This window comes from Pseudophryne corroboree, chromosome 7 (genome assembly GCF_028390025.1).
Source record: "Pseudophryne corroboree isolate aPseCor3 chromosome 7, aPseCor3.hap2, whole genome shotgun sequence".
Taxonomy (NCBI): Eukaryota; Metazoa; Chordata; class Amphibia; order Anura; family Myobatrachidae; genus Pseudophryne; species Pseudophryne corroboree.
The window spans coordinates 169,517,027-169,661,205 of record NC_086450.1 but is presented as its reverse complement, the minus strand read 5'-3'; positions in this window follow the sequence as shown (position 1 = coordinate 169,661,205).

Here is a 144,179-nt window from a genome sequence, read left to right as displayed (position 1 = left end):
GAGTAAGTCCTGGGCTACGCACAGACTGCACAGAATAGAAAAATCATTCAATGGTGAGTGAGTGGTGAGTGAGTGCGATTGGATTTGCAGATATCCGTTGTCTGGCGAAGTTTTCGCGCGGCGTACGCATGAATTCGCACACTTGCACAGGGCGGGTTTTCACTCTCTGTGGGCGGTGGCTATCTGATCGCAGCCCTCTGTAAAATTGCAGAGGAGCGATCAGGTCTAAATTAGGTCCATTGAGAGCTATATAGAACCATTATAGCAGACAGTCATTAACTGATTTCTAAGTGCAAGAAATACAAAGGTGTGATGAGGCTGTTATGGGTTACAATACATTTGTATTTTATGAGTAGAACAAAGAAAAACAGTTTATTCCTTTTATTAAATAATATTTATGTTATCATGCAGATAAACCCTTCAGTTTAAAATAATAATAATAATAATAATAATAATAATAATAATAATATACTACCTGGGTATGTGTGCTGCCAGAGAAGTTCACCTGGAACACCTATTACAGTCACCTCATTTGGAGCAACCCTTACCAGAACCAGGGAGTTTCTCCAGGACTGCAAATATCTCCACGTAGTGACTTCATGGGCTGAGATTCATCTGTACGATATTTATGGATGTGCATTTTCTTGACCTATGCTGAAAAGTTTATCCAATATGAAAACATCCGAGATGTATATTACCTTATCTACTTGTGTGAAGGCTATTGCCCTTAGAAAATCTTGTGTACTCAAGAAACATTCTTCCACTGTTATCTTATCTCCGAAGGCTTCCAGTTCCTGAAACCTTTATAAGGATATTTAATACATTTTCAAATGCCTTATTAGATACCTTTGTGTGAATGGTATTGACGTTAGATAAGGCTCCAGATTACCACTATTCTATTCAACATTTCAAGGACAGTCTTAGGAATCAAGCTTCTTTAGCTGTACCTGTGACTGTTGGTTGACGTAGTTTGTATCAGAACATTCTCATCACTATAAGGGGACTATTTATCACTATCCACATCTCAGATGGGATGTGACAAATTCGCCCAAATTCACATCGCGATATTTGAATACATCGCAAGAATGTATCATATATCACTTGCAGGGACAGAGCTTGCAAAAAAGCTCTGTCCCTGCGAATCCCTGAGACTTTTGGTATGAAAGGTGTACAACACTCCGAAGATAATTCAATAACACTTTCTGTTGTTATTGAATGTTTTCTTCAATAAGATGCCGATTTAGACTTTGTCATCATTCAAGTGAGTCATTGATGATATGACCAATACAGAACTTCAAAGATGTTCTTACAGATGACTTTAAAAAAAAAAACTTTTTTAAAACAATTTTATATTTTTTATTTGACCAAATCCCTTGGTTTTCTGCCACCCTGATACTTATTTCAGTGTCATCTGCTGTGCATCTATGTTTATATGTGAAGCTGTCTGGCATTGAAATACGCTGGAAATCCCGACACTACATGGAAAGGCGGCGCCGGGATCCCAACACTGCTCACTATTCCGGCACTGGGATCAAGAATTTGCCAGGCCGGCGGAGAGATAATACGCGCATAGGGGGATCCCCCGGGGAGGGTTAGGGTTAGGCTGCAGGGGAAGCAGGTTTAGGGTTAGGCTGCAAAAAGGGGGGTTTAGGGTTAGATACCACTGGGGACATTAAAGCCCCATACACACTAGGCAATATTGTTCAGCTCAGAAAGGGCTTTCTGAGCGATATTGGTCACAATATCGCCTAGTGTATACACTCATAATCGTTAATGATGCTCGCTCCTACGTGTCATTAATGACCTCCTCTCTCGTCTGAACATGTACAGATGAGGGAGGTCCTCGATAACAACAGCCATGCTGCAGATGGGTGTCGTCGTCCCCGCCGCCTCGCTGCCGTCGCTCCCTTCCCCACCAGCATCAGCAAGTGTGTATGCACTTGCCGATGCTGGCACCCCACAGAGTTCCCGCCACCGCCAATATTGGCTTCGGTGGCGGCTCGGCTAGTGTGTATGGGGCTTTAGGGTTAGGCTGAAGAGTGTGTAAGGGGGGGGGTGTGTGTGGAGGGATAGGGTTAGACTGCGGAGAAAGAGGGTTAGTGGAATAGGGGCAGGGGGTATACATACTTATCCGACCCCTGTCGCGGGATTCTATACTTCAGGGTGCCACTGGCAGTCATATGACCGCCGGCATCCTGTCAGCCGGGATATCATATGTATCCCATTTATACCCTGTGCTGGTCCTATGTTTTCTTGAATTGTAAGTCACCGTTTTCTTGTCTTGCTTATTTGTTTATGTACTTTGTAACTGGGCACTGAGGATCCCTTGTGGCGCCATATAAATAAAGGATAATAATAATAATAATAATAATAGAAGTTGGTACGCTGAGAAAGTAGGGTTGGAAGTAAATCACTGTCTTACATCAGACACATCATTGCATTACACCAGTAGGGCCTGATGATGAGTTGAACGCAACCCAAAATGAATAGGTACAATTTGGTTTGTAGAGTTGTACACAGTGGCGCCAAGGGAGGCAACAAATTAACTGGGCCCAGGCTGCTGAAGGGGCCAGGTGTGTATGTGTGTGTGGGGGGGGGGGGGGAAGGGGGGGGGTTGAGTGTAGTAATCTCCCTGATTGCACCTTACCCCAATTATGCATAGTTGCCTACCCTCCCGCATCCTGCGGGAGCCTCCCGTTTCAGCCATAAATCTCCTGATCTCCTGCTTTATAGGTCAATTCTCACGGATTCTTCAGATTCCGTCAGGGGTGACACTAAGGAGTTTCTTTGCAAGAACAGTGAGTTGCTGTAGTTGCTCAGGAATCACTGCTGACGGCTCTCATTATCCCCCTTGTGTATCCACTGAGAGAGAGAGAGAGAGAGTGAGAGAGATAGCAGTACCTGATCACACACTCCTCTTATCTGTGCTGGTGTGCACTGACCCATAGGGTGCCTCTGCTGCTGCTGCTGCTGCTGCTGCTGCTGGTGTAAGAATTGTTGTTAGTAATCTTTCTGTAGTTAAACACATTTGTTTAATTAGAGCAGCTGGTATCTGTAATGATTTGGTTAATGCTGCAATGGAATGGAAAATAGCACATCCAATAAATATAGGTAATGCCTACAAGATGCAGACAATCCAGTGTTCCCAATAAAAATAACCTCTACAACACCAAAATAATCATTTACTTATATGTTTAGGGATGAATTCACACACGGTCAACTTACATTTGGAATTTATTGCATACAGTAGGCATCACATTTACCATGCATATTGTGCTGAGTGAGAAGAAAATAAATATCACAGCAAAAACATATTGCAAATAAGAAACCCTGTATTTCAGGCAGTAATGTTAGTATCAATACTCGCAAAACTTCCCAAAATATATTGTTACTAATGTTATATAGAAATATCTTGCAACAACAAGCATTTAAGCATAGGCACGCCTATTTGTGGAACTAGACACGCCCTTTGGGTAGAGTTTGACACGCCCCCATGGCGGCACGCCGCGCTTTGCACGGCACATGCTACTGTAATCTCCCTGATTTTAGTTTTCAAAAGTAGGCAAGTATGCAATTATGTGCAAGAAGAGAAGTGGTGTCTATACATACAACCAAGCGCATGTTAAAGGAACCAATGTTGTCTGTAGTCCTATTTCCTGCAGATCTCCAGGGTAATGTTGTTAACCCCAGTAGGAAAAAACAGATATAAAGTGCATATAGTGAAGCACTGTTTGGAAAATAAAGTGCAAGTGCTGGCACAATATCAAACAACAATTTAATAATTCATCAAAGTAACATCTTGTAGCAGCATGTAAGAATATATCTCAAATAGCAGCACATAAAATCCTATAGCAGCATCACAACGTCCTTATGGAAGGTCCTATAAAGTGCAATTACCAGAAGCCAGTAGGTATGAGTGTATCAAGCCTTGACTTATCCAGCACTGAGACCGGACTGGGAGATCCATTGCGGAGGTCCAGCAGTTGCAGAGCAGGAGGTGCCTATGGGAGACTGATTGAGATACACTCATGTTACTTTGATGAATTATTAAATTGTTGTTTGATATTGTGCCAGCACTTGCACTTTATTTTCCAAACAGTGCTTCACTATATGCACTTTATATCTGTTTTTTCCTACTGGGGTTAACAACATTACCCTGGAGATCTGCAGGAAATAGGACTACAGACAACATTGGTTCCTTTAACATGCGCTTGGTTGTATGTATAGACACCACTTCTCTTCTTGCACTTACTCCTAATTTTTAGGTGAGAGGTATTTTAGAGAGATACCTCTAGGTGTCTATTCTTATCAAGCTGCTTCTGTTTGCGCACTCTAGACGGATTCTACATCTTTCTTGTTTGGTTCTAAGTATGCAATTATGTAGCTGTTGTATACTTGGAAAAAAATAAATCATAGATATGAACATTCATGTATTCATTTTCCTGCATTGGTTATAATAAAGCACAATGATCCCTATGGCTACATGCATTTTCAAATACGTTTTTGGATGTAAGTACATATGACACGCCTCTCAGGCATACACTTTAATGCCACATTTATACTGTAGGTGTTGTTTTCACAATCTTGCTGAAATGTCTGCTGCACTTTAGTTTCACTCTTGCTTCAACAGAAGCCCTGCATTGCAGGAATTGTACTTAAGTGGGGATGAAATCTAGAGTCAGTAAGAAATGTGCAGGCTAGTGATGAGATCTTGGGGTAGATGTATGAAGGGGTGATAGCTGTCAAACTGTGCATGTTATATGATGCAGTTACCAGTTCTTACCATCAGTTATTCTAGTGATATGTTCAATTCTACTGATGCATACCCTCCAACATTTTACACATAAAAATTGGTACAAATTATAAAATGGGGCGTGGTCACGGGGTAAATGGGGCGTGGCCACATCCCTTTTCCTTTACTTTCAATGGAAGTTTAGAGAGCCAAAAATCGGTACAGACCATAAAAAAAGGTACTGTACCTATTAAAAAGGTACAGTTGGCGGGTATGCTGATATGTTCACAGATAGGGTGGCGATGTGCAAGTAAATGTATTTACTTATACCATTCCAAATTTTACTTGTAACGATTTTGCCACCTCAGACTGGCACTGCAGCCGTCTCTTCATTGCTCCGTCCAAATGTGGCTGTTGTTTTTATTTTTGCTTAATAAAGTTTGCTTTGCTTTGCTTTGTTGTGAACAACAAGTACCTGGCAATTGTGCAGAACTGCTGAGGCGGACCAGGCTGGCTTCACAGTAACTTGGCGCAGGTGATGAACTGAACCAGAACAAGAGGGTCAGGACAGCAGCGGGAGGTCCTGAAAGCAGCTGGGGGTCAGAAGATTGGCGCGGTACCAAAGACAAAGAATCAGTGAAGATAGCTGAAAGAGGGAGAGCGTGATTCGCCGGACAGGTGAATTAATACTCTCCCTTCTTGGTAAATAAAATAAATCTACATCTATGCAGTGTCTGCTAGAGATGAGCGGGTTCAGTTCCTCGGAATCCGAACCCGCCCGAACTTCAGCTTTTTTTACACGGATCCGAGCGACTCGGATCTTCCCGCCTTGCTCGGTTAACCCGAGCGCGCCCGAACGTCATCATGACGCTGTCGGATTCTCGCGAGGCTCGGATTCTATCGCGAGACTCGGATTCTATATAAGGAGCCGCGCGTCGCCGCCATTTTCACACGTGCATTGAGATTGATAGGGAGAGGACGTGGCTGGCGTCCTCTCCATTTAGATTAGAAGAGAGAGAGTGAGATTGAGACAGAGACACTTGATTTACTGGAGCTTAGGAGTACTAGAGAGTGCAGAGTTTACTAGTGACTGACCACTGACCAGTGACCACCAGTGCAGTTTTATTTAATATAATCCGTTCTCTGCCTGAAAAAAACGATACACAGTGACTCAGTCACATACCATATCTGTGCTCAGCCCAGTGTGCTGCATCATCTATGTATAATATCTGACTGTGCTCACACAGCTTAATTGTGGGGGAGACTGGGGAGCAGTTATAGGTTATAGCAGGAGCCAGGAGTACATATTATTAAAATTAAACAGTGCACACTTTTGCTGCAGGAGTGCCACTGCCAGTGTGACTGACCAGTGACCTGACCACACTGACCACCAGTATAGTATACTATATTGTGATTGCCTGAAAAAGTTAAACACTCGTCGTGTGACTTGTGTGGTGTTTTTTTATTCTATAAAAAACTCATTCTGCTGACAGACAGTGTCCAGCAGGTCCGTCATTATATAATATATACCTGTCCGGCTGCAGTAGTGATATATATATATTTTTTATATCATTATTTATCATCCAGTCGCAGCAGACACAGTACGGTAGTTCACGGCTGTAGCTACCTCTGTGTCGGCACTCGGCAGTCCATCCATAATTGTATACCACCTACCCGTGTTTTTTTTTTCTTTCTTCTTTATACATACTACATCTCATTATCATCCAGTCTATATTAGCAGCAGACACAGTACAGTACGGTAGTCCACGGCTGTAGCTACCTCTGTGTCGGCACTCGGCAGTCCATCCATAATTGTATACCACCTACCCGTGGTTTTTTTTTTCTTCTTTATACATACTACATCTCATTATCATCCAGTCTATATTAGCAGCAGACACAGTACAGTACGGTAGTCCACGGCTGTAGCTATCTCTGTGTCGGCACTCGGCAGTCCATCCATAATTGTATACCACCTACCCGTGGTTTTTTTTCTTTCTTCTTTATACATACTACATCTCATTATCAACCAGTCTATATTAGCAGCAGACACAGTACAGTACGGTAGTCCACGGCTGTAGCTACCTCTGTGTCGGCACTCGGCAGTCCGTCCATAATTGTATACCACCTACCTGTGTTTTTTTTTTCTTTCTTCTTTATACATACTACATCTCATTATCATCCAGTCTATATTAGCAGCAGACACAGTACAGTACGGTAGTCCATGGCTGTAGCTACCTCTGTGTCGGCACTCGGCAGTCCATCCATAATTGTATACCACCTACCCGTGGTTTTTTTTTTCTTCTTTATACATACTACATCTCATTATCATCCAGTCTATATTAGCAGCAGACACAGTACAGTACGGTAGTCCACGGCTGTAGCTACCTCTGTGTCGGCACTCGGCAGTCCATCCATAATTGTATACCACCTACCCGTGTTTTTTTTTTTTCTTTCTTCTTTGTACATACTACTATAGAGTATAGTAGCTTACTGTAGCAGTCTGCGGTGCTGCTGAGCTGACAGTGTCCAGCAGGTCCGTCATCAGTCATCATTACCTAATAAATATATTATCTACCTGTCCGGCTGCAGTACTAGTGATATTATATATACATACATATATATATTGATTTCATCTCATTATCAATCATCCAGTCTATATTAGCAGCAGACACAGTACGTTAGTCCACAGCTGTAGCTACCTCTGTGTCGGCACTCAGCAGTCCATCCATAATTGTATACCACCTACCCGTGGTTTTTTTTTTTCGTTCTTCTTTGTACATACTACTATAGTATAGTAGCTTACTGTAGCAGTCTGCGGTGCTGCTGAGCTGACAGTGTCCAGCAGGTCCGTCATCAGTCATCATTACCTAATAAATATATTATCTACCTGTCCGGCTGCAGTACTAGTGATATTATATATACATACATATATATATTTATTTCATCTCATTATCAATCATCCAGTCTATATTAGCAGCAGACACAGTACGTTAGTCCACGGCTGTAGCTACCTCTGTGTCGGCACTCGGCAGTCCATCCATAATTGTATACCACCTACCCGTGGTTTTTTTTTTTCTTTCTTCTTTGTACATACTACTATAGAGTATAGTAGCTTACTGTAGCAGTCTGCGGTGCTGCTGAGCTGACAGTGACCAGCAGGTCCGTCATCAGTCATCATTACCTAATAAATATATTATCTACCTGTCCGGCTGCAGTACTAGTGATATTATATATACATACATATATATATTGATTTCATCTCATTATCAATCATCCAGTCTATATTAGCAGCAGACACAGTATGTTAGTCCACGGCTGTAGCTACCTCTGTGTCGGCACTCAGCAGTCCATCCATAACTGTATACCACCTACCCGTGGTTTTTTTTTTTTCGTTCTTCTTTGTACATACTACTATAGTATAGTAGCTTACTGTAGCAGTCTGCGGTTCTGCTGAGCTGACAGTGTCCAGCAGGTCCGTCATCAGTCATCATTACCTAATAAATATATTATCTACCTGTCCGGCTGCAGTACTAGTGATATTATATATACAGTACATACATATATATATTGATTTCATCTCATTATCAATCATCCAGTCTATATTAGCAGCAGACACAGTACGTTAGTCCACGGCTGTAGCTACCTCTGTGTCGGCACTCGGCAGTCCATCCATAATTGTATACCACCTACCCGTGGTTTTTTTTTTTCTTTCTTCTTTGTACATACTACTATAGAGTATAGTAGCTTACTGTAGCAGTCTGCGGTGCTGCTGAGCTGACAGTGTCCAGCAGGTCCGTCATCAGTCATCATTACCTAATAAATATATTATCTACCTGTCCGGCTGCAGTACTAGTGATATTATATATACATACATATCTATATTGATTTCATCTCATTATCAATCATCCAGTCTATATTAGCAGCAGACACAGTACGTTAGTCCACGGCTGTAGCTACCTCTGTGTCGGCACTCGGCAGTCCATCCATAAGTATACTAGTATCCATCCATCTCCATTGTTTACCTGAGGTGCCTTTTAGTTGTGCCTATTAAAATATGGAGAACAAAAATGTTGAGGTTCCAAAATTAGGGAAAGATCAAGATCCACTTCCACCTCGTGCTGAAGCTGCTGCCACTAGTCATGGCCGAGACGATGAAATGCCAGCAACGTCGTCTGCCAAGGCCGATGCCCAATGTCATAGTACAGAGCATGTCAAATCCAAAACACCAAATATCAGTAAAAAAAGGACTCCAAAACCTAAAATAAAATTGTCGGAGGAGAAGCGTAAACTTGCCAATATGCCATTTACCACACGGAGTGGCAAGGAACGGCTGAGGCCCTGGCCTATGTTCATGGCTAGTGGTTCAGCTTCACATGAGGATGGAAGCACTCAGCCTCTCGCTAGAAAACTGAAAAGACTCAAGCTGGCAAAAGCACCGCAAAGAACTGTGCGTTCTTCGAAATCCCAAATCCACAAGGAGAGTCCAATTGTGTCGGTTGCGATGCCTGACCTTCCCAACACTGGACGTGAAGAGCATGCGCCTTCCACCATTTGCACGCCCCCTGCAAGTGCTGGAAGGAGCACCCGCAGTCCAGTTCCTGATAGTCAGATTGAAGATGTCAGTGTTGAAGTACACCAGGATGAGGAGGATATGGGTGTTGCTGGCGCTGGGGAGGAAATTGACCAGGAGGATTCTGATGGTGAGGTGGTTTGTTTAAGTCAGGCACCCGGGGAGACACCTGTTGTCCGTGGGAGGAATATGGCCACTGACATGCCTGGTGAAAATACCAAAAAAATCAGCTCTTCGGTGTGGAAGTATTTCAACAGAAATGCGGACAACAGGTGTCAAGCCGTGTGTTGCCTTTGTCAAGCTGTAATAAGTAGGGGTAAGGTCGTTAACCACCTCGGAACATCCTCCCTTATACGTCACCTGCAGCGCATTCATAATAAGTCAGTGACAAGTTCAAAAACTTTGGGTGACAGCGGAAGCAGTCCACTGACCAGTAAATCCCTTCCTCTTGTAACCAAGCTCACGCAAACCACCCCACCAACTCCCTCAGTGTCAATTTCCTCCTTCCCCAGGAATGCCAATAGTCCTGCAGGCCATGTCACTGGCAATTCTGACGATTCCTCTCCTGCCTGGGATTCCTCCGATGCATCCTTGCGTGTAACGCCTACTGCTGCTGGCGCTGCTGTTGTTGCTGCTGGGAGTCGATGGTCATCCCAGAGGGGAAGTCGTAAGACCACTTTTACTACTTCCACCAAGCAATTGACTGTCCAACAGTCCTTTGCGAGGAAGATGAAATATCACAGCAGTCATCCTACTGCAAAGCGGATAACTGAGGCCTTGGCATCCTGGGTGGTGAGAAACGTGGTTCCGGTATCCATCATTACTGCAGAGCCAACTAGAGACTTGTTGGAGGTACTGTGTCCCCGGTACCAAATACCATCTAGGTTCCATTTCTCTAGGCAGGCGATACCGAAAATGTACACAGACCTCAGAAAAAGAGTCACCAGTGTCCTAAAAAATGCAGCTGTACCCAATGTCCACTTAACCACGGACATGTGGACAAGTGGAGCAGGGCAGGGTCAGGACTATATGACTGTGACAGCCCACTGGGTAGATGTATGGACTCCCGCCGCAAGAACAGCAGCGGCGGCACCAGTAGCAGCATCTCGCAAACGCCAACTCTTTCCTAGGCAGGCTACGCTTTGTATCACCGGTTTCCAGAATACGCACACAGCTGAAAACCTCTTACGGCAACTGAGGAAGATCATCGCGGAATGGCTTACCCCAATTGGACTCTCCTGTGGATTTGTGGCATCGGACAACGCCAGCAATATTGTGTGTGCATTAAATATGGGCAAATTCCAGCACGTCCCATGTTTTGCACATACCTTGAATTTGGTGGTGCAGAATTATTTAGAAAACGACAGGGGCGTGCAAGAGATGCTGTCGGTGGCCAGAAGAATTGCGGGACACTTTCGGCGTACAGGCACCACGTACAGAAGACTGGAGCACCACCAAAAACTACTGAACCTGCCCTGCCATCATCTGAAGCAAGAAGTGGTAACGAGGTGGAATTCAACCCTCTATATGCTTCAGAGGTTGGAGGAGCAGCAAAAGGCCATTCAAGCCTATACAATTGAGCACGATATAGGAGGTGGAATGCACCTGTCTCAAGCGCAGTGGAGAATGATTTCAACGTTGTGCAAGGTTCTGATGCCCTTTGAACTTGCCACACGTGAAGTCAGTTCAGACACTGCCAGCCTGAGTCAGGTCATTCCCCTCATCAGGCTTTTGCAGAAAAAGCTGGAGACATTGAAGGAGGAGCTAACACGGAGCGATTCCGCTAGGCATGTGGGACTTGTGGATGGAGCCCTTAATTCGCTTAACAAGGATTCACGGGTGGTCAATCTGTTGAAATCAGAGCACTACATTTTGGCCACCGTGCTCGATCCTAGATTTAAAGCCTACCTTGGATCTCTCTTTCCGGCAGACACAAGTCTGCTGGGGTTGAAAGACCTGCTGGTGAGAAAATTGTCAAGTCAAGCGGAACGCGACCTGTCAACATCTCCTCCTTCACATTCTCCCGCAACTGGGGGTGCGAGGAAAAGGCTCAGAATTCCGAGCCCACCCGCTGGCTGTGATGCAGGGCAGTCTGGAGCGACTGCTGATGCTGACATCTGGTCCGGACTGAAGGACCTGACAACGATTACGGACATGTCGTCTACTGTCACTGCATATGATTCTCTCCACATCGAAAGAATTGTGGAGGATTATATGAGTGACCGCATCCAAGTAGGCACGTCACACAGTCCGTACTTATACTGGCAGGAAAAAGAGGCAATTTGGAGGCCCTTGCACAAACTGGCTTTATTCTACCTAAGTTGCCCTCCCACAAGTGTGTACTCCGAAAGAGTGTTTAGTGCCGCCGCTCACCTTGTCAGCAATCGGCGTACGAGGTTACATCCAGAAAATGTGGAGAAGATGATGTTCATTAAAATGAATTATAATCAATTCCTCCGTGGAGACATTGACCAGCAGCAATTGCCTCCACAAAGTACACAGGGAGCTGAGATGGTGGATTCCAGTGGGGACGAATTGATAATCTGTGAGGAGGGGGATGTACACGGTGATATATCGGAGGATGATGATGAGGTGGACATCTTGCCTCTGTAGAGCCAGTTTGTGCAAGGAGAGATTAATTGCTTCTTTTTTGGTGGGGGTCCAAACCAACCCGTCATTTCAGTCACAGTCGTGTGGCAGACCCTGTCACTGAAATTATGGGTTGGTTAAAGTGTGCATGTCCTGTTTATACAACATAAGGGTGGGTGGGAGGGCCCAAGGACAATTCCATCTTGCACCTCTTTTTTCTTTAATTTTTCTTTGCGTCATGTGCTGTTTGGGGAGGGTTTTTTGGAAGGGACATCCTGCGTGACACTGCAGTGCCACTCCTAGATGGGCCCGGTGTTTGTGTCGGCCACTAGGGTCGCTTATCTTACTCACACAGCTACCTCATTGCGCCTCTTTTTTTCTTTGCGTCATGTGCTGTTTGGGGAGGGTTTTTTGGAAGGGACATCCTGCGTGACACTGCTGTGCCACTCCTAGATGGGCCCGGTGTTTGTGTCGGCCACTAGGGTCGCTTATCTTACTCACACAGCGACCTCGGTGCAAATTTTAGGACTAAGAATAATATTGTGAGGTGTGAGGTATTCAGAATAGACTGAAAATGAGTGGAAATTATGGTTTTTGAGGTTAATAATACTTTGGGATCAAAATGACCCCCAAATTCTATGATTTAAGCTGTTTTTTAGGGATTTTTGAAAAAAACACCCGAATCCAAAACACACCCGAATCCGACAAAAAAAATTCGGTGAGGTTTTGCCAAAACGCGGTCGAACCCAAAACACGGCCGCGGAACCGAACCCAAAACCAAAACACAAAACCCGAAAAATTTCCGGCGCTCATCTCTAGTGTCTGCACCTGCTTCACAACGATAATGGGCGAAGCAGGTCCATGCAAATACTGACTGTTTTGCACCCATTTATACATCTCCCCCTTTGTGTCCAGTCCACTTGCAGGAAGTTTCACTGCTCCAAGCCAGGTGTCGCTTGAGTTTGATGCTTGCCATTTGTAAACACTTTGGTTATATGAGAACGCACCATTTGCTCCCACTGAAATGCTTACGACTCTGCTTTGTCCGTGTTTTGTTTCCAGAGCATGCTCAGTGCATAAACACTGAAACGCAAAATGGAAGTTGATCATAGTCTAGTTATTGGTCCATCACAGGTGCACGCAAGTGAGGAGTTCATCTAAGCAAGAGAAAACATAACACAAATTCTCCCAGCACTCTGCAACAGAGACACGCATCCTAAATGGTAATAAATTACAGAGGACTTGGGGCCTGATTCAGAGACGTATTTAATGCAAATGCATTCGCAGCTGCAAATGTGTAAGCAACAGCAATATGAAGATTTGCAAATGTCGCAGCCACCTGGATTTGCATTGAGATGCCGAGCATCTGTGTACAAATATTCAGCATCCGTCACAGAACAATTGATTACCAAAATTCTGAGTAGCCATATAGTGTGCAGCCATTGCAGCTGCATATGGGATCGCAGTCACAGGCTGAGACACGCCCAGAAAATGGTAACAACATTTTTGCATTCTTGCTGCCACTCCCTGTTACTTCATCCAAGTGTATCCAACTGCCAATTACTTTTAGAATATTTCTTCTATGCAATGGCCACCGCAAGACCATCGCAGCATATGTTCAATAGTACTCAGATGCATGAGTGGGCCACCGATAATCGGTCAACTCTGTACATCTCTGGCCCTCAGTCACACACATTAGCAAATATAAAATAAGCCACCCGCCGCGTCGATACACCCGGTACCTCTGCTCCTGGGCTTCAACACTGTATAATAATAGCCCCAATTTGGGTCATATATTCATTGATTCTAAACTGAGCCAACTCACCTGGTAGAAAACCAGAATCCTCCTAAATGGTACTATAAGGATCAGCATTCCCTCCAGCGACTGATCTCATTTATGCCTCTCAGAACAGTGATAAACAAAATGGAAATTGCTCATAATCAATGTATTGGCCCATCTCAGGTATATGCAAGGGAGGGGTTAATCTAGACAAGACGCAAGATACCCAAATGTGGGAACACCACATGGCCACACTTCATGACCACACACAAGGCTACAATACTAAACTTATATAATCACCTACAGTCCTACTGTCAGATTCTACAGTTCAAATGCTGCTGCTCCTATAGATAGTAATATTGCAGTTCTAAATTATCTCCATTACAGACCCTAAAGCTTCTGGGGTCTAGACAGAACCTGGCCATTCACTTAAAATTCCCATACCACATGTGTGTGCAGGGTTGGGTGTAATATACTGGCGCACGGGATGCCGGAGCTCAGAATACCAATGCCAGCATCTCGATGTTGAAGATCCTGACAGGGGTGAGTTAAGCTTCCTAACTCACCACCCTATCCCCCCCTACCCTAACCCTCCCTTACCGCAGCCTGACCCTAACCTCCCTACCCCCGCAGCCTAAGCCTAACCCCCCGGGTGGTGGCTAATGCTAACGCCCCCAACCCTAACTTCCCAGCTATACTTACCCTGGGGATCCTGGCTGTCAGGATTCCAGCGTCAGATCCCAATGTTTTGTATATTACGGTGTCTGTATTTTCGGCAGCCAGGATTCCGACAAGCGGGATATTGAACGTAAGCCGTGTGTGCACATGGTATTCATTCCAGTAATATTCATGTTTGCCCTCATGCTTCCCTAATTTGTGTTTCCATTGTATATTTGAGTACCAATATAAGTGTTCAGACAATATCTAAAGGAACAGTTGTAAATGGGCACTATTTTCTTTAATTGCCCTGAGCACCATCAACCCTAGTTACGCCTCTGCACAGTGGTAAGGCACCATCTCAGAGTTGGTCCACCATATGGCAAGTTGAAATTTGAAGGAGGACAAGCAGCAACACAGAACATGCGTGTGTAGGGATATTGGGGGTCATTCCGAGTTGATCGTAGCTGTGCTAAGTTTAGCACAGCTACGATCGTTAATTCAGACATGCGGAGGTACGCCCAGCACAGGGCTAGTCCGCCCCGCATGTCAGTGCTGGCCCCCCAGCACAAATACAAAAGCATCGCACAGAGGCGATGCCTTTGTATTTGAGGAGTAACTCCGGGCCAGTGCAGATCCTGCGGCTGGCCGGGAGTTGCTCGTCGCTCCCGCTGGCCACAGCAGCTGCGTGACACGTCACGCAGCCGCCCCCCCCAACGGTACCGCCACGCCTGCGTTGGCCAGACCGCTCCCCCTAAACGGCGGCTTAACACAGCCGTTCAGCCCCCTCCCGCCTAGCCACCGCCTCTGTCTCAGGGGCGTTCGCTCGTGTTAGGGTCTCCTGCCCTGTGCTGCCACGTCGTCATGGCAACCGGGAGACAAGTGCTAGTGGAGTAACCTGAGCGCAGCTGATACTCCGGTTCAGGTCTTTTGCTGTGCAGTGGTTACAGGCATGGGATCCGGTGCTGGTTTTTGTGCTCACAGTCTGTGAGGTCTGAGGGGGGCGTGGACAGCACCTGCTTTATAAGGCCTCTTCTCAGGTTAAGCAGATGCTGCTGAATCTTTGTTGGTTAGTCAGTTCCTGAAAGTTAGCCAGTACTGTGTAGCTTTGTATTTGTTGTTGCTTACTGCAAATAGGTCTGGGGATTTGGTACTACACTCTGCCAATCCAGACCTAGCAGTAAGACTGGAGTCAGTCGTTTAGCCTGCTGAGGTTCTTTTGCTATTCTGTGAACCCAGCAGGTTTGTGGCTGTACTTTCAGACCTGCCTGCATAATCCTCTCTCACTGTGCAGGGCGTCCATGTGTCAGTTTAGTGGCAGTAAGCTGAACCTGGGCCCTGCAAGTGAGAATTAGGATTGTGGAGACTCTCCTTGTGTCTATTATTCCATCTCTGACCAAGGAGTTTACTGCCACACCCGTTGGTAACCCTTTAGGGTTTTGCTGTTGCCCTTAGCAACAGCATTTCGGGTTCTCTACGTATTAAAACACAACATCTTGCTTTTTCCATCTGAGCATTTCTAATACTAGGGAGACACCCAGTTTCTTAGCCTCTGGGCTTCTCTGTTCACTCTGTGTTGGTTTTGTTACCCTATCACCTTCTGTGTACGTTATGTCATATTTCCCAGTCTGTCTGTGAGTTCATTTGTTTTGCATCCCTCTCTGTTCAGACACCAGTACATTCCTGCAGGCACTGGTGTGTATAACAGTTCAAACACCAGTACATTCCTGCAGGCACTGGTGTGCATAACATATTCAGCAGCCCAATACTCCTGTTGAAATTTTGTGGGAATATGGAGCATACCCATCAAAATACGTTGCAACAGGTGGTCGATCAGGTGCAGGTCCTGACTCGTCAATTTAATGATTTGTCCATTAAAATGCACACCTCCCAGGCCGCTGGCGGAGCTCCCGCAGCAGCAGCACCTTCAGGGGTTAAGGAGCCGAAAGTAAATCTTCCGGATCGTTTTTCTGGAGATCGCTCGCAGTTCTTTTGTTTCAAGGAGAGCTGCAAGTTATATTTCCAGCTTAGGCCTCAGTCTTCTGGGTCAGAGATTCAGCGGGTGGGCATAGTGATTTCCTTGCTACAAGGAGACCCACAGGTCTGGGCATATGGGTTGCAGCCTGACTGTCCGTCGCTTAAAAGTGTTGATGCTTTTTTTACGGCACTGGGCATGTTGTATGATGACCCTGACAAGACGGCCTCAGCCGAGGCTCAGATTTCGATCCTTAAGCAAGGGCGAAGGCCAGTTGAGGTTTACTGTACGGAGTTTCGGAGGTTGGCCCATGATACCCAGTGGAATGACCCAGCCCTGAGACACCAGTACCGAAGAGGTCTTTCTAACCAGATAAAAGACCAACTGGTACAATATCCCTTGCCTGATAGCTTGGATCAGCTCATGCAGGTATCCATCCGGGTGGATAGACAGCTGAGAGAGCGTAGGCTTGAAAGGGTGACCGAGGTTTCCTTCTTTCCCAAGGGAACCTCAGACTCTGAGGAATTTTCCGAGGAGCCTATGCAGATTGGGGCTACCCGCCTCTCCTCGCGTGAGAAGACGCGGAGGAGACAGCAGGGGTTGTGTTTGTACTGTGGGAATAAGGGTCATGTGGTAGTATCATGCCCAGAAAAGCCGGAAAACTTCAGGGCCTGAGGGTGATGGGAAATATCCTGTCAGGCCAGAAGTCAGAATTTCCCAAGAAGACTTTTATCATTCCGGTGACCTTGAAGATCCTCGGTCAAACTGTCAAGACTGAGGCCTTTGTGGACAGTGGGGCCGACGAGGTTTTTATGGACCGCCAATTCGCCCTGAAACACTCTGTTTCCTTAGTACCCTTGGCGTCGGAAATTGAGATTTGTGGGTTAAACAGGGAACCATTATCCCAGGGTAAAATTACCTCTTGCACTAGCCAGATTTCTTTGTTTATTGGAGCCACACACTCTGAAAAATTGTCCTTTTATGTGACTGTCTGTACTTTTGCCCCATTGGTGTTGGGGTTACCCTGGTTAAGGGCCCACAATCCTCAATTTGACTGGGTCTCTGGGGAGATTCTTAGTTGGGGTACTGATTGTTTCAGGAGTTGCTTGAGCCTTCCAGTCAGGCTCTCGCAGCTAAGTTTGCCAGGATTGCCAGGGTGTTATGCAGATTTTGCGGACGTGTTCTCCAAAAAAGTTGCAGAGGTACTACCTCCCCATCGCCCCTATGACTGTGCCATTGATTTGTTGCCGAATGCTAAGCTTCCCAAGAGCAGGTTGTACTCCCTGTCACGTCCTGAGACTCAGGCTATGGCAGAGTACATTCAGGAGAACTTGGCTAAAGGATTTATCAGACCTTCACAGTCTCCAGTTGGGTCGGGGTTCTTCTTCGTGGGTAAAAAGGACGGTTCATTGCGACCCTGCATCGACTTCAGGGAATTGAACCGTATCACGATTAAAAACTCATACCCACTGCCTCTCATTTCGGTCTTGTTTGACCAGCTTCGTACTGCCACCATTTTTTCTAAGATTGACCTACGCGGTGCGTACAATCTAATCCGAATAAGAGAGGGGGATGAATGGAAGACTGCCTTTAATACCCACTCAGGGCATTATGAATATTTGGTGATGCCTTTTGGGCTCTGTAATGCCCCGGCAGTCTTCCAGGATTTCATGAACGATGTGCTCAGGGAATATTTGGATAGATTCTTAGTTGTATACTTAGATGACATCCTAATCTTCTCCCATTCCCTGGAGGAACATCGGAAGCATGTACGCTTAGTCCTCCAGAAACTCAGAGACCACCGGCTTGGGGCGAAGCTGGAGAAGTGCGAATTTGAAGTTCAGCAAATCGCATTTCTAGGATATATTATCTCCCCAGAAGGTTTCCAAATGGAGGGTTCCAAGGTACAGGCAGTCCTGGATTGGGTGCAGCCCACTAGTTTGAAGGCGCTTCAGCGTTTCCTGGGCTTTGCAAATTTTTATAGACGATTTATCGCTGGATTTTCGTCTATAGTGGCGCCCTTGGTGGCACTCACTAAGAAAGGGGCGGATGTTGCTCACTGGTCTCGTGAGGCCAAAGCGGCTTTTGCCCGTCTCAAAAGGGCATTTGTCTCGGCCAAGGTGCTGCGACACCCAGATCCAGAGCGTCCTTTTGTGGTGGAGGTGGATGCCTCTGAGATGGGTATTGGGGCAGTGCTCTCTCAGATGGGAGTGTCTGATAATCGCCTTCATCCCTGTGCTTACTTTTCCCGTAAATTTTCGCCTGCCGAGATGAATTATGACGTGGGTAACCGGGAATTGTTGGCTATTAAGGATGCACTCGAGGAGTGGAGACACTGGCTTGAGGGGGCTAAGTTTGTGGTCTCAATTCTCACCGACCATAAGAATTTGGCATATTTAGAGTCAGCGAAGCGTCTCAATGCCAGGCAGGCACGATGGGCTTTGTTTTTTGCTCGCTTTAATTTTTTGATAACATATCGCCCTGGGTCAAAAAACATCAAGGCTGATGCGCTCTCGCGGAGTTTTGCTCCAATCCAGGAGACCACCGAGGAGCCGTTGCCCATTGTGTCCCCATCATGTATTAAAGTGGGCATTACCCAGGACCTCTTGTCATTAGTCCTTAGAGCACAGGAGCAGGCTCCTCCAGACCTTCCGGTAGGTCTTTTGTTTGTGCCTCCTAGGTTAAGACAGCGAGTGTTCCTGGAATTCCATGCCAAGAAGTCGGCAGGTCACCCGGGTATTGCCAGAACTCGGGAGTTGCTATCTAGGGCGGTGTGGTGGCCCTCGGTGGCTAAGGATGTGGATCAGTGGGTTCGGGCATGTGACATCTGTGCCCGAAATAAGACTCCTAGAGGGGTTCCTGTTGGCCCATTACATCCACTCTCTATTCCATCTAAGCCATGGACCCACATTTCAATGGATTTTGTTGTGGACTTGCCCAAATCCTCTGGGATGACAGCCATCTGGGTTGTCGTTGACAGGTTTTCGAAGATGGCGCACTTCGTTCCACTGGTTGGGCTGCCATCGGCCAGACGCCTGTCTGAATTATTTATGCTGCATGTTGTGCGCCTCCACGGGTTGCCACTTGATGTGGTCTCTGACCGCGGATCCCAGTTTGTGGCCAAATTCTGGAGGGCATTTTGTTCCGATCTCCAGATTTCTGTCAGCTTGTCATCAGGCTACCATCCGCAGTCTAATGGGCAGACTGAAAGGGTGAACCAGACCTTGGAGCAGTTCCTCAGGTGTTATGTCTCCAAGTGTCAGACTGACTGGGTTGCTCATCTGTCAATGGCGGAGTTTGCCTATAACAACGCGGCTCACTCTGCTACAGGGATCTCTCCCTTCCTTTGTGTGTATGGGCATCATCCTAAGGCCAATTCTTTTGACCCCCTGGACTCCACGCCTGGTGGTTCCTCTGTCGTTTCGGTCCTTAGAGGTATTTGGAGGAAAGTGAAGAAAGCCCTTGCGTCTGTGTCATTAGTGACCAAAAGGGTTTTTGATAAGCGGAAAAGACCCTGCAGCTTCAAATTAGGAGACTTCGTCTGGTTGTCTACCAAGAATTTGAAGTTGAAACAGCCATCTCATAAGTTAGGCCCCCGGTTCATCGGCCCTTATAAGATCACCAGGGTTATCAATCCGGTGGCATTTCAGTTAGATCTGCCCCGTTCTTTGGGTATCAATAAAACATTTCATTGTTCCCTTTTAAAACGGGCGATTAGTAATCCTTCTTCCAGAGGAAGACCTTCCCCTCTTCTGATACGTGGCCAGAGGGAGTTTGTTGTTGAAAGGATTCTTGACTCCAAGATGGTTCGGGGTCGGCTGTCATTTTTGGTGCACTGGAAGGGGTATGGCCCGGAGGAGCGGTCGTGGGTGCGCAGTTGTGATCTTCATGCCCCCAGACTGATACGCTCTTTCTTCTCGCAGTTCCCCGATAAACCCGGTGGTAGGGGTTCTTTGACCCCTCGTCAGAGGGGGGGTACTGTTAGGGTCTCCTGCCCTGTGCTGCCACGTCGTCATGGCAACCGGGAGACAAGTGCTAGCGGAGTAACCTGAGCGCAGCTGATACTCCGGTTCAGGTCTTTTGCTGTGCAGTGGTTACAGGCATGGGATCCGGTGCTGGTTTTTGTGCTCACAGTCTGTGAGGTCTGAGGGGGGCGTGGACAGCACCTGCTTTATAAGGCCTCTTCTCAGGTTAAGCAGATGCTGCTGAATCTTTGTTGGTTAGTCAGTTCCTGAAAGTTAGCCAGTACTGTGTAGCTTTGTATTTGTTGTTGCTTACTGCAAATAGGCCTGGGGATTTGGTACTACACTCTGCCAATCCAGACCTAGCAGTAAGACTGGAGTCAGTCGTTTAGCCTGCTGAGGTTCTTTTGCTATTCTGTGAACCCAGCAGGTTTGTGGCTGTACTTTCAGACCTGCCTGCATAATCCTCTCTCACTGTGCAGGGCGTCCATGTGTCAGTTTAGTGGCAGTAAGCTGAACCTGGGCCCTGCAAGTGAGAATTAGGATTGTGGAGACTCTCCTTGTGTCTATTATTCCATCTCTGACCAAGGAGTTTACTGCCACACCCGTTGGTAACCCTTTAGGGTTTTGCTGTTGCCCTTAGCAACAGCATTTCGGGTTCTCTACGTATTAAAACACAACATCTTGCTTTTTCCATCTGAGCATTTCTAATACTAGGGAGACACCCAGTTTCTTAGCCTCTGGGCTTCTCTGTTCACTCTGTGTTGGTTTTGTTACCCTATCACCTTCTGTGTACGTTATGTCATATTTCCCAGTCTGTCTGTGAGTTCATTTGTTTTGCATCCCTCTCTGTTCAGACACCAGTACATTCCTGCAGGCACTGGTGTGTATAACAGTTCAAACACCAGTACATTCCTGCAGGCACTGGTGTGCATAACAGCTCGGTAGCGAAAGCTGCCATGCGCCGGTGCACTGCGGCGCCGGCGCATGTGCAGTTCCGACCCGATCGCTGCGCTGCGACAAACTGCAGCGAGCGATCGGGTCGGAATGACCCCCTGAGTTCCACCACCTCTCTGTGAACACTTTAAGCCCAGTGTGACTGGACCCTTACGATACTTAGAAAGATTAACTGCAAAGTACTTAAATAGTCCCCCTGTTCTGAAAATAACTGTATCTTAGTGAACTAATCTGAATGCAATTTATAATTATTTCATGCACAGTAGCTCACTGCAATCACAAATATTTCTTATCTCCTATAGTCAACTTACAGAAATAACTGATCATAAATCGATTCGTTGTCATTCCAGTCATGTTCCATGGTAAAGGTTAACTAAGCATAAGACATTCTGACTTCTGGATGAAGTTAGGATAATTTGCAGGCTCATAAAGTCACTTTAATTGCACTTAGTAGCACCTGCTTAAACATGCTGACTCTCCAGTTCTGTACAAGAGCTTTAGTCCATCAGAAGCTATACATTTACATAGAGTCCTGCAATATAAAGAAGAAAATGCAAATGACAAATATCATTAATTTCTGAGCCAAAAATCCCATCGTCAGACCTGTAAAAATAATTATGAATAATCTTACAGATTTAAATTACATTATGGTGTGCAGAAGGTGACATACATCCGGAAACAGGTCACTCTCATTAGTCTTTAACATATCATTATCTACCAATTTAATTAATCTGTCTACAGATTAAAAAATATATAGAAAGGAAATCAAAATTCAAAAATGGTTCACATAATCATAGGCGATATTAGGGGGCTTTACTTTTCCTTTTAATCTCTGCTAAATTAGACACACGGGGCGTAAGTTTTACATTTTGAAAAAAACACAGGTGTTCCCCGATAGCCATCTTGAGTAAATCATTGAAGCCTATAAGATACAATTTTGCATTTGTTTTTCATGAGAAGGTAGTTTGGATCCCTGTCTGATACGTTACACTTGCACATGTGTGGTTTGGTTTTAAAAGAGCATAAAGTTAGCAAGCGCTCTACAATAACAGGAGGCATCATGTGTGTTTGACAAGTCTTTATCTATCTCATAGGCAAATGCAGGGGGGTTTCCGGTTGCCCAGTATAATAGAGCTACTGCACATGCCTAGTGACAGCTGATTTTCCTACAGTCTGCTGTGTGTGTGTCTGTGGTTATGAGTTCTTGCACCAGAAAGAGAATCTGGTAAGTGACTTATGCTGGGCATACACGCTACAATTATCTGTCCAATTTGCCCAATATCAGCGGATCGGCCAGATAATTGCAGAGTGTACGTGGCCAACCAAAGTGAAAATATACATCGGTCAGGCATGTCCCTACGATTTGATATTTTCTAAGTGCCATGTCTGCTGCATCATGCAGTGTATGCCCTACCGCAGTCGACTGACATTTCCCTGTTCCTTTACATGGGAAGGAACAGGGAATTGTCTCCTCCCCGGGGGCGGAGCGCCGATGTCCTGTGACATACATTATGAGAAATCTCACAGTGTATGTCCCAGATATCTGCAGCGGCAGATAAAATGCCTATACTGTAGGTCATTGGGCCTTCTTGTGTCTGAAGTAATGTATTACATAAACCATACCTCCCAACATTGTGTTTAGTGAAAATGGGACTTTGGGTGCGCCAAAAGCAAAAGGGAAACCCAGCTGACATCGCTGTGGGGGCGTGCCTAGCATCTCGAGTCCTCAGGCTCTCCCCTGCATTGTGAATAATGCCATGCCCATCTGCATACAGCAGCGGTGACAGTGCTCTCCCCTCCAACTTTTCCCTTCCTGCAGGACACTACAGCCTGCAGGCGGTACAGCAGGACAGTCCTAAATAATGGGACTGTCCCACTAAAAGGTGCAGTTGGGAGGAATACATAAACAGCACTGGGGTAGACTATAGCTTTTTATGCATCCTTCATGGGCTGGTGACAATTGCTGTACAATCAAACATTGGAAACCCCCTCCAGAAATCCTGCATTTGCCGCTCTGCATCTGTAATATTTTCTATATTCATCTTTTTGGATATTTTTTACTGTAAGGTCATACATGGTTACAGTTTCTTTTTTAACAGACAATAGTGTAGAAGGTGTGAATAATAAGATACATTAGCGAAGCTAGGAGGGGGCTTGTGTCCTGTGTGACAGATGTGTTGGGGAACCAAAGAGAAGAGAGGGGGGGGGGGGGGGGGGGAGGCTGGTGCAGAAACAATGATGTAGCCAGTGAAGGCAGAGCGCCTGCTCCCTGTGCTGAAAATCTAATATCTATCATACACATGCTCCACAGCTGGAGTGCCCCATCCCTCCCTGCTTGCTGTGCAGTGTTACCAGGAAGGAGAGCACTCGGCAGAAGATGGCTGGTCAGACAGCTTCTCAGAGGATCGGAGAGTTTCCCTTAATCTGCAAAGTGATCTGCATAGAGTGCACCAGGCAATACTCTATTCCAGTTGGTCCTTTATCTATTTTTGGTTTACTTAGCCAACCACTATTACACAAAGTCCAGAGTTGTTGATGCCTAAGTGTATATTATTAGAATTATACATAAGTGACAAATTAATATGTTTCTTAATTTATGTAAGTTTAGTTTTTTATCATGGCACTAATCTCAACTAATGCAGGCCATACATCTACTGGCCGATACCCCGTTCTGCCGATGCCAATCCGCTCCACTTATCGGTGGACTCCAAAGATTAGCAATTTCTCCAGGAATTAATAATTTCTTACACGTTAAAAGTCCCCGACAGAGCCCAATTGCCAATTACAGGATTTACAACATGTTGGATTTTGCCGATAAGTAACCCTACTCAATCATCAGCAAAATGGGGAATTGCCCATGTACTTGTCTGCTGTATGGGCCCCATTACACAGGGAAACCCTGGTCATTTCTAACCAAATAGATGCAAACTGCAATATTGTTCTGTACGTGGGCCCAAAACTGTCTATACAAACTGTGATCAAGAGTGGACACTGATTTTGCAGGAATGGAAATGTCAGATGAGTAGGGTTTAGGCAGTCTGCCTACAGATAAAACAGCCCAAGAAGTAGAACTGTTACAATTCATCAAAATGTATCCTATAGCTAAATAAATATCTAGAATGTTCATAGCCAGGGCCACCAAAAGATCTGCCAGGCTCCAGTAGAAAGTGGCAAGGCCAGAAGTTGCCTAGTATGCATTGGTCAGTTCTGGGGCAGTGTGTTGATGTGAGTATGGGAATGAAAGCAGCAGGAAGTCACATACTGAGAGTTATATAGTGGGATGTGCAGGGTCCCCCAATAGCACAGGTTTTATTAGGAGATGAGTGATGTGTTAGTGAGCAGGCCATAACTAGGGTGGGGCCGACGGTGCTTGGCACACAGCGTATGTGTAGCGCATATGCTCTGTGAGAGGAGAATCAGGAAGCAGCACCCGCCACGGCACCCGCGTCTCTCATGCCTCACTTCCGCTAGCTGTTTTGCTGCCCGCTGTAATATGTGTAGCGGTATGCACCCGGCTCCCTCTCTGATGGGTGCACACCACTACATACATTACAGCAGGCAGCACTGCAGCTGCCCACCAATATGCTCCGCCCCATTCCGACTTCCCCGACTCCGGACACAGCATCTCCTGGGAGAGATGTCATGAAACATCTCTCCCAGCCAGAGCCGGCCCTAAGCAATATGATGCCCTAGGCAAGATTTTGGCTGGTGCCCCCTAGCACCACCCATAGTTCCGCCTCTGACCCTGCACCCCTTTCCCAGCACCCTCACCCCCCACCCACAGTCCTTTTTTTTGTTTTCCTACCCCCTGTAATTTAAATAAGAACAGTGCGCACATTCAATGCACAGCCCAAAAAGGTATGTGTTTTTGCTGGCAAGGGGCATGGCCACACAATAGTACCTCCAATTCAAATTATGCCTCATAGTAGTGCAACTTTATTCACAATTTATCATGCGATAGTGTCCCTTATTCCCATTACATTACACAGTAGTACCACTTTACCTTATATACATTACTCCTCACAGAAGTGCCCCTCATTGACATAACATCATACTCAATTGCTCCTTATTCACATTACACCATGCCATATTGCTCTTTATTCTCATTATACCACACCATATTGCTCTTTATTAACATTACACCACACCATATTGCTCTTTATTCACATTAGACCACACAGTAGTGCCTTTTCTATATGTTACGCCACACAGTAGCGCACCTTATACACATAATGCCACATAATGGTAATGCATTTGCACACATAAAACCACACAGTAATGCCCCTTACACATATGACACACATTATTAATGTCCTTATAAACATAATGTGCCTTACACATTATGCCAACCCTTATTAATGCCCTGATACACATAATTTCCCTTACACATATGCCGCACATTGTTAATGCCCTTATACACATAATGACACATATAATGTCCCTTACACATATGCCAGACATTATTAGTGTCCTTATACACATAATGACACACATAGTGCCCCTTACACATACAGTATGTTACACATTATTAATGCCCTTATACACATAACGACATATATAGTTCCTGGCTTGAGTCAACTGGCAGCTCTGCTAATGTCGGGTGCCTATTTTGTTAATGAAAATGCATCTTATTTGCATTGTTATGTGGCTAGGATGCACAAGCAGCTTCTGCTGATTAAAATGATATGCGGCATGCCTATATACTGTGTGCGACTGTGGCTGTATCTGCATACGAAATGCTACACACAAAAAATAGGCATGCCGCATATCATTTTAATCAGCAGAAGCTGCTTGTGCCGTTAGGCATACCAGATGTCCTAGGCAATTGCCTAGTTTGCCTATAGCTAGGGCCGGCTCTGCTGCCAGAGTGCAGGAGCTGCGCTGGCAGGGACTACACAGTGGCTGCAAAAGCATTACCGCTGTGCGATGCTCTTGCACCCTTACGGTGGGGGTGGGGGGTTGTAGGGCCAGACATGCGGACTAGCCCCGTGCTGGGCGTCCCCAGCATGTCTGAGAAACTGATTGTAGATGTGCTAAATTGAACACATCTACGATCAGATCTGAATTACCCCCATGGTTTTGCCCAATTGCTAACTTTTTTGGTTTACGTACTTACAAACCTGAATAAGGCCCTATGTTTAATGATCAAAATTATTTAAATGATTTTAAAAAATGACTTTCAGGCTGTATGTATAAAGTGTATATGAAATATATATATGCATTCTGTGTTTAGACTTGGGTCCCATCCCCAAAATATCTCATTCTCATTATGGGATGCAGATATGCCAAAATACGTGAAAATCTGATATCCAAAATACTTCTGGTCCCAAGCATTTTGGATACGGGAGACTCAACCTGTGCCAGCACTAGACTTTAACATGCTGTACATATCAACATTCTGACTACAGGGGTCATTCCGAGTTGATCGCTAGCTGAATTTGTTCGTAGCGCAACGATCATGCTAAAAATCGGCACGTAGCGCAACGATCATGCTAAAAATCGGCAATTCTGCGTATGCGGCACAATGCGCACGCACGACTTACGGGCACAACTAACGATGTAGTTTTGCACAGGGTCTAGCGATGCATTTCAGCTGCACTGCTTGCCGCAGAGTGATTGACATGAAGTGGGCGTTTCTGGGTGCCAACTGACTGTTTTCAGGGAGTGTGCGGAAAAACGCAGGCGTGTCAGGAAAAACGCAGGCGTGGCTGGGCGAACGCTGGGCGGGTTTGTGAAGTCAAATCCGGAACTGAATAGTCTGAAGTGATCGGAAGCGCTGAGTAGGTTTTGAGCTACTCTGAAACTACACAAAATTTTTTTGCAGGCGCTCTGCGATTCAACCGTTTGCACTTCTGCTAAGTTAAAATACACTCCCAGTAGGCGGCGGCATAGCGTTTGCACGGCTGCTAAAACTAGCTAGCGAGCGATCAACTCGGAATGACCCCCTACATACTAATTTTGTTACTTAACGCTCAGTTTGTGGCTTCCTGCTGCCTCCATTACCTTCCTCATGTCATGAAACTCGTCCTGTCATAATCAGCCCTGTCCTCGCAAACAGAACCGTAACTAGTCATTTTGGTGGGGATCCGGTCTCTAGGTCGACAGTAATCAGGTCGAGACTATCTAGGTCAACCACTATTGGACGACAGTAACTCGGTCGACAGGGTCTCTAGGTCGACATGTTCTAGGTCGACAAGTCAAAAGGTTGACGTGAGTTTTTCACGATTTTTTTCTTTTTTTTTACTTTTTCATACTTAATGATCCACGTGGACTACGATTGGAACGGTAATCTGTGCCGAACGAAGCATGGCGAGTGAACACGGTGCACTAATTGGGGTTCCCCGTCACTGTACGGACAAAAAAAGACACCAAAAAACCATAAAAAACTCATGTCGACCTTTTGAGCTGTCGACCGAGACCATGTCGACCTAAAGACCCTGTCAACCTAGAGACCCTGTTGACCTAGTTACTGTCGACCAATAGTGGTCGACCTAGACACTGTCGACCTAGTTACTATCTACCTTCCTTACCACACCCATTTTGGTGTCCTGTTACAGAAATAGAATTGGTGCCCCCTCCACCACATATTGAAAATAGATACTTTGCGCACGAAGGCACGCATCTCAAATAGAGCTGGGTTAAGGCTCCAGGAGACCCAGGGCACTAAAGAGCAGGGGGCCCCATGGACTAAAATATATATTGTCAAAGTCACAAATATTACATATAGAAAACATACAAACTCCACAAGGATGAATCGCTGTGTGCGTGAATATACGCAGCGTGCACAGCTATATATGGTAGCATACGCACTCACACAGACACGCCACAAAGATATATTCAACACATGTTCCATACCACACATAAATTAAACATGTCAAGCACTAGACATTATAATGTTTTAAATTATATAATTGAGTATAACATCATGTATATGTATTAATGGAATGGAACAAGATAACCATGTCATGCTTGGTGTCAAAAGGCTCAAGGGAATGAGTGTGTTGTTTGATGGCAGTGGGTAGGTTGTAGCACATTGCAATGAGTAGTTATGATTAAATGTAGGAATATGAAGTCATTCTAATGAGAACAAAAGGACATTCCTGAAAGAAAGCATGTGGCCTGGAAACCAGAGGCCAATCCCTATGATGTCTTCTTCAAGGCTTGCATATGAACTGACCAATGACACATCATTAATGAGAAAGTTCCCTCCCCTGGACCAATAACAGAAGACATGTACTCCTCTAACATTCATAGTATATAGATGATTGCAGACACACAAGAAGCTATGTTTTGTTATTTTTCTGCTGCTTATAGTTGCTGTTTGTTGGTGTTCAGGCAGATCCAAAGATGGAGTGGAGTGTGCATTGAGCAAATAGGGTGAAGCATTGCTGGCTGTGACTGTAATGGAATCTCTTGTCTTGTGTAAATGTAATATTATAACTGAATGATATACACTGTACATGTGATATACAGTATATTGTATACATTGGTGTTTTTTGCAAACTACCTACTGAAAAGGAAAGGGAAATCCGGTCCACATTGGATTTCCCTTTCCTTTTCACTAGGTAGTTTGCAAAAAACACCAATTTTAACAGAATACACTTTCAAGAGGGATTATCATTCAAGCTCCAATTAGGAGCCTCAATATAAGAATTCCATCCACTAAGTCTCGACATAGGAGATTCTGATCAACTTCACATCTGAGGTATGTTTAGCTACCATCTTTACTATTAATAGAAAACATCTCAGTAGCTCCATCAAAAAATACACTTAAGAATGGGCTTTTATATATTTTTTTTTTTTTTTAGGTCATGACCCTCTGTATATAAACTCATCAAGAGCAAATTAGTTCTTTTTTCATATTTGGTAGGTATTTATTGCATACCACATATATACAATTTTCCTCAATTTACATTAGTAGCTTTTTTCAAATAGAACATCATTTCCTTTTTCCCCAAACAAGCCACCCCTGATGAAGTCGATAAGACGAAAAGCGTTGGGTTTGTCAGTCAGAAAATCGCAACCTAATTTGTGAAGATACTCCCTTTCGAGCTCGCACCTTGTAAAAGGTGAGGGAGTATCTAAAATCCATCTAACAAACGTGTTGGTTGTGTATTTTTTGGGTTGTACTTATTGACACAATTTTAATTTTGAACTGTAAAAAAAATTATATGTTCAAATGTATGTTATTAAAATAACTTTTTACTAATTGGCCTGTTGGCTTCTTGTTTGGGTGACTATTTGGTGAGGGGTGTCTGTTACAGGTACCCAGAGTTAAACATCCTCCAGTCTACATTCCTACGAACATTAGAAGAATTGTGTAATTACGTTTCACTTTAGCGCACTTGGGAATTTTGTGTTTTTCCATATATATATATATATATATATATATATATATAGATAGATACTGGCAATAAGGACGGCACTTGAAGACTTTCAAAAGTGGAAAAACAACGTATGCTGTTTATTACAACGTTTCGGGGTCGCAGCCCCTTCGTCAGGATACATAACAGTGATAAAAATAGTGTTTAAATACCTGTGCAGAGAAGAGGTTCACCACGCCATCTCCGTCCACGCTGCCCGCCGCCCGGGTCCCGGAACTGACGTCACTCCGCCCCCCCGGAAATGACGCAGCCCAGGCACGTCCGGTCGGCGTGATGCAACGAGGACAGTGGTAACTAGGGAAACCAACAAACTTTGCTGTGACCGGCCAATCCGGCCACAGTCTATTGTGAACAATAATAAAGTGACATGTGCATGACATCAGATAATCCATGATACTTTTCCCTTATAATCCATTTAAACTAAAAACAAATATGTCGAATACATAATCAATCCCAACTACTCCCCTGCATCAGCTGATTTTTGCAGATTTTTGCAGATGGGTGCTACAATACAAAACCTTGATGTAGGCATACTTAAGGACCTTAATAATGGGAAAACCCTTATCTCTCAATACAACCACATATTAGTGGTATTCCCTCGGTTTCTACCTACAATCACATTCCTGTCAGCATCCAGCTAGACATTTAAATCACTACAGAAAACATCTTAAACTGAGGGCTTCGTTTAGACCCTTAGGAAATTGTGTATTTAACGTAAAGATCCACTTTGCTTCCACCTGTAGAAGCTTTTTAGATCTATCACCCCCACGTATGGAGAAAGGCACTTGGTCAATTATTTTGTAGCGTAGTGTCGCCATCCCATGTTTTGCTAGCAAAAAGTGACGCGCCACCGGTTGGTCACTATTGCCAGATTTGATGGCTTCTCGAATGGCATAACGATGCTGTGCCATTCTTGTTTTAAAGGCACACTCCGTTTTGCCTACGTATGCCAATCCACATGGGCACGTGAGCAAATATATGACAAACTTAGAGTCACAAGACAGCGGGTATCTTATATGATATTTCTTCCCTGTATGTGGGTGTTGAAACGTGTCCCCAGCAACCAGGTAGCTGCATGTAGTACAGCCACTACATTTGTGGCACCCATTTTTACGTTTAAGAAAATTTGAATTAGATTGGCCTCTACCTACTTTGGATATATCGGTTTTAACCACGTAGTCCCGTATGTTAAGGCTTCTAGAATAGCTCGATAATAATTTGGACTGATAAATGTCTCCTAATTCTCTGTCTGACGCTACTATGGGCCACAGTTGCCTAGTCCGTTTAGCTAAATTTTTGCTGCTGGTACTATATCTTGTCACCCAGGGCACCCTCCCCTTTAGTTGTTTCTGTTCATTTTGTTTAAGTAACTGTTGTCGTGTGGTTTTTAGTGCTTTACTCCTAGCTTGTTCCAGGAGATCCAGCGGGTATCCCCTATCTCTAAATTTGGCAACCATCACGTCTAGTTGTCTATCTCTGTCTGCCTCAATGTTGTTAATGCGGCAGACTCGCAACAATTGAGAATACGGCAAACCCCATATAGTGGACTGCGGGTGAAAACTGTCAAACTTCAATAAATTGTTCCTATCTGTGGCCTTGGTGTATAATTTTGTGTTAATGACCCCCTCCTTGATCGAGATACATACGTCTAGAAAATTAATTTGTTCCTCATTGACCTCTATAGTAAATTTAATGGGACTCTGTGTGAAATTATGCTGTGCAATAATGGACAACAGTTGCAATTTATTGCCTCTCCAAAAGATCAGCACGTCATCAATATAACGCTGATATAGGCACAATTGTGACGCTATTGTTGGGTTTTGAAAGAATAATTCCCTTTCCACCTCCCACATAAATGTGTTGGCGAATGCCGGAGCTACAGCAGATCCCATAGCGCAACCTGTGCGCTGAATGTAAAACTTATTGTCATAAAGGAAATAATTGTGTGTCAATGTGTACTCTACCAGTGTCAAGAAAAACTTAATGTCTGGGCCTAAATACTTCTGATTGTTAGTGATAAGCTGTTCTATTGCTACGATCCCCGCCCCATTGGGGATACTCGTATACAGGTTTGTCACGTCAATCGACGCCAAGACAACATCACTGGGCACTTCACCCATCACCTCGAAGAGTCGTAAAAGAGATGATGTGTCCTTCAGATGTGTGGGCGTGTTTTGTATGCATGGTTGGAGGAAACTATCACAGTAAATCGATAAGGCTTCACACAGGGACCCTCTGGCCGATATTATGGGTCTGCCTGGGGGATTTACCGGATCCTTATGGATCTTTGGAATTACATAAAAGATGGGAACAACTGGGAAATCCACTGTTAGTGCTTTACAAACTGCCATGTCAATAACACCATCATCTACTGCTTGTTTTAATAAACCATCCAACTCTCTCTTAAACCTAACAGTGGGATCTTTATCCAACCTGGAATAAGTGTCAGTATCAGACAAAAGGCGTAAACATTCATTTTTGTACTTGACTGTGTCAAGAATCACAATCCCCCCTCCCTTATCAGCCTGACGAATGATAATATCCTCCCTTTTACCAAGAGCCTTTAGCGCATCAAATTCTGCTCTGGACATATTGGGATACCTAATGTCCCTAGAGTCCTGTTCCAAAGTCTCTAACATGCGGCTAAAAGTCTTAATTGAGGCATTTGTAGTATAGGGATCAAAGGTAGACTTGTTTAATTTTCTCACCTGAGGTGGGAGTGATGTAATCGCTGTTGCCCCTGTCAACGCCTCGGATTTAGCAAAATGTTCCTTCAATTTCAATGTCCTAATGAGTTTGTAGTTCTCCACTTTCCGTTGAAAAGGATCTGCTGATGACGTGGGGATAAATGAAAGTCCCCTACTTAGCACCTTACATTCCATTTCAGAAATATGACCTGTGGACAAATCAAAAATTAACTGCGCTTCCCCCTCGGTGGTTTGGTGCTCGCACTTGCTCCTCGCCTGCCGCCTTTTTTGACCCCCTCGCCTCGTTGGGGCACCTCTCTTCCTGCCAGTATCGCCCTGGTCCGTACCCCTAAAGGGATCTCCCTTCTATTTTGTGGGGTGCCTTGCGTGTTTTCCTCCGTCTCACTGGCCGATGTGCTTGAATGGTATGGGCGCTGGAACCTGCGTCTGTAAAACGTGGGTTGTGCATTGCGAGGCTGTGTGGCTTGATTGCTCAGCCATGAATAAACTTTATGTTGGTCGTAATCTTGCTGAACTTTTACCCTCTTCTGCTTTTTAAACTTGATGAGGTCTACCTTGTATTGTTCAACCTCCTCTGAGAGCTTGTTTAGCCAATCTGGTATCGGAACCTTCTTCAGATCGTGTTCCGTCTCGAACAGTGCTAATTTGTTCCTGGTTATATTTAATTCCCGGGTGGATTCTTCAATTACTAATAGTAACAAGTCCATTGAGCATTTATTTAGGACTGCTATCCACCTCTTACAGAAGTTAACATCATAACGACCGATGGTTGGCATATTATGAATGCGAAATCCACGAGGGATTTGTTTGGCTCTATGGTAATCAGAGAGGGTCATGGCGTGATAAAGAAAATCAATTTCTCTCTTGCGTAGTTTCAGGAGCTCTCTATAGGTGTCATTTCCGGGGGGGCGGAGTGACGTCAGTTCCGGGACCCGGGCGGCGGGCAGCGTGGACGGAGATGGCGTGGTGAACCTCTTCTCTGCACAGGTATTTAAACACTGTTTTTATCACTGTTATGTATCCTGACGAAGGGGCTGCGACCCCGAAACGTTGTAATAAACAGCATACGTTGTTTTTCCACTTTTGAAAGTCTTCAAGTGCCGTCCTTATTGCCAGTATCTGTACATTGGACGCAGTTCCAGGAGGAAAGGCACGGGAGCAGTTTATGCTAAACGCTGGGGAGCGTGAGGAGTGCCGGGTCATTTGGAACTTTGTGTAAGCCAGGGGCTCTGTGGCTACAGGGATCCCCTAGTTAAGACCAAGGCACCCTCTATACACCCTTTTAAACCATTCGCAGGAGGTTCTTCTTTTTTCACTAGCACTTTAAAGCACTTTATTTGCACAAAAACCACATTTGTGGTACACTGCACGGTTAGTGCACACCACTTGTTCGCCCAACATGTCCAGCACTGGTGATACAGCAGCAGAAGGTGCCACCTTGTTCCTGCAATGTGACACATATGATACACTAAGTTTTTCTGAAGCGGAGGCAGAAAACATCCTGTGTAAGGAACCCATCTCTGACACGGAGCTAGGGACTTCCAACGAGGACACCTATAGAGAGCTCCTGAAACTACGCAAGAGAGAAATTGATTTTCTTTATCACGCCATGACCCTCTCTGATTACCATAGAGCCAAACAAATCCCTCGTGGATTTCGCATTCATAATATGCCAACCATCGGTCGTTATGATGTTAACTTCTGTAAGAGGTGGATAGCAGTCCTAAATAAATGCTCAATGGACTTGTTACTATTAGTAATTGAAGAATCCACCCGGGAATTAAATATAACCAGGAACAAATTAGCACTGTTCGAGACGGAACACGATCTGAAGAAGGTTCCGATACCAGATTGGCTAAACAAGCTCTCAGAGGAGGTTGAACAATACAAGGTAGACCTCATCAAGTTTAAAAAGCAGAAGAGAGTAAAAGTTCAGCAAGATTACGACCAACATAAAGTTTATTCATGGCTGAGCAATCAAGCCACACAGCCTCGCAATGCACAACCCACGTTTTACAGACGCAGGTTCCAGCGCCCATACCATTCAAGCACATCGGCCAGTGAGACGGAGGAAAACACGCAAGGCACCCCACAAAATAGAAGGGAGATCCCTTTAGGGGTACGGACCAGGGCGATACTGGCAGGAAGAGAGGTGCCCCAACGAGGCGAGGGGGTCAAAAAAGGCGGCAGGCGAGGAGCAAGTGCGAGCACCAAACCACCGAGGGGGAAGCGCAGTTAATTTTTGATTTGTCCACAGGTCATATTTCTGAAATGGAATGTAAGGTGCTAAGTAGGGGACTTTCATTTATCCCCACGTCATCAGCAGATCCTTTTCAACGGAAAGTGGAGAACTACAAACTCATTAGGACATTGAAATTGAAGGAACATTTTGCTAAATCCGAGGCGTTGACAGGGGCAACAGCGATTACATCACTCCCACCTCAGGTGAGAAAATTAAACAAGTCTACCTTTGATCCCTATACTACAAATGCCTCAATTAAGACTTTTAGCCGCATGTTAGAGACTTTGGAACAGGACTCTAGGGACATTAGGTATCCCAATATGTCCAGAGCAGAATTTGATGCGCTAAAGGCTCTTGGTAAAAGGGAGGATATTATCATTCGTCAGGCTGATAAGGGAGGGGGGATTGTGATTCTTGACACAGTCAAGTACAAAAATGAATGTTTACGCCTTTTGTCTGATACTGACACTTATTCCAGGTTGGATAAAGATCCCACTGTTAGGTTTAAGAGAGAGTTGGATGGTTTATTAAAACAAGCAGTAGATGATGGTGTTATTGACATGGCAGTTTGTAAAGCACTAACAGTGGATTTCCCAGTTGTTCCCATCTTTTATGTAATTCCAAAGATCCATAAGGATCCGGTAAATCCCCCAGGCAGACCCATAATATCGGCCAGAGGGTCCCTGTGTGAAGCCTTATCGATTTACTGTGATAGTTTCCTCCAACCATGCATACAAAACACGCCCACACATCTGAAGGACACATCATCTCTTTTACGACTCTTCGAGGTGATGGGTGAAGTGCCCCGTGATGTTGTCTTGGCGTCGATTGACGTGACAAGCCTGTATACGAGTATCCCCCATGGGGCGGGGATCGTAGCAATAGAACAGCTTATCACTAACAATCAGAAGTATTTAGGCCCAGACATTAAGTTTTTCTTGACACTGGTAGAGTACACATTGACACACAATTATTTCCTTTATGACAATAAGTTTTACATTCAGCGCACAGGTTGCGCTATGGGATCTGCTGTAGCTCCGGCATTCGCCAACACATTTATGTGGGAGGTGGAAAGGGAATTATTCTTTCAAAACCCAACAATAGCGTCACAATTGTGCCTATATCAGCGTTATATTGATGACGTGCTGATCTTAGCTAAACGGACTAGGCAACTGTGGCCCATAGTAGCGTCAGACAGAGAATTAGGAGACATTTATCAGTCCAAATTATTATCGAGCTATTCTAGAAGCCGTAACATACGGGACTACGTGGTTAAAACCGATATATCCAAAGTAGGTAGAGGCCAATCTAATTCAAATTTTCTTAAACGTAAAAATGGGTGCCACAAATGTAGTGGCTGTACTACATGCAGCTACCTGGTTGCTGGGGACACGTTTCAACACCCACATACAGGGAAGAAATATCATATAAGATACCCGCTGTCTTGTGACTCTAAGTTTGTCATATATTTGCTCACGTGCCCATGTGGATTGGCATACGTAGGCAAAACGGAGTGTGCCTTTAAAACAAGAATGGCACAGCATCGTTATGCCATTCGAGAAGCCATCAAATCTGGCAATAGTGACCAACCGGTGGCGCGTCACTTTTTGCTAGCAAAACATGGGATGGCGACACTACGCTACAAAATAATTGACCAAGTGCCTTTCTCCATACGTGGGGGTGATAGATCTAAAAAGCTTCTACAGGTGGAAGCAAAGTGGATCTTTACGTTAAATACACAATTTCCTAAGGGTCTAAACGAAGCCCTCAGTTTAAGATGTTTTCTGTAGTGATTTAAATGTCTAGCTGGATGCTGACAGGAATGTGATTGTAGGTAGAAACCGAGGGAATACCACTAATATGTGGTTGTATTGAGAGATAAGGGTTTTCCCATTATTAAGGTCCTTAAGTATGCCTACATCAAGGTTTTGTATTGTAGCACCTATCTGCAAAAATCTGCAAAAATCAGCTGATGCAGGGGAGTAGTTGGGATTGATTATGTATTCGACATATTTGTTTTTAGTTTAAATGGATTATAAGGGAAAAGTATCATGGATTATCTGATGTCATGCACATGTCACTTTATTATTGTTCACAATAGACTGTGGCCGGATTGGCCGGTCACAGCAATGTTTGTTGGTTTCCCTAGTTACCACTGTCCTCGTTGCATCACGCCGACCGGACGTGCCTGGGCTGCGTCATTTCCGGGGGGGCGGAGTGACTTCAGTTCCGGGACCCGGGCAACGGGCAGCGTGGACGGAGATGGCGTGGTGAACCTCTTCTCTGCACAGGTATTTAAACACTGTTTTTATCACTGTTATGTATCCTGACGAAGGGGCTGCGACCCCGAAACGTTGTAATAAACAGCATACGTTGTTTTTCCACTTTTGAAAGTCTTCAAGTGCCGTCCTTATTGCCAGTATCTGTACATTGGACGCAGTTCCAGGAGGAAAGTTTATGCTAAACGCTGGGGAGCGTGAGGAGTGCCGGGTCATTTGGAACTTTATATATATATATATATATACACAAGAATGGTATCAAGTTGCGCTCGGGATATAAGAAAGCAGCACCTCTAGAAGAATCCCTCGTCAGCAAGGATTCACAAATAATAAATACATACAGAATCTGAGGGCGCTAGTGACTTATTACAGACAATCAATATAATTTAAAATTTATTCTTAAAATACAATGTATATCTCTACTTCATCTTTTCAAATAACATTGTTATCATACAGGATGGATACAACATCAAAAGATTTTGATATACACCAATCAAGTTTTTGCTCAATTACAGTACCCAATTCAAATGTATACCAATCAGGTTTTAATCAGATGTAGAACCCAACGCGTTTCGTCCCTTAGGACTTCTTCAGGGGTATTAGATCAACATAAGTCTGAAACTAATAACTCCAGACGGTATCCATAATAGTGAGATCAAGAAAAGCCTACACCAATATTGGACCTAATGGACTCATAGACTGAAACCAGAGAGACAATTCCTTTGACTATTATTTATAAAAACAGTCAAATATTGGTGAAGTAGGTCTATAAAATTAAAACAGACCCATATACTAGGTGTTTTGCACACCACTGGATAGATAAAAGATTTTAGTTGGACTCAAATCATGTAGTTTGAGTGCTTCAATACTGCCACCTCTCACAAAGTCCAGATGCACTCAAACTACATGATTTGAGGCCAACTAAAATCTTTTATCTATCCAGTGGTGTGCAAAACACCTAGTATATGGGTCTGTTTTAATTTTATAGACCTACTTCACCAATATTTGACTGTTTTTATAAATAATAGTCAAAGGAATTGTCTCTCTGGTTTCAGTCTATGAGTCCATTAGGTCCAATATTGGTGTAGGCTTTTCTTGATCTCACTATTATGGATACCGTCTGGAGTTATTAGTTTCAGACTTATGTTGATCTAATACCCCTGAAGAAGTCCTAAGGGATGAAACGCGCTGGGTTCTACATCTGATTAAAACCTGATTGGTATACATTTGAATTGGGTACTGTAATTGAGCAAAAACTTGATTGGTGTATATCGAAATCTTTTGATGTTGTATCCATCCTGTATGATAACAATGTTATTTGAAAAGATGAAGTAGAGATATACATTGTATTTTAAGAATACATTTTAAATTATATTGATTGTCTGTAATAAGTCACTAGCGCCCTCAGATTCTGTATGTATATATATATATATATATATATAAAACATAGGTACAGCCCGGCACACTCCTCTGGTGTTTCCTGTGCCCCAGTGTCCTCAGTAAATTACTTGCAATAGAGAAAAATAACAGCTGCGGCCCTCGAGGACTTAAATTAATTGATATGTATTTGAAAAGGTGTGACAAAAGGGTTAGACACCCCGAAACATTGGTTGATTATACTGTGATGAGCGGGTTCGGTTCTCTGAGAACCGAACCCCTCTGAACTTCACGTCCCAAGCCCGGATCCGAGTCCAGCTCGGGACTTCCCGCCAGAATCGGAAACCAGAACGAGGCAAAACGTCATCATCCCGCTGTCGGATTCTCGTGGGTTTTGGATTCTATATAAGGAGCCGCGTGTCGCCGCCATTTTCACTCCAGTTCTGGAGAGTGTAGCGAGAGGACGTGTCTCTCTCCTCAGTGTCTGTCTGTGCGGGAAAGTGGTGTGGCAACCTGCTTTGTCTTATGTGTGTCATTCCAGTGCTGTGTTGTGCTGCATCAGTCCAGTGGTGATGTCTTGTGCTGCATCAGTCCAATCACAGTGGTGGTGTCCTCTGCTGCCATATGTCCAGTGCTGCTGTATAAGTCCAGTCCAGTGGTGCTGTGTTGTGCTGCATCAGTCCAGTGGTGGTGTCTTGTGCTGCATCAGTCCAAAGTGGTGGTGTTCTCTGCTACCATATGTCCAGTGCTGCTGTATAAGTCCAGTCCAGTGGTGCTGTGTTGTGCTGCATCAGTCCAGTGGTGGTGCCTTGTGCTGCATCAGTCCAAAGTGTTGGTGTCCTCTGCTACTATATGTCCAGTGCTACTGTATAAGTTCAGTCCAGTGGTGCTGTGTTGTGCTGCACTAGTCCAGAGGTGGTGTCCCTGTGCTGCTGTATAAGTCCAGTGGTACTGCCCTATAAGTCCAGTGGTACTGCTGTATAAGTCCAGTGATACTGCCGTATAAATCCAGTCCAGTGGTACTGCCGTATATGTCCAGTGATACTGACGTATAAGTCCAGTGATACTGCCGTTTAAATCCAGTGATACTACCGTATAAGTCCAGTGATACTGCCGTATAAATCCAGTGGCACTGCCGTATATATCCAGTGATACTGCCGTATAAATCCAGTGGTACTGCCATATAAATCGAGTCCAGTAGTACTGCCGTGTAAGTCCAGTGATACTGCCGTATATGTCCAGTGGTACTGCCATATAAATCCAGTCCAGTGGTACTGCCGTATAAGTCCAGTGGTACGTATAAATCCAATCCAGTGGTACTGCCGTATTAGTCCAGTGATACTGCCATATAAGTCCAGTGATACATCTGTATATGTCCAGTGATGCTGCCGTATAAATTTAGTCCAGTAGTACTGCCGTATAAGTCCAGTGACACTGCCGTATATGTCCAGTGATACTGCCGTATATGTCCAGTGATACTGCAGTATAAATCCAGTGGTTCTGCCATATAAATCCAGTGATACTGCCATATAAATCCAATGATACTGCCGTATATGTCCAGTGATACTGCCGTATAAGTCCAGTGATACTGCCGTATAAATCCAGTGATATTGCCGTATAAATCCAGTGGTACTGCCATATAAATCCAGTGAAACTATCGTACAAATCCAGTGGTACTGCCGTATAAATCCAGTCCAGTGGTACTGCCGTATAAATCCAGTCCAGTGGTACTTCCGTATAAGTCCTGTGGTACTGCCACATTAATCCAGTCCAGTGGTACTGCCGTATATAAGTCCAGTGTTACTGCCGTATAAGTCCAGTGATACAGCCGTATATGTCCAGTGGTACTGCTGTATAAGTCCGGTGATACTGATGTATAAATCAAGTCCAGTGGTACTGCTGTATAAGTCCAGTGACACTGCCGTATAAGTCCAGTGATACTGCCCTATATGTCCAGTGGTACTGCCATATAAGTCCAGTGATACTGCCGTATAACTCCAGTGATACTGCTGTATAAATCCAGTGATACTTCCGTATAAATCCAGTGATACTGACGTATAAATCCAGTGGTACTGCCGTATAAATCCAATGATACTGCCGTATATGTCCAGTGATACTGCCGTATAAGTCCAGTGATACTGCCATATAAATCCAGTGATACTGCCGTATTAATCCAGTGATACTGCCGTATAAATCCAGTGATACTACCATATAAATCCAGTGGTACTGCCGTATATGTCCAGTGATACTGCCGTATTAATCCAGTGATACTGCCATATAAATCCAGTGATACTACCATATAAATCCAGTGGTACTGCCGTATAAGTCCAGTGATACTGCCGTATAAGTCCAGTGATACTGCCGTATAAGTCCAGTGATACTGCCGTATATGTCCAGTGGTACTGCCGTATAAGTCCAGTGATACTGCCGTATAAATCCAGTGATACTGCCGTATATGTCCAGTGGTACTGCCGTATAAGTTTAGTGATACTGCCATATAAATCCAGTGATACTGCCATATATGTCCAGTGGTACTGCCATATAAGTCCAGTCCAGTGATACTGCCGTATATGTCCAGTGGTATTGCCTTTTAAGTCCAGTGATACTGCCATATAAATCCAGTGATACTGCCGTATAAGTCCAGTGGTACTGCCGTATAAGTCCAGTGACACTGCCATATAAATCAGGTGATACTGCCATATATGTCCAGTGGTACTGCCGTTTAAGTCCCATCCAGTGATACTGTCGTATATATGTCCAGTGGTACTGCTGTATAAGTCCAGTCCAGTGGTACTGCCATATAAGTCCAGTCCTGTGGTGCTGCCATATAAATTCAGTGGTGCTGTCCTGTGTTGTATATTATTTACTCCAAATAAAGGGGTTATTAATATTTAATCCAAATCTTTTTTACAGGGTTTGACCTGTGTGGTGTAGAGCTACGCTCTCCTGTGCTGCATTTTGTTATATAACTCCAGAAAAATAATGGAGAACAAAAATTTGGAGGATGAAATAGGGAAAGATCAAGAACCACTTCCTCCTACTGCTGGTGCTGCCGCTGCTGTTGTTGCTGCTGCTGGGAGTCGATCGTAATCCCAGAGGGAAAGTTGGAAGACCACTTTTACTACTTCAACTAAGCAAATGACTGTCCAGCAGTCCTTTGCGAGGAAGATGAAATATTACAGCAGTCATCCGCTTGCAAAGCAGATAACTGAGCCCTTGACAGCTATGTTGGTGTTAGACGTGCGTCTGGTATCCGCCATTAGTGCAGTTGGACTGCAGTGCCACTCCTAGATGGGCCAGGTGTTTGTAACGCACACTTGTGTTACTTAGCTTAGTCATACAGCTACCTCATTGCACCTCTTTTACTTCTTTGCATGATTTGCTGTTTGGGGCCTATTTTTTTTTAAAGTGCCATCCTGTCTGCCACTGCAGTGCCACTCCTAGATGGGCCAAGTGTTTGTGCCGCACATCTGTGTCGCTTAGCTTAGTCATACAGCTACCTCACTGCACCTCTTTTACTTCTTTGCATGATTTGCTGTTTGGGGCCTAGTTTTTTTAAGTGCCATCCTGTCTGACACTGTAGTGCCACTCCTAGATGAGCCAGGTGTTTGTGCCGCACACTTGTGTCGCTTAGCTTAGTCATACAGCTACCTCCTTGCACCTGTTTTACTTCTTTGCATGATGTGCTGTTTGGGGCCTAGTTTTTTAAGTGCCATCCTGTCTGCAACTGCAGTGCCACTCCTAGATAGGCCAGGTGTTTGTGCCGCACACTTGTGTCGCTTAGCTTAGCCATACAGCTACCTCAGTGCAACTTTTAGGCCTAAAAACAATATTGTGAGGTGTGAGGTGTTCAAAATAGACTGGAAATGAGTGGAAATGAATTGTTATTGTTCACCAGAGAAGAAGTGACTGTGGGAGTAGTGCATAACGATAGTGAAAGCAATGATTTCGGCAGAGTCGGCCTTAGGCATAGGCAAACTAGGCAAATGCCTAGGACATTTGGTATGCTTAGGGGCACCAGCAGCTTCTGCTGATAACAATAATATGCGGCATGCCTATATTCTGTGTGTGACTGCGGCTGTATCTGCATACGAAATGCTATATTGCAGTGTATTCCTGGAAATCACTGTAATGTAGCATTTCGTATGCAGATACAGCCACAGTCGCACACAGAATATAGGCATGCTGCATATAATTTTAATTAGCAGAAGCTGCTTGTGCATCCTAGCCACATAGCTATGCAAATAATATGATGCATTTTCATAAACAAAAGGCACCCAACGTTATCAGAGCTGACAGCTGACTCATGCCAGGCATCTCCTGCAGAACTAGCGGCGGTGCTAGGGGGCACCAGCCAAAATCTTGCCCAGGGCATCATATCGGTTAGGGCCGGCTCTGTCTGGCAGGCAGCTGCTCGTCGCATCCCGGGTCGCAGCGGCTGCATGTGACGTCACGCATCCACCGCAGCCCGCCCCCCGTAATGGTCCAGACACACCTCCGTTGTCTGGACCATGCCCCGCCAACGGCGTTCTAACGCCATTGGCACGTCCCCTCCCACCCCGCGACCGCCTCTGCCTGTCAATCAGGCAGAGGCAATTGCAGCCGAGAGATGCTTTTATCATCTCACTGGCCTCCTGGGGTGCGCACGCGCAGTGCACCCGCATTCCACACAAAAAATCAGACTGCGATCGCTGCCACTGCAGCGATCCAGTCTGAATTAGCTCCCAGGTGGGGCAGATATAACATGTGCAGAGAGTTATATTTGGATGGGGTGTGTTCAAATCTAAATTGCAGTGTAGAAATGAAGCAGCTAGTATTTACCACGCAAAGGGACAATATAACCCACCCAAATCTAAATCTCTCTGCACGTTGTACCTGCCCCACCTGCAGTGTAACATGGTTTTGCCCAATTGTTTACTTTGTTGGTTTGCTAACAAACTTGATTAACCCCCAAAGTGTGTGTACAGTACATTGAATCATCAGTAAACAAAAGTGTCACTATCTCAATGTTGCTCAAAAAATTCCATATTTCGGAATGTTGGGTTTGGGATACTCAACCTGTAGATGCTTTTCCTGGAAGTCCATATGTTTTTGTCACCTTAACTTTGTTGTTACCAGCCTAGGCTTTGAGCACTGTTACTGGTTATACTTTGGAGGGATGTGGGCACTTTTTTTTTTTAAAGTGTTTTTATTTAAAACACAGCCCAATAGCGAAAGCTGACAGCAATATATGGATTTTAAACCCTTTAAATTGCTGGGTATTACATCTGGCCTTTAGGTCTGCATAAATTTGCATTCATTTACATTTAAATAGAGTAAAGTACAAAGTAGCGATGTTGGGATCTTATTGAAGTAATGCAGGAAGACTGTGTCACATGACATCCAAGATTCACCCATTTCATATAATTGATGTTATTTATGTTATTGATTGTTATTTATTTAAAGAATGGAGGGAAATGCTACAATGTAGCATGGATCTCTCTGAGCACTGGTAGCAAGGTTAGTAATAGTGTTTTTTTTCTGTTTACTGAGAAGCAGCTGAAAGATAACTGCACATGTGTGATGCACTTCTGAGGAGAGCATGGTGGCTGAAATAACAGGATGGTGTACTTCCAAGAAACTCCTTCCCATCTGGTCATATATAATGTTCCCTTTGTTCCACTGAGCTCACCTGCTGAAACAGTAATGTATGGTCTCTCCTATTGTAAATTCCCTACAGAAACTGGAGTGTGTTATTCCAGCTGATCAAGGCCAATGCTTTAAATAACTGCAAAGGTTTTTTACACTCACAAAGAATTTTCTCTTAGTTGATGTTTTTCTTGACACAGCCGTTCCAGTGTACACATAGCTACACCAAGAAAACAGCTTCTTTAGAAGAAGTTTTATGGTTCTAAATATGGGCACCAAGGGGCCTGTTTTTCAAAGGTGATGACCTTGTTAACAGAAGCCTAAAAGAGACAAATGATGATTAATAGGCAGATAAGACTCATTTAGCAACTGCAAAATATGTAGCGTGTTTTATTGTGGGCAAATGCACATATTCTCTGACACACGGCAAGCTGTACTCCTGATACTTGGGGGGAAATTTACTAAAGGTCAACTTTGATCGATTTGCTGTTGTTTTTTGTGTGTGTATTTTTCCCCGAAAAAGACATGTTTTTGAAAATCGCAAATTTACTAAGGATCAATTCGCATGGAAGTTGCATGTCAAATGCAACTTTGCATTTTAAATTGCGGCTAGTCAGCATTGATACAAACATCATTAAAATAAGCTTGGTATCATCGGAAATGGCACATTTAGTAAGAATCATCTTTGCAAATGCACGTGAATTCGCAATAAGATCACATCTCACTGCACTAAGTCAGTGTACTTTATTTTTGTGTGTGTTGACATGTGAGAATCATTTTTTCCTCTAAGTCCCACTTGAAGCCCAACCAAAATTGTACAGAAAACTAGGAGTGTGCACCAGGCCATTTTTTTTTGTTTTGGGTTTTGGTTTTGGATCTCCTTTGTGTTTTGGATTTGGATTTGTTTTGACAAAAGCATCCTTGCGGGTTTTGGTTTTGGATTTAAAAAAAAAAATCAAAACAGCTAAAATAACAGAATTTGGGGGTGTTTTGTTCCTACAGTATTATTACCCTCAATAACATTCATTTCCACTCATTTCCAGTCTATTTTGAACACCTCACAGCTCACAATATTGTTTTTATCCAGTTTAGACCAAAAGGTTGCACCAAGGTAGCTGGACGAAGCAGCAGCAGCCTTTGGATGACATAATATTAAAACATAATATTACTGGGAGGACATATTAAAAAAAGAATGTTTTTTTTTAAAGATGCATTAGGCAAGGCTCAAGATTTCAGTTCACAAATAGATGATTAAGTCAAAGAAGAATAAAAAAAGACAATATTTTACATTTAATTTATTTTATTTTATTTCAATTTATTTTTAATTATTTTATTTTATTTATTAGAATCAAATTCTTTATTTCCTCCAAGATATCGTCGATATGCAGAAAGTTCAGTATATGAGTGTGGAGAGTTTTTTTTTTATATTCATTTAATTTAAATTTAGATAATTTATGATTATTATTATTATTAATTTCAGTTTATTTCAATTAATTACAATGTGGTGATAAGAAGAGTTATGGAAATAGGACAATAACTTATCATAAAAATATGAGCTACAGAAACCCCACCCTGAAATTGTCGGAGCACGCCCAAATGTATTCTGGGAGGATACAGCACAAAATATATGAAAAAACAAGATGTCTTCTATTTTGGGTGGACTGACAGATCACCCCTAGATGGATGGAGCAGCTGCAGTCACTGGAAGTATAATGGGATGACACAGCACAAAATATTAATACAAGTTGAGTATCTGCAAAAATTAAAATATATATATTATTTTTTATATTACACACTGGCAGTTACAGTGTCGCACAAATGAATCAGACATATATATATATATATATATATAATAATTACACACTGCAGTTGACTATATTGACAGCATCGCACAATGCGTTTATGAGTAGGAAATAATATACTGCTGTCTGACCAGCAGTGTCACAGTACTTATGAAAATAAAATAAAAATTGTATAGAACACTGGGGTATAGCACAAACAAAAAAAATAGAATTTTTTTATAATCATAATTTTAGGCTTTTTGTTTATAGCTTTTATTATTTTAAATTTAAACTGGGTTGGAGCCCCTGGATGGATGGACAGTTCACCCCTTTCAAGTACATAATATAAATACATTTTTGGCTAAGATTACACACAGAGGATATACAGCAGTAGTATATGGCAGCCGATGTACTAGTAGTCAGAGTGATGCACCAATAGAAATATATTTTTTGCTCTGGATCACACACAGATGATATATAGCAGTAGTGAATGGCAGCCGCAGTACTAGTAATCAGAGTGACGTGCCAATTAAATATATTTTTGTCTTTGGATCACACACATATATAGGAGTAGTGTTAGTGTATGGCAGCCGCAGTACTGAATGACGCACCAATAAAATGAAATATATTTTTGGCTTTGCATCACACAGAGATATACGGTAGTAGTGTACAGCAGTACACAGCCCCTTATAGACAGAGAATAACACCTGGTCTGTCCTATACACAGCCACAGTATACTAGTGCAGTGAACTACTGTACTGTTCAGCACACCTACACAAGCAGCACTGCTCTCTCCTGCCCCCTCTGCTCTCTCCTGCCCCCATTTGCTCTCTCCTGCCCCCCTGTGCTCTCTCCTGTCCCCTTTTGCTCTCTCCTGCCCCTTCCCTAACTACAGCAGCACAGAAGGAATATGTCCTGTGCACTCTCCAATTCCAGAGTGAAGATGGCGCCGATCACCGGGGACTTATAGAATCCAAAACCCGCGAGATCCAACAGGATGATGATGTTTTGCCTTATTTTCAGATGCGTGTTAGGCACGAAAAACTGAGCCTGACTCCGATCTGGGCTTGGATCTCAAAGTTCGTGGGGGAAGGTTCGGTTCTCAGAGAACCCGCTCATCCCTACAAAAAACTCACCTTCTAAAAAGCAACATGTGAAAAACATTAAAATTAAGACTTAACCAATCAGAATGCTAATAAAAGCCCACCAAGTTACTGTACCTGCAGCGATTACTGCTCGCAACCATGGCACAGACAGGTTATGGGGGTGGTCTTCAGGTTGCCGACTGTCGGGATCCCGGCGCACAGTATACCGGCACCGGAATCCCGACAGCCGGTATACCGACAGATTTTCTCCCTCGTGGGGGTCCAAGACCCCCCTGGAGGGAGAATAAATAGCCACCGTGCCCGCAGCGAGCCCGCAAGGGGCTCATTTGCGCTCACCACACTGTCGGTATGCCGGTGGTCGGGCTCCCGGCGCCTGTATGCTGGTCGCTGGGAGCTCGGCCGCCGGCATACCATACTACACCCGGTTATGGAGTAGCCTGGATGTAGGCAGTGATTTCACGTGCTTGCACCAGCTGACTGAAAGGGCCCAGGAGAAAAAAAGAGAACAGAGGAACCATCAGGTTGGAATGTGTTTGGTTATTTTGTCGCTTTACGGTGACTTGTGCGAATTAAGGTGCGACTTGTAGTGCAAATTGAGGTGTGATTAGCTTTGTGTTGGCATGCGTCTTCTGAGGCATTTTACTGCGAATTGTAGTGCATTCAAATGCAACGTCTGAAGCAAATTTCCCTTGCGAAAACCATAAAATTGATACACGTAGGACACACCGAAAAAAACAACAACATACATCATCGAAAGGCAAAAGTGAAAACACTTGTTAGTAATAGTTACCCAGTCCTTATGGATGTTGTCCCCAGGATCTCAATTTAGCAGGTGAGATTCCAAATAGCAGCAGGGGAATATTTCCAGGTTGCAGTGGGCTTGTAGTGTCCAATATGGGCAAAGAGTCCAATTGTTACCGGAGATGTCAGGTGGGTCCAAAGCTGTTGGTCAGTGTCCAACATCCATAAGGACTGGGTAACTATTATCATCTCAAGTGAACCAAAAATAATGAGGAGGGAGTCCTAACCGGAGACTGTGCATATATAATACATATCATGAGTGGGATCCAATTGGTCCTAATCAACACCGTTTAACATCCTTTGTTTCTGACTTAGGAACAGATAACGATATTCTGACCACATCTGATTTACCCATAATTGTTTTTATTATGTTTATTAAAAGCTTGTGATTTTTTATCTTAATTAATTATCGTCCCTTATTTGGTCCAACAGCCGGCGCCAGTTTTTATTTCTCTATTGTTGTTTCACTATATCCAGGGGCTGACCCCCCTTTACTGGATGCCGCTGACAGCGCACTCATACCCCTTCTTCTTGCTGTGTATGCTGAACACACTGCTCGATCCGTCCATAGATATATCTGCAGATCAATTGATCTGCAGATATATCTATTAGTGTGTACCCACCTTTAGGCTGCGGGAGGTATGGATTAGGGTTAAGGCCCGTACACACTGGTCGGTATATCGGCCGTTCTCTTGAACGGCCGATACAACGCGGGACCGTCGGCCAGTGTGAACGACGGAGTTCACAGACGTATCGCACGGCTGCGCAGCACAGCCGACGGCCAATATATCTAACGATATATTGGCGCGTCGCTGTGTGTGTACGGGGCGGTCGTCCGACCGCCCGTACACATGCTGCGGCGGCCGGCGGTGATTGACAGGTGAACTGGGCGGGCGCCAGCCCGCCCAGTTCATGACGTCAGCCCCCGACGGATCGGGCAGTGTGTATGCACAGCACACTGCCCGATCCGTACATAGATATATCTGCAGATCAATTAATCTGCAGATATATCTACTAGTGTGTACCCACCTTTAGGATGCTAGATGGGAGGGTTATGCTGGGTACACACTGGCAGATATATCTGCAGATCAATTGATCTGCAGATGTATCTGTTAGAGATGAGCGCCTGAAATTTTTCGGGTTTTGCGTTTTGGTTTTGGGTTCGGTTCCGCGGCCGTGTTTTGGGTTCGAACGCGTTTTGGCAAAACCTCACCGAATTTTTTTTGTCGGATTCGGGTGTGTTTTGGATTCGGGTGTTTTTTTCCAAAAACACTAAAAAACAGCTTAAATCATAGAATTTGGGGGTCATTTTGATCCCAAAGTATTATTAACCTCAAAAACCATAATTTACACTCATTTTCAGTCTATTCTGAATACCTCACACCTCACAATATTATTTTTAGTCCTAAAATTTGCACCGAGGTCGCTGTGTGAGTAAGATAAGCGACCCTAGTGGCCGACACAAACACCGGGCCCATCTAGGAGTGGCACTGCAGTGTCACGCAGGATGTCCCTTCCAAAAAACCCTCCCCAAACAGCACATGACGCAAAGAAAAAAAGAGGCGCAATGAGGTAGCTGTGTGAGTAAGATTAGCGACCCTAGTGGCCGACACAAACACCGGGCCCATCTAGGAGTGGCACTGCAGTGTCACGCAGGATGGCCCTTCCAAAAAACCCTCCCCAAACAGCACATGACGCAAAGAAAAAAAGAGGCGCAATGAGGTAGCTGTGTGAGTAAGATTAGCGACCCTAGTGGCCGACACAAACACCGGGCCCATCTAGGAGTGGCACTGCAGTGTCACGCAGGATGTCCCTTCCAAAAAACCCTCCCCAAACAGCACATGACGCAAAGAAAAAAAGAGGCGCAATGAGGTAGCTGTGTGAGTAAGATTAGCGACCCTAGTGGCCGACACAAACACCGGGCCCATCTAGGAGTGGCACTGCAGTGTCACGCAGGATGGCCCTTCCCAAAAACCCTCCCCAAACAGCACATGACGCAAAGAAAAAAAGAGGCGCAATGAGGTAGCTGTGTGAGTAAGATTAGCGACCCTAGTGGCCGACACAAACACCGGGCCCATCTAGGAGTGGCACTGCAGTGTCACGCAGGATGTCCCTTCCAAAAAACCCTCCCCAAACAGCACATGACGCAAAGAAAAAAAGAGGCTTTTTACTGATATTTGGTGTTTTGGATTTGACATGCTCTGTACTATGACATTGGGCATCGGCCTTGGCAGACGACGTTGCTGGCATTTCATCGTCTCGGCCATGACTAGTGGCAGCAGCTTCAGCACGAGGTGGAAGTGGATCTTGATCTTTCCCTAATTTTGGAACCTCAACATTTTTGTTCTCCATATTTTAATAGGCACAACTAAAAGGCACCTCAGGTAAACAATGGAGATGGATGGATTGGATACTAGTATACAATTATGGACGGGCTGCCGAGTGCCGACACAGAGGTAGCCACAGCCGTGAACTACCGCACTGTACTGTGTCTGCTGCTAATATATAGACTGGTTGATAAAGAGATAGTATACTCGTAACTAGTATGTATGTATAAAGAAAGAAAAAAAAACCACGGTTAGGTGGTATATACAATTATGGACGGGCTGCCGAGTGCCGACACAGAGGTAGCCACAGCCGTGAACTACCGCACTGTACACTGGTTGATAAAGAGATAGTAGTATACTCGTAACAACTAGTATGACACTATGACGACGGTATAAAGAATGAAAAAAAAACCACGGTTAGGTGGTATATATTATAATAATAATACAATTATGGATGGACGGACTGCCTGCCGACTGCCGACACAGAGGTAGCCACAGCCGTGAACTACCGCACTGTACACTGGTTGATAAAGAGATAGTAGTATACTCGTAACAACTAGTATGACACTATGACGACGGTATAAAGAATGAAAAAAAAACCACGGTTAGGTGGTATATATTATAATAATAATACAATTATGGATGGACGGACTGCCTGCCGACTGCCGACACAGAGGTAGCCACAGCTGTGAACTACCGCACTGTACACTGGTTGATAAAGAGATAGTAGTATACTCGTAACAACTAGTATGACACTATGACGACGGTATAAAGAAAGAAAAAAAAATACCACAGTTAGGTGGTATATATTATAATAATAATACAATTATGGATGGACGGACTGCCTGCCGACTGCCGACACAGAGGTAGCCACAGCCGTGAACTACCGCACTGTACACTGGTTGATAAAGAGATAGTAGTATACTCGTAACAACTAGTATGACACTATGACGACGGTATAAAGAATGAAAAAAAAACCACGGTTAGGTGGTATATATTATAATAATAATACAATTATGGATGGACGGACTGCCTGCCGACTGCCGACACAGAGGTAGCCACAGCCGTGAACTACCGCACTGTACACTGGTTGATAAAGAGATAGTAGTATACTCGTAACAATTAGGATGACACTATGACGGTATAAAGAATGAAAAAAAAACCACGGTTAGGTGGTAGGTATATAATAATAAATAATACAATTCTGGTCGGACGGACTGCCTGCCGTGTGCCGACACAGAGGTAGCCACAGCCGTGAACTACCGCACTGTACACTGGTTGATAAAGAGATAGTAGTATACTCGTAACAATTAGGATGACACTATGACGGTATAAAGAATGAAAAAAAAAACACGGTTAGGTGGTAGGTATATAATAATAAATAATACAATTCTGGTCGGACGGACTGCCTGCCGTGTGCCGACACAGAGGTAGCCACAGCCGTGAACTACCGCACTGTACACTGGTTGATAAAGAGATAGTAGTATACTCGTAACAATTAGGATGACACTATGACGGTATAAAGAATGAAAAAAAAACCACGGTTAGGTGGTAGGTATATAATAATAAATAATACAATTCTGGTCGGACGGACTGCCTGCCGTGTGCCGACACAGAGGTAGCCACAGCCGTGAACTACCGCACTGTACTGTGTCTGCTGCTAATATAGACTGGTTGATATTTAAAGAGATATTAGTAGTATACAACAATACTATACTGGTGGTCAGGCACTGGTCACCACTCCTGCAGCAAAAGTGTGCACTGTTAATTAATATAATTGTACTCCTGGCTCCTGCTAACAACCTGCAGTGCTCCCCAGTCTCCCCCACAATTAATTATAAGCTTTTAATTTATACATTGATGACTGTGCAGCACACTGGGCTGAGCTGAGTGCACACAGACTGAGTCACACTGTGTGACTGACTGTGCTGTGTATCGTTTTTTTTTTCAGGCAGAGAACGGATATAGCAGAGAGAAGTGAACGGATATATTATATTAAATAAAAGTTAACTAGCAACTGCACTGGTCACTGACTGTGGTAAACTAACTCTGTCTGCGACTCTGCACAATCTCTCTCTATCTAATCTATCTATCTCTATTCTAATGGAGAGGACGCCAGACACGTCCTCTCCCTATCAATCTCAATGCACGAGTGAAAATGGCGGCGACGCGCGGCTCCTTATATAGAATCCGAGTCTCGCGATAGAATCCGAGCCTCGCGAGAATCCGACAGCGTCATGATGACGTTCGGGCGCGCTCGGGTTAACCGAGCAAGGCGGGAAGATCCGAGTCGCTCGGACCCGTGGAAAAAAAAGTGAAGTTCGTGCGGGTTCGGATTCAAAGAAACCGAACCCGCTCATCTCTAGTATCTGTAGATGGTACACACTGACCAACCACCACTGTCACATGAAGATATATCTGTGGTTGAGGACATTGGCCAATTAATCCTTCTTCTATACACACTGGCAGATCGTAGTCATAAATGTCCCAAATCTTCCTGCAATTTACTTAATAGGCTGGCCTTCTAAAGAGCACACAGGAAAAGGAAAAAGGCCCTCTTTTCTCCTGTGATGCTCTGCAGCTATAACAGCAATTGTGTCACAGTACCTAGCGTAATTTTGTCAAATAAAAATAAATACTATCCCTACTTAGATATACATTAAAAGATTTTTATACTGTATGGGTCAGGGATATGGCTTTGGGATGCTAATATGGCGGCCACATTAGTGTAGTGCTACCTCACAGTTTTAAAAAATTCCTTCCCTGCTGCCCACTTATTGTATAGTATAATCAGTACTGTATATGCATCTATGTCACACCAGGAGAGAGTAGTAGTATATGTGCCTGGGTTGCACCAGGAGAGAACAGTAGTATATGCGGGGTGTGGTATAACTGACCGACGGTCAGCATATCGACGCTGGGATCCCGACGCTGGGGGGCGAGTGCAGCGAGCCTGCAAGGCATGACTTTTTTTTTACTTTTTTTGGTGTCGTTTTCTTCGTAAAGTTATGGGGAACCCCAATTAGTGCACCGTGTCCCCTCGCATGGCTCGCGCTTCGGGCAAGGTTACTATTCCCAATCGTAGTCCACGTGGATCGTAAAGTATGAAAAGGTCAAAAAATAATTATTTTTTTTGTGGAAAAACGCATGTCGACCTTTTTCCTAGTTGACCTAGTACATTCTCTCGGGAGTCAGGCCTGTAGAGGGAGCAGCAGAGGTGGTGCAGACATCTCAGGATCAGCACAGTTGTGCAGAGAGTACGAGGACTACGTCTCACAGTGGGTTCGCCGGCAGGAAGGAGAATTCTGCAGCAGTTTCAGCATGAAACAGCACACGCCGGCATCTTCAAGTCAATGTCACACGGGATTTCCCTTCCCTATCCAGTGAGACTGACTATACAGGAGCTCCTCGGCTCTTGTTTAGTAACAGCGACTGCCAGCGAAACTGACTATGCAAGAGCTTCTTGGCGGTCGCCGATACTAAACAGCTGAGCCGTCATAGAGAGACTCCTACAATTAAAAATGCATCTGTGGGGGCCCCGGAAAAACCACCCCTGTTCGCCCTCCCATAATCTGGCGCTGATAATACCCACTCACCCACTTAAATCCTGTCCCAAACACTCATTTTTGTCAAATGCTTTCCTAAAATATGGACAATGGGGGTTATTCAGAGTCGTTATCAAACCTAAAATTTTTTTAGCAATTGGGCAAAACCATGCTGCACTGCAGGTGGGACAGATGTAACATGTGCAGAGAAGGTTAGATTTGGGTGAGGTGTGTCCAAACTAAAATCTACATTGCAGTGTAGAACTAAAGCAGCCAGTATTTACCCTGCACAGAAACAATATAACCCACCCAAATCTAACTCTCTCTGCACATATTACATCTGCTCCACCTACAGTGCAAAATGTTTTGGCCAACTGCTAACTTTTTTGGTTTGCTAACAACTCTGAAAAACGCCCAATCAACATTTATAGATTGATCTATTATTTTAATCCCAGAATAAAAAACATGTGATTCAGATTTTTTCTTTACATGATCCTCTCCAGTAGATCCATTCTGTTTGGGATATTGTACATTGCTGGATTTCAGATATTTTCTAATTCTTTTTTTCAGTAGCGTTTTCATTCATTTCGCCACTACTGATATCAGGTTCCCTGGAGCTGCCGGTCTCCTCTGTACGTACTTCCATAGTTGTGATGCAGGGTTGAACTTGTTCTTTTCTTTCCCTCTGAGACTATTATTATGACTACTTGAATAATTTAGTTAATGACCTAACCTATCGACCTTTAAGTTATTATTGTATTCTCAGATGATTCCCATCTGGCTCCATTGATTTGTCTACTTTTAGTTTTGAAAATACTGTCAGAATCTTCTCTGTAAATGGACTCTGTGGTGTACCTTCCTCTTATCTATATTATCGCTCCGCAACTGAGGCCCCTTTCTTTCTCATTCTCCTGCAATTACAGAACTGAAATACATCCACATTGATAAAGCTAAATATTTATCTTATATAAAACCCTTTATGAGGTCTAAGAACACTGTACGCTATTTACGTACGGAGTACCGTAAGGGTACGCTCGTTGCGTAACGATCGCTTAGCCGTGGTCGAGACGCTCAAGCGTCACGTTCGCTCACGGCCAAGAGATCACAGGCAGGCACGCTATTGGCTGCCGACTAACGTAATGATTCGCTATAGCGTAGCGGCCGCTCGGGACCACGAGGAGATCACCAGCGGCGCAGACGCTCACAATGTTAAACCTTTATATCTAAACCATAAACAATGAAATATGCTGTAAAACCTTAGTGTAGAGATAGGGTGTAGATGCAACACAGTGTAACCTTATTAACTTAAAAGCTGCTTGAGCGTCACCGACGCTCTGAGAATACTTAACACTATAAGAAATACACAGATACCGTGCTTAGGGTCCAACGCCTAATATATATATTATGAATGCTATACTTGCAAAAGAGTTAATACAATACAAGTCATACACTGCAATATAACATAGACTACCTAACCAGATAACTACACATGAAATACAATACAATACTATTACGTTTAAGGGATTACGAGAGAAAGAGGAGAAGAGAGAGAGAGAGAGAGATATGGCCCATAACAACAAGGAAAGACAATATGATTGCGGAGAAAACTTACGCACAAAGGAAACGATCGCATGCGCCTCTGGACATCCAGCTCCCGATTTTCAGCAATGATAACCGTTGAAGAGTGAGAGCTGGATGTGATCGGCTTGTCTATTTATGCCCCACACACAATACAATTCAGTGGTCCCTACAATCTCATTGTTCATTGGACACAGGAATCCCTCCTCGCATTATAACAAAAGGTCATAGGTTGATTCATACAGGTGGGCTGTGACTATTTCCAACAGCTCAGGTGGGAGGGAAACTGGGTTTCCCGCCGCATGGATAAGTAAGTGCAAATACAGTAAATGTTCATAAACTTCTTATGTCCATAACTATTCGCACGAGCGATTAATCCGCTTCAAACCAACACCGGAATATTGCTAATTAGAAACTCTTCCGATGGATACTAAACACCACTGTATTACTCCTGTCTGACCCTTCGTATCAAACAAAGGGGGATTTCTCTGTTCATGAACATTCTACATTAACCAAACTTTCAGAATCTATCAAAGGGACCATTGTCTACAAAATACATTATATAGTGAAAATATGTAACGATTGAGTCGCACGCTACGAACACATGAACTCTACCGTAAATGCACATACCGCGCGCCCGCGGGTGCCCGCAACAGCGAGTATGCGCACGCACGGGAGAGCGCACGCATGCGCAGCGCAGACCTGTGTGAGGTGCAAATATGGCAGTGTGCATAGAGATATTTTTCTGACTTTGACAGTCCACCCTTTGGCAGTCAACAATAACTGCCACTTCCTAAAACATTTCAAAAAGAGAAAAATATATGTCAGGGGTTAATACATTTACATGGTTGGGTAGGGGAGGAGAGGAGGAGGTAGGAAAAGGGTATGACCTAGTGAGATAGCAGAAGCATGTGTGTATGAATCCGTGCTTGGGGGTCATGTATCATCGTGCCGTACGTGTTTTAAATCAAGCTTCGAGGTATTGCGAAGTATACATTTGAATTCCTTCTTATCCCGTGGTACGGGTCTGTGGATGGGCTGTCAAACTTTACCGAGCTCTTTTCGGATTTTGGTTGCAACAAAATGGGGAGCACATTTTAGTTGATGATACATGAATGGGGGAATATGTGATTGCTGATATCTGTGCCTGTATTCCCTATACTATGTGTGTAATTACCTGAAGGTTGTAGAGATGAAGAAAAGACATAATTACGGTAAATGCAGTGGTATTCTATGTCAGGTAAATGAACGTTTGTCGGTTGAAGTCTTGTTCGGTGTCTGTTGAATGCAGTCTTCTTTGTGCTTTTGCCCATAAGGTGCGAGCAAAAGCTTTGTCAATGTCCATAGATTTACAAAAGTGTTGGGCTAGCGTAATTTTAAAATTTCTAGGGAAACTGGGGATCTATGGCAAAGTTCATCAAAAATCTGTGTATCAGGTTGTCAAAACTTCTTCTTTAATCCATCTGTTGTCTGTATATCGGCTCATCAAATTCCTCGTCCAAGTGGGTCTTTTTACCTTGGAGAAAACGGAAAAACAGGTGAAAGAAACGGACCGTAGAAATCGCATTTTCATCACATCATTGTTTCTACATTTGGGTCATAAATCAAATCCATTGGAATTACAATTTCCTCACTCCTTAAACCCATCACCCTGGTACTTCGTTTGCACTTCGTTAAAGCCTGACCGCATCTAAATATCAAGCCAATCGTTATGATAACACCTAAGATACATAGGAGAAACTTCCCTACATCCATTATGATTCCTTGAGCCCATTCTCCTAAACCGGAGAACCAATTTCGCGGGTTCAACCATGACACCCAACCAGTCAGCTCATTACTCACAGCAGCAAGGGTGAGATTGTGTCTCCTGCGAAATTCCCACTTCAGTTGGAGAATATCGTCCATCTTTTGGTCTATGACCTCGACCGGGTCCTCGGTACTATTTGTAATATATGTGCAACATTTCACGCCGTACTGCGTTGCCAGTGTGACACAATATCCACCTGTTACTGCCGTGAGATAATTGAGAATCATTCTATGCTGAACCAGTTCTGTTTTATAAGCTTGAAGTTCTCTTCCAGTATACCTAAACGTGTCATCATACATTTCTGTGATATTGTCTAACAAATTTGCGAGCGCAGATATGTATTTATAATTCAACACTCCTCTGGCGGTGCGAGTGAAATCTAACGCGATTAGAAACTGAATCCCGGTGGATTCATGGATCATGTCAGAGGCCGGATGCTCTGTTCTTTCTATCAGGTGCCGTTTAACTACGTGCTCGTAATGGGTGTGAGTATAAGGAGCTTGGGCAACACGGTGTATATCTTTCATTTTGGCATGTGATACAGTCATTACTTCAGGCAGTACTTTTCCAATATAACACAATCCTTCAGAGTTTGGGGCAAGCCACTTATACGCCTTCCTCCCGCATATGAAATATGCATCATCGGGGAGAACATATGGGACGGAGTAGGACATAACCATATTACACATCTTCCATGTGAAATCTCCTAACCCTAATTCTCCCATCTGTCTAGTACACGTATCAGCTTGTACGATATGTGCACAGTATCCTGGTGATACCTCTCCAACTCTCGTAATCCTATTTCCTAGGGTATACCTATATCGGAAAGATTTTCCTCTACTGGCTATGTGGCGTATAAGCTCTGTATCTGTCGGCATTCTATCTGCTCTATATGAAAAGGTCATGGTTTGGTTACTCCATGACACTTCCCAATTTCCCGGCTTTCGGGGATTGGAAATGTTAAAACATATGAGGGATCTATCCACATGATATTGGTGGAGCTTCAAACTAGGAGGACTGGAGATATTAAACCTCCTGTCCACCGGCCTCCCACCACTTAGCTCAAGTACCTCCCCTATCGTTAAAGGAAATGGTACTAGTCCTGATTTGCTATGGCCTTGAGGTACTTGAGAGCATACCCAACAATCTGTTTGATTTAACACACTACCCACTAAGGAGTGATAGTCACTCAATGGATGCCGGTCCATGTGGATATTAAAACTGGATTGGCATTTCTTGATGCACCCATCCTCAACTACATTGTCACAGAGCCTACAGATACAGTTTTCTTCAGCTAACAATCCTTCACAATTCCTTCTATGGTCAATGCTATCGGATCGTTTTCTGATACTCGCCTTTGCTTGTTGATTATGTTGTTCTCGGAAAACTACGCCTCCATCTCTGTCATCAGAACCCATTCCAGAACCTCTCTCAACCTCCATGGTACTCTCGCCGGAACAGACTGCTCTGGTCAACATCATGGTCAACAGAAAAATCCGGATCACAGTCTCTTGGGGCAAGTCCATCTTATAGGAGGAAACGAAGAAGAATGAGAAGGGGGAAAAATAATTGGAGGGAGAGGGGATGGGAAGTGGAGAAAAACAATAAAAGGGAACAGGGAATCGACAACTGCTTTTGATCTTGTGATTTTCAATGCTCAGGTGCCGCCTCAGTCCTCCTGGAACAGACACTCCAGTGATACAACTTCCTCTACCGTCTGTTCCTTATCACGGGACCTCTCAGGATCAGCAACCTTCTTACAGTGGGACGAATGAACCCTAGTCTCTCTCTCGGCAACCTTCAGTGCTGTAGTGCTAGTCAATAAGACTTGGTATGGTCCTTCCCATCTGTCAATAAGGCAACCTGAGCGTAGAAAATTCCGTATCATTACATAATCCCCAGGTTCAATGTCATGACAATTACTATCTGGTAAATCAGGAATCACTAACTTCAAATTATCATTTTGATTCTTAGCTGTTTACTCATATTAATCAAGTATTTTACAGTCACTTCATTGTTACACTTCAAATCATCCTGAGGGTTAATCATAACATGCGGTTGTCGACCAAACAAGATTTCAAAGGGAGACAGATTAAGAGGGGATCTGGGAGTGGTTCTGATGCTGTACAGTACAATGGGTAAAGCTTCTGGCCATGACAATCCTGTTTCTGCCATAACTTTGCTCAGTTTATTTTTAATGGTGCTGTTCACTCTTTCCACTTTCGCACTCGCCTGTGGACGGTATGGAGTGTGCAGCTTGCTATCAATTCCCATCAACTTACACATTCCTTGAAAGACATCACCTGTAAAATGAGTACCCCTATCACTTTCGATTATTCTAGGGATACCATATCTACATACAAATTCCTGCACAATTTTCTTAGCAGTAAACATAGCGGTATTTGTGGCCGCAGGAAATGCTTCGACCCAATTTGAAAAAACATCTATACAAACAAGTACATATTTCAAATTTTGACAAGGGGGTAATTGAATGAAGTCAATCTGTATTACCTGGAAAGGGCCGCCTGCAGGTGGGATATGGGATGGTTCTGTTGGTATTGCCTTTCCGATGTTCTTTCTCAAACAGGTAAGGCATGACATTGCTCTCTTACCTGCATGAGATGAAAATCCTGGGGCGCACCAATATGCTCTTACCAATTTACACATTCCCTCCTTGCCTAGATGAGTCAGCCCGTGAGCTGCCTCAGCTAAACATGGAAGATATGCTCTGGGGGCCACCGGTTTACCTTGTCCATCCGTCCAGAGTCCTGAGGACTCCTGGCCATATCCCTTTGCCTTCCAGACTGCCTTTTCCTGTGTGGAACACAAATTTTGCATCTCACACAACTTCTGTGTGTTGATGGTATTAAATACCATCAGTTGTGTGGTGTCTGTCTGTCTGGGGGTACCAGCTGCTAACTTAGCTGCTTCGTCTGCTCGGCTGTTACCAAGTGATACTGGGTCCTGGCTATATGTGTGTGCTTTACACTTGATAACAGCCACTCTGTCGGGTTCCTGTATCGCTGTTAGAAGCCTTTTGATGTGAGCTGCATGCGCTACCGGTGTACCAGCTGCTGTCATGAAATTTCTGAGGCGCCATAGGGCTCCGAAATCATGGACTACCCCGAATGCGTATCTAGAGTCGGTGTAGATATTGGCTGATTTGCCCTTAGCCAATTCACATGCTCTGGTTAGGGCGACCAGTTCAGCAACCTGGGCTGAGTGAGGTGGGCCTAGCGGTTCTGCTTCTATGGTGCCTTGGTCATCTACGACTGCGTATCCAGTACACAAGTCTCCCGAGTCTGACTGTCTGTGACAACTACCGTCCGTGTAGAAAGTTAGATCTACATCTTCCAGTGGGTTGTCACTGATGTCAGGCCTTGCGGTAAAATTTTGGGTCAAATATTCCATACAATCATGTGTGTCTTCCTTTGTGTTAAATTCTCCTTCCCCACCACTCTCATCCTCCACCCTTTGTGCCTGTCCAGGCACACCTGGGAGATATGTTGCAGGATTTAATGCACTGCACCTCCTTATGGTGATGTTTACGGGGGCCATTAGTGCCAATTCCCATCTTGTAAACCGCGCTGATGAGACGTGCCTGGTTTGGGCAGAATTTAGCAAGGCTGACACTGCATGTGGTGTATGAATTGTGAGGTTGTGACCTAGCACTACGTCTTCGCTTTTCGTTACTAGCAATGCTATCGCAGCAACGCTTCGCAAGCATGTGGGGAGGGATCGCGCTACCGTATCTAGCTGAGCGCTGTAGTATGCTACTGGCCTGCTGGCATCACCGTGCTTTTGGGTTAAGACGCCTGCCGCGTAACCAGCACTTTCTGTTCCGTACAGCTCAAAGGGTTTCCCATAGTCTGGCATACCTAATGCTGGTGCCTGCGTTAGGCACTGTTTAAGCCTCTCAAATGCCATCTCGGACTGGTCTGTATGCGAAATCCGATCAGGTTTGCTTGAGGAAACCATCTCCTGCAAAGGTAATGCTAGAATGGAAAATCCTGGGATCCAGTTACGGCAATACCCACACATTCCTAAAAATGTTCTGATCTGTTGCTGGGTTTGTGGCAGAGTCATGTCTCTAATTGCTTGAATTCTATCAGCGGTCAGGTGTCTCAGTCCTTGTGTTAGACAGTGTCCCAAATATTTTACCTTAGTTTGGCATAATTGCAACTTGTCTTTGGAAACCTTGTGTCCTGTGTCTGAAAGATGAAACAGGAGCTGTTTCGTATCCTTCAGGGATGCTTCCAATGAATAAGAACACAGTAGTAGATCATCCACGTACTGTATTAATACTGATCCACTCTCTGGTTGGAAAGACTGTAAACAATCATGCAAAGCCTGGGAAAAGATACTTGGACTGTCTATGAAACCTTGTGGTAATCGAGTCCATGTGTATTGGACTCCTCTGTATGTGAATGCAAACAAATATTGGCTGTCAGGGTGCAGAGGTACCGAAAAGAAAGCGGAGCAGAGGTCAATAACAGTGAAAAATTTCGCAGTGGGAGGGATTTGCATAAGGATGACAGCTGGATTTGGCACTACGGGGAACTGACTCTCAACTATTTTGTTAATCCCCCTTAGATCCTGCACTAGCCGGTAACCCCTCCCCCCACTTTTTTTCACAGGGAAGATGGGACTATTGGCAGTGCTGGACGTTTTTACCAGAATGCCCTGTTGTAGCAAGCGCTCTATTACGGGATACACTCCTAACTCCACCTCTGGCTTCAGAGGGTACTGTGGGATTTTTGGAGCTATCCTACCATCTTTTACTTGTACAATTACCGGAGCTACGTTTGCCATTAATACAGTGTCTTGTCCGTCTTTAGTCCAAAGTGACTCTGGTATCTGGGATGTCATTTCCTCGACTTGGGATGGAGTCCTATTTGTCATAATGGTATGTGACATTAATTTTGACGGGGAGTCTAACATGTCTCGCACTTCCTGAGCGTGATTCTCAGGTATGTCCAAGAATACACCTTCAGGAGTACAATAAATGACGCACCCCATTTTGCACAATAAGTCTCTTCCCAGGAGATTAGTCGGTGCCGATGCAGCCAGCAAAAAGGAATGCTTGGTGTGCAACGGCCCTACTGTAATCTCGGCTGGTTTGCTAACAGGGTAGTGCTGGACTACTCCTGTTACTCCTATGGCTGGAATTGTCTTACCAGTGGTTCTCATGCCCACTGTCGAATTTATCACTGATTTGGCCGCCCCTGTGTCTACAAGAAAGTTTAATGATTTACCAGCTACATTGATTGCAATTTCTGGTTCACTCCCAAGACTTGCAATCAATTTTACTGGCTGCAGATTACAGGTATGGCCACACCCCTATTGGGTATGGTGACCTCCCTGAATCCCGCTGGCAGCAACTGCTTGTGAAGGGGTTAAATGGGAACTACCAGTGGCTTGCCAGTCTCTGTTCGGGGGGTATCTTTTTGTTTCCCCTGTATGTGGCTCATAACTCCGTCTCTGCGGACCCTGCTCCCAATGTCGTGTGTCGTGTCGTTGTCTAGGGGGTTGATATGAGTTTTGTGAATTTTTCACTCTACAGTCTCGTGCCATGTGTCCCTGTCTATGACAAGAAAAACAAGTTACCACATTTGACTTACCCACAGGGTTTGGTGATTTATACAAAGGCTGCCTTGTGGTCAGGGCCTGTATACTTACGGCCATTAACTTATCACCTTGTGACTCCCTGTGTCGGGTGATATTCCGGTCGTGATCAATAGCAGCCTCTCTCAAAGTAGCCACCGACAGACCTCGCCAACATGGTTGCGTGGTCTGCACTCTTGTCTTTAATGTCTCTTTTAAACCATCCATTAGTACAGATACTGCTACTTCTCGATGGTTTATGTTTGTTTTAATGTCCTCTATACCTGTGTACTTTGCCATTTCTAGTAATGCCCTGTGAAAATATTCTGCAGCAGTTTCTGTCTCTTTCTGTCTAATGGAGAAAATCTTGTTCCACTTAACTACCGCTGGGAAATACTCCTTCAACTGTAAACTTATTCTTTTTACGTTATCTTTGTTGTACACATCTGTAAGAGGTACATCCTGATCTAATCCACAGTCAGCCAAAAATTGAGCTGCGTCGACATTTGAGGGTAAACATGCCCTCAGCAATACCTGCCAGTCTTTGTTATTGGGCTCTAAAGTGTTCCCTAGGTCTCTGATGTATTTCTGACTGGCAACTAAGTCTTTCCTAGGGTCAGGGAACTCAGACACTATGGTTCTTAATTCCATTCGGGAAAATGGGCTGTACATGGCAATGTTCCCAACAGGTGTGATTCCTGTCGTGTCAGTTTTCCCATTTGGCACTGCTATTACCCTAACAGGATTAAGTCTACTAACATCACTCTGTGTAGGTTCTACAGCCTGTGGTGAAATGGTTTCAGCGTAGTGTATGGTGCCGTACTTACCTGTAGATACGACCTCACCTATCCCTCCGCTAGGGGCTTTTGTTACTAATCTCGTGGGTGGAGCCGTGCCTACTGTTGTCTCTGCTATGGTGGCTGCTAGAGAGAGCGCCGATATTGTTGCCGATTCGTCTTCTTGATCACACTCCTGGGGAAAGTTCAAAACAGGGTACAACTTGCACGGGTTAATACTTGCATTGGTTAACTTATTAACATTTACACAGTTGCTAAGTGTTTGTTTGTTACACCCTAATGCGTCATTCTCCGCAACCAATTTCTCTCCTGATATGTATGGTGGCGGCGGGGCTGTCGCTATCAATTTCTTGATAGGATTAGATCCCGCCGCCAGAGCCAATCCTCTCTGTATTTCACCTTCCTGTTGCCATAACTGCAAATAATCATAATGTTGGATTCGTCTCTTTGATGATTTAATGAGACATATCCTCCTCCTTAAATTTTGCAACACTTCTGGGCTAAAGCTACCTACTCTTGGGAATTTCTCCCCGTCATGCACTGTCATTCTCTCCCATTCATCACATAAAACCTCTGTATGTGAACCATATTTTTCACACATTACGTACCTTGCCGACCCGACTGGTCGGTTTACTGAATCAACCCGAACCAAGGTTGATCGCCCCCTTCCTGAACAATTGGCCCCCATAACTTGCAGGCGTTGCTTTCACCACCTCTGACCTTATTTCAGGGTCTTCAGCGAACCCTTACAAAAACCAAAATGTTCACGATAGGCTGACGGTGGCGGTTTACCGAGTACCCCACTCACTCGCCCACGCCGACCAATACGACCCACACACTGCCTTAGTGCTGGCGTACTCAACCCAGGGCCCCTATGAACCTCTATTTACTGGAACATGCGAGGGATATCCGCAGAACACTTACTCTTTCCAGTAACTATTGGTTGTTGGACAATTCCTGAGTGACCAGCGAACTTCCCTTCAGAAAATAAAAAATTACACAAATCACATCAGAGTGTACAAATAGTTTTACGACCGGGTTTGTACACAAATGGTACTGGTCAGATTAACTAACGTACACAATTACGTGCGGTACAATCGTTCAGCACATAAGCAACTAATCTTATGTGCTGAGTGACCAGTGGAATCGAAAATTTCGGCTGCGAATTCCTTCAGCCAGAGCTTTATTGGCCTATATGGGTTTTGCACCAACCCCCTGGGTTGTGCCCTTTTCTCTTTTATGGCAGACTTCTTAGTCCGCTGTACCTGGACCTCCCGGTCTGTAGTATGACCTCCTGGTCTACTATTCTCTACTGCTCAAATTTTATGTTTAACCAGAGATGCCTCCCTAGCCACCATGCACGTCACTTACATGTATGTACCTCTGCGAGAACTCGACTTCTTGTGGTTCAACCTGTAAAATTGTATAAACTTATATATACAAAACACTCACTCACCACACGTACACTTTTGCTTCTATTTCTATTTCTGCGCAGAAATTTTCTTTAGACCAGATGTGTTGTGAATTTGGAGAAGGATCTGTTAATCTAAATTTCGGATTTAAAATAGATTTGCGCTATTTATCGCCTGATGCGCTACTTATCGCCTGTTGCGCAATTTATCGCCTGTTGCGCTACTTAAAAATCAACCCTGTCGTGTGACCTGAGTTACGTGGGCGTACCCAGACGCTCCGTTGCGTAATTTACGCTGCGTGCGTCGGCCTTGCGTACGCGAGTCTCAGTCCTTTGTTAGAGACACGTGTACACAAAACCAATGTCCACCGTAACACAACTAACACGTTTTATCAATGTAGATGATCCTCGATCGTCTACCGCGCAACACACCAATCTCTCCTTTTACCTTAGGTAGAGTTGCGTGTGGGTTTTACACTTTAACTATGAAATAGCGACAAATCTCTCTTAGCACGTTTTATCAATTATAAAATGGCAAACAGGAGAGTGATATATGAAAATACACGAATGAAAAAGAAATGCAGATATGTGCGTGTGTACGCAAGACAGAAATAAACAGTTTTAAAAGACACTAGCGTGTTGTTCTTACCTCCGGTTCCGGATTCCTTCAGCACCCTTTACTAAGCGAAGCAGACGCTTATCCCGTCAGCACTGCGAAGAATATGATCTCCCGCCCTTTGCTGATGGATAATGTCTGCTGAAATTACCTAGCAGAGATATGTGAAGGACAGGACGAGCCGCCAATTGATAAAGCTAAATATTTATCTTATATAAAACCCTTTATGAGGTCTAAGAACACTGTACGCTATTTACGTACGGAGTACCGTAAGGGTACGCTCGTTGCGTAACGATCGCTTAGCCGTGGTCGAGACGCTCAAGCGTCACGTTCGCTCACGGCCAAGAGATCACAGGCAGGCACGCTATTGGCTGCCGACTAACGTAATGATTCGCTATAGCGTAGCGGCCGCTCGGGACCACGAGGAGATCACCAGCGGCGCAGACGCTCACAATGTTAAACCTTTATATCTAAACCATAAACAATGAAATATGCTGTAAAACCTTAGTGTAGAGATAGGGTGTAGATGCAACACAGTGTAACCTTATTAACTTAAAAGCTGCTTGAGCGTCACCGACGCTCTGAGAATACTTAACACTATAAGAAATACACAGATACCGTGCTTAGGGTCCAACGCCTAATATATATATTATGAATGCTATACTTGCAAAAGAGTTAATACAATACAAGTCATACACTACAATATAACATAGACTACCTAACCAGATAACTACACATGAAATACAATACAATACTATTACGTTTAAGGGATTACGAGAGAAAGAGGAGAAGAGAGAGAGAGAGAGAGAGATATGGCCCATAACAACAAGGAAAGACAATATGATTGCGGAGAAAACTTACGCACAAAGGAAACGATCGCATGCGCCTCTGGACATCCAGCTCCCGATTTTCAGCAATGATAACCGTTGAAGAGTGAGAGCTGGATGTGATCGGCTTGTCTATTTATGCCCCACACACAATACAATTCAGTGGTCCCTACAATCTCATTGTTCATTGGACACAGGAATCCCTCCTCGCATTATAACAAAAGGTCATAGGTTGATTCATACAGGTGGGCTGTGACTATTTCCAACAGCTCAGGTGGGAGGGAAACTGGGTTTCCCGCCGCATGGATAAGTAAGTGCAAATACAGTAAATGTTCATAAACTTCTTATGTCCATAACTATTCGCACGAGCGATTAATCCGCTTCAAACCAACACCGGAATATTGCTAATTAGAAACTCTTCCGATGGATACTAAACACCACTGTATTACTCCTGTCTGACCCTTCGTATCAAACAAAGGGGGATTTCTCTGTTCATGAACATTCTACATTAACCAAACTTTCAGAATCTATCAAAGGGACCATGGTCTACAAAATACATTATATAGTGAAAATATGTAACGATTGAGTCGCACGCTACGAACACATGAACTCTACCGTAAATGCACATACCGCGCGCCCGCGGGTGCCCGCAACAGCGAGTATGCGCACGCACGGGAGAGCGCACGCATGCGCAGCGCAGACCTGTGTGAGGTGCAAATATGGCAGTGTGCATAGAGATATTTTTCTGACTTTGACAACATTACAGTAAGATACAATGACGACTGGGGCCAGTTTTCAGCCTTGGCATTTGTTTGCATGCGCCATGCATGTGAAAGGGCAGACACTGTACATGGGGGTGGGGCATGAGTCAGGGGCGTGGACTCATGGCACGTCCCCGTACTTCTTTAAACAGGCACTTCAGGTGGGAAGGGGGTAGCAAAACGGAGAAGCTTTCCCAGCTCTGTGTGCCTGGACTGGCCCATCAGACAGTAATTTTGGCATATGCCAGATGTGCCAAATAGGCATTCAGGCCCTGGTAAGACATGTACATGGGGGATGGGGGAGAACTGGTTGAAGGATAGCAGGTATAGGATATGCAGCTAAGAACAGATCACAAGTAGCTGTCCTACTAACATATTTAGGGGTAGATGTACCAAGCCTTGAGGACCTACAGTATTCATCATCCCATTTTACTTATGGAAGAGCAATTTTTCTCATTTTAACCTTTTAACTAACAGGCCCATTCATTATATGAGGGGATATACTAATTGTTTGGCCGAAAAAACAGACTAATATAGTGATTCTTGCCCAATGGTCATTATTGAGCTATCCAATTACAGCCTGTTTTTCGGCTGAAAAATTTCCATTTTTGTGTTAAAACATAAGTTCCCGGACCCATGTGTTTTCATGAAAAAAAAATCAGTATCTAAGAACTAGTTATCAGGGATTTAGCTTTGCGTGTATAATCCCAATCAGTGCCGACTTGTCAAGCCTAATTGGAACGCCTCTGGGGGATCCAAAAGCTGTCCCCATACCAGAGCGATAAACAATTGCTCTAGTAATTAAGTATTAACGGCCACAACTTGCGGCAAGTTGGATACTTAATCATCAAGGACATAGGCGTGCGCACGGGGGGTGCCTGGTGAACACAGGCACCCCCTAATGTCCAGTAACCCCACACACACAATTCCCATCTCTTGATGCTGAAGGGAGGGGAGAGCTGCGTGCGTCTATCCTGCCCGCACTGTTTCCCGTCTCCGGCAGTCATTTAAAATGTGTCTGGCTGTCAGCCAATCGGAGGTTGCGGACTGGCTCTTGATTGGCTGCCGGCCCGTGTGCTTTGATTGGCTCACAAGCCAGCACTATATTTCAAATGGACGCCGGAGTCAGGGACTCTGTGAAGTGAGGTGCAGGAGAGATGCGCGGTGCACTCGCCTCCCCTCAGCGTCAGAGACGGGAATCAGCGGCACTGGCTGCAGGAGGGTGAGCACAAATAGGGGCATACAGGTATCTGGCATCGCTGGGGACATAAGTATATCTGGCACCGCTGGGGGCATATGTATCTGGCACTGCTAGGGGCATGTGTATCTGGCACCGCTGGGGGCATATGTATCTGGCACTGCTGGGGGCATATGTATCTGGCACTGCTGGGGGCATATGTATCTGGCACCGCTGGGGGCATTTGTATATCTGGCACCGCTGGGGGCATATGTATCTGGCACCGCAGGGGGCATATGTGAGCGGTGGGCCCAGGTGCAACAAAATGCTTTGGCCCCCCCTTCCCTCATCCCGTCCAAGTCCACCCACTAACCCCTGGAGAGGATCTGGTGAGGGGGACCTGCTCAGGGCCAGGGAAATGGATACCTAGCAACAGTGCCGTAACTAGACATTTTAGTGCTGTGTGCAAGAAACGGCATTGGCGCTCTCCCTTAATGTAAAATAGGGGCAGTGTGCGCAAAAAATATAGGGGCGTGGCCTCATGGGGAAGGGGTGTGGCCACAAAATAATACCAATTCATATTACGGTGCACCGTAGTCTCCATTATTTAAATTACGCCGCACAGTAGCGCCATTACACCAGGTAGAGCCCCTTTTACACATTACGTTGGACAGATTCCCCTTTTTACACATTGCGGCAGACAGAGGGGCAGATGTATTATCACTTACTGTACGTTCTTTATTGCCGCTGTGTCTCTTCTCCTGTTTTTTGCCGGGTTCTGCCGGCACGTATCACCGGAATGTAATACCAGCAGGGCAGGTGTCATAGTGATGTGCTATGACAGCCTTGTGGTGAAGACTCGTAGTGGCGTTCGTTGTTGGGTAGCGCATGCGCTGTCCGCCGCCTGTCCTGCTGCACATGCGCGCCTTATGTTTGTGAGCCCCCATCGTCCTGAATGGGCTAGCCGCTTTGCCGCAAGAGAGCCGATGCCTCAGCTGGCGTCTCCTGAGGCGGCTTGTTCGAGTTTGTTTCTAAGCAATTGAGTGTTTTATTTGTATGGAAAGAGTGTAAGTTAGTTTATGCCTGAAGAATCCTCTAGTGCTCTAGTTTTTTTGTCCGTCCCCCCATAAAATATATTGTTTTGTTTTATGCATTCCACACCCTTTCATCCTTTCATTCAGTACACTCTCCCCCAGCTTTTTTTATCTTTCCCTGTGGTATGTTAATGTGGAAAATCAATCAATCTATATATATATATATGAAGAGGAACAACATATGTTCTTTATGAACCAAGAGTTCTCTCACCATATACTTCACTATACAAGATACATAGATGACGTATTCATTCTATGGACCGGTGGGCAAGACAAGTTTGAAGCAATGATTCAGTTCATCAACAACAGGGCATCACCCATTAAGGTGACAGCACAGAGTGATGCAAAACAATTAAATTATTTGGACGTCAACGTGTCAATCACCTCCGATGGATTACAAACTGACATCTATCACAAACCCACCGATAAAAACACGTTGCTCAGGTATAACAGCCACCACCCTAGGGCGTTGAAAAAAGGACTACCTAAGTCTCAATACATTCGGGCAGCCAGGATCACTAGCAACCCATCTGCACTCAAAGGAGCACTTTCAGATGTAACAGAACGCTTTGTAGACAGAGGATATCAACGTAGGACACTATACGAGCTGGAGCAACAGGTGGCTACCATCAAAAGAGATGATCTCCTACAATCTAAAGAAAAGAAGACCAACCAAATTATACCCTTTGTGTCTAGGTATAACACCACAAGCCCGGTGATACCCAGGGCACTAACAGCCTTATGGCCCATTATAACTACAGACCAGAAACTTCGCTCCTTACAGAAGAAACGGCCCATGGCCTGTTACACCAAGGGGAAGACCATTAGAGATTTTGTAGTACATGCTGACATTACAAATTTTAAAACACCGCCACCTAATACATTTTTAACTAAGACCCCTGGGTGCTACAGATGCTTGGGATGTGAGACATGCAAAAATATGAGCACTGGAGGTTCATTCACATCTACTGCCACGGGTCGCATATATTCTATACGGCATGTCTTGACATGCACTACTACCCACATAGTGTATTTAATAACTTGCCCGTGCAAATTACAATATGTGGGGAAGACAGTACGCACAGCTAGGGAACGCTTTGCAATGCACAGGTCTTCAGTTAAAGTGGCACTCAGTCAGAAAAAATCTGACCAACCTGTGGCGAGACACTACGCGGAGAGGGGTCATTCTCTAAATGAACTGAACTTCCAAATCATTGACCACATTCCAAAAAATATTCGAGGCGGAGATAGAACTGGAGCTCTATTGAAACTAGAGGCACGATGGCAATTCAATCTCAACACCACCAGACCGACTGGCCTTAATGATAGGATACAATGGAGTGTCTTCTGAAAATCTTGGTATCCAACGGACAGAGGCATAGAGCCTTATGCTGAATAATATGGAGTGTGTCAGTTACAACACAGGACATACCAAAGATTGTGACATGGGACTTTTACTTTGTTTTGATATTATAGTATTGTATAGTAACCTATGAAGTGCTATAGTAGATTGTATACCTAACATACAGGATGGTGGTCCATATCAGTGAGGACGAGCATTATACATAGTACAGACACAGACAAACTTTGATCTATGCCCTATAGAAGTGGCACACAGTGAATAACACAGTTTCTCTGTGTCTGCTTTATGACAACATCTCACACTGTAGTGGATACACCATCTCACAGTAACGACATTCTTTCCACATATTTACACTTGTACGCCATAGAGTTTAATAGACCAGGTATTCCTAGTGGTGCATAAGTTTAGTATCACTTCAGTGTTCACGTCACTTTATTTTTGTCTCTGTTCCCAGCAATGCACTATACACAGCAGGGGACAGTGATCTCGCTGAAGACGCGACCGCACGGACGGCTTTGGTTGCCATGGCCACGACGAGAAAGCAGTGAGACTTCCGTTTACTGGAGGCAACCATGGCAACGCCAGGATGGTGCGCCGGACAGCGTGATCACGTGATCCCAGTCTACACACATACACGTCACATTAGCTGGACAGAAACCAGAGCTTTTACCTGCACACAGCTTCCCGCCGACGGGTCTCCTACACATATAAAGGTATGTCATTTTTGTTTTATTTCACTTTTCGTTTGCTCACCTTGACAAAGGGGTGGGTTACACCCCGAAACGTTGGACTGCAAATTGTTACCATGACCGATTAAAAGCACTTTATTGCACCTTTTGAATCAGACTCCGAGTGCCGCTGTATGGGATGGAATTGCTGCTTATATATATATATATATATATATATACACACAGCTCAAAAAAATAAAAGGAACACTTAAACAACACATCCTAGATCTGAATGAATGAAATATTCTTATTAAATACTTTGTTCTTTACATAGTTGAATGTGCTGACAAAAAAAAAACACACAAAAATTATCAATGGAAATCAAATTAATTAACCCATGGAGGTCTGGATTTGGAGTCACACTCAAAATTAAAGTGGAAAAACACACTACAGGCTGATCCAACTTTGATGTAATGTCCTTAAAACAAGTAAAAATGAGGCTCAGTAGTGTGTGTGGCCTCCACGTGCCTGTATGACCTCCCTACAATGCCTGGGCATGCTCCTGATGAGGTGGCGGATGGTCTCCTGAGGGATCTCCTCCCAGACCTGGACTAAAGTATCCGCCAACTCCTGGACAGTCTGTGGTGCAATGTGGCGTTGGTGGATGGAGTGAGACATGATGTCCCAGATGTGCTCAATTGCATTCAGGTCTGGGGTACGGGCGGGCCAGTCCATAGCATCAATACCTTCGTCTTGCAGGAACTGCTGACACACTCCAGCCACATGAGGTGTAGCATTGTCTTGCATTAGGAGGAACCCAGGGCCAACCGCACCAGCATATGGTCTCACAAGGGTTCTGAGGATCTCATCTCGGTACCTAATGGCAGTCAGGCTACCTCTGGAGAGCACGTGGAGGTCTGTGTGGCCCCCCAAAGAAATGCCACCCCACACCATTACTGACCCACTGACAAACCGGTCATGCTGGAGGTCGTTGCAGGCAGCAGAACGTTCTCCTTGGCGTCTCCAGACTCTGTCACGTCTGTCACATGTGCTCAGTGAGAACCTGCTTTCATCTGTGAAGAGCACAGGGCGCTAGTGGCGAATTTGCCAATCTTTGTGTTCTCTGGCAAATGCCAAACATCCTGCACGGTGTTGGGCTGTAAGCACAACCCCCGCCTGTGGACGTCGGGCCCTCATACCACCCTCATGGAGTCTGTTTCTGATCATTTGAGTAGATACATGCACATTTGTGGCTTGCTGGAGGTAATTTTGCAGGGCTCTGGCAGTGCTCCTCCTGTTCCTCCTTGCACAAAGGCGGAGGTAGCGGTCCTGCTGCTGGGTTGTTGCCCTCCTACTGCCTCCTCCACGTCTCCTGATGTACTGGCCTGTCTCCTGGTAGCACCTCCATGCTCTGGACACTACGCTGACAGACACAGCAAACCTTCTTGCCACAGCTCGCATTGATGTGCCATCCTGGATGAGCTGCACTACCTGAGCCACTTGTGTGGGTTGTAGACTCCGTCTCATGCTACCACTAGAGTGAAAGCTCCGCCAGCTTTCAAAAGTGACCAAAACATCAGCCAAAAAGCATAGGAGCTGAGAAGTGGTCTGTGGTCACCACCTGCAGAACAACTCCTTTATTGGGGGTGTCTTGCTAATTGCCTATAATTTCCACCTGTTGTCTATTCCATTTGCACAACAGCATGTGAAATTGATTGTCAATCAGTGTTGCTTCCTATGTGAACAGTTTGATTTCACAGAAGTGTGATTGACTTGGAGTTACATTGTGTGGTTTAAGTGTTCCCTTTATTTTTTTGAGCAGTATATATATATATATATATATATATATATATATATATATATATAGATTGATAGATAGATAGATAGAGATATATATATATATATATATATATATATATAGAGATATAGAGAGATATAGAGAGTGACAGATTTTATATATATATATCTATATATCACACACACACACACACACACACACACACACACACACACACACACACACACACACACTCACACACACAAAGATAAAATTAGAAAAGGACCATTTTAGCCAAAAGACCATTTTAGCCATTAATAAATGTAAATATTTTAACTGAACAAATACATTATTGTTTGCACTACAAAACAGATATACATTAAAAGATTGCTAAAACAGACCTACAAGGAAACCTGTTTAAAATAAAATAACTAACACACACAAGTGAAAAATAATAAAACAGACGAGAAAACTGTCTATCACAGCCTCTCACCTCGCTCCTGTCAGCTGGCACTGAGATGTGTCAATATAAAACTTTATTGACATTGAGAAAAAATAAATAAATAACGAACACCCTCGGGAACGGCATCGCCAGCCCAGACCACACGAAAGGACATAGGGAGCTTACTGAACGGTAAGACACTGCCCCAACTTTAATACATCGGGGACACAACACCTGCAGATAGGCGCAGCGCCGCACACGAAACTGCGACGTGCGCTACCTGCTTTCCTTAAGGAGCTGCATCATATATGCACATAGCGCACGTTTGTACATCTACCCCACTGTCCTCTTTTTACACATTACGGCAGACAGTGCCCCCTTTAAACACATTACGGCAGACAGCGTCCCCTTTTTACACATTACGGCAGCCAGCGTCCCCTTTTTACACATTACGGCAGCCAGCGTCCCCTTTTTACACAATACGGAAGACAGAGTCCCCTTTTTTACACATTACGTCAGACAGCGTCCCCTTTTCACACATTACGTCAGACAGCGTCCCCTTTTAACACATTATGGCAGACAGCGTCCCCTTTTTACACAATATGGCAGACAGCGTCCCCTTTTTTACACATTACAGCAGACAGCGTCCCCTTTTTACACAATACGGCAGACAGCGTCCCCTTTTTTACACATTATGGCAGACAGCGTCCCTTTTTTACACATTACGGCAGACAGCGACCCCTATTTACGCATTACGGCAGATAGCGTTCCCTTTTTACGCATTACGGTTGACAGCGTCCCCTTTTTACACATTACGGCAGACAGCGTCCCCTTTTTACAGATTACGGTAGACAGCGTCCCCTTTTTACACATTATAGCAGACAGCCTCCCCTTTTACACAATACGGCAGACAGCGTCCCCTTTTTTACACATTACGGCAGACAGCATCCCCTTTTTACACATTACGGCAGACAGCGTCCCTTTTTTACACATTACGGCAGACAGCGTCCCCCTTTTTACACATTACAGCAGACAGCTTCCCCTTTTTACACATTACAGCAGACAGCGTCCCCTTTCTACACATTACGGCAGACAGCGTCCCCTTTTTTACACATTACGGCATACAGCGTCCCATTTTTACACATTACGTCAGACAGCGTCCCTTAATTTTCACATAATACGGCAGACAGCGTCCCCTTTTAACACATTACAGCAGACAGTGTCCCTTTTTTACACATTACGGCAGACAGCGCCCCCTTATTACTAGTGATGTGCACCGGACATTTTTCGGGTTTTGTGTTTTGGTTTTGGATTCGGTTCCACGGCCGTGTTTTGGATTCGGACACGTTTTGGCAAAACCTCACAGAAATTTTTTTGTCGGATTCGGGTGTGTTTTGGATTCGGGTGTTTTTTTTCAAAAACCCCTCAAAAACAGCTTAAATCATAGAATTTGGGGGTCATTTTGATCCCATAGTATTATTAACCTCAATAACCATAATTTCCACTAGTTTCCAGTCTATTCTGAACACCTCACAATATTATTTTTAGTCATAAAATTTGCACCGAGGTCGCTGGATGACTAAGCTAAGCGACCCAAGTGGCCGACACAAACACCTGGCCCATCTAGGAGTGGCACTGCAGTGTCAGACAGGATGGCACTTAAAAAAATAGTCCCCAAACAGCACATGATGCAAAGAAAAAAAGAGGTGCACCAAGGTCGCTGGATGGCTAAGATAAGCGACCCAAGTGGCCGACACAAACACCTGGCCCATCTAGGAGTGGCACTACAGTGTCAGACAGGATGGCACTTAAAAAAATAGTCCCCAAACAGCACATGATGCAAAGAAAAAAAGAGGTGCACCAAGGTTGCTAGATGGCTAAGCGACCCAAGTGGCCGACACAAACACCTGGCCCATCTAGGAGTGGCACTGCAGTGTCAGACAGGATGGCACTTAAAAAAATAGTCCCCAAACAGCACATGATGCAAATTAAAAAAAGAGGTGCACCAAGGTCGCTGGATGGCTAAGCTAAGCGACCCAAGTGGCTGACACAAACACCTGGCCCATCTAGGAGTGGCACTGCAGTGTCAGACAGGATGGCACTTAAAAAAATAGTCCCCAAACAGCACATGATGCAGATATTTATATATATATATATATATATATATATACTGATAAACACATCCGGCACTCAATGTAGAGGAATAAATGCCTGGGTGCCCTCCTGGGAATCATACAGTAGCATATCCTTCCCCACCTGTGGCTCAGGTGTATACGGCAAAGGAAAAAGAGGCGGCACTCCAAGGACTTTGTCAAAGCTTGTATTCAAATCATGGTGCAAACAGAATAAACGTGTTCATGGTAATAAAAAGGACATGGCAGGACATGGGGAAGGATATGCTACTATATCTATATCTATCTATCTATATATATATATATATATATATATATATATATATATATGTCAGGGGAGGCAGGGGAGGCAGTGCCTCCCCTGTCGATAATGATTAAAATAATACAAAGAAGATACATAAGACACATATTCTGTGTCATATGTACCCTCTTTGTATTATTATAATCATTGTAGTCCATTGTAATACGTTTGGGAGGCACTGACAGCTAGTGCCTCCCGTAACCAGTGGGAACGGGACAAAGCGGGGGGCGGGGCCATGCGCTGGGCTGTAAAAGCCCATCACAAAAAGAGTGGAAAGCGGCACTTACACAAGTGCCTCGCTAGCAGGGAAAGCACGCCCCTGCTAGCGAGGCACCTGTGATTGGACTGCAGATCCAGTGCTGGATACGCTGGTCCAATCACATAGACGCGGCTGGGAGAAGCGGCGGCGGGACAAGCGGCGGCGGGACACGTCAGGCACTGCTCCAGTGGCAGCGTGCCGGGATGCCCAGGAGACAGAGTGCATGCGGCGCTGACTTCATTATGAGCGGCTCCCCCCTCCCTGCCTCCTTACTCACAGCACTGTCCTTGCTGTTGCTGCCGCTGCCAGTCCGGCGCCTGTCACACACAGGCAGAGCCGGAAGACACAGTGCAGCAGCAGCGGTACATGGAGGAGGGGGGGAGAGCGGAAGACAGCACCGCGAGAGCCAAGTGCAGAGAGCTGGGAGTGCTTTATGCAGCGGATGGCGCTAACTCCCTTCCTCCACTGCTCTCTCCCAGGGAGCAGCACTGACACCTCTGCGGAAGGCACATATGCCGAGGACCCACGTGAGGGGGGGTGAGTGAATGAAAGTAACGTGGGAAGGGGGGCAGCTCACACCCACAGATCACCAGAGACTCCCCCGAGTGACAGGGCTGCAGGGAGCAGCAGTGGTGCGTTAAGGGGGGAGGGGGTGGGGGAGGGGGGAGCACTGTACACCAGCTAGTGTTGGGCTGGCTCCGGAGCATGCTGCTTGATGGTGAGGGGTTATTTTTTATAAAAAGGGGGCGTGGTCACATATCCGTGACTAAGCCACGCCCCCGATTATGCCAAGTTTCCTGATCTGACTGCTGCTTTGCCTACTTGACACTCCTGCAGTGTGAGCTGGAGTCTCCAGCCTGGAGGTAGCTACTGTGGTAATGTGTGTGTGCCTCGGTATGAATGAGTGCCTCAGTGTGTCTGTGTGTCTCAGTAAAAGTGTGAGTACCTCAGTGTGAGTGACAGTGTGTGTGTCTCAGTATGAGTGTGTGTGCCTCAGTGTAAGTGTCAGTGTGCGTGTCTCAGTATGAGTTTGTGCGCCTCAGTGTGAGTGTCAGTGTGCGTGTCTCAGTATGAGTGTGTGCGCCTCAGTGTGAGTGTCAGTGTGCGTGTCTGAGTATGAGTGTCTGTGCCTCAGTGTGAGTGTCAGTGTGCGTGTCTCAGTATGAGTGTGTGTCTCAGTATGAGTGTGTGTGCCTCAATGTGAGTGACAGTGTGCGTGTCTCAGTATGAGTGTGTGCGCCTCAGTGTGAGTGTCTCAGTATGAGTGTGTGTCTCAGTATGAGTGTGCGTGCCTCAGTGTGAGTGACAGTGTGTGTCTCAGTATGAGTGTGTGCGCCTCAGTGTGAGTGACAGTGTGCGTGTCTCAGTATGAGTGTGTGCGCCTCAGTGTGAGTGTCGGTGTGCGTGTCTCAGTATGAGTGTGAATGACAGTGTGCGTGTCTCAGTATGAGTGTGTGCGCCTCAGTGTGAGTGTCAGTGTGCGTGTCTCAGTATGAGTGTGTGTCTCAGTATGAGTGTGTGTGCCTCAGTACAGTGCGAGTGCTTGTCAGTGTGACATTGTGGACAGAAAAACACAAACTGAATGTCTGCAACAGGATCCCCAACCTGAGCATCTGATAATGTCTCAAACAGATGCAAATGGATGGGAAATATCATGAAGTACTGATACAAAGCCAACTACCTAATTTATAAGCCCTACAGAGCAAATGTATAATACGGGTTGGCGGTGCTCCCCAGAGCCAAATAAACAGAGAAAATACACTTAGAAAAAAGAAGGCTCTTTTTTGGGGGGCACGCTTGAAAATGTCCGCAGGGTTGTAAATGCACACTTAGAAAAAATGAAAACATAACTTTTATTATTCCATCTTAAAAAGAGTACAGTTCCCCAAAATACTTAGACATACCAAACTTTAATTCATTCAAACGTAAAAGTGACCTTTAATATATACACAATTTGTTGATCACATAATCCTATAATCACTACTCTAGTCATAAATGACAATACCAATTAATGTTATACACCAAAAAGATCTGAAATGTTTACAAATGACTGAAATTGCACATGTAATGTAGGAGCAATTCCAACGGCGGACCTCATTCATTATCCGCATAACACTCGGTCAAAAGCATAAATACAAAAAACAAGTTAATTGGCATTAATGATCCTTAATCATATTGCTCCCTAACCGCCAATTATTGTGATATTTGAAAAAGATCACATAAATATAAAATAATGTAAAGTTAGAGTAACCCAATATGGAAAAGACACAATTGTCACCTCAATTAGTAAAGTATAGAGGTCCTTAAGAATAACAGTATAGGCTTGTATTAGAGAGAACAGTATTCACCTCAATTGATCAAGCATGAGGGTCCCAGGAGCAACAATATACTGTAAGCTTGTGATAAAGATAACAGAAACACTGATGTGTTCTCATTGCTAAAACATTTGTTGCTTTAGAACAAGTTCAAAAGCGGCAACTGAATATTTTGTTGCTATAAAACAAGTTTATATTCACCAACTAATGTAAGTTGTAGCAACACTGTTATTTTATGATTGCCACATTGTTATAATTTTTTGTTAAAGAAAGCGATTGATACAATTTGATTCAGCAGATTGTGCAGTAACATAATTATTTGCACAGGTATTTTCAGTTAAAACAGGAATACATAATTGTGTACCTGCACTGTATAATGTACTGTAAATAAAAAAAATAAGACAGAAAGAACACTTCTGCTGTTGGTGTTAGATGCTGATCGTAACCCTGATGCCAAAGGACAGTGCAGGGAGACTACAACAAATTCGCCAATGAGAGAGTGCGGAAAAATAGGAAAAAATACTGAGCTAATATGTGAGGTAAATTACCGAGAGTGTAGTACAGTATATAGTGATAGAGGGTCCCTTCTGCTGTCTGCATTAGGGGGAACGGGTCACCCTGATACTAAAAAGCATTGCCGTGTGCCCTCCACGATCGCTGATAAGAGCGGGACCAGAAAAAAATGTGTGCATTTACATCCCTGTGGACATTTTCAAGCGTGCCCCCCAAAAAGAGCCATCTTATTTCTAAGTGTATTTTCAGTGTGACATTGTGTAAGCTCACCCGTGCTGTTACACGGACCCCGGGCTGTACTGTTTATGTTGAATTTTATATTGTGCTATACCTAGTGTCACCCTCTCCGTGTAACCCACTGCTGTCATCCTCTCCACAGCATCACCCTCTCCCTGGCACCCACTTCTGTCACCCTCTCCCTGGTGTCACCCTCTCCCTGTCACCCAATGCTGTCAGTGTCACCTTCACTCTATCACTCACTGCTGTCATCCTCTCCCTGGCGTCACCCTCTCCCTGTCTCCCAATGCTGTCAGTGTCACCTTCTCTCTGTCACCCACTGCTGTCACCCTCTCCCTGGCATCACCCTCCCCCTTAATATTAATTTTTTTATTTTACAACATTTACAATATATTAGCCGCCTGCTCATCACAAGTTTGGCAGTGGCTGCATCGGACTGAGATGCAAATTAGCGGCAGGGGGGCCAGGACCGTTGATGGCGGCGATTTTGTAGTAGATTGGCATTGGCAGCAGCCATTAGCAGCAGCAGCAGTGGGTATTGGCTTGTGGGGCGGTAGCAGACATCAGCTCAGCGGTGGTAGGGGTCATCGGTGGGCCTCAGCGTACATTATGGCTGCAGTGCCTCACCAGCCACTGACCTCACCGCACACCACTGATAGATAGATATATATATATATATATATATATATATTGGTGGTCAGCAAAATTCTGCACTATCCTCCTACTATATACTGTGCGCACAACTACAATGCAGCACAGATATGGATGGATAGTATACTTGACGACACAGAGGTAGAGCAATGGACTACTGTACCTTACTGCTATATATATACTGGTGGTCAGCAAAATTCTGCACTGTCCTCCTACTATATACTGCGCACAACTACAATGCAGCACAGATATGGATGGATAGTATATTTGACGACACAGAGGTAGAGCAATGGACTACTGTACCGTACTGCTATATATATATATATACTGGTGGTCAGCAAAATTCTGCACTGTCCTCCTACTATATACTACAATGCAGCACAGATGTGGAGCGTTTTCAGGCAGAGAACGTAGATATTTGCAGCACACTGAGCACAGATATTTGCAGCACACTGAACACAGAAACTGAGAGAACACAGCCACGTCCTCTCGCTATCATCTCCAATGCACGAGTGAAAATGGCGGCGACGCACGGCTCTTTATATGCAATACGAATCTCGCGAGAATACGACAGCGGGATGATGATGTTCGGGCGCGCTCGGGTTAACCGAGCAAGGCGGGAAGATCCGAGGCTGCCTCGGAACCGTGTAAAATAGGTGAAGTTCGGGGGGGTTCGGATCTCAACGAACCGAACCCGCTCATCTCTACTCTTTACACATTACGGCAGACAGCGTCCCCTTTTTACGCATTACGGTAGACAGCGTCCCCTTTTTACACATTACGGCAGACAGCGTCCCCTTTTTTACACATTACGGCAGACAGCGTCCCCTTTTTTACACATTACGGCAGACAGCGTCCCTTTTTTACACATTACGGCAGACAGTGCCCCCTTTTTACACATTGCAGCAGATAGCATCCCCTTTTACTCGTTACGGTAGACAGCGTCCTCTTTTTACACAATACAGCAGACAGCGTCCTCTTTTTTACACATTACGGCAGACAGCGTCCCCTTTTTACGCATTACGGTAGACAGCGTCACTTTTTTACACATTACGGTAGATAGCGTCCCCTTTTTACACATTACGGCAGACAGCGTCCCCTTTTGCTGTGGCTCCAGTCCCCCTCCCTCCTCCTCCTCCTTCTTCCCGCGGCGTGGCTGTGTACCTGCGCTGAGTGCGCTCTCCTCCTCGGCGGCCCGCAGCGACAGACAGCATGTAATGAGTCAGTTTGACTCATTACATGCCGCGCTGGCTTGGGCCCCTTCACACCGCCTGCACTGGTGATAGTTCCGCCACTGATTTGTGTATCTGGCACCACTAGGGGCATGTGTATCTGGCACCGTGGGGGTGCATTGGTGTATCTGGCACTGCTGGGGGCATTTGAATATCTGGCACTGTTGGGGGCATTTGAGTATCTGCCACCACTGAGGGCATATGTGTATATGGCATCGCTAGGGGTATTGAGTAAGGGGCACCATTGGGGGCATATGTGTATCTGGCATTATGGGGGCATATGTTTATATTGCTTTGAGTGCCAATAGGTGGTGCTAGACATGCCCAGTAGGTGGTGCTAAACACCCCCCCTAATAAAATGTTCTGCGCACGCCTATGATCAAGGACCATCCTGGGGATGAATGGGTCCTTGGAGAGAGATAAAGTGGAGAAGATGCCCATTCCAATCCATTAGCTTCTGTCAGTTACAGGCTGTGCTAGAAAAATGACAGAAGCTGATTTGTTGAAATGGTCAGATTCTCCAATTTATCTCCCTCCAAGATAAATCTCCCTCTAATGTAATGTGGAAATACTGTGAAAAGACTTAGGAATACTAGTTGACATGAAGCTTGTTAACAGTACACAGAGCCAGGCAGCAGCTGGAAGGGCAAGTGAATGCTGGGATATATAAAAAGGACAAAACTTGCATGTTATACAAACAAGTATTACTAGAGGCAGGGGTGTAGCGAGGGTGACTCCGGTGGAGCACAAGCTCCAGGCGCCGGAAGAGTTAGAGGGCGCGCCACCAACACTGACAGCCAGCACATGCTGGAGCTCTGAAACCCTCTTTAAATGTCTCACTGTCTTCTTGTAGCTGTGCAGCAGGGTTATTTCTGTCCTGCTATACCACTCCCTGTGCACGCTGCTGCAGCACCTCTTTCTATCCCAGCTGCTGCAGCAGCACCTCTCTCTGCCCTGGCTGTTGCAGCATCCCTCTCTGCCCTGGCTGCTACAGCACCTCTCTCTGCATTAGGAACTGCAGAGTAACATGTATACGAGGCTCTACTGTGGAATAACCTGTATAAATGACTCTACTGTGGCATAACATGTATAAGCAGTTCTACTGTTTGGCGTAACATGTATAAGGGGCTCTACTGTGTGGCGTAAAGTGTATAAGGGGTACTACTGTGTGGTGTAATGTGAATAACGGACAATACTGTGCGGTGAAATCTGAATTGGTAGTATTCTGTGGCCATGTGCTTCCCCATGAAGCCACACTCCTATATTTTTGTTTTGCGCCATTGGAGCACACTGTCCCTATTTTAAACACGAGGGGGGTGCCCAAATAAAACTTTCCCCCTGAGATGGCCCAAGATCCACAAGGTCTAGAACCAGTCCTGTTACTGATTTACTATTTGTAAATATTTTTTTCTTTTCAAATGTAACATGCATTCAGTACAGGACAGGACAGGGGGCGCCGAAACACCCTAGCGCCAGGCACCATGGCACCTAGCTACACCTCTGACTAGAGGTGATTACCGATTCAAAAACTATTCTGCACAATTTTTATATTCTAGATTTGGCAGTAAAATCTTGCATATTGGCCACCAGAATTTAGCCTTATGTGTGTTCCCAGTCTTATGTCTAACCTCACCACGTAGCAGAATGAGGGGCAAATGCAGGATTTCCCAATGTTAATAACAATCTCCTACTCTGCGGAAAACTGGAGCAAGTTCAGGAGTCGGGTGGAGCTGTAGAAGAACCTAGTGTATGGAATCTCCTATATAATAGCCAAGATCTGTGACTTTGTGCCTGGGACTCTAATGCTGGGTGTGGCTAGGAGCTCTCATTGGGTTAGTGGCAGGTCTATCACACCCAGTCCACAGCTGATTGGGCGAGAAACACCCTTCCACACAGGTTACATCCAATGGGAGGCTCTGCCCTTTGGCTGCTGTGTTTTCACAGAGCAGGATTAGCAATGGAGCTGATGGAGCTGCAGCTCCAGCCCCACACCCCAAAATAGGCCCACTGAATCTAAAGCAACATACCCTCCAACAATGTACACATAAAAATTGATACAAATTCGAAAAGGGCTTTCCCTATACTTTCAATGGAAGCTTGGAAAATCAAAAATCGGTACAGACCATAAAAAAAGGTCCTGAACCTGCCAAAAAGGTTCAGCTGGAGGGTATGCCACTGCATCGGGTGGTATTCATGTGACCGGCAGTCGGGAGACCGACAGTCACATGACCTCCTCCACCATCCCGAGCCCTCACTATCCCGATGGTCGGCATGCCGACCAACAGGGACTATTTCCACTCGTGGGTATCCACGACACCCATAGAGTGGGAATAGAACCCGTGACGACCACAGGTCGCCACCGAGCCCGCAAGGAGCTTGCTGCACTCACCCCTCCCTGCCGGGATACCGGCGTCGGTATGTTGCCAGAATCCCAGCGTCGGTAAGCTGACCGGCGGTCTCCTGACTGCCGGTCACCCATACTACACCCCACTGCATCTGCAGCAAGTCTCTGCACTGTAGATAGGGAAAAAACATCCTTTTACTGCAGCATCCTATGTCCTGCTGCCAGTCTGCCTGCCCCCTCCGCCATCAACAATCCCCACTCCCTCGCCGCAGTGCAGGTGGAACAAAAGCTTCAGCGGCCACCGGCATAGATGTGTATGAAAGCGGCGCAGCGGAAGGCTTTCATAGCCCTCCCTGCGCCGCATACTCTCTAAGCCCCAGAGCCTCCTCTGCGCGTGATGTCACAGAAGTGCCTCCCCGCCACAGCTGCACCCAGATCCCCAGAGGCCCTGACTCCGCAACACAGCACCTGGGCTGTCTACCTGGAAGCACCGAGATGGCTAATGTAACAGATAGAGTGGGTGATATCGCGGAGGGTAATGTCTGGACGCTGTATCAATGTAAAAGGTGCCTATGCTGTGCAGTGTGGTGGGTTTGCAATCAGGGCCGGTGCTAGGGTGTTTGGCGCCCTCTGCAAACTATAAATTTTCACCCTCGCATACTTTACAAATGCACAGCACACAAATCCCCCCTGTAGTAGAGACACTTACACATGTAACGCACCCTGTACCAGAGACGCTTACACATGTAATGCCCCCCCTGTACCAGTGACGCTTACACAAGTAACACCCACTGTAGCAGTGACGCTTACACACGTAATACCCCCCTGTACCAGTGACGCTTACACACATAATGCCCCCTGTACCAGTGACGCTTACACACGTAACGCCCCCCCCTGTACCAGTGACACTTACACACGTAACACCCCTCTGTACCAGTGACACTTAGACACGTAATGCCCCCTGTACCAGTGACACTTGCACACGTAATGCCCCCTGTAGCAGTGACGCTTACACATGTAACGCCCTTTGTACCAGTGCCGCTTAGACACGTAACGCCCTCTGTACCAGTGCCGCTTAGACACGTAATGCCCCTGTATCTGTGCCGCTTAGATACGTAACAGCCCCTATACCAATGCCGCTTAGACACGAAATGCCCCCTGTACCAGTGACGTTTACACATTTTAATGCCCCCCTGTACCAGTGATGCTTACACACGTTACGCCCCCTGTACCAGTGCCGCTTACACACGTAACGCCCCCGGTAGCAGTGCCGCTTACACACGTAACGCCCCCTGTACCAGTGATGCTTACACACGTAACGCCCCCTCTACCAGTTCCACTTACACACGTAACGCCCCCTGTACCAGTGTCGCTTACACACGTAACGCCCCCTGTAGCAGTGCCGCTTACACACGTAACGACCCTTTTCCAGTGCCGCTTACACACGTAACGCCCTTTGTACCAGTGCCGCTTACACACGTAACACCTCCTGTACTAGTGACGCTTACACACATTATGCCGCAGTCACACATACACACACAACAGACACACACATATATATATATATATACAAACAAACACACACATACATACTGTACATACATTACACACATACACAGTCACACATATATACAGTATACACAGACACTGTATATACACTCACTCACTCACTCACTCACTCACTCACTCACTCACTCTCTTTCCAGACACTTACCTAATGAAGTCTGGCTGGCCGAAGCTGTAGCAGCTCATCCTCCTGCTGCAGTGTTCCTGTCTAGCCCCGCCCCTTATTCCCATCTAGCTCCGCCCCCTTTGGCTCCCGCCCGGCCACTGAATGTCACACAGGGGAGGGGAGGGGGAAAGGAGACTTTGTGCTGCCGGCGACGCTGCATGTATGACAGCAGCCGGCAGCAGCTGCAGGGATAGCAGCAGCAGCTCAGCACAGGGATGCAGTGCAGGGAGAATGCCTCTCCTTCCTGGTGCCTCCCTGCACTGCATCCCTTTGCTGAGTGGCTAGCGCTGGGGCTGTGTGCATTGTCTCTTACCTTTTACATTGATTCAGCCAGTCACTCAGTTCTGCCAGCCAGTCTCTATTGTTAGCACCAGTGTCCCAACGCATTACAGGTAAGTAGACGCACTAACTAAACTACAGCTCCCAGCAGCCCTTAGCGCCGAATCATTCTGGCACTTAGGGCTGCTGGGAGCTGTAGTTTATTGAGTGCATCTTCTTCCTGTAATGCGGTGCATTGGGACACTGGTGCTAACAATAGTGACTGGCTGGTGTGCGAGTCTCCGGGAGAGCCACTGCCAAAGGTAGGACAGCAGCTTAGCTGCTGAAAGGAGGAGAAGCAGGAGAAGCATTACCCGCCCCTCTACCACTCACAGTACCTCCGGGCCCCATCCATGGCACCCCCACACATTCCCTACACCACCCGCGGTAGCTCCAGACCACCTCCCCCACCCGCGGTGGCTCCGGACCCCCACCCGTGGCACCCACGCACCCTCCCCCACCCCCGACCCTACCGCACCAGCCCCTCCCCCACCTGCGGGACCACCGCAACCGCCCTTTCCCCTCCGCAGCACCCCAGGATTTCATCCGCGTCTTCCCCGTACCCGCCACTCCACCAACCAAAGCACCTACTAGGTGATCCATCAGGCCCTGCGTGCGCTGCTCACGCCGTTGCAAAGGGCTTCAACCCCTTTTTTCCATTGCACGCCCTTTGTCCGTGCAATATTTAACCACTCACACAATTATGATTGCAGGTAATACTCCATATAATAAAAATATTGCACGCCACAAGGGTGTGCAAGGGTTAAAGGGGCGTAGCCCCTTACGATGGTGTGAAGAGCGCCCGTAGGGCGCGGTGAATCACCTAGTACAGTATTAATAATTACCACTAGATGGTGCAGATGGTATAGGCCAGTGTTTCCCAACCTCAGTCGTCAAGGCACACTACCAATCCAGCATATTTAACTATTTTAAATATAAGTGGTCAGAAAAAGGTTGAACTTTCCATAATAACAAACAAACAAACAAACAAACATAATTGAACCAGTAAGAGACAGAACTGCACTTTCTAATAGTGATGTGCACCGGAAATTTTTCGGGTTTTGTGTTTTGGTTTTGGGTTCGGTTCCGCGGCCGTGTTTTGGGTTCGAACGCGTTTTGGCAAAACCTCACCGAATTTTTTTTGTCGGATTCGGTTGTGTTTTGGATTCGGGTGTTTTTTTCAAAAAACCCTAAAAAACAGCTTAAATCATAGAATTTGGGGGTCATTTTGATCCCATAGTATTATTAACCTCAATAACCATAATTTACACTCATTTCCAGTCTATTCTGAACACCTCACAATATTATTTTTAGTCCTAAAATTTGCACCGAGGTCGCTGGATGGCTAAGCTAAGCGACCCTAGTGGCTGACACAAACACCTGGCCCATCTAGGAGTGGCACTGCAGTGTCACGCAGGATGGCCCTTCAAAAAAATACTCCCCAAACAGCACATGATGCAAAGAAAAAAAGAGGCGCAATGAGGTAGCTGTGTGACTAAGCTAAGCGACCCTAGTGGCCGACACAAACACCTGGCCCATCTAGGAGTGGCACTGCAGTGTCACGCAGGATGGCCCTTCAAAAAAATACTCCCCAAACAGCACATGACGCAAAGAAAAATGAAAGAAAAAAGAGGTGCAAGATGGAATTGTCCTTGGGCCCTCCCACCCACCCTTATGTTGTATAAACAGGACATGCACACTTTAACGAACCCATCATTTCAGCGACAGGGTCTGCCACACGACTGTGACTGAAATGACTGGTTGGTTTGGGCCCCCACCAAAAAAGAAGCAATCAATCTCTCCTTGCACAAACTGGCTCTACAGAGGCAAGATGTCCACCTCATCATCATCGTCCGATTCATCACCCCTTTCACTGTGTACATCCCCCTCCTCACAGATTATTAATTCGTCCCCACTGGAATCCACCATCTCAGGTCCCCGTGTACTTTCTGGAGGCAATTGCTGCTGGTGAATGTCTCCATGGAGGAATTGATTATAATTCATTTTAATGAACATCATCTTCTCCACATTTTCTGGAAGTAACCTCGTACGCCGATTGCTGACAAGGTGAGCGGCGGCACTAAACACTCTTTCGGAGTACACACTGGAGGGAGGGCAACTTAGGTAGAATAAAGCCAGTTTGTGCAAGGGCCTCCAAATTGCCTCTTTTTCCTGCCAGTATACGTACGGACTGTCTGACGTGCCTACTTGGATGCGGTCACTCATATAATCCTCCACCATTCTTTCAATGGTGAGAGAATCATATGCAGTGACAGTAGACGACATGTCAGTAATCGTTGGCAGGTCCTTCAGTCCGGACCAGATGTCAGCATCAGCAGTCGCTCCAGACTGCCCTGCATCACCGCCAGCGGGTGGGCTCGGAATTCGTAGCCTTTTCCTCGCACCCCCAGTTGCGGGAGAATGTGAAGGAGGAGATGTTGACGGGTCGCGTTCCGCTTGACTTGACAATTTTCTCACCAGCAGGTCTTTGAACCTCTGCAGACTTGTGTCTGCCGGAAAGAGAGATCCAACGTAGGTTTTAAATCTAGGATCGAGCACGGTGGCCAAAATGTAGTGCTCTGATTTCAACAGATTGACCACACGTGAATCCTGGTTAAGCGAATGAAGGGCTCCATCCACAAGTCCCACATGCCTAGCGGAATCGCTCTGTTTTAGCTCCTCCTTCAATGCCTCCAGCTTCTTCTGCAAAAGCCTGATGAGGGGAATGACCTGACTCAGGCTGGCAGTGTCTGAACTGACTTCATGTGTGGCAAGTTCAAAAGGTTGCAGAACCTTGCACAACGTTGAAATCATTCTCCACTGCGCTTGAGACAGGTGCATTCCACCTCCTTTGCCTATATCGTGGTCAGATGTATAGGCTTGAATGGCCTTTTGCTGCTCCTCCATCCTCTGAAGCGTATAGAGGGTTGAATTCCACCTCGTTACCACCTCTTGCTTCAGATGATGGCAGGGCAGGTTCAGGTGTTTTTGGTGGTGCTCCAGTCTTCTGTACGCGGTGCCTGTACGCCGAAAGTGGCCCGCAATTCTTCTGGCCACCGACAGCATCTCTTGCACGCCCCTGTCGTTTTTTAAATAATTCTGCACCACCAAATTCAAGGTATGTGCAAAACATGGGACGTGCTGGAATTTGCCCAGATGTAATGCACGCACAATATTGCTGACGTTGTCCGATGCCACAAATCCCCAGGAGAGTCCAATTGGGGTAAGCCATTCTGCGATGATCTTCCTCAGTTGCCGTAAGAGGTTTTCAGCTGTGTGCGTATTCTGGAAAGCGGTGATACAAAGCGTAGCCTGCCTAGGAACGAGTTGGCATTTGCGAGATGCTGCTACTGGTGCCGCCGCTGCTGTTCTTGCAGCGGGAGGCAATACATCTACCCAGTGGGCTGTCACAGTCATGTAGTCCTGAGTCTGCCCTGCTCCACTTGTCCACATGTCCGTGGTTAAGTGGACATTGGGTACAACTGCATTTTTTAGGACACTGGTGACTCTTTTTCTGACGTCCGTGTACATTCTCGGTATCGCCTGCCTAGAGAAGTGGAACCTAGATGGTATTTGGTAACGGGGGCACACTACCTCAAGCAATTGTCTAGTTCCCCGTGAACTAACGGCGGATACCGGACGCACGTCTAACACCAACATAGTTGTCAAGGCCTCAGTTATCCGCTTTGCAACAGAATGACTGCTGTGATATTTCATCTTCCTCGCAAAGGACTGTTGGACAGTCAATTGCTTACTGGAAGTAGTACAAGTGGTCTTCCGACTTCCCCTCTGGGATGACGATCGACTCCCAGCAGCAACAACAGCAGCGCCAGCAGCAGTAGGCGTTACACTCAAGGATGCATCGGAGGAATCCCAGGCAGGAGAGGACTTGTCAGACTTGCCAGTGACATGGCCTGCAGGACTATTGGCTTTTCTGGGTAAGGAGGAAATTGACACTGAGGGAGTTGGTGGTGTGGTTTGCGCGAGCTTGGTTACAAGAGGAAGGGATTTACTGGTCAGTGGACTGCTTCCGCTGTCGCCCAAAGTTTTTGAACTTGTCACTGACTTATGATGAATGCGCTGCAGGTGACTTATAAGGGAGGATGTTCCGAGGTGGTTAACGTCCTTACCCCTACTTATTACAGCTTGACAAAGGCAACACACGGCTTGACACCAGTTGTCCGCATTTCTGTTGAAATAATTCCACACTGAAGAGCTGATTTTTTTGGTATTTTGACCAGGCATGTCAATGGCCATATTCCTCCCACGGACAACAGGTGTCTCCCCGGGTGCCTGACTTAAACAAACCACCTCACCATCAGAATCCTCCTTGTCAATTTCCTCCTCAGCGCCAGCAACACCCATATCCTCATCCTGGTGTACTTCAACACTGACATCTTCAATTTGACTATCAGGAACTGGAATGCGGGTGCTCCTTCCAGCACTTGCAGGGGGCGTGCAAATGGTGGAAGGCACAAGCTTTTCCCGTCCAGTGTTGGGAAGGTCAGGCATCGCAACCGACACAATTGGACTCTCCTTTGGGATTTGTGATTTCGAAGAACGCACAGTTCTTTGCTGTGCTTTTGCCAGCTTAAGTCTTTTTTTTTTCTAGCGAGAGGATGAGTGCTTCCATCCTCATGTGAAGCTGAACCACTAGCCATGAACATAGGCCAGAGCCTCAGCCGTTCCTTGCCACTCCGTGTCGTAAATGGCATATTGGCAAGTTTACGCTTCTCCTCAGACGCTTTTAATTTTGATTTTTGGGTCATTTTACTGATCTTTGGTGTTTTGGATTTTACATGCTCTGTACTATGACATTGGGCATCGGCCTTGGCAGACGACGTTGATGGCATTTCATCGTCTCGGCCATGACTAGTGGCAGCAGCTTCAGCACGAGGTGGAAGTGGATCTTGATCTTTCCCTATTTTTTTAACCTCCACATTTTTGTTCTCCATATTTTAATGCGCACAACTAAAAGCCACCACAGGTATACAATGTAGATGGATGGATAGTATAGTATTATATTACTTATGGACGACGAGTGCACTGACGACACAGAGGTAGGTACAGCCGTGGCCTACCGTACTGCTTATATATATATATATATAATATACTGTATAATATAATAACGGACCTGGTGGACACTGTCGGCAGACTGCTAATCTATTATGAAGAAAAAAAAAGCCACCACAGGTATACAATGTAGATGGATGGATAGTATAGTATTATATTATTTATGGACGACGAGTGCACTGACGACACAGAGGTAGGTACAGCCGTGGCCTACCGTACTGCTTATATATATATAATATACTGTATAACGGACCTGGTGGACACTGTCAGTAGACTGCTAAACTAGTATGAAGAAAAAAAAAGCCACCACAGGTATACAATGTAGATGGATGGATAGTATAGTATTATATTACTTATGGACGACGAGTGCACTGACGACACAGAGGTAGGTACAGCCGTGGCCTACCGTACTGCTTATATATATAATATACTGTATAACGGACCTGGTGGACACTGTCAGCAGGGGTTCACTACGGGTGGCCCAGACTGCTAAACTAGTATGAAGAAAAAAAAAGCCACAACAGGTATACAATGTAGATGGATGGATAGTATAGTATTATATTACTTATGGACGACGAGTGCACTGACGACACAGAGGTAGGTACAGCCGTGGCCTACCGTACTGCTTATATATATAATATACTGTATAACGGACCTGGTGGACACTGTCAGCAGACTGCTAAACTAGTATGAAGAAAAAAAAAGCCACCACAGGTATACAATGTAGATGGATGGATAGTATAGTATTATATTACTTATGGACGACGAGTGCACTGACGACACAGAGGTAGGTACAGCCGTGGCCTACCGTACTGCTTATATATATAATATACTGTATAACGGACCTGGTGGACACTGTCAGCAGACTGCTAAACTAGTATGAAGAAAAAAAAAGCCACCACAGGTATACAATGTAGATGGATGGATAGTATAGTATTATATTACTTATGGACGACGAGTGCACTGACGACACAGAGGTAGGTACAGCCGTGGCCTACCGTACTGCTTATATATATATAATATACTGTATAACGGACCTGGTGGACACTGTCAGCAGACTGCTAAACTAGTATGAAGAAAAATAAAAAGCCACCACAGGTATACAATGTAGATGGATGGATAGTATAGTATTATATTACTTATGGACGACGAGTGCACTGACGACACAGAGGTAGGTACAGTCGTGGCCTACCGTACTGCTTATATATATATATATATATATAATATACTGTATAATATAATAACGGACCTGGTGGACACTGTCAGCAGACTGCTAAACTAGTATGAAGAAAAAAAAGCCACCACAGGTATACAATGTAGATGGATGGATAGTATAGTATTATATTACTTATGGACGACGAGTGCACTGACGACACAGAGGTAGGTACAGCCGTGGCCTACCGTACTGCTTATATATATAATATACTGTATAACGGACCAGGTGGACACTGTCAGCAGACTGCTAAACTAGTATGAAGAAAAAAAAAGCCACCACAGACAGGAGTGTTTTTCAGGCAGACAAACGTATACTGGACTGGTGGTCACTGTCAGCAAAACTGTGCACTGTACTCCTGCTATAACTGCTCCCCAGTCCCCACAATTAGACAGTGTGAGCAGTGCACTCAGCACAGATATATCATGCAGCAGTGCAGCACACTGAGTGAGCACAGATATGGTGGAGCGTTTTTTTTCAGGCAGAGAAACAACGGATTAAACTCACTGGTGGTATAATCAAAACCCTGCACTGTACTCCCTAACAGCTGCTCCCCGTCCCCAATCCTCCCCACAATTATAAGTCACTCCGTCTTTTCTACTATAACGGAGAGGACGCCAGCCACGTCCTCTCCCTATGAATCTCAATGCACGTGTGAAAATGATGGCGACGCGCGGCTCCTTATATAGAATCCGAATCTCGCGAGAATCCGACAGCGGGATGATGACGTCCGGGCGCGCTCGGGTTAACCGAGCAAGGTGGGATGATCCTAGTCGCTCGGACCCGTGAAAAAAAGGTGAAGTTCGGGCGGGTTCGGATCCCGAGGATCCGAACCCGCTCATCATTACTTTCTAAGCACACATTCTCCCACCTAATCGTAAGGCGTCTGTCTCTTCTTCTTGGCAGCTACTCTCTGGTTCAGTGCACTGATTGAGTTCCACACACAGCAAACTTGGTAGAAGAAGCTGCTATACTGGGCATGTGCAGCAGCTCCGCTTTGTTCCTTAATCTGCATGTTGTGGTAGCCGCTGTAGTAATTGTATTATGGTGGTCATTCCGAGGTGATCACTCGCTGACGATTTTCGCAGCGCAGCGATCAAGTGAAAAAACAGCAAAAATGTGCATGCGCATGGTATGCAGGGTGCATGCGCTAAGTACTTTCACACAAAACTTTGTAGATTTACACAAACTCGAACAACGTTTTTTCATCGCTCAAGTGATCGTAGTGTGATTGACAGGAAGTGGGTGTTTCTGGGCGGAAACTGGCCGTTTTCAGGGAGTGTGCTAAAAAACGCAGGCGTGCCAGGTAAAAACGCAGGAGTGGCTGGACGAAAGCAGAGCGTGTTTGTGACTTCAAACCAGGAACTAAACGGACTGAGGTGATCGCAGTCTAGGAGTAGGTCTGGAGCTACTCAGAAACTGCAGCAAATTATTTAGTAGCAGTTTTGCTAATCTTTCGTTCGCTATCCTGCTAAGCTAAGACACACTCCCAGAGGGTGGCAGCCTAGCGTGTGCAATGCTGCTAAAAGCAGCTAGCGAGCAAACAACTCGGAATGAGGGTCAATATACAGTGTCTTGCTAAAGTATTCACTCCCCTTGGCTTTTTACCTATTTTGTTACATTACAACCTGTAATTGAATTTTTTTTTTATCTGAATTTTATATGATGGATCTGCACAAAATAGTCTAAATTGGTGAAGTGAAATTAGAAAAATGTATTGGTTCTTTGTCCCCCTCGATGTTTGAGGCTATACTAATAGTAATTCTTAAGCCAGGTAAGGACCCCACCTCCCCGGACTCCTATCGCCCTATCTCCCTATTATCTACAGATGTAAAAATTTTGGCTAAAATTTTAGCTGTTTGTTTAAATAAAGTTGTTACATCTATTGTCCACTGTGACCAAACGGGTTTTATGCCGGGGAAGTCTACGGTACAGAACCTCCGAAGACTCTTTTGCCATCTGCAGAGAGGGGACCGGTCCGAGGCGGGGGCAGTGGTGGTGTCCCTGGATGCTGCCAAGGCCTTTGACTCGGTAGAATGGGGGTACCTGTGGGAAGTGCTTCATAAATTTGGGTTTGGTCCTAAATTTGTTCGGTTGGTCCGGTTGCTCTTTTCTTCCCCGGCTGCTCGTGTTTCAGTCAATGGTCATGTGTCACGACCCTTTTCACTGGAGAGGGGTACGAGGCAGGGTTGCCCACTCTCTCCGGCCCTATTTGCCCTTGCCATTGAACCGCTAGGTAGTTGCATACGTATGTCCCCGGACATTGTAGGCATTAAGGTTGGGAGCCATGTTGATACTATCGCACTATATGCTGATGATATGCTTTTATTTCTTAATAATTCTGAGAATTCGTTACTCACTATGTTGCAGTTAGTTAATCATTTTGGAACTTATTCTGGTTTACAGATAAATTGGAACAAGTCCAATATCTACCCCATATATGGTGTTCTCCCTGATGTGACGGACTCCTCTTGCCCGCTGCAATGGACCCTCCAGTTTAAATATTTGGGGATTTGGATCTCTCCTTGTCCGCAGGACTATGTTGCGTTAAATGTGGAGCATGTGACACGTAATTTTAAAAAGAAGGCTCACCTGTGGAAGAAGCTTCCTCTCACTGTGATGGGCCATATTAATTTATTTAAAATATCTATCCAACCCAGGTGTCTGTATGTGCTGCAACATTCTCCTGTGTACATACCTAAAAAAGTTTTTCCTCTATTGACAGCGTATTGAACTCTTTTGTTTGGGGAGGCGGGGCGCCTAGGGTGGCTATGAAGGCCCTGGTTAAGTCCAAGTTAGATGGAGGTCTTGGCCTCTCTAATTTGGGACTATACTACTTGGCCTCTCAGCTGGTTTACCTTTCTTGTCGGCTCCTGGATGCAGGTGAAGACACATTGTTGGGGTTCTATGCCGAGTGGGTGGAGTCTCCTATCTCTCTACTTCATTTTTTGCTATCTGGCTCTACTATCTCTGGTCTTCCCCCTATTCTTAGACAGGCTCTTCTGGCCTGGCAATTGGCACACACCTTTTTTGACTGGCAAGACATTGATACTGATACACCCCTGTGGTTTAATGCCTCTTATAGGGAGCTACTGCCCCTATCCTCGGATACTTTATGGCGGCGGATGGGAGTTACAACATTTGCTCAGCTTTATGATAATGGTATTCTTAAATCATTTGAGCGGCTACGTGGCGACTATGCTGTTGCTAATACTGCTTTTTTTCACAACCTCCAGCTGCGTCATGCACTGCAGACGCAGCTGGGTATGGCCCCCTTAACTATATCGGTGTCTCCAGTCAAGAAATTGCTCCTTTCGTTGGGGTCCAGGGGACACATATCTCTGATTTATGCCGCATTGAATGTGCAGGTTAATTCTCATCTTCGCCAAAATCTACACTGGCTCCCATTCCCCTACAGAATCCTCTTCAAACTCCTAACCCTCACATACAAGGCCATCTCTAATTCCACTGCTCCCTACATCTCCAACCTCCTCTACCTTCATACTCCCTCCCGCCCCCTACGGTCGACCAATGACCGTCGCCTCTCCACTGCCCTGGTCACTGCTTCCCATGCTCGTGTTCAAGACTATGCCCGTGCTGCTCCCCTTCAGTGGAACGCACTCCCCCGCTCCATTAGACTCTCCCCGACCTTGCAAAGCTTCAAACGGGCACTAAAAACCCACCTATTCATCAAAGCATACCCTCCCGATGCATAACCCAGTCCTGAAGCCGCACCTCCACCCCCCTGCCTCATGCCGTGAACAGCTCAGCTTTGCTTGCATACTGCCATCAGGCTAACTCCCACTTGCCTGCACCTCTTGTCATCTATCTGTCGCCCCTCCCCACTAGATTGTTAGCTCTTCAGAGCAGGGCCCTCTTTCCTCTTATCTAAGCCCTCGTCTCAACACATTTCACTCGCAGCTCTCCCCTACTCAAAGACCATCTTTACCCTGCAAGTAAAGGCTCATCTCCATCTATGGCCACCAGCCTCTAGTAGTACGATGATCAATCCCTCAATACTTACATCTTAGCTGTATTATGTCTTTAGAATGTGTGGTGCTCTATGTTACCTGTACACTATTTCTGTTATTTATTTACTGTAATGCTATGTTTTGTCTCCCTGTACTGTCCTTTGTACGGCGCTGCGAAACACATGTGGCGCTTTATAAATAAAATGTAATAATAATAATAATAATAATAATAATCTGTTTGACCCCTTGAAACTTAAATGGGAAGGTAATATTGGCGATCTCTCCAATGAACAATGGATACAGATTTTGGGATCCATTCGTTATACCACCCTGTGTGTTCGGTATCAGCAGGTATATTTTTATACCTTACATAGAACATATCGTACCCCAGTAATGTTGTATAGTGCACATCAGCACTCTGATACCTGCTGTCCGAAGTGCAGTGGGGAGGGTGCTGACTTTTGGCACCTATTATGGTCATGCCCAAGGTTGGCACCATTTTGGGCTGCAGTTTGGAACGATATTGTCCTTACAGAACCATCATTGCCAGTAATGAACTCTAGATTGTGCCTGTTCGGGTTAGACCTTGAAGAGACGCATTCTCTGGTCATATATCGTTATGTACTATGCTTAACCACTCTGGCAAAAGTCTTAATAGCCAGAAAATGGTTCTCCCCTGAATTACCCAATATATCTCATTGGCGGGCTCTGGTCAACGAGGTTTCTGGCCATGAACGAGCAATGTTTAGATCTAGTGACATGCTGGTTAAATACTCTAATAAATGGGATAGATGGAATACGTCAGCCCTTGGAGTGGGTGGGACGTGATGGAAAGGGGAAGGTATCCTGTGTCATGTATATTGTAGCTAATACGGAATGTGATATTATGCCTGTTTGCTCTGGGGCGGTGCGGGAAGCATGGAGGCTTTAGAAATGACTCATTATTGTTGTATTGACTATATATGTATGCGATATGTTGCCTGCTACATGTCATATTTTGTTTAACATATATATTGTAAATCCAATGTCATTGATGTTTTTTATATATATATATATATTATTTTTTGTACTTGACCTGTTTGTTGAGCTAGGTTTAGCTGCTGTATGTTTTTTTGTTTGTATATGTAAAACACTATCAATAAAAAATTACTGAATTTAAAAAAAAAAAAATTAGAAAAATTTATCTGAAAAATATTTTTTATTAATAAAAATTTTACATTTGGCATGTGCATATGTATTCACCACTTTGCTATGAAGCCCCTCAAAAGTTCTGGTGCAACCAATTACCTTCAGAAGTCACATAATTAGTGAAATAAAGTCCACCTGTGTGCAATCTAAGTGTCACATGATCTGTCAGTATAAAGTAAACACACCTTTTCTGAAAGGCACTAGAGCAGGGGTGGGCAATTATTTCAGCTGAGGGGCCACTTGACATTTCCTGTCAGTATCCGAGGGCCACATACAAAATAGCAGCTCTCCTCACTTGCCAAAAATATAGGGACGTGGCTTCATATGGAAGGAATGTGGTCAAAAAATAATACAGATTCATATTAGGCTGCACAATAGTCTCCATTATTCAAATTGCGCCACACAGCGCCACTTACACACATTACACCAGGTAGAGCCCCTTTTACACACATTACGGCAGGTAGAGAGCCTTTTTACACATTAACATTTTATTTAGGATAATTATTGTGCAGCAAGCAAATTATCCAGTGTCTTATGGCCCCTGGGGAAAGGTGTGACACGGTGACAGAACATGGTGGGGGTGACACGGTGACAGAACACGGTGGGGGTGACAGAACACGGGCTGTGTGACAGTGACAGAACACGGTGGGGGTGACACGGTGACAGAACATGGGGGGTGTGACACGGTGACAGAACACGGAGAGGGGGGGTGACAGAACACGGGTGTGTGACACGGTGACAGAACACGGTGGGGGTGACACGGTACAGATCACGGGGAGGGGGGGGTGACAGTGACAGAACACGGATGTGTGACACGGTGACAGAACACGGGGGGGGTGACACAGTGAAAGAACAGGGGGAGGGGGGGGTGACAGTGGCAGAACATGGTGGGGGTGACACGGTGACAGAACACGGGGAGGGGGGTGACAGTGACAGAACACGGGGTGTGTGACACAATGACAGAACACGGGGGGGTGACATGGTGACAGAACACGGGGGGGGTGTCACAGTGACAGAACACGGGAGGGGTGACATAGTGACAGAACACAGGGGGGGGTGACAGTGACAGAACACGGGGGGTGTGACACAGTGACAGAACACGGTGGGGGTGACAGTGACAGAACACGGATGTGTGACACGGTGACAGAACATGGGGGGTGTGACACAGTGAAAGAACACGGGGAGGGGGGGGGGTGACAGAACACGGTGGGGGTGACAGTGACAGAACACGGGGGGTGTGACATGGTGGGGTTGACAGCGACAGAACACGGGGAGGTGACACAGTGACAGAACACGGGGGTGTGACACAGTGACAGAACACGGGGAGGTGACACAGTGGACACAGTGACAGAACACGGGGGGGGGGTGACACAGTGACAGAACACGGGGGGGGGGTGACACAGTGACAGAACACGGGGGGGGGGGTGACACAGTGACAGAACACGGGGGGGGGGGGTGACACAGTGACAGAACATGGGGGTGACATGGTGACAGAACACGGGAGGGGTTGCTACTGCGAGAGCTAAAGATCTCTCCCCCAAACCTAAAAACAGTCTGACGCCACTGCCCGCACACACAAATATATGCACACTATCACACACACACACACACACACACACACACACACACACACACACACACACACACACACACACATACACACACACACACACACACACACACACACACACACACACACACTTTCTTTCACTTTTCCCATTAACTTACTGATCTGGCTGGCAGTGGCAGGAAGGATGGATCTGTAGCAGTCTGGCTCTTGTCCCCTGTAGCTCCGCCCCCTGAGGTCCCGTGTAGCCCCGCCCCCTCATTGGCATGTAGCCCCGCCCCCTTCTCGGCTGAACACAGCCGATGTCACTGGGGACTCTGGAGGAGGCTGCTACAACGCAGCAGCAGGGGAGAGAGGCGCCGCTGGCAGCTTGGAGGTACTGCAGCTCAGAGCAATGACAAGCAGCTCAGCCGGTCGGGCCGCTTGTCATTGCTCGCTGGTGGGAGGCAGTGGGCCAGGCAGGATCGGTTTGCGGGCCGCATCCGGCCCGCAGGCCGTATTTTGCCCACCCCTACACTAGAGGCTGCAACACCACTAAGCAAGAGGCATCACACCATGAAGATCAAGGAGCTCTCCAAACAAGTAGGGGACAAAGTTGTTGGGAAGTACAAGTCAGAGTTGGGTTATAAAAAAAATTAGTGATGTGCACCGGAAATTTTTCGGGTTTTGTGTTTTGGTTTTGGATTCGGTTCCGCGGCCGTGTTTTGGATTCGGACGCGTTTTGGCAAAACCTCCCTGAAATTTTTTTGTCGGATTCGGGTGTGTTTTGGATTCGTTTTTTTTTTTTTTTTTACAAAAAACCTTCAAAAACAGCTTCAATCATAGAATTTGGGGGTCATTTTGATCCCATAGTATTATTAACCTCAATAACCATAAATTCCACTTATTTCCAGTCTATTCTGAACACATCACACCTCACAATATTATTTTTAGTCCTAAAATTTGCACCGAGGTCGCTGGATGACTAAGCTAAGCGACCCAAGTGGCCGACACAAACACCTGGCCCATCTAGGAGTGGCACTGCAGTGTCAGACAGGATGGCACTTCAAAAAAATAGTCCCCAAACAGCACATGATGCAAAGAAAAAGAGGCGCAATGAGGTAGCTGTGTGACTAAGCTAAGCGAACCAAGTGGCCGACACAAACACCTGGCCCATCTAGGAGTGGCACTGCAGTGTCAGACAGGATGGCACTTCAAAAAAATAGTCCCCAAACAGCACATGATGCAAAGAAAAAAAGAGGCGCAATGAGGTAGCTGTGTGACTAAGCTAAGCGACCCAAGTGGCCGACACAAAGACCCAAGTGGCCGGCACAAACACCTGGTCCATCTAGGAGTGGCACTGCAGTGTCAGACAGGATGGCACTTCAAAAAAATTGTCCCCAAACAGCACATGATGCAAAGAAAAAAAGAGGCGCAATGAGGTAGCTGTGTGACTAAGCTAAGCGACCCAAGTGGCCGACACAAAGACCCAAGTGGCCGACACAAACACCTGGCCCATCTAGGAGTGGCACTGCAGTGTCAGACAGGATGGTACTTCAAAAAAATTGTCCCCAAACAGCACATGATGCAAAGAAAAAAAGAGGCGCAATGAGGTAGCTGTGTGACTAAGCTAAGCGACCCAAGTGGCTGACACAAACACCTGGCCCATCTAGGAGTGGCACTGCAGTGTCAGGCAGGATGGCACTTCAAAAAAATAGTCCCCAAACAGCACATGATGCAAAGAAAAAAAGAGGCGCACCAAGGTCGCTGTGTGACTAAGCTAAGCGACACAAGTGGCCGACACAAACACCTGGCCCATCTAGGAGTGGCACTGCAGTGTCAGACAGGATGGCACTTCAAAAAAATAGTCCCCAAACAGCACATGATGCAAAGAAAAAGAGAGGCGCACCAAGGTCGCTGTGTGACTAAGCTAAGCGACACAAGTGGCCGACACAAACACCTGACCCATCTAGGAGTGGCACTGCAGTTTTCTAGCGAGAGGATGAGTGCTTCCATCCTCATGTGAAGCTGAACCACTAGCCATGAACATAGGCCAGGGCCTCAGCCGTTCCTTGCCACTCCGTGTTGTAAATGGCATATTGGCAAGTTTACGCTTCTCCTCAGACGCTTTTAATTTTGATTTTTGGGTCATTTTACTGAACTTTTGTTTTTTGGATTTTACATGCTCTCTACTATGACATTGGGCATCGGCCTTGGCAGACGACGTTGATGGCATTTCATCGTCTCGGCCATGACTAGTCAGCACGAGGTGGAAGTGGATCTTGATCTTTCCCTATTTTACCCTCCACATTTTTGTTCTCCATTTTTTAATGTGTGGAATTATATGCCAGTATCAATAGCAATGGCCTACTACTATATATACTGCGCACAACTGAAATGCACCACAGGTATGGATGGATAGTATACTTGACAACACAGAGGTAGGTAGAGCAGTGGCCTTCCGTACCATACTGCTATATATACTGGTGGTCACTGTCAGCAAACTGCAAAACTAAAATGCACCACAGGTATAGAATCTAGATGGATAGTATACTTGACGACACAGAGGTAGGTAGAGCAGTGACCTTCCGTACCATACTGCTATATATACTGGTGGTCACTGGTGAGCAAAACTCTGCACTGTACTCCTCCTATATAATATACTGGTGGTCCCCTGTCCCCACAATAAAGCAGTGTGAGCACAGATATATGCAGCACTCTGAGCACAGATATGGAGTGTTTTTCAGGCAGACAACGTATACTGGTGGTCACTGGTCAGCAAAACTCTGCGCTGTACTCCTCCTATATAATACAGCTGCTCCCCAGTCCCCACAATAAAGCAGTGTGAGCACAGATATATGCAGCACACTGAGCACAGATATGGAGTGTTTTTCAGGCAGACAACGTATACTGGTGGTCACTGGTCAGCAAAACTCTGCACTGTACTCCTCCTATATAATACAGCTGCTCCCCAGTCCCCACAATTAAGCAATAAGCACAAATATTATTAATAAATGGAGAGGACACCAGCCACGTCCTCTCCCTAACATTTCCAATGCACGAGTGAAAATGGCGGCGACGCGCGGCTGCTTATAAAGAATCCGAATCTCGCGAGAATCCGACAGCGGGATGATGACGTTCGGGCGCGCTCGGATTAACCGAGCCATACGGACCCGTGTAAAATGGGTGAAGTTCAGGGGGGTTCAGTTTCCGAGGAACCGAACCCGCTCATCACTAAAAAAAATATCCAAATCTTTGATGATCCCCGGAGCACCATCAAATCCATCATCTTCAAATGGAAAGAACATGGCACCACAACAAATCTGTCATGAGAGGGCCAGTCACCAAAACTCACAGACCAGGCAAGGAGGGCATTAATCAAAGAGGCAGCACAGAGACCAAAGGTAACCCTGAAGGAGCTGCAGAGTTCCACAGCAGAGACTGGTGTATCTGTGCATGTGACCACAATAATCCGTGCACTCCATACAGCTGGGCTTTATGGAAGAGTGGCCAGAAAAAGCCATTACTTAGTGTTAAAAGTAAGAAGACACATTTTGAGTTTGCCAAAAGACATGTGGACGACTCCCCAAATGTATGGAGGAAGGTACTCTGGTCAGATGAGACTAAAATGTAGCTTTTCGGCCACCAAGGAAAATGCTATGTCTGGCGCAAACCCAACACCCCAAGAACACCATCCCCACAGTGAAACATGGTGGTCTCAGCATCATGCTGTGGTGATGTTTTTCAGCAGCAGGGACTGTTAAACTGTTTTGAGTCGAGGGAAAGATGGATGGTGCTAAATACAGAGATATTCTTGAGCAAAACCTGTTTCAGTTCACCTGTGATTTGAGACTGGGACGGAGGTTCACCTTCCAGCAGGACAATGACCTGAAGGATACTGCCAAACCAACACTCGAGTGGTTTAAGGGGAAAGATTTAAATGTGTTGGAATGGCCTAGTCAAAGCCCAGATCTCAATCCAATTGAGAATTTGTGGTCAGACGTGAAGATTGCTGTTCACAAGCGGAAACCATCCAACATGAAGGAGCTGGAGCAGTTTTGCCTTGAGGAATGGGCAATAATCCCAGTGTCAAGATGTGGCAAGCTCATAGAGACTTATCCAAAGCGACTTGAAGCTGTAATTGCCACAAAAGGTGGCTCTACAAAGTACTGACTTTAGGGCGGTGAATAGTTATGCACAGTGAAGTTTTCTATTATTTTGTCCTATTTGTTGTTTGCTTCACAATAAAAAAATAAAAAAAAGCTTCAAAGTTGTAGGCATGCTCTGTGAATGAAATTATGTAAACCTTCAAACAATCCATTTTAATTCCAGGTTGTGAGGCAACAAAATATGAAAAATGCAAAGGGGGGTGAATACTTTAGCAAGGCACTGTACTATTGCTATTGTGGTCATAATTTGAGCCACTGACTAAGAGGAGGGTGGAAACCCCTCCTGTGTTTGCCTATGAGAATGAAAGTTCCCCCAGCACGACTTATAGATGAATACAAAGTGACAAATACAATGCGACATGCATTCTGCAGAATGATGAAGTAAAAGCGGAACTAAATGATTGCAATCCACCACTCTGTGAAACTGTCTATTGCACAACTTAGCACAAAATGTTATTGCAACTTTGCATATTTTTAATTCTTACCAATGACAAAGTATCTAGTTATATCTCATATACAGTATGGTAGGAAGAAGGTCCTAACATAACTCAAGATCGTTTAAAGGAGGACAAACTCATTAATAATGGCTAAGGAAAAATTTAATTAGAAAGAGATTAGGCTGCATGATGATGTGTCAACAATTTTCTCAATTTTTTTTTTTTTTTTTATTAACATGTGCAAGATATGGGTGTATTAAGGGTGTCTCTTAGATGTACAGTATGTAACAGGTTTTGGTAATTGATTCAGTGTGGGGAACAAAAGACAGTTCAGAGTCAAGGATGACCGCAAGCTTGTGCGGTATACAGTAGTTGAATGTTGAGATATACAGTATCAAGTTGTAACTACTATTGGCTGGTTGAAATATTATTAATTCTGTTTTGGAAAGATTAAGTTTGAGGTGTCAAGATGATATCCAAGAAAACACATTTAGTAGCGCAGACCAATGCAGATAATGGTAAAACTTTAGAGGACAGGTAGATTTGAGTAGCATCTGCAAAAATATGATAATGAAATCCAGAGTTACTAAGAAACGTGGTATGGATTGAGAAAAACAGAAAACATAGGACTGAGCCTTGTGTTACTCCACATGATAAAGGAAGCAAAGAAGAGGGGGATTCAGAGTAATAAACATTGAGGGGTTTATTTACCAAAGGTAAATTTCCATTGATTTCAAATCAGTCTAAAATGATGTTATGTTTCTGGGGATAAAACACACATTTACTAACATTTAAAAATGTTTCTAAAAAAATCATCGGCTAGTAACTGAGTGTATAAAGAAAGAATGTTTCCTGTGCTGTGAATGAGCTGCTTGTTGGAAAAAAGACAATATTAGGGTGCATTAAACAAGCGCTAATATTGTGTGTGTGGCACCTGGAAAAAAGAAGTTGTTAGTAGTAATGTTTACAGCTCCTTTTGGAGCTCTTTTGCGGTGACCAGTCAGTTCCAGGACAACCTAACTTTCCCTACCTTACTCCGGGCCACGGGATTCCTCAGCCTGGTGGAGCCTGGCTGTCCGTGGCGTATTGTTGAATTGGCGTCTTCCTGCCGCTGCATCCAGCGGTGAGAGACGTGGAGCTGGGAGGTGAGAGCGTGTGAGCGGGTGACGTCATTCTGCGCTCGGCAATCGTCCGGTTGTAGTTCTGTGGTTGTTATCATCTTTCTTGGTCAGCACTTGTCCACCTAACGCGTTTCATGCTATTTCCAGCACTTTATAAAAGATCTTTGATAAAGTGCTGGAAATAGCATGAAACGCGTTAGGTGGACAAGTGCTGACCAAGAAAGACGATAACAACCACAGAACTACAACCGGACGATTGCCGAGCGCAGCGTGACATCACCCGCTCACACGCTCTCACCTCCCAGCTCCACGTCTCTCACCGCTGGACGCAGCGGCAGGAAGACGCCAATTCAACAATACGCCACGGACAGCCAGGCTCCACCAGGTTGAGGAATCCCGTGGCCCGGAGTAAGGTAGGGAAAGTTAGGTTGTTCTGGAACTGACTGGTCACCGCAAAAGAGCTCCAAAAGGAGCTGTAAACATTACTACTAACAACTTCTTTTTTCCAGGTGCCACACACACAATATTAGCGCTTGTTTAATGCACCCTAATAGTAAATGAGTGTGTTAAGCTCATGAAAACTAACATACAGTAGATTTTGATTGCTTTTCATTGATAAAAATCGATGGGTATCGACCTTTAGTAAGTAAACCTCTGAAAGAGCAATTTGATGAGTAGGGTGAGAACCAGGATAGGGTAGTGTTCTGAAGAGCTAGGGGTTTTAGTGTTTGTATGAGAAGAGAGTGGTCAATAGTATAAAACACAGCAAGGAAATCCAAAAGAATAAGAAATGAGCAATGGCCTTTAGACCTAGCAGCGATATAATCATTCACTAAATTAGTGCTGTTCTGTGGAGTGTTATGGAGGAAAGCCTGGTGGAACCAGTAATTTGCGCAAGTGAAGAAAGTGCGTGAGGCGAGTGTAGGCAAGTCTTTTGCAGCTTGGAGAGGCATGGGAGCTGAGAGATGAGACAGTAATTTGAGAGAGGGTTAGGGTCAAAATTGTTGTTGTTTCTTTTTTTAGAATAGGAATAATCACTGCAGGCTTGAATAATGATGACGATATACTGTACCAGGAGAGAGAGAGAGAGAGAGAGAGAGAGAGAGAGAGAGAGAACATATTTTAGTTAAGTTTGGGATGAGCATAGGTGACAGAACTCTACTGATCTGGAAGATGAGAATAACTTACATACTTCATCTTCATTTGTGGGATCAAATGAAAAGAATGTGCCAGAAGGATCAGAGAGGGAATTGAACAGGTTACTGGGTGAGGAAGAGCAAACAATTTCATTTCAGATCTGATCAATCTAGTCCTTCATATAGCAAGCAAGATTTTGTACACTAATAATAGCTGGTGGGTTGGGTGTTGGAGGGTAAGCAATGATATAAATGTGTAAAAAAGTTGCTTGGGGTTAGAAGCTTGAGCAGAGATGAGCATATTCTGATGATGAGTAGAGAGGTTGGTCCACTACAGTGCCATAACAAGGCATTTTAGCGTGCAAAAAATATATAGAGGCGTGGCTTCATGGGGAAGGGGCGTGACCACAAAATAATAGCAATTCATACTACGGTGCACAGTAGTCTCCATTATTCAAATTACGCTGCACAGTAGCGCCACTACACCAGGTAGAGCCCCTTTTATACATTACAGCAGACAGCGTCCCCCTTTTTACACATTATAGCAGACAGTCCCCCTTTTTACACATTACGGCAGACAGCGTCCCTTTTTACACATTACGGCAGACAGCGTCCCCTTTTTTACACATTACGCCAGACAGCGTCCCCTTTTTACACATTACGGCAGACTGCGTCCCCCTTTTTTACACATTACAGCAGACAGCGTCCCCTTTTTACACATTACGGCAGACAGCGTCCCCCTTTTTACACATTACGGCAGACAGCGTCCCCTTTTTACACATTACACCAGACAGCGTCCCCTTTTTACACATTACACCAGACAGGGTCCCCGTTTTTACACATTGCGCCATCCAGTCCCCCTTTTTACACATTGCTGCAGCCAGGCCCCCTTTTTACATATTACGGCAGATGGTGTCCCCCTTTTTACACAGTGCGGCAGCCAGTCCCCCTTTTTACACATTGCGGCAGTCAGGCCCCCTTTTTACACATTGCGGCAGCCAGGCCCCCTTTTTACATATTACGGCAGACGGTGTCCCCCTTTTTACACATATATGGGTTTATGCAATTGCGGTCGAATTCCCGAAAATGTCGAAAAACGGGACATTTTCGCCAACATTTTTTTTTCCGACAATGCAATACAGTACTTTTTGCCAAAAAAACGGCCATTCCAAATTCGACTTTTTGAAATTCGACATTTGTCAAATTCGACATTTCTGCAATGGTACAAATGCGGCATTTCGACAAAAGTATATTCAATTGAAGATTGTAAATTCGACAACAGTGCTTTTAGACAGTAAATTCGTCATTTTCAATCCGCCACACTTTGCTGGCGGAATCTAATAAAAAATTTAAAAAACATGTTTTTTTTTTGTGTGTTTTTTATTGGTAATAGCATATCTATTTATATTAGAAGGGATTAGGTACTTGGTTTGTCTATTTAGGAGGCACAAGTATTATTTATATATTTTTAAAAATATTATTATTATTATTATTTTTTATGGAATGGTGTAAAAATCAGAAAAAAAAAATGCGTGGGGTCCCCCCTCCTAAGCATAACCAGCCTCGGGCTCTTTGAGCCGGTCCTGGTTGCCAAAATACGGGGGGAAAAATGACAGGGGATCCCCCGTATTTTAACAACCAGCACCGGGCTCTGCACCTGGTCCTGGTGCAAAAAATACGGGGGACAAAAAGAGTAGGGGTCCCCCGTATTTTTTGTACCAGCACCGGGCTCCACTAGCTGGACAGATAATGCCACAGCCGGGGGTCACTTTTATACAGCGCCCTGCGGCCGTGGCATTAAATACCCAGCTAGTCACCCCTGGCCGGGGTACCTGGAGGAGTGGGGACCCCTTCAATCAAGGGGTCCCCCCCCAGCCACCCAAGGGCCAGGGGTGAAGCCCGAGGCTGTCCCGCCCATCCAAGGGCTGCGGATGGGGGGCTGATAGCCATGTGTAAAAATGTAAGAATATTGTTTTATGCAGAAGAACTACAAGTCCCAGCAAGCCTCCCCGCAAGCCGGTACTTGGAGAACCACAAGTACCAGCATGCGGGGGGAAAACGGGCCCGCTGGTACCTGTAGTTCTACTGCAAAAAAATACCCAAATAAAAACAGGACACAGACACCGTGAAAGTATAACTTTATTACATACATGCCGACACACATACTTACCTATGTTGACACGCCGACTCTTGCCTCGTCTCCAATGTCGACGTCCGGGGTACCTGAAAATAAAATTATACTCACCTGATCCAGTGTCCGGTTCTTTTATTGTAATCCACGTACTTGGCAAAACAAAAAAACGCATTTACCCGATCCACACGGACTGAAAGCGGTCCCATGTTTACACATGGGACCCCTTTCCCCGAATGTAGAGACCCCCTGTGAGTACTGTCACAGAAAGGTCCCTTCAGCCAATCAGGAAGCGCCACTTCGTGGCACCCTCCTGATAGGCTGTATGCGTGTCGGAGCTGTCAGACGCGCATCGCACAGCTCCCTCCATTATCTTCAATGGTGGGAACTTTGCGGTCAGCAGTGAGGTCACCCCTGGCTGTGGCATTATCTGTCTAGCTAGTGGAGCCCGGTGCTGGTACAAAAAATACGGGGGACCCCTACTCTTTTTGTCCCCCGTATTTTTTGCACCAGGACCAGGCGCAGAGCCCGGTGCTGGTTGGTAAAATACGGGGGATCCCCTGTCATTTCCCCCCCGTATTTTGGCAACCAGGACCGGCTCAAAGAGCCCGAGGCAGGTTATGCTTAGGAGGGGGGACCCCACGCAATTTTTTTCGGGTTTTTTACCATTTTTTCCGTTTATTTAAACATTTTTAAAAATCTAATGAAAATCCGTCAAATCGGCCGTTTTTCGACAGCAGGACTGTCGAATTCGTTTTTTTATTGAATATGTCGAATTCCGGCACCCACCTGCCGGAATTCGACGGTCGAATTGTGTCGAATTTAAAAACGGGCGAAAAAGTGCCGCAATTCGCCCGGAATTGCATATACCCCTATGGCAGACAGTGTCCCAGAGAGAGAGAGAGAAAGAGAGAGATATACTTACCATCTCCCCGCTGACAGGCTCCTCGTGCTGGCAGCTCCCTTGGTGCAGGCATCGGACAAGGAGGAGGAGGGAGGGGGACTGGAGCCACAGCAGCGCTATTTCATTGGTAGTAAACGCAGCTGCAGCTGTCCCCTATCCTTCCGTATTGGCAGCCCAGTGCTCCACAGATTTTCTATTGGGTTGAGGTCTGGAGACTGTCTAGGCCACTCCAGGACCTTGAAATGCTTCTTACGGAGCCACTCCTTAGTTGCCCAGGCGGTGTGTTTGGGGTCATTGTCATACTTGAAGACCCAGCCACATTCCATCTTCAATGCTCTTACTGAGGGCAGGAGGTTTTTGCCCAAAATCTCAAAATACATGGCCCCATTCATCCTCTCCTTAATACGGATCAGTTGTCCTTTTCCCTTTGCAGAAAAGCCGTCCCAAAGCATGATGTTTCCACCCCCATGCTTCACAGTGGGTATGGTGTTCTTGGGATGCAATTCATCATTCTTCTCACTCCAAACACGGCAAGTGGAGTTTATACCAAAAAGTTTGATTTTGCTCTCATCTGACCACATTACATTCTCCCAATCCTCCTCTGGATCATCCAGATGGTCACTGGCAAACTTTAGTCGGGCCTGGACATGTGCTGGCTTAAGCAGGGTGACCTTTCGGGTGCTGCAAGATTTCAATCCATGACAACGTAGTGTGTTACTAATGGTAACCTTTGTGACTGTGGTCCCAGCTCTCTTGAGGTCATTGACCAGGTCATCCCGTGTAATTCTAGGCTGATTCCTCACCGTTTTCAAGATCATTGATACCCCATGAGGTGAGATCTTGCATGGAGCCCCAGGTCGAGGGAGATTGTCAGTGATCTTGTATTTCTTCCATTTTTTAATAATTGCGCCAACAGTTGATCTCTTCTCACCAAGCTGGCTGTCTATTGTCGAGTAGCTCATCCCAGCCTTGTGCAGCTCTACAATTTTGTCCCTGGTGTCCTTAGACAGCTCTCTGGTCTTGGCCATGGTGGAGAGGTAGCAGATTGACTGTTTGAGGATGTGGACAGGTGTCTTTTATACAGGTAACCAGTTCAAACAGGTGCCATTAATACAGGTAAGGAGTGGAGGATGGAAGAGAGACAGAAATCTTGCTGCTTGGTAGGTGTCCAAATATTTATTTTCCACAATAATATACAAGTAAATTGTTTAAAAATCATACAATGTGATTTCCTGTTTTTTTTTTGTTTGTTTTTTCAGATTCTGTCTCTCACAGTTGAAGTGTACCTTAGGGATGTGCACTTGCAATTTTTCGGGTTTTGTGTTTTGGTTTTGGGTTCGGTTCCGCGGCCGTGTTTTGGGTTCGACCGCGTTTTGGCAAAACCTCACCGAATTTTTTTTGTCGGATTCGGGTGTGTTTTGGATTCGGGTGTTTTTTTTCAAAAAACCCTCAAAAACAGCTTAAATCATAGAATTTGGGGGTCATTTTGATCCCATAGTATTATTAACCTCAATAACCATACTTTCCACTCATTTTCAGTCTATTCTGAACACCTCATACCTCACAATATTATTTTTAGTCCTAAAATTTGCACCGAGGTCGCTGGATGGCTAAGCTAAGCGACACAAGTGGCCGACACAAACACCTGGCCCATCTAGGAGTGGCACTGCAGTGTCAGGCAGGATGGCACTTCAAAAAAATTGTCCCCAAACAGCACATGATGCAAAGAAAAAAAGAGGCTCACCAAGGTCGCTGTGTGACTAAGCTAAGCGACCCAAGTGGCCGACACAAACACCTGGCCCATCTAGGAGTGGCACTGAGTGTCAGGCAGGATGGCACTTCAAAAAATAGTCCCCAAACAGCACATGATGCAAAGAAAAAAAGAGGCGCAATGAGGTAGCTGTGTGACTAAGCTAAGCGACCCAAGTGGCCGACACAAAGACCCAAGTGGCCGACACAAACACCTGGCCCATCTAGGAGTGGCACTGCAGTGTCAGACAGGATGGCACTTCAAAAAAATAGTCCCCAAACAGCACATGATGCAAAGAAAAAAAGAGGCGCACCAAGGTCGCTGTGTGACTAAGCTAAGCGACACAAGTGGCCGACACAAACAACACCTGGCCCATCTAGGAGTGGCACTGCAGTGTCAGACAGGATGGCACTTCAAAAAAATAGTCCCCAAACAGCACATGATGCAAAGAAAAAAAGAGGCGCACCAAGGTCGCTGTGTGACTAAGCTAAGCGACACAAGTGGCCGACACAAACACCTGGCCCATCTAGGAGTGGCACTGCAGTTTTCTAGCGAGAGGATGAGTGCTTCCATCCTCATGTGAAGCTGAACCACTAGCCATGAACATAGGCCAGGGCCTCAGCCGTTCCTTGCCACTCCGTGTCGTAAATGGCATATTGGCAAGTTTACGCTTCTCCTCAGATGCTTTTAATTTTGATTTTTGGGTCATTTTACTGAACTTTTGTTTTTTGGATTTTACATGCTCTCTACTATGACATTGGGCATCTGCCTTGGCAGACGACGTTGATGGCATTTCATCGTCTCGGCCATGACTAGTGGCAGCAGCTTCAGCACGAGGTGGAAGTGGATCTTGATCTTTCCCTATTTTACCCTCCACATTTTTGTTCTCCATTTTTTAATGTGTGGAATTATATGCCAGTATCAACAGCAATGGCCTACTACCAGAGCTGGATTAAGGCTTTGGGGGGCCCGGGGTCCTTAAGACAGGGGGGCCCTAAGGTCTAAAATTATATATATATATATATATATATAAAAGCATATGTATATATACTGTACATATATATATATATATAGTAAAGCAGTCAAGCGGCACTCCTTCCCAACTAGAACAAGCATTAGCAGCCTGTGTCTTCCATAAAGAACCTGCACGGTTCCCCACACATGTATAGAAATAGTCCGGCGGCACTCACGGCAATAAAGACAAAAGGCAGCTCCAATCAGCTGATTGGAGCTGCCTTTTGTCTTTATTGCCGTGAGTGCCGCCGGACTATTTATATATATATATATATATATATATATATATTGTGACAAGAACACTGTGATAGTGTTTGAGGGCAGGTATGTTTGTCCCAGGTTCTTGTCTTACATGTATTAGAAAAATTAAAACTTCTAGGAATATGTTTTGTTTTGTTAGAACCTTTTCAGTTTGTTGGAAAAGCTGGGTAAGGGCCCTGAAAGAGAGATGGGGCAAGTTCCAGACATTGGGCCCAGTTTGGGTCTTTGGCCTCACAGAAGGCTAATCAAGCTTTCAGCTGTGTAAGAGTGTTATAGAGCTGCTGGCCTGATTAGGGTGTGCAGACTGCCTGGGAAGACTGCAGGATCTCTGTGAGAGAAACACGCTTCCTGATACAAGTGAGCTATACAGTGTTTGCTGGAGAACTCTGTGTTTTTTGTTTAGTGATAGTTAGGAACATCTTGTGTTTAGTTAGTGCCGGACAGGCAAGGTATTTTCTTTTGGTGTTTGTTTTATTTTCTGTACAATAAAACTGGCTTGGGCCAGTTGTACCAGAAACTGGACTTGTGTTGTTCCTCAGCTGCTGCGTGCTGCCATATACCCCAGGAAACGGCACCTTGCACCCTTACAGTGTTACAACTTGGTGGAGAATGCGAGCAGTCCGTTCTGCGCATAAGTGAAAGCAGCAGCTTTATGAGGCCTGCAGAAAACGGTGGTTTATGCAGATACAGCCCAGTGTGAAGTTGCTGAGACTCACCCCTGAGGGTTTGATATATGTCCTGGGTGAAAGCAGCTACAAAGCCGCCTGAAAAATCTGTTGACATTGAGGAACTGCTTAAAGCCTTGCTGCAAGCTACAGCGGCTCAGCAGGAGGCCAACAGACAGCAGCAGGTGGCAATGGAGGAAAATAGGAGACAGCAGCAGGTGGCAATGGAGGAAAATAGGAGACAGCAGCAGGTGGCAATGGAGGAAAATTGGAGACTACAGCAGGAGGCCAACAGACAGCAGCAGGTGGCAATGGAGGAAAATAGGAGACAACAGCAGGCAGCTATTGACGAACTTTACAGGCAACAGCGTCAGGATAGAGAGGCCTTAACAGAAGTGGTGCAGAGCCTTGCAGCCCGGATTGGAGATGTGGCCGTCAGTGCTCCGACCAGCTCTAGTTCTATACGGGCCAGTCACTTCCTGCAGAAAATGACAGAGGCTGATGATGTGGAGGCCTACCTGACCACGTTTGAAAGGACTGCCGAGCGTGAGAACTGGCCGAAAGCACAGTGGGCCAGTCTGCTGGCACCTTTTCTGTCAGGTGAGCCCCAAAAAGCGTATTTTGATTTAAGCCCTGCTGAGGCTCGGGTCTATGATAAACTAAAGACTGAGATCCTGACCCGCCTGGGAGTCACACTGTCAGTACGAGCACAACGGGTGCACCGGTGGGTGTACGCCATGGAGAAGCCTCCTCGCTCCCAGATGCATGACTTTATTCAGCTAACAAAAAAATGGTTACAGCCAGAGACATTAACTGGTCCCCAGATGGTTGAAAGAGTCGTCATGGACCGCTACTTGAGATCTTTGCCCATGGTCTTGCGCAAGTGGGTGAGCCATGGAAACCCGGGTACTGCTGACCAATTAGTGGACATGGTAGAGAGGTATTTGGCAGCAGAGGAACTACTGATGACCACCCAGCAACCCATAGATCCTCGACAGCGCCCTTCAGTAAAGACTGGTAAGACTGTTCCTTGGGAAAATGTTGCTGGGCGGATAAGAGAACGCAAGGCTGGAGAGACTGTAAACACTGGCCCTGGAGACAGGCCAATGGGGCTAGAACGGTCTATGCTGCCCAAACGGGTTGATAATCGTGTGGTTAAATGTTTTAGGTGTGGTATGCCAGGTCATGTTATTGCCAATTGCCCAGTCACGCAAGAACCCATGCAATGTGATGCTGCCTTTGAATGTCGCAGAATTTCTTTCTTTGCTAGGTTAGCCTGTACTGTGGTACCTTCACCTGAGCTGGAAAAACAAATGTGTGATGTGTTCTTTGAGGGTAACCGGGTAGAGACCTTGCTAGATTCAGGAAGTTTAGTTACCCTCGTGAAAGCTGGGTTAGTGAACCCCTTAAAGGTCCAGCAAATACCTATTCGGGTAACTTGCATACATGGGGATACCCAACATTATGTCACTGCTGAAGTGAATATAGAAACTTGTTGTGGGTCAGCAATTGTTAAAGTAGGACTGGTCCCCACCTTGGTGCATGAGGCCATAATAGGGAGGGATTTTCCTCATTTTTGGAAACTGTGGGAATCACGGTTATCAACAGATGTGAGAAGTAAAGAGCCAGTTGATAATACCGGTGATTTTATGGATGTACGTGTGTCTTCTGAACTTTCTGACTCTTTGCCTTTTGCTAGTTTGGCTGGGGAAGTGACAGATGGGGAGTCCAATGAGGACCCTCTTGCTGGGAACAAAGACATAGTAGTTAGAACTGAAAGCGTGCCTGACCTGGAGGTAAAGAAGGATCTGTTTGCGTCTGAACAGTTAAAGGATCCTACCTTAATAAATGCTAGGGAGAATGTTAAGGTTGTTAATGGGGAACCTGTGGTACCAGGTGACAGGGTTACGTATCCCCACATGGCCATCTGTAATGAGCTCTTGTACCACATTGTCAAAAGGGGTGAGGATGTGGTGGAACAGCTGGTAGTTCCCCAGCCTTATCGGAGAACGGTACTAGATTTAGCTCATAGTCACGTTACCGCAGGACATTTAGTGGCAGAAAAAACCACTGAAAGAGTTTTACAAAGGTTCTTTTGGCCAGGGGTTTATAAAGTAGTGTCTGAATATTGTTCTTCCTGTCCTGAATGCCAGTATCATGCCCTTAGACCCCATTTCAGGAGCCCACTAGTTCCCATGCCTATTATAGAGGTCCCGTTTGACAGAATAGCCATGGATCTCGTGGGGCCCTTGTTAAAGTCTGCTCAGGGCCATCAGTATATCCTGGTAATTATGGACTATTCCACCCGATATCCTGAGGCTGTCCCTTTACGCACTATCACAACCAAGGCAATAGCTAGGGAGCTGGTGCAGGTTTTTAGTAGAGTGGGAATACCAAAAGAAATTTTGACTGACCAAGGTACTGTTACGTTCCTTTAAACAAATAAGATAGCAGCGCTAATGGAATAATGTAAATATGAAGGATTGAGGGAAAATTAATCACAGTTTAATTATACATATTATTAAAAACATTTAAAAAAAACCATATTGTGGCCACTCATATAATTAATCACTTAATGAAACTGCTGCCTATCTGGTGTAGTCCGTTCCTATTGTAAAAGGACTGGCAAAGGCTTTGGTGATGCAACACTGGAAATAGACCAAAGATGAAGTCCCACATGGGTTATTATTACCACAGTAAGCCGCTGGAGGTGTAGTCCCTTGAAATTATCCTTTTGTTGGACTCAAACCCAAGCAAGGGTTTAGAGGGATCCTCACTGCATTGCGGTATCCTCCTGTTGTGGAGAGAGTGGGTGGTATTCCAGATGATTTTTAGTTCACCTCAGGTTCTTTGTAAATTTAGCACTCCAGTCCTGGTCCGGACACACCAAGGCAGTTATAGTATCAAGAGATGATGGCCTAACAAGCCTCCTGACGTGTTTCACTGCAAGGCACTGCAGCTTTATCAAAGGTCACTGTTACGTTCCTGATGCTCAGAACTAGAGAGATGTTGCGTAGTGAGTCCAGAGCACCAGGACGTGATGCTGAAATAAGGGGTGGTACGGGAATAGCCCCTAGCACCCTACCTCCATTGTTTTACCCGTGTGGTCAGTTCACGCCTGAGTGACTATGGTTTCTTGGGCCCACGGCAGCCGCGTTTGAAGGGCGGATTAGGTCTGCCCAACTCCGATGCCCCCAGGTCTTAGAGTGAGACAAGGCGTGCAAGGCGTGAACCGAGACAGGATAATAACAAGGGGACCTCTAACTAAAGCAAACAGAAAGCTAGGGGCTACTAACTACCCTAAAACTAAATATATGTGCGGCACGCCGCCAAAGGAAAAGAACAACAAAAGATACCACTGTCCACTCCCCCACACGGCACCGCCGAGTTCCGGGGAGGACAGTGAAAAGCGGAAACCTCCGCAAAAACCACCAATACAAAATTAACACAAGGACTAAGCGGCCTAGGCCGCAACACGCGGCAGAAGCCGCTACTCACGAAACCAGGAGAGAACCCCAACAAGCGAGAACCCCCAGATGACTGCAACAGGTTCACTTGGACAGGAAGGATTCCCAGGACCGGCTTCAGAACTCCAGAACTCAGGAGCACAGGGAGCAGGATCGACCAGATACAGCTGACCAGGAACAGATGTTGCAAGGCAGGAACAGCATACAGGAAGCTATCACCGGCAAGGCTGCAGTGTGCTGGCTCCTATAAAAAGACCCTGCTGGCCAATGACAGGAGGGCCAGCAAGACCAGACCCTAATTACTAGTTGCCGTGCAGCTGCCCTGCTGCACGAGCAACTAATCAATCCTATCTGGCAACGGGGAACGCGGTCCGCCAATGGCGTCCCCGTTGCTATGGACCCAGCGGCTGAGGACGCCCGGCATCCTAGCGTTGCCAGGGACCCGGCGGCTACAGTATGCACGGCGTCCTGGCGTTGCTAGGCGCCGGGCGGGCAGGGAGGGAGGTGCGGCGGCCGTGAGCGTCACTCGGAAGCAGACCGAGCGGCGCCGTGGACCGCGGTACCTAACAGTACCCCCCCCTTGAGGAGGGGTTAAAGAACCCCTAAAGCCGGGTTTCTGAGGAAATCCCTGAAAGAATAATCTCTTAAGTTTAGGGGCATGTAAATCGTTATCCAGGACCCAAGACCTTTCTTCCGGGCCATAGCCTTTCCAGTGAACCAAAAAATAAAGCCGGCCCCGAGAAACTTTGGAATCTAAAACCTTCTCCACCAAGAACTCTTGTTGCCCCTGAACATCCACCGGAGGTCTACCCTGGAAAGTCTTCCGAGGGAATCTCCTGGAAGAAAAATACTGCTTCAGAAGGGAACAGTGAAAAGTATTGCCAATTTTGAGTGATTTAGGCAAGCGTAGCCGAAAAGCAACTGGGTTGACCTTCTTAACGATAAGGAATGGTCCAATAAATTTGGGTCCCAATCTAGCCGAGGGTTGTCGGAGCTTGATGTTGCGGGTTGACAACTACACCTTATCTCCCACCTTAAAAGTGCATGGGCGTCGGAACCTATCAGAATTTTTTTTTTCTCGGAAGGCAGCCTTCTTAAGGGCAAGGTGCACCTTTTTCCAAATCATTCTGAGATGGGAAGTTAAGGTCAACGAGGAGACTGGAAAATGAGGGTAAAAAGAATTGGCTCTAGGATGAAAGCCCAAGACCGAAAATAATGGGGACTCCTTGGTGTAAGAATGACAAGAGTTATTATAGGCAAACTCGGCCAAAGGAAGAAATTCAGACCAATCATTCTGAAGTTTGGCCGAATATATCCGTAAATACTGTTTTAATGACTGATTAACAAGTTCAGTTTGTCCGTTAGACTGTGGATGGTACCCAGATGTTAAAGAGAGTTTCATATTTAATGAGGCACAAAAAAGTTTCCAGAAACGGGCGATGAATTGCGGTCCCCGATCAGAGACAATATCCCTGGGTAAACCATGGAGCCTGAACACATGGCGGAGAAACAAAACTGCCAACCCTTGAGCAGAGGGTAATCGGGGAAGAGCAATGAAGTGGGCCATCTTACTAAAGCGGTCTACTACCACCCAAATGACTCGAAATCCAGTTGAAAGAGGAAGGTCCACCACGAAATCCATGGATATATGTGACCATGGCCTGAGAGGAACGGCTAGAGGCATGAGTTGCCCGACCGGCAACGATCGAGATACCTTGTACTGAGCACAAACCTGACAGGAACGGACAAATTCCCTTACATCTTTAGAAAGATTAGGCCACCACACTGAGTGAGAGATTAACTCCAAGGTCTTAGTGATACCCGGATGACCAGAAACCTTTTTATCATGAAACTCAGCTAAATCAGTGCCTCTCAGAAATTCAGGGACGAAGAGACTATCTGCAGGAGTGACTTTAAGAGCCTGCTGCTGAAGCTGGACTAGCTGTGTAAATAAATCCTGTGTGAGGCCAGTCCGGATGACAGACGATGGGACTATGGGGGTAGTAGCTGGGTGGTTATTGTGAACCGGAAGAAAACAACGTGACAGGGCATCGGCTTTTGTATTCTTGGAATCGGGCCTGAAGGTGATAATAAACCTGAAATGAGTAAAAAACAGCGCCCAACGTGCCTGTCGAGCATTAAGCCGTTTAGCTGACTCAATATACTGCAGGTTCTTGTGGTCAGTAAACACCGTAATGGTATGCCTTGCTCCTTCCAGCCAGTGCCTCCACTCCTCGAAAGCCCATTTAACTGCCAACAATTCTCGATTACCAACATCATAGTTGGATTCTGCGGAGGAGAATTTTCTGGACATGAAGGCACATGGGTGTAATTCCTGAGACTCCGGGTCTTCCTGAGAAAGGATAGCCCCCACTCCAACCTCTGAGGCATCTACCTCGACAATAAAGGGGTGATCCGGGTTAGGGTGTCTGAGTACTGGAGCTGAGACAAAGGCCTGCTTTAAGGCCAGGAAGGCAGACTTGGCTTCAGGCGACCAATTGGAAGGGTCCGCTCCTTTTTTAGTCAATGCCACAATAGGAGCAACCAAACCTGAGAAGGTATGAATAAAACACCTATAGTAATTTGCAAACCCTAAAAAGCGATGAATTGCTTTTAAGTTCGTGGGTTGTGCCCAATTTAGGATGGCCTGGAGTTTTTTTGGTTCCATGAAAAACCCCTTAGGAGAAATAATATACCCCAGGAAGGACACTTCTGTGATGTGGAAATCACATTTCTCCAGTTTGGCGTATAAATGATTTCCCCGTAACTTCTGAAGGACCAGTCGCACATGGGTAATATGTTGTTCAAAAGACTCAGAGTAAATCAAAATGTCGTCTAAATAAACGACTACGAACTTTCCTAGAAAGTCGCGAAGGACGTCGTTAATGAGATCTTGAAATACAGCAGGAGCATTAGACAGCCCAAACGGCATCACCAGGTATTCATAATGTCCCGACTGTGTGCTGAAAGCCGTCTTCCACTTCCCCAGATTTTATTCGGATGAGATTGTAAGCCCCTCTAAGATCGATCTTGGAAAAGATAACGGCAGTCCGGAGCTGATCAAATAGTACTGAAATCAGTGGCAAGGGGTAGGTGTTTTTAACAGAAATTTTATTCAGAGCCGGATAATCAATACATGGTCTGAGCGACCCATCTTTTTTCTCAACAAAAAAGAACCCTGCACTCAATGGAGATTTCGAGGGCCTAATGAAGCCTTTTTTTAGGCTCTCCTGTACATAATCATTCATTGCCGTAGTTTCCGGCCCAGACAGGGCATATAGTCTCCCTTTAGGCAAAGAGGCACCGGGAACTAAGTCAATAGCGCAGTCATAGGACCGATGAGGAGGCAGAATATCCGCATTACCCTTGGAGAAAACATCGGCAAAGTCCTGATATTCCAAAGGAATAAGTTCTGGGGTGACTGCCGCAACCCGGACTGGACGGGAAATACATTCCTTAATACAAAAGGGACCCCATCGGGAAATCTCCCCAGACCGCCAATCTATGGTGGGATTATGAAAGGCAAGCCAGGGGTGACCCAAAACTACGGGGACAGCCGGACAATGGGTAAGGTAAAATTCGATTTTCTCCGAATGTAGGGCCCCCACTGTCAGTTGTACTGGAGGTGTGCGGTGAGTGATTACCACATTAGAAAGCGGACCACCATCCAAGCCGTGCATGGTGATACGTTTATCCAAAGGTATCTGTGGAACGCCCAAAGCCTGAGCCCAACCAAGATCCATGAAATTTCCCGCAGCTCCACTGTCGTTCGAAGGCCGACACCAACGAACTGAGACTACCAAAGGAAATTTTTACGGGAACTAATAAGGAATCAGTAGAGGAGATCAATTGCAGACCCAAGTGAACCCCCTCACAATTCACTTGGTCAGAGCGTTTCCCTGCTTATTCGGGCAATTACGTGCGATATGTCCCTTGCCACCACAATACAAGCAAGGACCAGAATTTAGCCTTCTGGTTCTTTCCTCTGGGGACAGCCGGGAGAGACCCATTTGTATGGGCTCCTCGACGTCCTCAGGGAAAGTATACACACATGGACTAGGCAAGAAACTAGCTCCTCTTTCAGCCCTCCGCTCCCGGAGACGACGATCAATTTTAATAGCAAGCTCCATGAGTTTGTCTAAAGTCTCTGGAGCGGGGTACTGAAGGAGACTGTCTTTAATAACTTCAGACAAACCGAGGCGAAACTGACTGCGCAGGGCCGGGTCATTCCAGCCACAGTCGTTCGACCAACGGCGAAACTCGGTACAATACGCCTCTGCTGGATTTTTCCCTTGCTTAAGTGCACGCAGGTGGCTCTCAGCCGACGCTTCTCTGTCAGGGTCATCGTACAGAAGGCCTAGAGACTTAAAAAAGGCATCTACAGAAAGCAAGGCAACATCATCGGCTTTTAGCCCAAAAGCCCAGGTTTGCGGATCGCCTTGTAGCAAAGACATCACAATCCCGACCCGTTGAGACCCAGTACCAGAGGATCGGGGCCTTAAACAAAAATAAAGCTTACAAGCTTCCTTGAAATTAAAAAAATCCTTTCGGTTACCTGAAAAACGGTCAGGAAGGTGCATCTTTGGTTCTGGAATCATACTCGGGGAGGCTCGCAAAAGATCTTCCTGCGATCTCACCCGAAGAGTAAGGTCCTGAACCATCTGAGTTAGCTCCTGAATCTGGTTGGCCAAAAGCTGGCTGGGATTCGGTCCTAATACCGCCGGATTCATGAGGCCGAATTTCAAGGCCCACCAAAAACAAATAACTCTTTATATTATTATTTTTTGGTTGTTTTTGGGCCGGTGATAAAGTTACGTTCCTGATGCTCAGAACTAGAGAGATGTTGCGTAGTGAGTCCAGAGCACCAGGACGTGACGCTGAAATAAGGGGTGGTACGGGAATAGCCCCTAGCACCCTACCTCCATTGTTTTACCCGTGTGGTCAGTTCACGCCTGAGTGACTATGGTTTCTTGGGCCCACGGCAGCCGCGTTTGAAGGGCGGATTAGGTCTGCCCAACTCCGATGCCCCCAGGTCTTAGAGTGAGACAAGGCGTGAACCGAGACAGGATAATAACAAGGGGACCTCTAACTAAAGCAAACAGAAAGCTAGGGGCTACTAAGTACCCTACAACTAAATATATGTGCAGCACGCCGCCAAAGGAAAAGAACAACAAAAGATACCACTGTCCACTCCCCCACACGGCACCGCCGAGTTCCGGGGAGGACAGTGAAAAGCGGAAATCTCCGCAAAAAACACCAATACAAAATTAACACAAGGACTAAGCGGCCTAGGCCGCAACACGCGGCAGAAGCCGCTACTCACGAAACCAGGAGAGAACCCCAACAAGCGAGAACCCCCAGATGACTGCAACAGGTTCACTTGGACAGGAAGGATTCCCAGGACCGGCTTCAGAACTCCAGAACTCAGGAGCACAGGGAGCAGGATCGACCAGATACAGCTGACCAGGAACAGACGTTGCAAGGCAGGAACAGCATACAGGAAGCTATCACCGGCGAGGCTGCAGTGTGCTGGCTCCCATAAAAAGACCCTGCTGGCCAATGACAGGAGGGCCAGCAAGACCAGCCCCCAGACCCTAATTACTAGTTGCCGTGCAGCTGCCCTGCTGCACGAGCAACTAATCAATCCTATCTGGCAACGGGGAACGCGGTCCGCCAATGGCGTCCCCGTTGCTATGGACCCAGCGGCTGAGGACGCCCGGCATCCTAGCGTTGCCAGGGACCCGGCGGCTACAGTACGCATGGCGTCCTGGCATTGCTAGGCGCCGGGCGGGCAGGGAGGGAGGTGCGGCGGCCGCGAGCGTCGCTCGGAAGCAGACCGAGCAGCGTCGCGGACCGCGGCACCTAACAGGTACTCCATTTATGTCAAGGATCATGAAGGAATTGTGCAAATTATTTAAGGTCACTCACCTCAGGACGTCCATCTACCATCCCCAAACAGACGGGTTGGTGGAAAGGTTTAATAAAACATTAAAAAGTATGTTAAAAAAGGTTGTTGAGAGAGATGGGAAAAACTGGGATTGTTTGTTGCCCTACTTGTTAATGGCCATCAGAGAAGTTCCTCAGTCCTCTACGGGGTTTTCTCCATTTGATTTGTTGTATGGTAGACACCCCAGAGGGCTGTTGGACATTGCCAAAGAGACGTGGGAAGGACAGCCCACTCCTTATAGAAGCGTTATTGAACATGTATCACAAATGCAGGATAGGATTGCAGCCGTACCTATTGTCAGAGAGCACATGGAACAGGCCCAAAGTGCTCAACAGAGGGTCTATAACCGGAGTGCCAAGATACAGGAATTTGCTCCTGGAGATAGAGTTCTTGTTTTGGTACCCACTGTGGAAAGCAAATTACTAGCTAAATGGCAGGGTCCATTTGAGATTAGGGAAAAAGTGAATGAGGTTAATTACAAAGTATACCAGCCGGAAAAGAGAAAACCCGAACAAATCTACCATGTTAACTTAATCAAACCCTGGAAAGATAGGTTGTCTCTGTCAGCGGAGCCTTGCCCTTCGGTGTCTTCACCTCGGTTGCTTCCCGCAGTAAAGGTGTCAGAGACATTATCAGCTGATCAGAACAATCAGTTTAAAGAATTTCTCATCCAAAATAGGGAGATATTTTCAGAGCTGCCTGGCCGAACGACCATAATAAAACATGACATTGTCACAGATCCAGGGGTCAGGGTTCATTTAAAGCCATATAGGATTCCTGAAGCTCAGCGAGAAGCTGTTTCTAAAGAAGTTAAAACCATGTTAGAACTTGGAGTCATAGAGGAATCTAACAGTGAGTGGTCCAGTCTCATAGTTCTCATCCCGAAGTCCGACGGTAGCATACGCTTCTGTAATGACTTTCGTAAGTTAAATGAGGTGTCCAAGTTTGACGCGTACCCCATGCCCCGTGTGGATGAGCTTATAGAAAGGCTGGGAACAGCCAGGTTTCTCACCACATTGGACCTGACCAAAGGTTTCTGGCAAATACCTTTATCTGATAGCGCAAAAGAAAAAACAGCCTTTTCGGTTCCGGAGGGGCTGTACCAGTATAAGATGTTACCCTTTGGGTTGCATGGGGCTCCAGAAACCTTTCAACGGGCGATGGATAAAATTTTGAGGCCCCATGGAAATATACAGCTGCCTATTTGGATGATGTGGTAATTCATAGTACAGACTGGGGGTCCCATTTGGTTAAAGTAAAAGCAGTACTGGACTCAATCAGAGAGGCAGGGTTAACTGCTAACCCAAAGAAGTGCTGCCTCGCAATGGAGGAGGTCAAATACTTGGGCTTCACCATAGGCAAAGGTCTAATTAGGCCCCAATTGAATAAAATTGATGCTATTCAAAACTGGCCTCGTCCAGTGAATAAAAAACAGGTAAGGGCTTTTTTGGGAATAACTGGGTACTATAGATGGTTTATTCCCAATTTTGCGACCACAGCGGTGCCGTTGTCAGACCTTACCAAAGGGAAGCAGTCAAATATGGTGAAATGGAACCCTGATGCAGAAAAAGCGTTCCAAACGTTAAAAGTGGCTTTGTGTTCACAACCGGTATTGATAACACCAGATTTTCCAAAAGAATTTGTGGTACAGACAGATGCATCAGAGGTAGGGATAGGCGCTGTGCTGTCCCAAACCAGAGATGGGGACGAACACCCTATCATTTATTTGAGTAGGAAACTCAATGATCATGAAAAAAGGTATGCCATTGTGGAAAAGGAGGCTTTGGCCATTAAGTGGGCACTAGATACCTTGAGATATTACCTCTTGGGTAGACAATTCAGACTAGTGACGGCACATGCCCCTTTAAAATGGATGTATGTAAATAGAGGCAAGAATGCTCGTGTAAATAGATGGTTTCTAGCGTTGCAGGATTTTAAGTTTACTGTTGAACAAAGACCGGATACACAATTGGCCAATGCAGATGCATTGTCCCGCATCTTCTGTTTGGAGGCTATAGGTGTTCCGGCCTCTAGGTCGAAACAGGGGAGGGGGATATGTGACAAGAACACTGGGATAGTGTTTGAGGGCAGGTATGTTTGTCCCAGGTTCTTGTCTTACATGTATTAGAAAAATGAAAACTTCTAGGAATATGTTTTGTTTTGTTAGAACCTTTTCAGTTTGTTGGAAAAGCTGGGTAAGGGCCCTGAAAGAGAGATGGGGCAAGTTCCAGACATTGGGCCCAGTTTGGGTCTTTGGCCTCACAGAAGGCTAATCAGGCTTTCAGCTGTGTAAGAGTGTTATAGAGCTGCTGGCCTGATTAGGGTGTGCAGACTGCCTGGGAAGACTGCAGGATCTCTGTGAGAGAAACATGCTTCCTGATACAAGTGAGCTATACAGTGTTTGCTGGAGAACTCTGTGTTTTTTGTTTAGTGATAGTTAGGAACATCTTGGGCGGGATGTACTAAAGCAAAAATGCGGTAAAACCCCCGAAAACGGGGGTTTTACAGCATTTTCATATTTACTAACACCCTACCGCTGCGTTTCCGGCGTCCAGGGTATCGCCATCTCTGGATGGCGATACCCTATAGAAGCCTATGGGCTTCTTTTCACCGACCGCCGCAACCCGCCGACACCGTCGACACCTCCGCAGACGCCTCCCCCCCTCCCCCCCAGCTTACCTTCCTCCATGATGCCCCGGACCCGGAAGGTAATCTCCTCCTCCCCCTAGCAACGCAGCCGGACGTCCTTCCGGCTGCAGGGGGGAGGAGGAGGCGCCGGGGGCAGCCTGCTGCTGCTTCCCGGCATCTAGCCTGTATGGGGACCCCATGGAGGTGACGGAGACCCCCCGCAGACCACCTAACAGGTATCGCGGGGGGCCTCCGTCACCACATCGCGATGTTGATCGCATATGTTAGTACATACGCGATCAACATCGCTGCGGTAACCGGCGAGGTGCGGCGATATATGTTAATACATCCCGCCCCTTGTGTTTAGTTAGTGCCGGACAGGCAAGGTATTTTCTTTTGGTGTTTGTTTTATTTTCTGTACAATAAAACTGGCTGGGGCCAGTTGTACCAGAAACTGGACTTGTGTTGTTCTTCAGCTGCTGCGTGCTGCCATATACCCCAGGAAACGGCACCTTGCACCCTTACAGTGTTACAACTTATATATATATATGTGTGTACATATTGTACACACTGGCATCAGAAGGGGGGGCGGCCCGCTCCTGGGTGTCACCCGCCGAAGGGTGATACCAAAGTGACGGCTCCTGCTCAGTGACAGGAGCCAGGTGCTGCACTGCAACATTACAGTGCAGCAACCCGGCTCCTGTAACTGAGCAGGAGCCGGCACTGCAGAAAGAGCACTCCCCAGGGCAGCCCGCTCCTCCTGGATCCCCGGCGTGATGAAAACGGGGGTCGGGATGGCTAGCCACGCCCCCGTCCCACGAAGCCATGCCCCATCCTATGAAGCCATGCCCCTTTTTAACACGCCGCACCGGGTGTTAAGAGGCAGAGCGACACCTCTGACTGTACATACATATATATGTACATACTGTGAACAGTATATACATATATGCACATACACACACACATCACACACGCCCGGAACTATTTACTAATCCACCGGGAGTGCCAAATATCACTACATTATATATATATATATATATATATATATATATAATATATATATATATATATATATATAATATATGTACATTATATATATATATATATATATATATTATACACACACATTACACATCAGATATGACCCATAGAATAACATTACAATACAGCTAGCCTTACTTCTTATTCTATGCTTGTAGGTAGGCTACTGTGACACAGAACCTGTTCAATAGGAGACTGAGATTTCGCTCCCCTCTGATTTATCTAAGGAAGCGGCAGCAGCACACAACCTCCGGAGCTCCCGAGGCCTCCAGGGTTCTCTCCTCCTCCTTCACTGCATCCTACATGCATGACCAGGCTGCTAACACACAGTACTGGACAGCTGAGCCGTCGCTCAGCTGCTCTGCCTGTACTGATGTGCGGCGCTGGCGTTCACCAGGGCAGTGGGGAGCCGGGAGTGTAGCAGAGCAGATCGGATCGATATCCGATCTGCTGCGGGTGGCCCTTTTAGAAAGGGGGGCCTGGGGTACTAACCCCCAGGAACCCCCGCTTAATCCGGCTCTGCCTACTACTATATATACTGCGCACAACTGAAATGCACCACAGGTATGGATGGATAGTATACTTGACGACACAAAGGTAGGTAGAGCAGTGGCCTTCCGTACCGTACTGCTATATATACTGGTGGTCACTGTCAGCCAAACTCTGCACTGTACTCCTCCTATATAATATACTGGTGGTCCCCAGTGCCCACAATAAAGCAGTGTGAGCACAGATATATGCAGCACACTGAGCACAGATATGGAGTGTTTTTCAGGCAGACAACGTATACTGGTGGTCACTGGTCAGCCAAACTCTGCACTGTACTCCTCCTATATAATACAGCTGCTCCCCAGTCCCCACAATTAAGCAGTGTGAGCACAGATATATGCAGTACACTGAGCACAGATATGGAGTGTTTTTCAGGCAGACAACGTATACTGGTGGTCACTGGTCAGCAAAACTCTGCACTGTACTCCTCCTATATAATACAGCTGCTCCCCAGTCCCCACAATTAAGCAGTGTGAGCACAGATATATGCAGCACACTGAGCACAGATATGGAGTGTTTTTCAGGCAGACAACGTATACTGGTGGTCACTGGTCAGCAAAACTCTGCACTGTACTCCTCCTATATAATACAGCTGCTCCCCAGTCCCCACAATTAAGCAGTGTGAGCACAGATATATGCAGCACACTGAGCACATATATGGAGCGTTTTTCAGGCAGAGAACGGATAAAACTGGTGGTCACTGATCAGCAAAACTCTACACTGTACTCCTCCTATATAATACAGCTGCTCCCCAGTCCCCACAATTAAGCAATAAGCACAAACGGAGAGGACGCCAGCCACGTCCTCTCCCTAACATTTCCAATGCACGAGTGAAAATAGCGGCGACGCGCGGCTACTTATATAGAATCCGAATCTCGCGAGAATCCGACAGCAGGATGATGACATTCGGGCGCGCTCGGATTAACCGAACCATACGGGAGAATCCGAGTATGCCTCGGACCCGTGTAAAATGGGTGAAGTTCGGGGGGGTTCAGTTTCCGAGGAACCGAACCCGCTCATCACTAATTTGGAGGCCCTTGCACAAACTGGCTTTAATTTTTCCTAAGTTGCCCCTCCCTCCAGGAAGACCTTTACCAGCAATTGCCTCCAGAAAGTACACAGGGACCTGTGATGGTGGATTCCAGTGGGAACAAATTAATGCTTTGTGAGGAGGAGGGTGTATGCACTGAAAAGGGTGAGGAATCGGAGGATGAGGATGAGGACGACATCTTGCCTCTGTAGAGCCAGTTTGTGCTAGGAGAGATGAATTGCTTCTCTTTTAGAGGGGGCCCAAACAAACCAGTCATTTCAGCCAAAGTCGTGTGGCAGACCCTGTCGCTGAAATGATTGGTTTGTTAAAGTGTGCAAGTCCTTTTTATACAACATAAGGGAGGGTGGGAGGGCCCAAAGACAATTCCATCTTGCACCTCTTTTTCTTCTTTGCTTCATGTGCTGTTTGAGGACTAGTTTTTTTAAGTGCCATCCTGTCTGTAACTGCAGTGCCACTCCTAAATGGGCCAGGTGTTTGTGCCACACACTTGTGTCGCTTAGCTTGGCCATCCAGCTACCTCATTGCACCTCTTTTTCTTCTTTGCATCATGTGCCGTTTGGGGCCTATTTTTTAAATCTGCCATCCTGTCTGCCACTGCAGTTCCACTCCTAGATGGGCCAGGTGTTTGTGCCGAACACTTGTGTCGCTTAGCTTGGCCATCCAGCTACCTAATTGCACCTCTTTTTCTTCTTTGCATCATGTGCTGTTTAGGGACTAGTTTTTGAATAGTGCCCAAACAATCCAGTCATTTCAGCCACAGTCGTGTGGCAGACCCTGACACTGAAATGATTGGTTTGTTAAAGTGTGCATGTCCTGTTTATACAACATAAGGGTGGGAGGGCCCAAGGACAATTTCATTGTGCACCTCTTTTTTTCCCTTTGCATTATGTGCTGTTTGGAGCCTAATTTTTAAAACTGCCATCCTGTCTGACACTGCAGTGCCACTCCTAGATGGGCCAGGTTTTTGTGCCGCACACTTGTGTCGCTTAGCTTAGTCATCCAGCGACCTTGTTGCAACTCTTTTTCTTATTTGCATTATGTGCTCTTTGGGGCTTAGTTTTTAAAAGTGCCATCCTGTCTGCCACTGCAGTGCCACTCCTAGATGGGCCAGGTTTTTGTGCCGCCCAATTGTGTCGCTTAGCAAAGTCATCCAGCTTCCTCTGTGCAACCTTTTGGCCTAAAAACAATATTATGAGGTGTGAGGTGTTCAGAATAGACTGGAAATGAGTGGAAATGAATGTTATTGAGGTTAATAATACCATTGGGTCAACATCACCCCCAAATTCTGTTATTTTAGCTGTTTTCATGTTTTAAAAAAAAATCATCCAGATCCAAAACCAAAACCAAAACCCAAACCCGAAAAGGGTGGTTTTGGCAAAACCAATCCAGATCCAAAACACGAGCGTGGATTCAAATCCAAAACCAAAACATGAAAAGTGCCCGCCGCACATCTCTACTTTAAACAGGAATGGTATAAATTGCTTCAACAGAATGTATTTATAGACAAAATCTTAACTTAAAAGGATTTAGATATTAATGTATGCTCTGGTATAATTTTGCTGTGTAAGAATAATTTGCTTCTATTTACAGAAAGACCTTGCAAAGTGAAACTTTTTTTTTATCATTAAGCTTCTTGTTTCTTGTAAGTAAAAATATTACAAAATATATCTAATTAATGGTTACACCTTCTACATTTCCTAAACTCAAAAACTCAGTAAATGCCTGTTTTCAGCTGCAGACTATTTATAACACACTAGCATATGCTAGTTAAATTAAAATTGCAATCTGTTAATTGTGCTTCAGAAAGACAGTGGGGCTGATGTATCAATAAATGTGAAAAGTATATTTTTTTTCTGTCAGACATCGTGTTTTTTCCCAGCTTTTTAATTTTTTTCACCTTATGTATCATTTTTTCCCCTCATAAATGAAAAAATAAAAATAAAAAGAACTACGTATGTTCTGTTTCAACCCTGGACGAATTCCTGTTCTGCGTCGGTGTCGAGTGGACTGGACAGATGGATGCCCACTTCTGTCGTCCTAATATATATATAAAATTATATAATTATATATATATATATATATATATATATATTAGAGATGAGCGGGTTCGGTTTGTCGATATCCGAACCCCCCCGAACTTCACCTATTTTACACGGCTCCGAGGCAGCCTCGGATCTTCCCGCCTTGCTCGGTTAACCCGAAAGCGGCCGAACGTCATCATCCCGCTGTCGGATTCTCGCGAGATTCGTATTCAATATAAAGAGCCGCGCGTCGTCGCCATTTTCACTCGTGCATTGGAGGTTGAACGGAGAGGACGTAGCTACGTTCTCTGCCTGAAAAGCTGTGCTCAGTGTGCTGCAAAAAATCTGTGCTCAGTGTGCTGCAAATATCTATGCTCAGTGTGCTGCAAATATCTGTGCTCAGTGTGCTGCAAATATCTACGTTCTCTGCCTGAAAAGCTCCATATCTGTGCTCAGTGTGCTGCAAATATCTGTGCTCAGTGTGCTTCATTTTGGTGACCAACAGTATATAGTTGTACAGTACAGTAGGCCATTGCTGTATCTTGCAGCTCCGTGTCACTGCAAGTATCCATTCCATATCTGTGCTGCATTTTTGTGAGCAGTATATATAGTAGTACAGTGCAGCATTTTGGTGACCAACAGTATATAGTTGTACAGTAGGCCATTGCTATTGATATAATAATATTACTGGCATATAATTCCACACATTAAAAAATGGAGAACAAAAATGTGGAGGGTGAAATAGGGAAAGATCAAGATCCACTTCCACGTAGTGCTGAAGCTGCTGTCACTAGTCATGGCAGAGACGATTCAATGCCATCAACGTCGTCTGCCAAGGCCGATGCCCAATGTCATAGTAGAGAGCATGTAAAATCCAAAAAACAAAAGTTCAGTAAAATGACCCAAAAATTGAAATTAAAAGCGTCTGATGAGAAGCGTAAACTTGCCAATATGCCATTTACGACACGGAGTGGCAAGGATCGGCTGAGGCCCTGGCCTATGTTTATTAGAGATGAGCGGGTTCGGTTTCTCTGAATCCGAACCCGCCAGAACTTCATGTTTTTTTTCACGGGTCCGAGCGACTCGGATCTTCCCGCCTTGCTCGGTTAACCAGAGCGCGCCCGAACGTCATCATGACGCTGTCGGATTCTCGCGAGGCTCGGATTCTATCGCGAGACTCGGATTCTATATAAGGAGCCGCGCGTCGCCGCCATTTTCACACGTGCATTGAGATTGATAGGGAGAGGACGTGGCTGGCGTCCTCTCCATTTAGATTATAAGAGACTGAGAGAGATTTACTGGAGCTGACTAGGAGGAGTACTGTTACTGTAGAAGTGTAGAGACTGAGTGGAGAGAGTTTACTAGTGAGGACAGTGCAGTTTACTTTATAATCCGTTCTCTGCCTGAAAAAAGCGATACACAGCACACAGTGACTCAGTCACATACCATATCTGTGTGCACTGCTCAGGCTCAGGCCAGTGTGCTGCATCATCTATTATCTATATATAATATTATATATATCTGTCTGACTGCTCAGCTCACACAGCTTATAATTGTGGGGGAGACTGGGGAGCACTACTGCAGTGCCAGTTATAGGTTATAGCAGGAGCCAGGAGTACATAATATATTATATAGTGAGTGACCACCAGACACACAGTGCAGTTTATTTAATATATCCGTTCTCTGCCTGAAAAAAGCGATACACACAGTGACTCAGTCAGTCACATACCATATCTGTGTGCACTGCTCAGGCCAGTGTGCTGCATCATCTATTATCTATATATAATATTATATATATCTGTCTGACTGCTCAGCTCACACAGCTTATAATTGTGGGGGAGACTGGGGAGCACTACTGCAGTGCCAGTTATAGGTTATAGCAGGAGCCAGGAGTACATAATATATTATATAGTGAGTGACCACCAGACACACAGTGCAGTTTATTTAATATATCCGTTCTCTGCCTGAAAAAAGCGATACACACAGTGACTCAGTCAGTCACATACCATATCTGTGTGCACTGCTCAGGCTCAGGCCAGTGTGCTGCATCATCTATATATATTATATATCTGTCTGACTGCTCAGCTCACACAGCTTATAATTGTGGGGGAGACTGGGGAGCACTACTGCAGTGCCAGTTATAGGTTATAGCAGGAGCCAGGAGTACATAATATTATATTAAAATTAAACAGTGCACACTTTTGCTGCAGGAGTGCCACTGCCAGTGTGACTAGTGACCAGTGACCTGACCACCAGTATATATAATATTAGTAGTATACTATCTCTTTATCAACCAGTCTATATTAGCAGCAGACACAGTACAGTGCGGTAGTTCACGGCTGTGGCTACCTCTGTGTCGGCACTCGGCAGCCCGTCCATAATTGTATATACCACCTAACCGTGGTTTTTTTTTCTTTCTTTATACATACATACTAGTTACGAGTATACTATCTCTTTATCAACCAGTCTATATATTAGCAGCAGACACAGTACAGTGCGGTAGTTCACGGCTGTGGCTACCTCTGTGTCGGCACTCGGCAGCCCGTCCATAATTGTATATACCACCTAACCGTGGTTTTTTTTTCTTTCTTTATACATACATACTAGTTACGAGTATACTATCTCTTTATCAACCAGTCTATATATTAGCAGCAGACACAGTACAGTGCGGTAGTTCACGGCTGTGGCTACCTCTGTGTCGGCACTCGGCAGCCCGTCCATAATTGTATATACCACCTAACCGTGGTTTTTTTTTCTTTCTTTATACATACATACTAGTTACGAGTATACTATCTCTTTATCAACCAGTCTATATATTAGCAGCAGACACAGTACAGTGCGGTAGTTCACGGCTGTGGCTACCTCTGTGTCGGCACTCGGCAGCCCGTCCATAATTGTATATACCACCTAACCGTGGTTTTTTTTTCTTTCTTTATACATACATACTAGTTACGAGTATACTATCTCTTTATCAACCAGTCTATATATTAGCAGCAGACACAGTACAGTGCGGTAGTTCACGGCTGTGGCTACATCTGTGTCGGCACTCGGCAGCCCGTCCATAATTGTATATACCACCTAACCGTGGTTTTTTTTTCTTTCTTTATACATACATACTAGTTACGAGTATACTATCTCTTTATCAACCAGTCTATATATTAGCAGCAGACACAGTACAGTGCGGTAGTTCACGGCTGTGGCTACCTCTGTGTCGGCACTCGGCAGCCCGTCCATAATTGTATACTAGTATCCAATCCATCCATCTCCATTGTTTACCTGAGGTGCCTTTTAGTTGTGCCTATTAAAATATGGAGAACAAAAATGTTGAGGTTCCAAAATTAGGGAAAGATCAAGATCCACTTCCACCTCGTGCTGAAGCTGCTGCCACTAGTCATGGCCGAGACGATGAAATGCCAGCAACGTCGTCTGCCAAGGCCGATGCCCAATGTCATAGTACAGAGCATGTCAAATCCAAAACACCAAATATCAGAAAAAAAAGGACTCCAAAACCTAAAATAAAATTGTCGGAGGAGAAGCGTAAACTTGCCAATATGCCATTTACCACACGGAGTGGCAAGGAACGGCTGAGGCCCTGGCCTATGTTCATGGCTAGTGGTTCAGCTTCACATGAGGATGGAAGCACTCAGCCTCTCGCTAGAAAAATGAAAAGACTCAAGCTGGCAAAAGCAGCACAGCAAAGAACTGTGCATTCTTCGAAATCCCAAATCCACAAGGAGAGTCCAATTGTGTCGGTTGCGATGCCTGACCTTCCCAACACTGGACGTGAAGAGCATGCGCCTTCCACCATTTGCACGCCCCCTGCAAGTGCTGGAAGGAGCACCCGCAGTCCAGTTCCTGATAGTCAGATTGAAGATGTCAGTGTTGAAGTACACCAGGATGAGGAGGATATGGGTGTTGCTGGCGCTGGGGAGGAAATTGACCAGGAGGATTCTGATGGTGAGGTGGTTTGTTTAAGTCAGGCACCCGGGGAGACACCTGTTGTCCGTGGGAGGAATATGGCCGTTGATATGCCAGGTGAAAATACCAAAAAAATCAGCTCTTCGGTGTGGAGGTATTTCACCAGAAATGCGGACAACAGGTGTCAAGCCGTGTGTTCCCTTTGTCAAGCTGTAATAAGTAGGGGTAAGGACGTTAACCACCTCGGAACATCCTCCCTTATACGTCACCTGCAGCGCATTCATAATAAGTCAGTGACAAGTTCAAAAACTTTGGGTGACAGCGGAAGCAGTCCACTGACCAGTAAATCCCTTCCTCTTGTAACCAAGCTCACGCAAACCACCCCACCAACTCCCTCAGTGTCAATTTCCTCCTTCCCCAGGAATGCCAATAGTCCTGCAGGCCATGTCACTGGCAATTCTGACGAGTCCTCTCCTGCCTGGGATTCCTCCGATGCATCCTTGCGTGTAACGCCTACTGCTGCTGGCGCTGCTGTTGTTGCCGCTGGGAGTCGATGGTCATCCCAGAGGGGAAGTCGTAAGCCCACTTGTACTACTTCCAGTAAGCAATTGACTGTTCAACAGTCCTTTGCGAGGAAGATGAAATATCACAGCAGTCATCCTACTGCAAAGCGGATAACTGAGGCCTTGACAACTATGTTGGTGTTAGACGTGCGTCCGGTATCCGCCGTTAGTTCACAGGGAACTAGACAATTTATTGAGGCAGTGTGCCCCCGTTACCAAATACCATCTAGGTTCCACTTCTCTAGGCAGGCGATACCGAGAATGTACACGGACGTCAGAAAAAGACTCACCAGTGTCCTAAAAAATGCAGTTGTACCCAATGTCCACTTAACCACGGACATGTGGACAAGTGGAGCAGGGCAGGGTCAGGACTATATGACTGTGACAGCCCACTGGGTAGATGTATGGACTCCCGCCGCAAGAACAGCAGCGGCGGCACCAGTAGCAGCATCTCGCAAACGCCAACTCTTTCCTAGGCAGGCTACGCTTTGTATCACCGCTTTACAGAATACGCACACAGCTGAAAACCTCTTACGGCAACTGAGGAAGATCATCGCGGAATGGCTTACCCCAATTGGACTCTCCTGTGGATTTGTGGCATCGGACAACGCCAGCAATATTGTGTGTGCATTAAATATGGGCAAATTCCAGCACGTCCCATGTTTTGCACATACCTTGAATTTGGTGGTGCAGAATTTTTTAAAAAACGACAGGGGCGTGCAAGAGATGCTGTCGGTGGCCAGAAGAATTGCGGGACACTTTCGGCGTACAGGCACCACGTACAGAAGACTGGAGCACCACCAAAAACGCCTGAACCTGCCCTGCCATCATCTGAAGCAAGAAGTGGTAACGAGGTGGAATTCAACCCTCTATATGCTTCAGAGGTTGGAGGAGCAGCAAAAGGCCATTCAAGCCTATACAATTGAGCACGATATAGGAGGTGGAATGCACCTGTCTCAAGTGCAGTGGAGAATGATTTCAACGTTGTGCAAGGTTCTGATGCCCTTTGAACTTGCCACACGTGAAGTCAGTTCAGACACTGCCAGCCTGAGTCAGGTCATTCCCCTCATCAGGCTTTTGCAGAAGAAGCTGGAGGCATTGAAGAAGGAGCTAAAAGGGAGCGATTCCGCTAGGCATGTGGGACTTGTGGATGCAGCCCTTAATTCGCTTAACAAGGATTCACGGGTGGTCAATCTGTTGAAATCAGAGCACTACATTTTGGCCACCGTGCTCGATCCTAGATTTAAAGCCTACCTTCGATCTCTCTTTCCGGCAGACACAGGTCTGCTGGGGTTGAAAGACCTGCTGGTGACAAAATTGTCAAGTCAAGCGGAACGCGACCTGTCAACATCTCCTCCTTCACATTCTCCCGCAACTGGGGGTGCGAGGAAAAGGCTCAGAATTCCGAGCCCACCCGCTGGCGGTGATGCAGGGCAGTCTGGAGCGACTGCTGATGCTGACATCTGGTCCGGACTGAAGGACCTGACAACGATTACGGACATGTCGTCTACTGTCACTGCATATGATTCTCTCAACATTGATAGAATGGTGGAGGATTATATGAGTGACCGCATCCAAGTAGGCACGTCACACAGTCCGTACTTATACTGGCAGGAAAAAGAGGCAATTTGGAGGCCCTTGCACAAACTGGCTTTATTCTACCTAAGTTGCCCTCCCACAAGTGTGTACTCCGAAAGAGTGTTTAGTGCCGCCGCTCACCTTGTCAGCAATCGGCGTACGAGGTTACATCCAGAAAATGTGGAGAAGATGATGTTCATTAAAATGAATTATAATCAATTCCTCCGCGGAGACATTGACCAGCAGCAATTGCCTCCACAAAGTACACAGGGAGCTGAGATGGTGGATTCCAGTGGGGACGAATTGATAATCTGTGAGGAGGGGGATGTACACGGTGATATATCGGAGGGTGAAGATGAGGTGGACATCTTGCCTCTGTAGAGCCAGTTTGTGCAAGGAGAGATTAATTGCTTCTTTTTTTGGGGGGGGTCCAAACCAACCCGTCATATCAGTCACAGTCGTGTGGCAGACCCTGTCACTGAAATGATGGGTTGGTTAAAGTGTGCATGTCCTGTTTTGTTTATACAACATAAGGGTGGGTGGGAGGGCCCAAGGACAATTCCATCTTGCACCTCTTTTTTCTTTTCTTTTTCTTTGCATCATGTGCTGATTGGGGAGGGTTTTTTGGAAGGGACATCCTGCGTGACACTGCAGTGCCACTCCTAGATGGGCCCGGTGTTTGTGTCGGCCACTAGGGTCGCTAATCTTACTCACACAGTCAGCTACCTCATTGCGCCTCTTTTTTTCTTTGCGTCATGTGCTGTTTGGGGAGGGTTTTTTGGAAGGGACATCCTGCGTGACACTGCAGTGCCACTCCTAGATGGGCCCGGTGTTTGTGTCGGCCACTAGGGTCGCTAATCTTACTCACACAGCTACCTCATTGCGCCTCTTTTTTTCTTTGCGTCATGTGCTGTTTGGGGAGGGTTTTTTGGAAGGGACATCCTGCGTGACACTGCAGTGCCACTCCTAGATGGGCCCGGTGTTTGTGTCGGCCACTAGGGTCGCTAATCTTACTCACACAGCTACCTCATTGCGCCTCTTTTTTTCTTTGCGTCATGTGCTGTTTGGGGAGGGTTTTTTGGAAGGGCCATCCTGCGTGACACTGCAGTGCCACTCCTAGATGGGCCCGGTGTTTGTGTCGGCCACTAGGGTCGCTAATCTTACTCACACAGCTACCTCATTGCGCCTCTTTTTTTCTTTGCGTCATGTGCTGTTTGGGGAGGGTTTTTTGGAAGGGACATCCTGCGTGACACTGCAGTGCCACTCCTAGATGGGCCCGGTGTTTGTGTCGGCCACTAGGGTCGCTTATCTTACTCACACAGCGACCTCGGTGCAAATTTTAGGACTAAAAATAATATTGTGAGGTGTGAGGTATTCAGAATAGACTGAAAATGAGTGTAAATTATGGTTTTTGAGGTTAATAATACTTTGGGATCAAAATGACCCCCAAATTCTATGATTTAAGCTGTTTTTTAGTGTTTTTTGAAAAAAACACCCGAATCCAAAACACACCCGAATCCGACAAAAAAAATTCGGTGAGGTTTTGCCAAAACGCGTTCGAACCCAAAACACGGCCGCGGAACCGAACCCAAAACCAAAACACAAAACCCGAAAAATTTCAGGCGCTCATCTCTAATGTTTATGGATAGTGGTTTAGCTTCACATGAGGATGGAAGCACTCATCCTCCCGCTAGAAAACTGAAAAGAGTTAAGAGGGCAAGATCACAGCAAACAACTGTGCGTTCTTCTAAATCACAAATCCCCAAGGAGAGTCTAATTGTGTCGGCGGTTGCGATGCCTGACCTTCCCAACACTGGACGGGAAGAGGTGGCTCCTTCCACCATTTGCACGCCCCCTGCAAGTGCTGGAAGGAGCACCCGCAGTCCAGTTCCTGATAGTCAAATTGAAGATGTCAGTGTTGAAGTACACCAGGATGAGGATATGGGTGTTGCTGGCGCTAAGGAGGAAATTGACAAGGAGGATTCTGATGGTGAGGTGGTCTGTTTAAGTCAGGCACCCGGGGAGACACCTGTTGTCCGTGGGATGAATATGGCCATTGACATGCCTGGTCAAATTACAAAAAAAATCAGCTCTTCGGTGTGGAATTATTTTAACAAAAATGCGGACAACAGGTGTCAAGCCGTGTGTTGCCTTTGTCAAGCTGTAATAAGCAGGGGTAAGGACGTTAACCACCTAGGAACATCCTCCCTTATACGTCACCTGGAGCACATTCATCAGAAGTCATTGACAAGTTCAAAAACTTTGGGTGACAGCGGAAGCAGTCCACTGACAACTAAATCCCTTCCTCTTGTAACCAAGCTCCTGCAAACCACACCACCAACTCCCTCAGTGTCAATTTCCTCCTTAGACAGGAACGCCAATAGTCCTGCAGGCCATGTCACTGGCAAGTCTGACGAGTCCTCTCCTAACTGGGATTCCTCCGATGGATCCTTGAGTGTAACGCCTACTGCTGCTGGCGCTGCTGTTGTTGCTGCTGGGAGTCGATCGTCATCCCAGATGGGAAGTCGGAAGACCACTTGTACTACTTCCAGTAAGCAATTGACTGTCCAACAGTTCTTTGCGAGGAAGATGAAATATCACAGCAGTCATCCTGTTGCAAAGCGGATAACTCAGGCCTTGGCAGCTGTGTTGGTGTTAGACGTGTGTCCGGTATCCACCGTTAATTCCCAGGGACTTAGAGAATTTCTTGAGGTAGTGTGTCCCCGGTACCAAATCCCATCTAGGTTCCACTTCTCTAGGCAGGCGATACCTAGAATGTACACAGACATCAGAAAAAGAGTCACCAGTGTCCTAAAAAATGCAGTTGTACCCAATGTCCACTTAACCATGGACATGTGGACAAGTGGAGCAGGGCAGACTAAGGACTATATGACTGTGACAGCCCACTGGGTAGATGTATTGCCTCCCGCAGCAACAACAGCAGCAGTGGCACCAGTAGCAGCATTTCGCAGTGGAATTATATGCCAGTAATATATCAATAGCAATGGCCTACTGTACTGTACTATATATGTATACTGGTGGTCAGCAAAATTATGCACTGTCCTCCTACTACTGCGCGCAACAACTAAAATGCACCACAGGTATAGATGGATAGTATACTTGACGACACAGAGGTAGGTAGAGCAGTGGACTACTGTACCGTACTGCTATATATTATATACTGGTGGTCAGCAAAATTATGCACTGTCCTCCTACTACTGCGCACAACAACTAAAATGCACCACAGGTATGGATGGATAGTATACTTGATGACACAGGGGTAGGTAGAGCAGTGGCCTACTGTACCGTACTGCTATATATTATATACTGGTGGTCAGCAAAATTATGCACTGTCCTCCTACTACTGCGCGCAACAACTAAAATGCACCACAGGTATGGATGGATAGTATACTTGACGACACAGAGGTAGGTAGAGCAGTGGACTACTGTACCGTACTGCTATATATTATATACTGGTGGTCAGCAAAATTATGCACTGTCCTCCTACTACTGCGCACAACAACTAAAATGCACCACAGGTATGGATGGATAGTATACTTGACGACACAGAGGTAGGTAGAGCAGTGGACTACTGTACCGTACTGCTGTATATTATATACTGGTGGTTCATAGAGGATGCTGGGGACTCCAAAAGGACCATGGGGTATAGACAGGATCCGCAGGAGACATGGGCACTTTAAGACTTTAATGGTGAACTGGCTCCTCCCTCTATGCCCCTCCTCCAGACCTCAGTTATAGGAACTGTGCCAAGAGGAGACGGACATTTTGAGGAAAAGGATTTTGTTAAACTAAGGGTGAGATACATACCAGCTCACACCACAACACACCGTATAACATGGTATACAACTAAAACCAGTTAACAGCGTGAACCAAAGAGATCAGCAACAGGCTGACCTTTACCAAAACACAACCTTTGTGCAACATAAGCAATAACAATTCACAATTACTGCAGATAGAGTCCGCACTGGGACGGGCGCCCAGCATCCTCTACGGACTAAGAGAAAAGAATTTACCGGTAGGTATTAAAATCCTATTTTCTCCTTCGTCCTAGAGGATGCTGGGGACTCCAAAAGGACCATGGGGTTTATACCAAAGCTCCAGACCGAGTGGGAGAGTGCGGATGACTCTGCAGCACCGATTGAGCAAACATGAGTTCATCATCAGCCAGGGTATCAAACTTGTAGAATTTTGCAAAAGTGTTTGAACCCGACCAAGTAGCTGCTCGGCAAAGCTGTAATGCCGAGATGCCTCGGGCAGCCGCCCAAGATGAGCCCACCTTCCTAGTGGAATGGGCTTTCACCGATTTCGGAACCGGCAATCCAGCCGTAGAATGAGCCTTCTGAATCGTATTACAGATCCAGCGTGCAATAGTCTGCTTAGAAGCAGGAGAGCCAACCTTGGTGGCCGCATACAGGACAAACAGCGCCTCTGTTTTCCTAACACGAGCCGTTCTGGCTACATAAATTTTCAAAGCTCTGACCACATCGAGAGACTTGGAATCAGCCAAGACTTCAGTAGCCACAGGCACCACAATAGGTTGGTTCATGTGAAACGAAGAAACCACCTTTGGCAAAAATTGTTGACGAGTTCTCAACTCCGCTCTATCCTCGTGGAAAATCAAATAGGAGCTTTTGTGAGACAAAGCCGCCAATTCGGACACCCGCCTTGCGGACGCCAAGGCCAATAGCATGACTACTTTCCAAGTGAGAAATTTCAACTCAACCTTTTGTAAAGGTTCAAACCAATGTGATGTAAGGAACCGTAACACCACGTTAAGGTCCCATGGCGCCACTGGGGGCACAAAGATAGGTTGGATATGCAGCACACCCTTCACAAAAGTCTGAACTTCTGGAAGCAAGGCCAATTCCTTTTGAAAGAAAATTGACAAGGCCAAAACCTGCACTTTAATGGAGCCTAACTTCAGGCCCGCATCCACACCTGCTTGCAAAAAGTGGAGAAAACGACCCAGCTGAAATTCTTCTATAGGAGCCTTCTTGGATTCACACCAAGCCACATATTTCCTCCAAATACAGTGATAATGCTTCTGCTGTTACCTCCTTTCTAGCTTTAAGTAGAGTGGGGATGACTTCCCCGGGAATACCCTTTCTGGCTAGGATTTGGCATTCAACCGCCATGCCGTCAAACGCAACCGCGGTAAGTCCTGGAACACGCACGGCCCCTGTTGTAACAGGTCCTCTCTTAGAGGAAGAGGCCAGGGATCTCCTGTGAGCAATTCCTGAAGATCCAGATACCAGGCCCTCCGTGGCCAATCTGGAACAACAAGTATCACCTGAACCCTTGTTCTTCTTATGATCTTTATCACCTTTGGGATGAGTGGAAGTGGAGGGAACACATAGACCGACTGAAACACCCACGGTGTTACCAGTGCGTCCACTGCTATTGCTTGAGGGTCCCTCGACCTGGAACAATATGTCTGAAGCTTCTTGTTGAGGCGAGACGCCATCATGTCTATTTGAGGAAGTCCCCAACAACTTGTCACTTCTGCAAAGACCTCTGGATGAAGACCCCACTCTCCTGGATGGTGATCGTGTCTGCTGAGGAAGCATGCTTCCCAGTTGTCCACTCCTGGAATGAAGATTGCTGACAGAGCGCTTGCATGTTGTTCCGCCCAGCGAAGAATCTTGGCAGCCTCCGCCATTGCCGCTCTGCTCCTTGTTCCGCCGTGGCAGTTTACGTGCGCCACGGCTGTAATATTGTCTGACTGAATCAGGAAGTGCAGGTCACGAAGAAGATGTTTCGCTTGCAGAAGGCCGTTGTAGATGGCCCTTAACTCCAGCACATTTATGTGCAGACAAGCTTCCTGGTTTGACCATTTTCCCTGGAAATTTTGTCCCTGTGTGACTACTCCCCAACCTCGGAGACTCGCATCCGTGGTCACCAGAATCCAATCCTGGATCCCGAACCTGCGACCCTCTAGAAGGTGAGAACTTTGGAGCCACCACAGGAGAGAAACCCTGGCCCTGTGGGACAGGCTTATCATCCGGTGTATGTGCAGATGGGACCCAGACCACTTGTCCAGCAGGTCCCACTGAAAAGTTCTTGCATGGAATCTGCCGAATGGAATGGCCTCGTAGGCCGCCACCATTTTCCCCAGCACACGAGTGCAGTGATGAATCGACACTCTTGGCGGTTTTAGAAGTTCTTTGACCATGTTCTGGAGTTCCTGAGCCTTGTCCAACGGGAGAAAGATCCTCTGGCGTTCCGTGTCCAGAATCATGCCCAAAAACGACAGCCGAGTTGTCGGAGTCAACTGTGACTTTGGTAAATTTAGGAGCCAGCCATGTTGCTGCAGCACCTTCAGGGAGAGCGCAACGCTTTTTAGTATCTGCTCCCTTGACCTCGCCTTTATCAGGAGATCGTCCAAGTATGGGATAATTGTGACCCCTTGCTTGCGCTGGAGTACCATCATTTCCGCCATTACTTTGGTGAAAATCCTCGGGGCCGTGGAAAGACCAAACGGCAACGTCTGAAATTGGTAGTGACAATCCTGAACAGCGAACCTCAGGAACGCCTAATGAGGATATATGGGGACATGTAGGTATGCATCCTTTATGTCGACTGACACCATAAAATCCCCCCCCTCCAGACCGGAGATCACAGCTCGGAGAGATTCCATCTTGAATTTGAATCTTTTTAAATACAGGTTGAGGAATTTTAAGTTCAGAATCGGTCTGACCGAGCCATCCGGCTTCAGGACCACGAACAGGGTTGAATAAAACCATTTCCCCTGTTGTAACGGAGGAACCGTGACAATGACGTGCTGTTGACACAACTTTTGTATTGCCGCACACACTACCTCTCTCTCTGGGTGAGAAACTGGGAAGGCCGATTTGAAAAATCGGTGTGGAGGCACGTCTTCGAACTCCAGTTAGTACCATTGGGTCACAATTTCCAGCACCCAAGGATCCAGGCCCGAGCGAACCCAGACCTGACCGAAGAGCTGAAGACGTGCCCCCACCGGTGCGAGCCCCCGCATCATGCGGTGGATTTGGCAGAAGGCGGGGAGGACTTCTGCTCCTGGGAGCTTGCCACAGCCGGGGATCTTTTTCCTCTTCCCTTACCTCTGGCCGCGAGGAAGGAAGATCCACGTCCTTTCCTGAATTTATGAGACCGAAAGGACTGCATCTGGTATTGAGGCATTTTCTTTTGCTGTGGAGGGACAAAAGGCAAAAAAGAAGACTTACCCGCGGTAGCCGTAGAAACCAGGTCCGCAAGGCCTTCACCAAACAACACTTCACCTTTGAAGGGCAGGGCCTCCATAGCCTTTTTAGAGTCAGCATCACTATTCCACTGATGAGTCCACAACACCCTCCTAGCCGAGACTGCCATGGCATTGGCCCTTGATCCCAAGAGGCCAATATCTGTTGCCGCTTCCCTTAGATATATTGCTGCGTCCCTGATATGACCCAGCATCAAAAGCACGTTATCCTTATCCAGGGTGTCTATGTCAGATGACAAGTTATCTGCCCACCTTTCAATAGCGCTACTCATCCATGCCGACGCCACGGCCGGCCTGAGCATCGTACCCATAGTAACATAAATAGATTTTAAGGTAGTTTCCTGCTTACGATCCGCAGGATCCTTTAGGGCCGCCGTGTCAGGGGACGGTAGCGCCACCTTCTTGGACAAACACGCCAGAGCTTTGTCCACTGTGGGTGAAGATTCCCACCTTAACCTATTCTGCGAGGGAAAAGGATACGCCATAGCAATCCTCCTGGGAATCTGCAGTCTCTTGTCAAGGGATTTCCAAGCTTTTTCAAAAAGAGCGTTCAGTTCATGAGAGGGAGGAAACATTACCTCAGGTTTCTTTCCCTTAAACATACAGACCCTTGTGTCCGGGACAGTGGGGTCTTCTGTGATATGTAACGCCTCTTTAATCGCCACAATCATGTACTGAATACTCTTGGCCACCTTAGGATGTAACTTGGCATCATCATAATCGACACTGGAGTCGGAATCCGTGTCGGTATCAGTGTCTGCTATCTGGGTAAATGAACGTTTCTGCGACCCTGAGGGGGCCTGAGATTGTGACAAAACATCTCCCATGGATTGTTTCCATGCTTGGTTCTGAGACTCATATTTGTCTAACCTCTTATGCAATAAAGCCACACTTGCATTTAAAACACTCCACATATCTACCCAATCAGCAGTCGGCGGTGCCGACGGAGTCACTCCCACATTCTGTTCAGCCTCCACAGCAGCCTCCTCCTGGGAAGAGCCTTCAACCTCAGACATGCCGACACACGTGTACCGACACCCCCAAACACACTGGGCTATAGGGGACAGACCCACAGTAAGGTCCTTCAGAGAGACAGAAAAGGAGTTTGCCATTTCACACCCAGCGCCTCACTGGTCTGAAGGAATTAAATAACGCCCCAGACCTGTAAGCGCTTTTATACTAAATAATCAACACCAAAATGTTGTGCCCCCCCTTCTTTTCGTGCACCCTGTTACTTGTGTACAGCAGTGAAGGGCCAGGAGCAGCGTCTCTGCAGCAAGCTGTGGAGAAACTGGCGCTGGTTAGAGATGAAGGAGGAAGCCCCGCCCCCTAAACGGCGCACTTCATTCCAGCTTTTATTAATACTGGCATGGGTCTGTATACATTGCCTATGCAATGTATACCATCATGCCAGTCTCAAAGTGAGGATTTATTGCTGCCCAGGGCACCCCCCTGCGCCCTGCACCCATAAAGAGCCGCTTGTGTGAGGGAGCAATGGCGTGCATTGCGACCGCTGTGCGGTACCTCAGGAAGATCTAAAGTCTTCTGCCGCCTTTGAAGTTTTTTTGCTTCTACTACTCACCCGACTTCTCTCTTCAGGCTCTGTGAGGGGGACGGCGGCGCGGCTCCGGGAACGAGCAGCTAGGCGCACCAAGTGATCAGACCCTCTGGAGCTAATGGTGTCCAGTAGCCTATGAAGCAGAGCCTTTGAACTCACAGAAGTAGGTCTGCTTCTCTCCCCTCAGTCCCACGAAGCAGGGAACCTGTTGCCAGCAGTGCTCCCTGAAAATAATAAACCTAACAAAAGTATTTTTTAGAGAAACTCAGTAGAGCTCCCCTAGAGTGCACCCAGTCTCCTCTGGGCACAGAATCTAACTGAGGTCTGGAGGAGGGGCATAGAGGGAGGAGCCAGTTCACGCCCATTAAAGTCTTAAAGTGCCCATGTCTCCTGCGGATCCCGTCTATACCCCATGGTCCTTTTGGAGTCCCCAGCATCCTCTAGGACGAAGGAGAAAGAGTGTTTAGTGCAGCCGGTCACCTTGTCAGTGATCGGCGTACGAGGTTACTTCCACAAAATGTGGATAAGATGATGTTCATCAAAATGAATTATAATCAATTACTCCGTGGAGACATTCACCAGCAATTTCCTCCAGAAAGTACACAGGGACCTGTGATGGTGGATTCCAGTGGGGACGAATTAATACTCTGTAAGGAGGGGGA